The sequence below is a fragment of the Hesperophylax consimilis genome, chromosome 15 (assembly GCF_061612785.1).
Source record: "Hesperophylax consimilis isolate HC1 chromosome 15, BYU_Hcon_1.0, whole genome shotgun sequence".
Taxonomy (NCBI): domain Eukaryota; kingdom Metazoa; phylum Arthropoda; class Insecta; order Trichoptera; family Limnephilidae; genus Hesperophylax; species Hesperophylax consimilis.
In genome coordinates this window covers 21,068,874-21,188,473 of record NC_142850.1, presented here as the reverse complement: position 1 = coordinate 21,188,473, position 119,600 = coordinate 21,068,874, and the positions used below count along the sequence as shown (strand labels likewise).

Here is a 119,600-nt window from a genome sequence, read left to right as displayed (position 1 = left end):
TAACTTCCACAAATAGTTTAACTGCCGGCAATTAAATAAATTAATAAACATGTGTAATGATAATACAGCAATTTTGCATGTTATGATTTCATTAATAACTAGCTTTGCGCAGACCCATAAATAAACCACTCACAGACCCGTGCATGACCCGTGAAAAATCACAGGTGTTATAATTCCAATGGGGAAAAAGACCATTAAAATAAATTTCTGTTCATATTATACTATACGTAGGCACCTACTTTATTGCTTTTCTGAATTATTCTCCAACAACCTTGACAACCTTGAAATTCTCGCCAAAATAAAATTATATGTACCAAACACCCTAGAATATGAATAATACCATTTGATAATACCTCCAACTTATGACATTTCCCATACATTATGGTGGCAATGGATGGCAGCATGCTACACTAGCGCCTCCTAGTGGCGTGAGTTGTGCACCTTGGATTTCTTTAACGTATGAAGTAAATTATTTACTTTTTTTTTAATTATTTTTTTTTTTTTTTATATATACAATAATATTATTATTGGGTTTATAAAAACAGTTTATTTTTAAACAAGTTCTGCTGTGTAATTATTATTACGCGTGACAGCTGTTTCGCCCTCTGAAGGCATTATCAAACTGTCCGACAGTTTGATAATGCCTTCAGAGGGCGAAACAGCTGTCACGCGTAATAATAATTACACAGCAGAACTTGTTTAAAAATAAACTGTTTTTATAAACCCAATAATAATATTATTGTATATATAAAAAAATAAAATGGAGTTCTACAAATTAAACTTAATAACAATAAATAAATTATTTACTTTACGATAATAAATTACAGAAATCTTACAAAAATTAAACCAATATAATATGTTTGGTTTATTTATGCTTGAGAAAAAAAAATATTGAAGCGGCTTTAATTCTGTCTTTGATGGTTTAGAATTTTAGAAGGTAATAAAATACTCACATTTATAATTGTGAAAATTGTTATTATACAATATTTATATTTATTATACTTTATTTATTTATTACAAAATAGTACAATATTTAAAAATCATAACACTAAGCAAAAAAAAATTTTTCCTAACCATTGTACAACTCCGTAAGGTGTAAATAATGTTTAAAAGGTGATGTGTGAACAGTCTTCAAAGTCTTATTAAAAAACTACAAACATAATTCAACAAACAAATGAACATAATTCAATCTTTAAATTTGCTACAAACACAATTCAATATACACTCATAGAATTATTATTATAATAACCAAAGTTTTTTAAATGCTAATAGTATAGATTGTATGTGTATACTAGTATCATTGTCCAATTTCCGGGAGTTTATTTTCTTTTTGAATTGTTTATATTTAAATATTTCTGTTACCTCAATTTTGTTTTTGGACAATAATATATTGTACCATTTCACACCTAAATATAAATAGTGGTATTGAGCTGTGGTCGTTCTTAGTATATATCAATAATTCCAAACAAATTTTACAAAAATGCATTTTGAACAATAAACATTGCCGATGATTTATAACTTCAACATAAGTCCATGGAACTAACACAGCATTGCAGAATTAACTATAATTACTTTTTTTCGTGTTGTTTTCCACTTTTTACGCAATCGAAAACATTTTATTTGCCAGGATTTAAAGAACTAGTATTATATTTCACCAAATAACCTGTCAAGATTTTTTGACATCCTGAAAAACAAATTAGATTGTTTTTAATTATTGTAATTATGAACATCCGTAAACTGCTTACACATAACCTACTATTCACGGCATTTTTAATATATATTTTTTATCATTATTGATCAAAATAAAAATTAGAAAACGCAAAACACCGCCACCAAGTACAAAATAAATTAAATTTGTCACCATTGAAAGGAATCATAACGTTAATATGCTACATTAGCGCCTCTAGCGGTCAGCGTTGTTGATATTGCCAATATTTAAGTGGAGTTGTACGTAGTATTTGTATGTACCGACCTATAACGACCCAGAAATACAAGACAAAATGCTACCCTTTTCTGCGACAATCTAAAAACAAAACTATCAGGCTCACACACACCTATAAACGCATAATTTTGGTAATAGATTTGGTTTGTTTTGTTGTGAACATATATTATAGATTCCGTATTAGTGATGAAATGGATTCTTCATAAATATTTTACTGAAATGTAACGAGTTTCCCACTCCGTAATGAATGTAAACATTTTTTTATGTTTCTGTTATTTATTTTATACTGGTTGCGTGTTTAAATTAATTTTTAATTTTATTGTAAAGTAGTGTGTTTTCTACATAAATTTTGCAACTTTACTTATTATATAAAGCAATACCTTGTATTTGCTTTACCATTGTGGATTACATACAATAATTTCATGTAAAATCCCACTTGGGTGTAAATAAATAAATAAATTATCAAAGATATGACTTCTTCTTCTTCAATGGCGCTACAGCCCATTTCGAGCCTTGGCCTCCTTTAACATGAGCCTCCACCGCCCTCTGTCCTCGGCCGTCGTCTTCCAATCTGCAACATGGAGTAGTCCTCTGGCATCTTTTCTGACATCGTCCTCCCATCTCAGCCTAGGTCTGCCCGCCTTTCGTTTGCCTCCCGGGTGTCCTGTTAGAACCTTTTTTGGTACACGTGTGCTTGGCATTCGGTGCACATGTCCGGCCCATCTTAGTCTTAGTCTGGGAGCTTGGTAGATGTCATATAGCTCCTTATTGTGGCGGATTCTCCATGCCTCTCCCTCTCGCACCGCTCCTAAGATTCTTCCAAGTACCTTTCTTTCGAAGGTGTCCAGCCGTTCCGCAGACTTTGCTGTCAGTGTTCCCGCCTCACATCCATAGGCCAAGACCGTTCTAATAATTGTTTTATACAGGGTTATTTTGGTTTTCCTATGGACGTTTCGGGATTTGAACACTGGCAGCAACGCGAAGTAAGTGTTGTTAGCGGCTGTGATGCGCTTTCTTACTTCTACTGGGTCTTCGTTGTCCTGCGTTATGATGGAGCCCAGGTAGGCAAACTCTTCGACCACTTCAAAGTTATAGGAGTTTTTAAAATTCACTTTATCTTTTATTCTGCGGTGTGGGGTTCTGGTTTGCATCATGATTTTAGTTTTGTTCTCATTGATTTGCAAGCCCACCTCTCTTGCTGCAGTCTCCAAAGGGTCAAACACCTCTCTTACAGCCTGTAAGGATCTTCCGACAATATTAAGGTCGTCTGCATATCCAACTATTTGATTGCTTTTGTAGCAAATGTTTGAGTCGGTAGCAATCATTGTCTTCCTCACGACGTGCTCCAGAACAATATTGAAAAGAGTGGGAGCTAAGCCATCACCTTGTTTCAGCCCCTGGGAGACTTTAAAATCCTCCGTTGTTTCACCTCCTATCCTTACTCGACATCGTGAACCAACCATCGTTGCTTTTACAAGCTTGACTATTTTGGGCGGTATACCAAAATTTAGGAGTATTTCATATATTTTCTCCCTATCTATACTGTCATATGCCTGTTTGAAGTCAACAAATAGTTGATATATGTCTATATCGAATTCCCAGCATTTTGTCAGGATTTGTCGAGTAGTAAAGAGTTGATCAGTGGTGGATCTCCCCCTCCTAAAACCTGCCTGATACTCTCCCAGCAAGTTCTCTGAATGACGTTCTAGTCTTTCTTTCAAAATTGTTGTGAAGATTTTATACGCTGTACAAAGTAGCGATATTCCTCTGTGATTTTCACATTTCAATTTGTCTCCCTTTTTATGTATGGGGCATATTATACTAGTTTGCCACTCTTCTGGTACTCTTTCGGCGGTCCATATTTTTACAATAAGATTGTGTAGCAGGTTTTTCAGATGTTCGTTTCCATATTTATAGAGCTCTGCCGGGATATTGTCTCCTCCCAGTGTTTTATTGTTTTTCAATTTATTTAGGGCAGCCCTTACTTCTGCCACCGATGGCGCTCTAGTCGTTTCATCATTATTTAGCTCATCCGGAATGTGAGTTGGTTCGACTGTCAGGTTGTTATTGGGATTCAAGAGCTGTAGGAAGTATTCTTTCCACCTAGTGTTAATCTTTTCCTTATCTCCTATTATGTCTCCATTACTATCTCTGCTCAGGGATGTGTTGGGTTTGAAGCCCTTTTTAAATACATTGACGCCTTTATATGCCTCACGTGGATTGTTATTAACAAAATCATTTTCCATTTTCAACAATATGTTGTTAAAATATAGTCTCTTCTTTCTTTTAATCAAATGGTTAGCATCTCTTCGTGCTTGTTCGTAGGCTTGTCTTTTTGATCTTGTTCCTCTTTCTATACATAATTTTCTTAGCTCATTTTTCTTGCAGACGCTCTGTATGCACTCCTCATCGAACCAGGGATTTCTAACCTGCCTAGGTCTATTTCCAATGCCTGATTCTGCCGCTGTCAGCAGTGCATCTCTCAGACTGGTCCAATCCTCTTCTAAATCGTTTGAAGAGAGCTGATCACTCAGTTGGTTTGGTAGGTTTGTTGACAGTGAGTCGTGGTATCTATCCAATCCTTCTGGTGTTTTAAGAGCATCGATGTTTAGCTTTGGGATACTTGGCTGATTTCCTCTTCTATCTCTTGCTATTCTGCATCTATAGCTGGCTACTACCAAATAGTGATCCGAATCACAGTTAGCTCCTCTGTAACTTCTTACATTTGTGATACTGGTCGCCCCTATTCTTTCAATTAGGATATGGTCTATTTGATTATGGTATCTGCCGCCAGGTGATGTCCATGTCCATTTATGTATATTCTTCCTTGGGAACTGTGTTGAAGCTATTATCATGTTTCGTGATTCTGCAAAGTCAATCACCCTTGATCCATTGTTATTGCTTTCCATATGAAGACTGTTTTTTCCTGTAACCTGTTGGTATGCCGGATCCTGACCGATTTTAGCATTAAGGTCTCCAATAACCATTTTAATATCATTGGATGGTATGGTGTCATATGTCTGCTCCAGTTTGTTATAAAATGTATCCTTAGTTGCTTCATCTTTGTCTTCTGTCTCAGCGTGAACATTTATGATGGAAATATTAAAGAATTTGGTTTTTATGCGGAGTATGCATATTCTTTCGTTTACAACCTTAAAACCAATTACTTGATTCTTCAATCTTTGATTAACGATGAAGGCTACTCCGAACTCATGGTGTTTTTCATTGCCACTGTGCATTATTGTATGCGTTCTAGTATCAAATGTATCAGTGCCTATCCATCTAGTTTCCTGCACTGCTAGTATATCTATGTTGTACTTTTCCATTTCTCCAAGTACTTCTCCGAGGGCCCCACTTCTATACATCGTTCTTACATTCCATGTTGCCATTCTCAAGTCCATATTTCGATTGCCAAGTTGTCTGCCGGGTGTTTTCGCTGTTCGAGGCTTAGTTTCCGGTTTCGTAATAATGTTGTTTTTACAGGGAGTGGTTATTAGCCACTCGCCCAACCCCTTACTGGAGGCGAGGGTTTTTCTGTAGGGGTTTTCCTTCCCTTAGCTGGGATGTTCTGGTTTTATGGCGCCAGAGTTTCGCCATTCGCCCCCTCTCTGTCGGCTATGACCCCGATGGTGGGATGGTCGTCCCACACCGGTGATCACATTGCCCAGGGATCGCGGGGCCATGATGACCGCTCGTGGACGCCAGAGAGTTGGACTTGTTGGTAGTGCTGCTGATGCAGCTATGTCATTTGTAGCATTTCTTGAGGCGCGCATCATCCAGCTTGATGTGTCCCGCCACGACCTACCAACCCTTCGACCCCCAGATATGACTAACCAATTTCTTTTGTGTACTTGCAATGATGAATTTGTGGCATATAATAAAGAATAACACTAGGAGTGCCTTCCACACAAATTTTCCATTTAGCCCGATAGCCCAGTACTCCGTCTCACTTACATTCGCCTGACATTGTAGATCCCCATACCATTTGAATTTTGTCAGATATTTAAGCAATGATTAGGCAAATATTTGGATCACGAAACATGCCCACAAGGCACTTCTTGTGTTATTCTATGATGAGTAGTTACTGTCAAAAATTTATAATATTTTCAGATTGTTTTCATCGAACATGTTTGACTTGTTATTCAACTATGGAAAAGAAAACAATCCGATGAAAGAAAAAACTTTCAGTGTTTCAGTTTTTTCAAGCTAATGAAAAAAAAACACCGTAAAAACTTTTCCAAGGTTTTATACCTTGGGGGATAAATATTATTCCTCCAAGGTTTTTACCGTATAATATGCAATGCGGAAAGAAATAGGTAATGTGGGCATGTTTCGAAATCCAAAAGTCTTTACAATCGGGTCTTCAATTTCAAATACAGAACCGTGTTTTATCAGCCTAGTATTCACCATCATTATTATGAAATTCAAAATTTCCGTCCTCTGCTTACTTCTAAATATGCCAAAATTATTGAAATAACACTTTGTTTCAACTTTATTAGCACAAGAAACAACTACTTACATCGGGGGAGATTCAATTATAAAAAATTATTATACCATTGCATTTTTAGGTTGAAGCGGAGCCTTTTGGCAAACGTCACATAATACTAGCAAGATTCACACATTGAACATTGTGTCAAAACACAAGAAATTTTAAAATTTATAAAAAATGGAAGATTAATACTTTTAACATCTCCCTCGATGTAAATATTTGTTTCTTGTAGTAATTAAGTTGAAACCAAGTTTTGCCCACCTGCTGCGTGGCGGGTCGGATCGAGAGAGACTGGTTGAGGGAGACCTTTTGACCTCTCCAGCCGGACTCTCTCTCAACCCATCGCCTTGCACTGCAGTGGGAGGAATGGGTTCATACGTCCGTCACTCCTGGACACCCTCTGCAGAGCATCCCCAAAGATGACGAGTTAGAACCAAAAGGTTCGAAAGTCAGTGGCAACATTGGTTTCCATTCAAATATACATGGAAGCATTGGCGACACATCTAGAGGTATTATTAATTTATTTTTAAAATTCGTGCATATTCGTACGGGAATAGCGAGTTCCAGTGCCATCTAGCGTCCAAATGTGAAGCTACTGTATGTACCTGGCGTGGATCACATCAAGTTTTGTCCCCAAGCTATCTTCTTTCTTTCTCTTTGCTATACTGACAAAGGAGGTAAACACTATCGTATCTGACGTATGCTTAGTATCATACAAAATTTATTTTTAAGGGATTTTCGGACACGACCGCGGTGAGATAGTCGAACTACGACCTAAGATTATTAAGGTATTAGAGGGAGATGTGAAAAAATGTCAGTCGTAAGTTTTTTGTGTTATAAATGATAGCCATCTTGAACTCGAAATTATGTTTATCCATTGTTGACATAATTTGCATGGAATAATTTAAAATGTCAAATTCTGTGGATATCACACTAAATCGCAAATAATTCATTGAATCATGACAAACGTATTCAAATTCACGGCCAAAAGTATTTTTGTTATTTGTTTTTGGGGTGTTATGCCGTGTTGCGCTAACTCCTTCTTTAGCCAACGTTTCGGACAGCATTGCAGTGTCCATCATCAGGGCAGATGTGTTATTTTGATATAACACATCTGCCCTGAATAACACACCCAAAATAACACATAACACCCCAAAAACAAATAACAAAAATTAGTTTATGTTACAAGAGAGAAAAATAAACAGGTTAAAAACAAAGGTTATCGTTTATATCAGTGCATTTGCGGGTGCAATAAAATGAACGTATAGGTACTTTTGTTTTCATTGTTTACTTTTTAAGTCTACTGATAAACAATTGACTGAGTTTGGAGTAAATACAAATTAAAATTCAAACTTTTAATAGGAAAAGATCTTTAAAAGAAAAGAAAAATATTAATTAGTTGTGTAAATAAATAATCTTAAATTAAACAGTACTGTACTACCGGCTTCAGAATAGGTGGGTACTGGCAAATTAATTACATACATTGGCGTTTTTATAATATTCACTATGCATTTGAAATATATTTTAATATTTCATATTCATTTTTTTTCGATTGACCTTCCACTTCTGGACCCCTGGAGCCTCTGCATGGAAGGCATTCATTCAGGGGTTTCTATCAACTTTCCGAATAGGTATTCAAAATACAACCATCCTCTTTTCAATATCCTTGGTTATGCCACTTCTTACATCCTCACGACATTCCCCAAAACAGAAGTTGTCATAGTCCCACTGGTTCGGGGCATGTGGGACTTGTGTGCGGTATTCATAATGTTTTTTATAAATAATTACTAAAAGTTATGCATTCGGTGCGCAGGTAGAAACAAAAGCAGGGCGCCACTGCGCGTAAACACAATTTGCAGAAGTATAGGAGAATGATGTTGGCGAAACTTTTGTGCGTGTGGTTTGATGGCCCATCCCTTTGTTTCTATGGTCTGTTTATATGAATTTGCCGATCCTCAGCAGTTCTCATGAAAGCCGAAAGCCGGCTACATTCAGGAATCAACCTTAACCTGAATCTCAATGAACCATAATTTGTTCAGAGTTGCCATAGACATGAAAAAATTTAGTTCCACTTTATTTTCTTGAGCGATGGCTACCTAAATTTGAGTAGGCGATTTTCAGAGATGTGCTTTATTTCAAATAAATCCTTTTCAAATGGAAATGCAAAATGGGTATTTTCCATTTTGCATTTTAAATGCTTTTCTAAAAACCATTTTGCATTTTAAATGCTTTTCTCAATGCATTTTCCATTTAAATGATTTTTTGCAACATTCTTCCTACTATCTCCACTCATCTGTTTTTCATAAGCCCCAAATATCAGTCGGTCCTCAACCTCGCTATGAGAGATAATTTACATTTGTCAAGTTGCTCCCTGGTAGGAGCCCTGGCAATTGAGTGATACCATTATAAAAGATACTGATTCAAATACTGAACATGGGGCCATGACGCTGTAATATTAAATGTTAGATAGCAGTTTCTATGTTTTTACGTTGGCAACATTAGTCCAGCGCAAATTTTTTGTGGTTTCATGATCTGTAGTCGTGGTGTTTTTGGATTTACCATCACGTAATATGTTTGTTCTACATTGATGTCCATTAAATGACAAAATTGTTTAAAAATTCTATAATTATTCTAATTGTTTGACCTGAGAAACCATTTTGCATTTTCAATGCATTTTGAAAATAGGTATTTTGCATTTGAAATGCTTTTCTAAAAATCATTTTGCATTTTCAAATGGAAAAGTTTTGACCCATTTCCATTTTGCATTTCAAATGGTTTTGGGTACCCATTTTGCACATCTCTGGCGATTTTTATGAATCATGAATCTAACAATTTAATTTTTTTTTTAAAACTAAAAATATGATATAAATCTAGGCAGATTAGTTAGCTACCGCAGTAAGCGGTTCATATGTTTCTGCGTTAATATTTAAAGCAATGATATTGATTAATTCCAGAGATGTGCTTTATTTCAAATAAATCCATTTCAAATAGAAATGCAAAATGGGTATTTTCCATTTTGCATTTTAAATGCTTTTCTAAAAACAATTTTGCATTTTGAATGCTTTTCTCAATGCATTTTCCATTTTAAATGCTTTTTTGCAACATTCTTCCTACTATCTCCACTCATCTTTTTTCATAAGCCCCAAATATCAGTCGGTCCTCAACCTCGCTATGAGAGATAATTTCCATTTGTCGAGTTGCTCCCTGGTAGGAGCCCTGGCAATTGAGTGATACCATTACAAAAAATACTGAAAATGGGGCCATGACGCTGTAATATGAAATGTTAGATAGCAGTTTCTATGTTTTTACGTTGGCAACATTAGTCCCGCGCAAATTTTTTGTGGTTTCATAATCTGTAGTCGTGGTGTTTTTGGATTTACCATCATGTAATATGTTTGTTCTACATTGATGTCCATTATTAAATGGCAAAATTGTTTAAAAATTCTATAATTATTTTGATTGTTTGACCTGAGAAACCATTTTGCATTTTGCATTTTCAAATGGAAAAGTTTTGACCCATTTCCATTTTGCATTTCAAATGGTTTTGGGTACCCATTTTGCACATCTCTGATTAATTCAAATGGCCTATTCGAAGACCGAACACCAGGAAATCTCTTTTGAGTGGATATTAAATTTCTACATTTTATTGTCAAACTACCTAGATGGTGTCTGCCAAAGATATTAGAAGAACGAGATGTGCTATGCGCAGTTCGTACTGAGTGGAATTGTTTTGCCGAGTGTCGCCGGTTTTGTTCACCAATACTACTGCACACCTTCGCTTGCGCTAAGGTATCCGCACTAATACATAGAACAGATTTCTGTGCGTACACGTCCCGATACCGTTCAAAGTACCCTAATTAGGTAGTACTCCGGCTACGGTCCGGCGGCCAACATAGCATATCTCGTTCTTCTAATATCTTTGGTGTCTGCACACATCTACTAGAACTAGAGCCACCAATGTCGAAATAACATAATAAAAGATAAATAAAAACAAACATTATTATCAAACATTTATTTTCATCTTGGTATAAAATTGTGTGACAAAACCGTTTTGCGATTGTACAGAAAAATGTTAACTCGTCAACCTTACCACCCTACTAGGTAACTACTTATGGGGTTGGGAATTATGGATAGTGGTCTAGTACGGAGTTTTTGAAGGTGGAGGTGTGTTCAATACAGATTAAATACGATATTCAGTCAAATATTAATGATCTGCAGCTAAATATTAACATTTTTCTGCTTTAATCAGCAAAGTCGATAGGTAGCTTATCAATAAAAAACAAATACAATATAGTACTAGGTGAAGTGACATTAATTTAAAATCAACTTTCAACTTTGCTTTTATCTTCAAAAACTTAAAAACAAATATATTTTTTTACTATTGATTTACAAATTCAAGAAATCTTAGTAGATAACTCATACTAATCTGCTTTACCAAATCTGCTGCCAAACCTTATTTACAGATGTTAAAAATTATCTCTCCTAATGTATAAGTTTACAAATTTGTAACCCCCTTACTAGTAAACATGTTTTAAATTTTACAAAGCTGATGAAAAACTATTAACCCTACATTAATGATTTTTCAGTAGTGTAAAATTTAAAACGCACTTATTAGTAAGGCCCTAAGTGTTTTACACATCCCTAGCTGTTTGTTAGTCCCATTGCTGTCAGAGTTACCAAAACATTTTTAAAATTCAAAATTTCCAGAACGACAGATACTTTAGTAGCATAATCTTGAGTCTAAATGAAGAACTCCGGTCTCGAATTTTTAATTATTATTATTAATAATAATAATTATAAATTAAACCCAATTAATTCATCAAGCATCATTCGCAAAAAAATTAGGTTAACAGAAAAAATTTGGTTTTACAATGCCATTTATAAATCTATAACCAAAAATTTATTTTCATATCTTTAATGTTTGCAATAGAGGTTTTTATGTACAGTGTAATATCTCGAGAATTTTTGAAAATTTTATTTGATTTGAAACCCATTGTTATGGAAATTGGATGACACCACTGGTTAGTTCAAGTGTGCTAAATCAACCCCTTACAATAACAAGGTTCCATCTGTGACGGCAATGCTTTCAGATCATTAATAATAATTATCACTCTGTAGTAGCTTCCTCAGGAGTCCATTATCGTGTATGGGTTAAATGGAACCTTCTTACTTTGAAAGGTGGATAGTAAAAAGTTTAGTTTAGGCAAACAGGCCACAAATGCACAATACCCCAATGGCCCACATTACATAATATATTCAATACAGCTTTACAACCATAGAGTATAGAAACAAAGGGAGATATGGCATACAAAACTGCAGACTACGACCAAATTTTATGCGTTTGGTGTGATGGCAAAAGAAAAATAGGCATATTGGTTCACGGCCCATCTCCATTGTTTCCATTATCTATGTTTACAAATTATCTTTGCACACCACCGATTGACTGCAAAAGTTTGTCAAGCTGTACAAACCATCTCAAGTTACAGTTGCCGATCAGGAGAGTTCAGACCCAGGTCACAAAAGCTTTAATTTACTTAATACAAGAAAGTCAAATTCTTTCACACGCTCGCATACACACAAACACACATACATATTATATTATGTACACTAACCACATATCTTCACATTCCTCTTTCTAATTTATTGGCCGTTAATACAATTAATAAAAATTATGAACAAATTAACAAAAAATAAAAACAATACAATTTTAAAGAAACTAATAATAAATAGTGTGACACAAATAATATTTATGGAGCCAATTTGTTTACAGAAGAAAAATGTGGACATTTTGGTTCTGGACCAAAAGTGAATAATGATTATTACATCATAATATATCCTAAATTGAATGTTAATAAATAACAATTTATTTTAACATAATAATAAATATTTAAAGAATAATAACAAAATCAATAGAAGTGAGAAGATGGTAGAGGTCCTTATAGAAAAACACACATAATGAAAGGTAAACCACACATAATGTGCTTTTTCCAGTATCTACAAAAATCTTATTGCTGAGTTTTATCATTTTATTTTTGTACACTTTGGCAGAGGAAGAGAATTTGGAGAGAAATAGACAAATTTAGCAGGAAGGCCCGAGAGTGTTAAAAACATTAACTTATGCAATATGTACATATAGTTGGGGCAAGGAATAATAAGAAGAAAAAATATTGGTGGCTATATCGAAATTTTGCGAAATCTCAAATAATAGAAAAACGACAAAAGGCTTTAGGGGCTGTTTCTCTGAATCTCATTGGGGTTTCGGTTAGCAATTAATGTTCCGCTAGAAGGAAATCAATTCTATTAACATTACACTTCTAAGCCTCCCGTTAGTTGTCCACAACATAAAATACACATTACTAAAATATGCATTAACTAATTCATATTTAAAACAGTAATTATTTTCAAATTAGGGCATATTTGAAAGATGGTTTTTTTGTTGTTGAGATTTTTCACTTTTGAGAAAATATATACAAAGATTTTTTTTTTAAATGTAAAAAAGTCTATGTACCTCAGGCTATGATGACCTTCTGATTTTTGGAAAAAACTTTACCAAAAATTAATCCATTTGTTGCAAAAGTCAGGACTGTAGACAATCTGCGATTTATTAATCTTATTGAAGTTGTTTGACGGACCGTCGACATGTGACTTAGTCACAAATCTATCACCACCACCATTTTGAAATATTTGACATGTGAATTTCAATGACAATATAGAGACGTTTAGAGAATATGCTCCTGGGCTTAAAAATAATAATATATTGTCTCGTTAACCATTAATATAATTAATGACACATATATTACATCTAATTAAAAATGATGTGAGTCATATTTTGTCTGCAATCAGTCTAATTGCATGAACATACACACATTATTAACGACCATTGTAATCTTGCACTGATGGTAAGACCCAGAGATTCAATACAGTTAAAGGTTTGAGCAACACACAATGATCCTGTCACCACGCCGTGTGGTGACAGAATTATTTCTAGCAAACTCTTCACAAAAGGTATCCATCGTTTGCACAGACCTCAAATGTCCAAGTGGCTAGCTGAACTAAAATGTGGATAAATGACCAATGCTGAAGTTTTTCAAAACTCCAACAACTTCAAACACAATTTAACATTTCCCCCAATAAATAATATTAATTGAGGATAATAAATTGACTATAATTAAAGAATTTCATCGAAGCGTGTTAAATTGTGAAGGGAATGGAAAAATTTATAAAAGAAGTGTGTAATGTCATATATACAGTCGAATTAATAATAGTTTTCACTTTGGATCACACAATTACACCCGGCTCCAATCCATGGAAAAATAACATCCTGGTCCTCATAATATTATACAAAGCATCACCTTGGTGCTGGCACGGGAGCAGATGAAGGGAGAAAAGGTTGTTTAGCCAACACGCTCAAAATGAACTGTAAGTCTATACTTACTAGCTTCAAACAATTTTACATGTTGATGGCTCATTACCATGTTGACTATAAAAAGGTGACACACTTCAAGCTACAAATTTATTTTGTATAGAAGAATCAAGGAGTAAAGCTGCTGCCACACGCAAAGCTCACATCAACAGATAATATAAAGCACAATAGCGCTCGCCATACAATCCCATACAGACCCGACACACGTAAAAAGATAACGCGCTATAAGTGTGGTTCTGAACTTCGCTAACCGAATTTATTTTACGTAACCGCTCCCGACGCGATATTTGAAAAGTTATGCGTCCCCCTCTCCGCCGTAAAAAGGAGAGGGGGTCATTTTAATTGCGGAGCTACCGACTAAGTTCCGTGTTCCCTTTGACAGCCATGACATAAGCAGCCTAATAATGCATTTCTTATTTATTATGTTAGCTCATATCGTCATGTGTGCTAGTAAATTTAGAAACATAAAAAAAAACTTTATTTGGCAAACATACTTAACATATATTTAAAATATAAATATAATCAATATTAGAATTTGAAGTAAACAAATTTTCGCCCTTTCAAAATTAATCATATTTTTAACTCAGTATGTTTATATGGTAATATCATTCGGTTTTTTGATAAAGTTGGACGGCCTGATACCTACATAGAGAAGCTTCTAGTTTGTTCGTTTGTTGATTGTTTTCAATTGTTTTCCTGGGTAATCTGGTTTGCTCTCGTCAGCTCTCGTGCTCTCTTCTCGTTCCCTGCCCTGGTGTTGGTCCTTGCCGCCTTTGCCTTCGACATTTTTGGAAATCGACTTGAGCTTATTTTACAATAATTTATTATATGTCGCTTTCGTCGATCGGCGTGCGAACTGCGAATTTCCTGATTCGACGGAGAGGTTATGTCAGGTTATGTGAAAATGCGCTATTTACGCGCAGATTGTTTAAAATCTAAAAAGTTTATAAATAGCATTTATAATTATATAGTTGGCGGCATCATCATCTGAGGATGAGCTGTCCAACAGATCCAGCAATAGGCGACAAGTATCATCCATTTCGAAAACGTGCTCAAGCTGTCAGTAAGTAAAGTTGTCACTTTGACAGATGAAATTATGTTCCTCGGCCGCTCTCGAATTCAACTGACCCCCTCTCCTACCATAGGAAGAAATATTTGATAGCGTCGTGTGTCGGTAGAAAAGATGATGCGCTGTACATAAACTTTTGATGTGAGCTTTGCGTGTGGCAGCAGCATAAAGGTGAGACCATAGATAATAGAAACATAGGGAGATGACATGAAAGCAGGACGACTGTCACCAAGTTAACATCAAACTGCACAGACTATCAAAGCGGCGGAGCCAATGAAAGTCAAGTGTTTGATGTGTAGGAAGAAACAAAAGCGGAGCGCTGCCGTGCATAGACGCAATTTGGAGTAGTATGTGCGCCTGTTACATAATAATAATGATGGTTCGTGGCCCATCTCCCTTATTTCTATTATCTATGGGTGAGACACTTCAAGCCACAATTTTATTTCATATGGAAGAGTCTTCACCTTAGTTACATAATTTAAGTTGTTCAAGGCATTTTTCATTCTAAAAATTGCTTATTGTGGATCAATTTCCTTAGGTTTAGTGGAAAAGACAAGACTCTTAAGTATACATAGAATTGCATTGCTTTACGTTATTTCAGAAAACACGTAATATAATAAAAAGGTAGGCGCCAGTTGGAAGCCAGTAATCAAGAACCTAATCCAATTAGCCATTGTTTGTTACCCAAGTCTCCCTTGCAGCACCGTGGTGACACGGGGGTATACACCGCAGTGGGCAATCAGTCCAATAGCAGTCTCTAGCTCTAGGGGGGCCTAGATGTCTATGCGGGGCCGGTACTGCAGGCGCAGAGGGGGCTCTCGGAATCTCCACCTCGTCACGTACACAAACTTCAATGTGTGATCCTTCCCCAACAACTCATTATTGCATAGTATGTCGATCTGGAATCAAATACCCACATTAATAGTTCACTTCAAATTGATAACTTTCTCAAATGAGTATAACAAATAAATGCAGTTTCTCTCGCGTTGCAAAGAATCAGTAGAGCTTGGTGAACAAAAGTATGCGCTTGGCCCTTCAGGTATTGCGCACTTTTGTTCAAGTTATTTGGATTGTTTCGGAAATCCAAAATGATGATTTTTTTACGGTTGACTACACGTCGATCATCAATCGGATTCTATTGTTTGCCAGATTCTTCAATAAATAATATATTTGCACCTCGTTACAGAGTGGAAGATAATCTCAGAACCACCCTGGTGAGAGACCACCATTCAGAAACGAAATGTTTACTGAACATTAGCTATGTTTGGTGATAAGATCTGGATAACCACCCATACTTTTCAACCGTCCTATTCCTCATCTCCTTGTTTCAACCCCCATAACAATTCCAGACTCCAGACACTGTACTGTATCAAAATATAACTAGCCATTGGAAATAACAGCTGCCAGTGGCAAATAAAATATAGCTGTTGTCGTCATAAACAGTTGGAACTCCCTAATATTATTAGGATCTTTATTCATTATTTTTGTTTTTTATTTATTAAAATTTAAACCTGCTAAACTACTTATGTAGTTTGTCAGCAGGTACATAATGACAACATTTTTGCAATAACATGGTACAATGGTCAACAGTATGTAGGTATGTATAATGTTGATGATAAATTAACAATAAATTATAAGTTGGTTAAATTACAGAATTGTATAAATATAAATATGTAAGAAGCAGTATAAGCCTCATATAACAACACAAGCACAAATGAATTTAATTAGCTAATATTAGCATAGAGGATAGACCACCACACAACTCTGTTTGTGTCAACGTCAACGCTATTTCCAACGGTTATATTCTAACAGTTAACAATCATCAACTATAGCGGTTTTGGCATTTTATCTGCATAAGTGTTGTAAAAGCACCCAACACTTATTATTATAGAGCGGAGAACGGTTTACTTATAGTTCCCGTGAGCACTTAGACCTATTGTGCTATCTTCCATTTTACATTATTCCTTTATAAGTAACCAGGTCCCCCTTTGATAAAGTTATGTGGCTTAGTCTTCTGGTTCTACAATGTGTCTTCCCAGGTATCTGAGCCTCGGTCCCAACAGAGCGGGACATTGGCATCTTAGGTGAATTGGAGTCTCTTCATCCTCTTCACATTTCCTGCATCTATGTTTGGGGATTTCCACTCCCGAGATGGCAGTGTCCCATTAGTAGTTCTACCAGTTACCTTAGTGAGATTCTGTCTATATTGAATGGTTTCCTGGTTCGTCTAGGGCAGGGGTTCCCAACCTTTTTGTACTCTAGAGCACATTCTAAAATATCGGTAGGGTGGCGGGCACCACCTACTTTTAATCGACGAACTCGAAGCAGCAATCGCAATCAAAATGACAACAACGCGGTTCCAGGCGGGAAATGCTATTTTCACATCACTCCTTGTACACGCCGAAAACCCGAAGTGAGCCGATGATCGTCGAACCAATCTACCTGAATCTAACCAATCAACCAATAAACCTAGGCACTCAAAAAAATTAAAACTCTAACAAATAAATAAAAATAATTTACATTTTTAATTAATGTTTATGAAAAAATTATTTCACTGTCGAATAGTGGTGGGCACATACGAATTCACGGGCACGGGGTTGGGAACCCCTGGTCTAGGGTCTGGTCTATTTATGAGTGCTTTGGATTTTTTCATTCCGGGTGCCCTCTCCCATTCCTACGTGCTGGGATTTGACCTACTCTTCAATGTGTAGTTTGGGATGGCCAGAATAACAGAAGGGTGCGTTCCATCCTGCTAATCTGGCGTGCGGTGAGAGCTAGTTATAAAATGAAAAGGTACTGACATCTCTATACTTGTCCACCCCGTTGAGGACCTTCTTGGCGATGAACTTCTTGAGGTGGGAGATGGTGGCCTGCGCCGAGCAGCGGATGAACCTCCTCTTCAGGGTCTTCAGATTGGCAGACGTGCACTCCAGGCACACATTCACCTGCAACACAACCAGGACAAAATATAGTCTAACAGTCTCAATTATAACTTTAACTAGCTCAAGTCCCCGACACTGCCAGGGCTTTACACTGTTTTTCGAGATCAGATGTACAGTAATTTTCCTCTTATTTTGAATGTCTAATGTGCAAAATTTCATTAAAATCAAAATTAAGATTTAATAGGGTTAGAAAAGATTCCAGCAAAACATTTAACACCAAAAATTTCTAAAAAAATTAACCCGTAAAAAACAAAGTTTTTTTTTTTTTACTATAATACATCTATTTTTATTAGTAGACATATTTAAAAATAAATATATTCATATATTTATTTATTATTTACCTTTCTGAGGATTGAACCTTTGTCCCTAGGGATTGGCTCTTAACTGCTGTGAACTTTTAAAACAATTTTTTTTTTTAAATTGGTTTAACTGAGGATTTTACCTTCCTCCCCAGGGACTGGAGTCAAACGCGCTAACAACTGAGCCAAATCCCGATTGACTGATATTTATTTTGTATATTAACTGCTGAAATGTTCCATTTTCAGAGGAATGTATATATGTCCGCGTGTGTATGCATGATTGCCAATAAAAGTTGATGAAATGCATTGTCATCGACAACAAGTCTGTCTGCTAAGTTTCAGCTCGATCGGATGTCAGTCGGATCAAGTGGGTTAATTTTCACTTCCATTTGCATTTATTCATTCGCGAAAACAAAATCGAATTTCAAATACATGTAATTAAAAAAATCGAGGAATCGGCTATACGGCGGAATCGCAATCTCGGCTATGTGCATAAGTTTAAACATTATCGCACAGTTCTCATTCAAACGTTGTTAAAACTGAGAAGATTTTTGCTTTCCCTATGAAATTTGATAACATTCACATAGCTGGTCTTGCAAGTGCACCGACGATATATAAATTGATTAGACTTTTAAAGGTACGCTTATAAGTTATATAATTGTATAAGTTTTATATATATATATAAGTTTTAATCAGGTACAAAATTTGTTAATAAACTAAATTATAGTACGCAGAGAGAGGTTGTACTTACGTCATCGATGAAAAATCTTACTTCTCACACGTATGAAAACGAAAGATATAGGAAAGTAAAATGGCGATGTCATGTACAACCTCTCTCTGAGTCTACTGAAAACACTTTGGTTAACCCTTTCATACCGTAAGTATAGATATTTGAAAGTAAGTACATAGAAATTTTTTACTTCGTATTTAACAGGCGGCGCAAAAGTCATCACCTTTCGGAAGATGCTCTCATTTTTGCAAAAGGTCGATCAACTGTATTTGATTTTACTTTTGAAACCCTCTGACATGACATACGACGCCATTTGCCAAAATGAGAGCATCTTCTAATAGTGTGATGGCTTTTGCGCCAACTAGAATAAAAATTGGTGGTTTTCATTTTATTCGCTTTGCGTGCTATTTTTTTCATTGGATTTCAGCTAATTGTTCAGGCATTAGCCACATTTATATATTGAGTCTAATCTCGACTTCTGCACCCTTAAATTATAATTTTTTTTTATACATACAGGGTATATATTGTCATTTTAAGTGAAACACAACGTTTTTAAAATGAATGTAGAAATAACGTCAAAAGAATTGAAAAAACAAATCAAATTGTTTAAAATATTCAACAAGGTGTTATCAAAATGTTTAATAACTGCTAGTTATAATTCAGGTCTGAAAAGGTTAAATAGGTATTAGTCATTATGAAAACTAAATAGAGTTGAATTAGGAGTGTATTTAATTCCTAACGAGGTTGTCTCCTAATTTTTTATTTTGATGAAAATGTATAAGAGAATTAATAACGACAGTAAAATTAGTATTTCGATATTATCTCCAAAAATGACAAAGTTATGAGCTTTCAAAGTGAACGTAAAATGTACGCAATAGTGTCCCGTGAACATACAATTAATAATTCAAATAGCAGTGCTGCAGTATCGCCATGCCTGTCCAATGACATCACATGCTTTTAAGTCAGCCGCAAATATGAATGTTTTTAGAGCTTATATCTTCGGCACTATTCGGTATTTTCAAAAAATTTTGGAAAGTTCAACCTCAGCATTCTCTAATTAATATGATACATTAGTACAATTTGAGACAACATCGTTGGGTCATTTGCCTAAGTGAATTATGAGGTGATGAAAAAATGAATCAATATAAATATCTACAAATCGCCGGCTTAATGCCAGAAGTCATTAACTATCAAAATGTTAATTTTGAGATAATCGGTTTTATAGTTTCAGCTACCTTCAATCAGTTATATTCAGTGGCGGTTCGTGGGCTTTTTAACTGAGGGTTCAGAAAATCAAGAGAAGATATTGTATCAGACGTACCAGTCAATTGTATTTAAAAGAATTTAATTTAATAAATTTGAGTACCGTGTTAATCCACGGACGTGACATTAACACACTTCGGCCGGGAGAGGTAGTTCTACCCGTTCGGTCGATTGATGCTTATTGGCGGAAAGGGTAGTTCTACCTTTTGCGCTGGCCTCATTTCAATGGCAGAAAAGTAGGAATTTTTCAATGTTTTCATATTAATATTATATACGAATCTCTTTATAAAGGTCCCAACTATATGTACATAATTAACGAATCGTAATGCAAGTCTGTTTTTTAATATTTGTTTTCGTGCCTTTCGTTTACATATTTCAACAAAAGGATAGTATATTATTTTTAAATGAAATAATTCAATTCCTGGAATGAGGGTTTTTATGACCGCGAAACCCAATTCGAATCTCTTTCTCTGTTCCGCACCCACTCAACTCCTATGTGCAAGCGAGCGAGAGATGTAGGGCGTATTTAAAGAAAGCCGGTATGAGCAAATACCGATAGGCGAACCGTAATAAACATTTTACAAGGTTAATTGAGTTGCATTTCAAATAATATTCGATTTTCGTTTAGTACTTCTATAGCTTGGGTATGCTGAGCTACTACGTAGAAATTTTTAATAAAATATTTTAATTATTTTCGAAGACATAGCGATTTAAAACAAATTAATGAAATTCACGCAGGACCTTTATTTTCGCCCGGAGTCAGGGTAGCGCCAGTGCAAAAAATACCTGGCCGAAATGTGTTAATAAACTATTTGAGCTTGTCAACATTTTCTATGACTCTTTCTTGAAAACATTTTTGTAAATAATAACAATAAACAATAAATTATGGCCGGCAGGTGGTAGATACAAACAGGGCCAAGGCAAGTCCATACGTTACGACAGTAAGGGAGATTCGACCAATGAGAAGCCTAGAAACGGGCCGCCGAACCTTGGCGGGCTTTTTTTGTGTAGCGTAGTTGGGCCACGAGTTTAACAACACGGGGCACCTTTTCTTTTCAACTCTTTCTCCCACTGTATCTTTTGCGCCCCGGACCTGTCTGGACCCGTTGCCTGCCGCAGCCCCTTCCCGCTGAGTTCTGAGAATTTTATTGGCTACCTGACTCTGACTGACTGAACTGACTCGCGTGCGGGAATTACGAGGCTTGCAGTGGACCCTAACTAAAACATATTTAACCACCTCTTTAAAGGCGAGCCTTCATATTTTGCATTTACACAAAAGTCGTGTATGAAATTAGCCGTCCTTTTCTATGCCGTCCTTATTTTCTAATACTGGAGAAAGTTCAACACAATAATGCATAACTAGCGACTTGGCCAATATGGCATTTACTGAAACTAAGGAATATAGCGTCTGATATAGGTAAAGGATTGGATTTTACATACGAAAATGTAAGTGTATGTTGTTTTGATTTTTTGTATGAAGTATTTTGTGCTGACCCTTGCACTTCAAATTTTAATGACGCGCTGTTTATAATGTGCTGATATAATTATAATTCAAGTTTGTCTTAAATAAATAAATTTGCTCATCTTTTTAGTGGGAGCTTTCCGTGCAAACTTACTTTAGAGAAAACTGCCACTAGTTATATCCAAGATAAAATAATAACGATTTATGGCGCTTTATTCATTTATTGCAACTTGCTCGCTGTGTGGGAATTTAACATAAACTGGGAATAATAAAAACTGAACTTATATTTTTCGTCTAGCAAGAAGTAACCAAAATGTATTAAAATTTTTAGGCTATTTTATGTGCATCCACACACTATTCCACCTTCAAAAGTCATCAAAATATATTTGTGATTTTGTATGAACAATGTTATTGGTATTATGCGCACTTAGTTACTATTAGGGTGCTCAATAAGCTATAAACAAAATATATTTGTGATTTTGTATGAACAATGTTATTGGTATTATGCGCACTTAGTTACTATTAGGGTGCTCAATTAGCTATAAACAATGTGTTATTCGACATAATGACTTATGTATTTACTAATTTATTTGGATTAGTGTAAAAAACACAAAGAACGCTGGTTTCAGCTTTCAGATTATCGGTGCTCAGTGCCTGAGTACGTCGGCGGCAGTTGGCGCCGAGTTGTAACGTAGCACGCGGGCAAAATCTGCGCCGTCTGAGCAGTAACCTGACAGCAGCTGTCAGTTTTAACAATATTTCAAGCTCGTCAGACAAAGATATTTTTATTTTTGGAGAATACTTTCTTAAAATAAAACATGTGTAGAGTGTTTCATTTATCTCAGAGTGGCGATTTGTTGAAAACTGTGGTAATTAACAGGTCGCTTATTTTGACACTATCTTCCTAGCAGCGGCGAATTAAGAATTCATTCCAGTAAAGCTTATTGGCGCCGCTACGCGCGTACACAAATCTGAACCTGCCTTCATTATGTGTTGTCTCATATGTTTACATACAAATATTCTCGTCAGCGTGCCTGCGCCAGTCGGCCGCCTACACGCCGACTGATAAGAAAGCCGCATCCTTTGTGTTTGTACACTAAAGCATGACAAAATAGGTAGATTGAGACTTTGAACTCAGTTTTGAAAAAAATGGCAATCAATAACTTCTGGCAGTAAACTGAAATACATAATATGAAACATGTTAGAAACAAACTAGCCGGGAATAGGATGAGTAGGAATGGGATATGTAGTTCCAGGATAGCACTCACCATGGGGGGGAGCAGGCAGGTGCGGGTGGGGTGAGGGGTTAAAACCACGAGTAGTAGCACTTGCAATAGCAACGGCGCCGTTGCCTTTTGCTGCGTGTACTCTGCACAAATACACATTTCTCACTGTCACTGCCTACACTAGATTATTTACAAAGCCCAAAGGTGCCGCACTGCCAGTTTTTATCGCAATCGAGCAGGTACAGGACATAATAGTAATTAGAAAGATCATATCAAGAGAGCTGTAATGTTTTGAAATGACTGATATCTTTTATATATATCACGCCAACTGCTCAACTGAGTGCACATATTCACTCGGCTGCATCTGTGCTCTTAAGATTATAAAGAGTATTTCAAGTTTCGGTGTCAAACTTCAGAGACTCCAATTTAGTGGATCAGGTTCTATACCATTGTGTTCAATTACCCTAAGGAGACGTTTGTCAGAAGATTAATAATAACATGGCATTTATATAGCGCAGTTTAGTGTCATTTCACTTCAAGTGCGCTTAACTATAACAAACTTAAAAATGGTAATTCAGTATTAGTGGTTCTTAAAATTATTCCTAAGTGTGCCTTAACCAATACAGATTTAATATTATAGCACTAAATACACTGTTTATACAAAGTGATGACAAAACTTAGAACAAAAATAACAGCAGGACAGGACCAAACAAGAATATTAAAACTAAAACATAATATAAAACAGGAGGCAGTTTGTGCTCAGACATGAGAATTTTCTGAGCAGACATTTTAAAAAGGTACAACAAACAACCGAAACCAAACAATTATCGGAAGTTTTAGAATATGGCTTATTATTATATAATATTGAAAAGAAGTTAAGATTTATGGATGGTAATATTTTTTAAATAATTTTGTTTTTAAAGCCCGTTTAAATTCAGTCAAATTCTGGAGATTAGTAAGAGCTGAGGGAAGTCTATTCCAGATGAGCGGGCCTGTTACACTAAAAGAATGATCATAGTAAACGGCTCAATTTGACCTAGAAAGTTCGATTAGACGATTACTAACATCTAGATCTGCTGACCTTAGAGTAAGCTGTCTATTGCTTAAGTTTTGTCGGACACATACATAGTTCCGATATATAGGCTGGCGACATTAACCAGTGTAATGCCGATGGGTCTCTAGAGAACATGCGAGCATTCTAATATTTTTATTTTTAGAATAATTTGCGATGCGATTTTGACATTAATGCTTTGAAAAAAGTATGAAAAACAAGATCGTTATAGCTTGGACTAATAAAACATTAGATTCCACTATTGATTTTTATGAAGCCTCTCTGAAGGCTTAAAAAGTATTTTTGTTTATGCTCCGGCCTTCAACAGGTTAGTAGGTAAAATTAATAGGTTAGGAAATTTGCACAAATTTTTTAAATAACCCAAACTAAGAACCTAATATCCTATTTTGTGTGCGTTTTCCATCACCCGTGATGTAAATAGTTCTGTCTTGTACTAATTAAGTTGAAACGAAGCGTTATTTCAATAATTTAGGCGCATTTAGCAAACACAGTAAACAAAGTAAGGAAACTTTACCTATATTACAGATAAAATTCACAAATCATACTTCATAATTATACAAAATCTTAAATTATATGAATGCCTTACGTTCATCTTTCATATCGTAACACTCATTTTGTAGGAAGGCAATTCATGGCTATCTTTATGCCAAAAAACGGAATCTGATGTTAGGTACCTGCTCATCGCGACGGTGGTAGTCCGTGTTATCAGCTGCGCCGTCTTGCTCAGCCGAGGGATTGCGGGCTCCTTCGCCGCGGGTTGTGCCTTCCAGGAGCGCATCCTTGGGGCACGCCAGTCCCCGTACGCGGTAAAACTCGCGCTCCCGCTTCATCTCGTCTTGCTGTAGGTTAGGGACCAGCTTGTACACGATGTCCTGCATAGTCCGGTCGAAGCTGATGTATTGGAGCGGATGGGACTGGTGTATTACTATGGAACATGTCGGGCACGTATTGTTCTCCTCCAAATGTTTCACTAAGCAGCTCTTGCAAACTGAAAATAAACGAGACCATATATTTTATCGTTCTATTAATTTAAAGATAGCGGGTACAGTTTCGAACCCGAATGTCATTATTTACTCACACGTATGTAGACATTCTGTGACTGTGGTGGCGTCTATGAAGTAGCCCCGGCATATTGTGCAAGTTATGTGATTATTTAGGGTTTTTAATTTTATTCTTCTTTCCATAGTCATAGCGGAAACATAATATAATTAAGGAATTTACGAGAGAAAGCGCTACTTAGCGTCAAACAAAACTTGACAAACAAACGAAACAAACATGCCAGAAATTTAGACTTGGAAGACCATAGACAAAATATTTTTCTTCTATCACCAACTTACATAGACAAAAAGTAAACATACTAAAATACAGTTCCTATTTACTACTTCCTACCGCACTTTTCTGTGACCAACAATCTTGTCAGATTCTACTCAGTCCTGTATGTTCCGGTATATTATAGGCGCACTCAGGGTTGCTAGTTCGTGGGAATTACCCAAATGGCGGGGAATTTCTAAGATTTGGTAATTTGTGGGGAAAATGCGGGGATTCTGCAATGAGAACTGACGTAACTAATACCGACTAAAAGCGCGTTTATTAATTATCAACCTTATCGAAAAATATAATTTAAAATTCCATTTGCGAATGTCCCATAATATCGTTTTCTTTTAGAGGAATTTTTAAAACGATTTTCGATTTTTTAAGCCTGAATGAAAGAGAAAATCTGAATATTATGGATTGCCATCATTAAAGCACGGGCGTCAGGTAGGTATGCTGTCCTTGTTCTACCGGTATTATAAATTAAGATGCTCTGAGGAACCAGCATCATTGATTCTAGCAGAGATGTGCAAAATGGGTACCCAAAACCACGGACGTATATATAGCTTTGATAAGGGGGGGGTCCGCAAATTAAAAAAAAATATATAAGGTCATGTTTTCGTGAAAAAAATAGTCAGTCTTAATCAATCAGCCTTTATTTTTAAATATTATATATATAAATCATTCAGTCTCTGATATTTGAACTAAAAATAAACATAACATAATTATCGCTCCTTATTTAAATAAAATCGCTTCGTTTATAACATAAAAAAAGAAATAACATAAAATAAAAGGTGGAAAACAAAATAACTTTTTTTTATACCTAATTTGTTAAGGTACACTAAACAAAAATACTCTTTCATCTTAAGAACAAATAATTTGTTTTAAAATTGAAACACCTTTTATTTAATCACATAACCAAATAATTTATTCTAAACTTTGGTCATATTGTAAGGAACCATTTCTGCAAATCTTTCGACAGCCACGTGTTTCTCGGTCCATCGTGTCTCACAAAGAGAGATAAGCGTTGAATGAGATGAATTAATTTGATCCGCAATTTTCTTCAAAAGTCCGTCGCGAAGCGGTGATAGGCGAAAAAAGTTTATTACGCTCTTAATGGTTCCGATACAGTTACGTATTATTGGTATCTCACATGAATGCGCTAAAACTAAGTTGAGAACATGAGCAACACAGTGTACGAATTGCGCTCTCGGGTATTGCTCTGCGATTATTGTTCTTACGCCCCGTAACCGGCCGCTCATCACTGCAGCGCCATCATAGCCTTGACCAATCCATTTATCCATATCCAAATTATATGATAAGAGATGTGATATAATAGTCGTTGCCAAAGCTTGAGCTGAAACATCTTCTACGTGGATGAATTCTAAAAAATCTTCCCGTATAACCACAGACATAGGAATTAATAGACGAGAAGATAAGGGCGAGGGGTAAAATCAACTGTTGAAGAACGAAGGGGGTTAAGCTGACTGTGATTCGTCAATAAATCAATCTGACAGTAAATAGGCATCTCACATTATAATATCACCATTTAGTTCTTAAAAGTAAAATCTGCATTTAAATGAATAGACATTTTTACATGGGAGCGCAAATTACTCGCCACGTTATGAACTAATTTGCGAAGTCCAAATTCGTCAAAGTAAATTTCTTCTGTTTGCAGAGTCGTAGTTAGTTTCAGAGTATTTAGTTAAGACACTTTTATAAATGTTCATAATTTACTTCCCAGCAACCGACCAGCTTTGTGTTTCGCGTCCAGACGTTTCTCGATGTGATAGTAACAACTGATTCATATTATACGATGTGAATATGCTTAAAATAAAGTAAAATAATGCTTATATATGGAATGTAATACGACAATTGGGTTTATTCTCTTTTTCACATCTATTTTTACAAGTTTTCATAGTACAAGTCAACATTTTGACGTGTTATTTCGTAAAATGAACCGATGATGCCTCTACCATAGTTCGCACAAGAATGATGACGTCACGTTTTCAAATTTCATTTGAGGCCATACGCGAGCCCAGCCGGCTCAATGGAACCGGTATGGGGAGTGGGGATAATACGCTTTTAATCACTTAGGGCAGGTCTACTAATATTCATATGTCTATGCGTATAACCGATTTCCCAGATGAGCAGTGTACGTATCGAAAACATAACGCTAATTGTTCTCGCCGTTCTGCCCATTCCCCCGCTCCCCGCACTGTGGCGGACTTAAGAAACTATCGTATTCTACAATCGGCGCGGTGCAATGGGGGGGGTCCGGACCCCCAAGACCCCCCCCTTATATACGTCCGTGCCCAAAACCATTTGAAATGCAAAATGGAAATGGGTCAAAACTTTTCCATTTGAAAATGCAAAATGCAAAATGGTTTTTAGAAAAGCATTTCAAATGCAAAATGCAAAATACTTATTTTCAAAATGCATTGAAAATGCAAAATGGTTTCTCATGTCAAACAATTAAAGTTATTATAGAATTTTTAAACAATTTTGTCATTTAATAATGGACATCAATATAGAACAAACATATTACATGATGGTAAATCCAAAAACACCACGACTACAGACACACCACAAAATATTTGCGCGGGACTAATGTTGCCAACGTAAAAACATAGAAACTGCTATTTAACATTTAATATTACAGCGTTATGGCCCCATGTTCAGTATTTGAATCAGTATTTTTTGTAATGGTATCACTCAATTGCCAGGGCTCCTACCAGGGAGCAACTTGACAAATGTAAATTATCTCCCATAGCGAGGTTGAGGACCGACTGATATTTGGGGCTTATGAAAAAAAGATGAGTGGAGATAGTAGGAAGAATGTTGCCAAAAAGCATTTAAAATGCAAAATGGAAAATGCCCATTTTGCATTTTGCATTTCCATTTGAAATGGATTTATTTGAAATAAAGCACATCTCTGGATTCTAGACACCAGTGCAAAGTCGAGAAACACGCCAAACGCGCGCTCAATATATGTACACGGTTAACATTTGACACATTAAAACGTCTCGCTTCAACGACTCGTTCTTGAGTTCAACAGCTCAGCTGTGGAACGATTTGCTGGCCTCTGTGTTTCCTCCCTCCTACAACATGTGTTTATTCAAGACCAATGTTCACTCCTTCCTCTCCTCAAAAAGACCTTCCACACAGCATCTCCAATAATAATAATAAATGCTTATTTTGTTTCATTTTTGAGGTAGAATTATGAAGGAACTCGTGGGGAATTGTTATTTTGTTCTCCTTTAGTTGGGGATTTTGATCATCTATTGTGGGTATTTTAAAACATATACATTGGCAACCCTAGGTGCAACGCAATATGCAAACAAAAGCGCGAAAATCCTGCGCATGCGCAGTATAAAGACCGTTATTTAGATTGGAACATCTGTTTTTGAAGTTCGGATTCAGGTTTACTCGCTGTTGTCTGTTTACTTACATGCTATCGTTTATTGTTATTTTTACTGTATTTTCTCCAATTTTCATTTTTTCTTCAATATGGCTGATACGATGTTTAATATCTTCGGCGATCATTTATCTAACCCTGCGCACCGGCAGATATTGAGAATTACCAAGACCGACGAAAACAATGGTAAATGGCTACCTATTATTGTTGCAGAAACCGTACGATTGCATAACTGATTTTATTTGATGTTCCCTTTAAAGGTTCTGTGGGAAAGCCTGGGTTATCATCGGTCCTGACTCCGGCCAAGAAATCCATGAATTCGCTGACTCCGAGAGACTTCAAGAAGAAGTCGTTCCTCCAGAATATGGGCACTCCCATTCAGGGCCCTTCCAAGGGAGACTATCGCCGCGCGGCCCTGCAGTCCACACAGAAGACCTTTTTGCAGATCTATGAGGACACTCCGCTGCCTATCAAGCCCCACATTTCACCAGAGGATATGATTCAGATTGAATACACAAGACAAACGCATTTTGATGGTAAAACATAATATTATTGTTGCTTACGTATGAGGTATGCATGGTTTTCACTCGATTCTGTTAGCTTATTTAATGGCGATTTATAACGTTACTTACAAACACTTCAAAATTAACAGTTGGGATGGTATTTTACAAAAGTACCACAATATTTACATTGGGCTCTTTTGATTGGCTTCCTGCGTTTATCACTGAATCTTATAAAAGTAAACAACATTATAGATTTTCCAATGGAAAGAAAGCTGCCTGTTTGATAGTTTTTACAACATTTCACATTGTTTTGAAAGGCAAAAAATATCTTTACTGGATGACTTCAACACATTTATTGTTTTTTCTTCACATCAGAGCAAACCGTTTAAAGCAGTTGAAAATAATTGTTTTGTTTTTAGAATCTTGGTTCAGTATACATAATTTTTGCCTTTTTGAAAAAAAGTTACATAGGTACTTGAATACTGCATTCATTTTGGGTGAAATGCAGATCACGCCAAACTCTGGGAATTGAATAAAAATGCACTTTCTAGATGAGAAAAGTGTGTAGAAACTCATTAAAAAAAGAATTAAGGCGCGGAAGAATAAATTGAGGGAGATACAGCCGATCAAAGTTTAATAGAATTGCACTTCGCGATCTGAGGGTAAAATTCGGTTTATGGGAGTATAACCGAAATTGAACTTGATTTAGACTAATTTAGGGCTGGGGAATCCGAATCTGAAAGAATTAGGTGGGGGTCGGCACTATTAACTGAGTTATAGGGTTTTGAAACTTCGTACGCGATACATAGAAACCATGTTTTATTTATCAATTATGACTTAAGAAAATCAAATTAACAACTATTTACTTTTGAAATTTCAGTAGTGCCAACCAAAAAAAGAAAAGTGTTGCCATATAATAATAATATTTTTTTACAAAATAGGTTAGGTTTTTAGTTTGGGTTAGAGTAGGCAGAAGAACATGGGAAAAAGGTATTAGAATTAAATCACAAACCAGTCTATACAAACCTAGCGTAGCCCACAAACTACTTGAAAACTGGGATATAACTCTAAAGGGGACGCGAGCAGGCGTTATTAAAGGGGCAATTTTGTGTAACAGGAAATAACATGGAAAAAAGGTATTAGTATTAAATCACAAACCGTCTATACAAACCTAGCGTAGCCCACAAACTACTTGAAAACTGGGATAAAACTCTAAAGGGGACGCGAGTGGGCGTTATTAAAGGGTCATTTTTTTGTTATAGAAAATCACAGTTAGGTTAGGTTATATATATACATAAATTAAGTATTTACAAGATTTTAAATAATAAACTACCAATCTGGCAAATGATATTTAATTTTCAGAATTTTCCATGCATTGATATTATTATATGGCAACACTTTTTATTTTTTGGATGGCACTACTGAAATTTCAAAAGTATTAAAAGTTTTTAATTTGATTTTCGTGACAAAATATGGCGGCGGACTGTCCGAATATGGTGATAATATCAGATCGCGAAGTGCAATTTATTAAACTTTGATCGGCTGTATCTCCCTCAATTTATTCTTCCGCGCCTTAATTCTTTTTTTAATGAATTTCTACACACTTTTTTCATCTAGAAAGTGCATTTTTATTCAATTCCCAGAGTTTGGCGTGATCTGCATTCCTCCCTTCATTTTATTTATTTACTTACTCAGTTTCGCCGATCAGGCTTTCACCAAAAATTTATATAAATTAATTACATTAAATAGTGCTTTCAAATTAACATAACCGTAATAAAAGAAATAATAATATTTTGATACAACCTTTGTTTATTTATTTTTAGTAATGTTGTATGTCTTGATTAGGTTAAGTCTGTAGGTTGGTTTTGGTTGGATCTAATGTTTAAACTTGATATTTTTAGGGTCCCTAATATAGAATAATAATATTTGGATGATTTGCATAGCGCCGTTTTTGTGCAAAATCACCTCAAGGGCGCTGACATCAGTAGCTCCATCCTGACACTGCAAAGCATGCGACGCAAGGCCTAGACAAGTGCAAGCAAGTTTATCAAGAGATAGTTGAACATTAATGTAAAGGTCCGAAATATTATTTTAGCCACAATTGATTTCATTCAGTCAAAAGGGCAACTTTTGATTGCAAATTTTTTATTTTCATTGGTGGGAACTGCCTCGAACGCTAGCCGCATGGTGTGTGGACAGGGCTGCTGGTGTAGACCTCTGGGTCGTTTGCAGCTGTTGACCTTGCAATCCACGATTTATGACTTGCAGATGACGGAGACTTATCCGACAGTGACCTGGTGATGACCGATGAACACATTGACAAGCTTGTGATGAATCTACCGGGAGGAACTCCGCCACACCGAAAGCCAACAAAGAGTTTTGAGATGAATCCACCGATGATGCATTTGGATTTGGATGGTGAGAATTTTAGCATTTAAACTGATCAGAATAATCTCAATCAAAATAATAAAAACTGAGCTCTTGAATTCTGCCACTTTTGTAATGTTATACGGATGCAAATGGCATCTAGTTGCACAACGGCGGCGGTGTCCTGCATTAATTTCATTGGCTCCATGCCATATCTCCCATTGTTTCTATTATCTATTCTATTTCTATTAAAGTAATATAACATATCGTATAAAAATAGCACACATCTGCCCTGATGATGGACACTGTAATGCTTTCTAAAACCATATTATTTTCAGATTACACTCTCCAATGTCGTGTTTAATAATTCCTATCTATATCTGAATAAGACATTCCACACTCTATTGATTCCTAAGCAAAGGTTTGTTGAACCAAATTTCAAAGACATATTTAAATTCTGTGAACATCCTATTCAAGTTCTGTTACAATCCAAATAGTGTCAAACAACAAGCTCAAGATGAAATAAAAACTATTTGAATAGAGCTTTCACACAACTTGAATTATAACTTCGAAATTTGATAAATTGTTCAAATTTCCGTGTAACAACCCGTCCTAACAGTTCCCCGCTTTTAATTAATTGTAAAGATAAAGAAGATGTATTAAGCCACTCTGGCATCTACAAACTTAATTGCAACGATAGCCCGGCAATACATATTGGGAAAACTGCGCGTAACATAAATATTAGAAACAAATACTGGTTTTTCAGAATTTGCTGAACATTTAAATAATACTACCCATACTTTTGATAAAAATACAGGAGTCAAAATAATACATAAAAATAAAATAGGAATATGCCTTAATAATTTAGAAGCATTAGAATTAGTAAAATCAAATAAAAATAAAAGTAAATCCCCAATTTTAAATAAACAGTTAGAACTGACCACCAGTCCAATTTTAAAGTTGTTCCCTTTCTCCCTATCTAACCCCCACCCTTCCCTTAACCCTCTAACTACCTGTCTCTGACGCCCCCCCACCCCTTCTCTAAAATGCTTTCTCTTTTTTTTTTGTTTACCTCATAAGATTTCTCTGTACTATATTTAGTTTATATATTTATTGTCTTGAAGAAGGTTGGGAACAACCGAAACCGGTCGACATATAATATATAATAAAATAAATTGCTTTAAAACAAAAAAACTTTTTCATTTTGTATAATGTCAAGCCACAAAGTGTTTGCTTTCTTCGATAATTTTATACAAATACTTGCTGACGTGTGTCCGCTCAACTTTTCTCTACTTTCAATAATTATATTATCCATGTATTATATATACAGGGTGTCCGGAAACTCGTAGTACAAGCGGGAAACTGGTGAATCTACATCACATTTGGAGTCGATTTTGTAGTATATATTTTTTTTATTTGAGCTTTCGTTATCGAGTAAATCGAGTTTGAAGTTGATTTTTTTTTTTTTTCTTTTAAATCAAATTCTTATAAATTATTACTGAAGATCAAAGTACCCAACTAATTAAAACTATTTGAAAGTAAAACAAATGAAGAAACTCGGATTTGAAGCATTATTTTGACATCACCCTTCATTTAACCCGGTGTAATCATAAAATATTTCTGCTCTGCAGGGTTAAAACATCTGTTATTCAACCCTAAACACCAGAAAAAACTTTAACCCTAAAATAGCCGAAAAATATTTTTTTTTGGTTTTTTTTTTTTTTTGAAAATGCTCAAATCAAAAAACTTTATGTTTTTTTGTGTTCCCCATGTGGTGTAGATTCTCCAGTTTCCCGCTTGTACTACGAGTTTCCGGACACCGTGTATAAACCTTCCGGAAGAAATTCTCTAAATAGTGAAAACCCTATCAAACTCCGTTGCATAGTTTAGAACAGAGGTTCCCAAACTTTTTTGCCTCGTAGACCACTTGCCAAATTATTTTTTTCCGTAGACCTCCTGCCTGCCGAATATTGAATTTTCCTAAAATTATTAACGTCTCATGTGATAATCATTTCTCTTTTTAGTAAAAAGATTCCCTTCCCTTGCCTGTCCAACAACCGGGTGGCGGTATAGTTGCTCTGTCTTTACATTGTGCAGACAGGGGCACCCTTGTGAGGTATTATACCAAATGAAAATGAAACAGGATAAGCAACGGGAATTTCTTTCTGTAGCTAGCCCTACAGAACTGCCCCTTAAGTTCTTTGTCAGTGCTTATTCCGGTCATTTCTTCTTGTCACTTGTTTTCTGATTCTTCAACGCTCCATTTCTATAGTCAAAATGTCCTCAAACTTAGTTTTGAAGTCTGTGTAAAGTACATTTAAATGTTGAACGTCATTATTACCCTGGACGTTTTTCAAAAACAAGTTGGGGAACTACGAAAATTCGCGGCTTCCAATGTGCAACGTTTTGCTTGAATATATTAATTCTGACGAGAAAAGGAACGTAGACTCTATTTATATACCTCAACAACTTTACGAAATATAAAAATGCAAATATCAAATAAGTAATTTCGCAATCTATTATATTTGTGTTAGGTCTACTGTGTCATTTACGGAACTCCTAAATATTGAGTTGAGGTAAAAGGGGGTCCGCTCATATGTACCCCCATTTAAATCTCGTGGACCCCCAAATTTTTTTCTCGCTGACATAGACCCCCAGCAAGCCGATTTCGACCCCTGGGGGTCCATATAGACCACTTTGGGAACCTCTGGTTTAGAAGAACTCAGCGCACAAACAGACAGACTCGGATAGTGACTTTGTTTTATACTATTTAGAGATAATTGTTTTCAGATATTCTCTCCGATGACATGTTCAATAATTCCCAGGATGCCCTGAATATGAACAATATGGATATTCAACTCTCTTTTGATTCCTAATAAGCTGTTCCTCTTTTGTCTGAATAAATTTCCAAATATAATAATTGTTCCCTATTGACAAAGAGCACTCGCATCTCAATCTCCCACCTATCCCTACCTCTTCCACTGTAGCTCAGACCGTCTACTTACCGTGATATCAACACATGTTAATTTATATTTTAGATGTTTAGGTTTAGTATTATACTGTCCTGATGAAGCTACGGTTGTAGCGAAACCTGGTCGACATTAAATATTTACCTATAAGTGATGTTTACAAAGTTATTGTTTAATTTTAAATTATAATAATTGTTTTCAGATATTCTCTCCGATGACATGTTCAATAATTCCCAGGATGCCCTGAATATGAACAATATGGATATTCAACTCTCTTTTGATTCCTAATAAGCTGTTCCTCTTTTGTCTGAATAAATTTCCAAATATAATAATTGTTCCCTATTGACAAAGAGCACTCGCATCTCAATCTCCCACCTATCCCTACCTCTTCCACTGTAGCTCAGACCGTCTACTTACCGTGATATCAACACATGTTAATTTATATTTTAGATCTTTAGGTTTAGTATTATACTGTCCTGATGAAGCTACGGTTGTAGCGAAACCTGGTCGACATTAAATATTTACCTATAAGTGATGTTTACAAAGTTATTGTTTAATTTTAAATTATAATAATTGTTTTCAGATATTCTCTCCGATGACATGTTCAATAATTCCCAGGATGCCCTGAATATGAACAATATGGATATTCGACACTTTTTTGATTCCTAATAAGCTGTTCCTCTTTTGTCTGAATAAATTTACAAATATAATAATTGTTTTCAGATATTCTCTCCGATGACATGTTCAATAATTCCCAGGATGCCCTGAATATGAGCGACATGGATATTCCACTCCCTTTTGATTCCTAATTTCCAAATTAAAATGTTGACTGAAGTTTGAAGTTACTTTTATCTGTTGAAGTAAAAAATTCTACAATGTGATTCCTAGATTTAAGATACGGTATGGAAATTATTCCCTCTCACTCTAAAAATTCAATGATATAATAAAATATATGTGTGCAAATCGATACTTTTTATTATTTAACATCTAACATGCCGATATCGATACTTGCCTTAATTTTAGAAGTACCTACCAAAAATTTCTCTTTCCATATCATTATGTTCCTTAAAAAGCCATAATAGAGTAAGGCTTATTGTCCACACAGACGTCTTTTGTAGGATGTAACCTACAAATGAAGATAGGTGTATTTTGCATATTTGTTATGTCCACGCTGCTTCATGCAATAGTCAGTCACGTTACAAAACGTCTCAGTTTTCTTTCAACTAGCATTGAGAAAGCACGTCTTTTGTTGTGAAAATGTCAAGTGATGATGATGAAGTGATTATAGCATACAATTTTATTAGAAGACGACGAAACAGGCGAAGAAAGTACTGGATTCATTCATTCGTCGAAAGAAATATAAATTGTAGATTGTTTGTTGCTGCCAGAAAGTTATCAGAAGATAATTTATTATTATAATTTTTTTTTTTTTTTTCAGTTGGTTTTCCCAAATAAATAAAATGATTCTGTATTTCAATCATTTTACCGAATGACTAAACATACGTACCAAAATTTAGTCACTACTGTTGGACCACTGATACAAAGCAAGCGTCCGTCTGACGAGTCGGTCGAGTAGTGACATGTTGCCCTCGCGCACCGCATTACGAACGCATGGCGAGCGGCTGACGCGACGTTGCCGCTTCGTGGACACACATTTCATTGTTTCTACGCAAGATGCAAACATTCGTCTTGCAATGTCAATTGACGAAAGCGTGCGTATGACGTGCGGTTACGTGGACAATGGGCCTAACTCTTGGTGTGCCGTGGCACACCAAGAGTAACAGTATTTTAATGCTTTTTAATAGAGTAACTAAGTAAGTGCCACCGCAAAATTGTACTCTGTGTTTTTTTATATATATGTATCTAAAAATAGTATATAATCTACCACATATGTAGTTTCCCCAGATTAGCTCGTTACATTCAGAGAAATGATTTTTCAAATGTAAAAGAAAACAAAAACATAGTGGCCCTGCCTCATGTGCGCACAAACATTTGATTCAATGTTTGTGGTCGCTGGAGACCCGCCTGAATATAGACATTTAAAGAATATGTGTGTATGAATGAAATAAACGATAGGACTGGGCAATGTTTTCATATTGAAAAGTTATGTTGAAGACAATATTCTACATCATCAGATGATAATCAATAAGATGGGGAGGAGAGGTGATTGTTATGCAAAAAAATTTCACTTCAGAGGAACGGTTTTCGGAAAATACCCACGAGCACACTGAGTTTGGGGGCACACTTTGAAAATTATTGTATGAAAATATATTTTCTATTTGGAAAGGTCAAATAAAAATTAAGTCTGTTTTTATGTTTAGCGTATTTAAGTATTTTTAAAAATTACCTAGAGAGATATAAAAAAATACTCATTAAATTGTGAATACCGCACATTAGTCCCAGTTCCTCAATAATCTCAGCGGCTGTAGAATTATGACATTCCCAACCAGAGTAGGTAAATGACAAAAGCGAAAGGAAAGGAAAACGGAAAAGAGCCACGGGCGAAATTTTTTACGTAGTATCGCCTATTGAGGTACCGATGTGTTTTTGGAGAATGGAGTGGAACACGAAAGGAATATGAATAATTACATTCGCAAAGACACAGAAAAGTGCAGAAGACAAATTTTTGTTCTAGGTCGGAGGGCAAAAATAAATGCTTTTGATTTTTGTTTTTCTGAAAGTCAGTATCCCAAAAATGATTTTATGGAAATCTTTCAGTATTTTCTTAAATAGAAATCTTTTAGCATTGTTTAAATTAAACCATATCAGCTTAACCAGCTAGTAGCTGAGCGGAAAAATGCGTTGATTTCCACCCAGGCGTCGCGAGCTCAATCTAATGCCAGCTAAGTTAACCATCATTGCACAAGCAACATATTTCGCTAAAATAAAAATGTGAAATATTTTTTTACAAGTCTTGTATCCTCAATGTGTATCGTTTTGGAACCTATCCGGGGCTCCCTCCGTGTTTGGGGCCCTGTAGAAAATATGATACATTCACTACTGTGTCCTGAATGTGTTATGCTTTAAGGAACTTATTTCCAACCATCCCCCCCCGGCCTGAGGTTCGGGCCCTAGGCAGAGACGGTGCGTTACGTTTGTATCTAGCACTAAACTTGTCAAATTTATTTCATACATAAACTTTAAGTACAGTCATACGTAACAATAATATTATTGTGATGGCGTGTTATGTTTCAAATAACCTCTTAATTTATTGTAGGTATGTACCTTAATAATAATTTCATGATTTGTATAGTGCCGTTTTCTTGACAAAATCATACCAAAGGCGCTCTAAATATTAGGTAAGTACTGCGATTGCTCTGGTCTGATGATTAATTCCTCACTGAGTCCCCCTCTCGGCGGCCCTGTCTATAGGCATGGGTTCTGGGGCATCCTCAGGCCGGGGGCCCTGGGATTGTGTCCTGCGAGCCCATAGGGTAAAGATGCTTCTGCAAGTGGGGCCCAGCAAGGGGGGGTCACCATGGCCAAAGACATTTCAATTCTAAATGGTGGTCTTACATCAGGGCAATACTGACAGTGCCTTCTTCTTTCATCACATTTGGACCGGTACCTCCGAGCATAAAAAAACCTCTCACCCCCGAGACACTAGGATCTAGGAGGTAATGATGGCATTGTGTTTTTTCTTCCTATTGCTGATGGTGTTGCTATTTAAAGCATGATACTGACGTTGTGTAGTGTGTAGGTATAGCGGCTATATTTTTTTTAAAACAAATTTTTATTAAAGTGAACTTCAAAATGCCTAAATAACAAAAAATTTAAAAAGGGTTAGGTAATTTATGTTTTTTGACTAACAATATTTCTGACTTTCCTGTGTAGAACATGCATATTATTTGTATGGAGGTCAAAAAACATTTACAAGAAGAATTAAAATAATAAATTGAGTTCAAATAGCTCACAAAATAAACATTAAAAAGAAAAATATTTGTTACATAACATTTTTTCAAAGTGGTGGGAGTTATTGCCAAGTTATCAATAAGCGTATTTTTTAGAAATGCCCAAACATTCAGAACTTATTATTTTTGTCTTGTAGGTTTGTCCCAAGGTTCTTGGTTTGTCACAGGTCGAAATATTTCGTTTGTCCATCTCTAATCGACTAGAGAAATAACTTTTTGTTGTCAGTATTTCTATGGAAAAATTGGGTCAAATGTCAGTGAATTTTGAATGTTTTTCATCTGATAGCTGTTTTCAGTGAATGCATAATCCTGAATATTATGCACCAATAAATTGTATATGGTCATTAAAACGCTAAAATGTGTTTGTGTGCTTTTTAAGAGTTAATTACGACTTCCGAATGCTATAATTGTCCGGTAATTTGTGTCGTGTCAGTAGGTACTGTCTTGCTTGTCATCTGACATTTTCTGAAACCTTACATCGTACATTGAGGGGTCACAGTGAAAATATATTTATATATGTTTTAATCCCGGGGCTATTTCCACCATATAATCTGTTATTATCAGAGAAGACCAGTTGATCCTCGTCCGAAGAATGTTAAAATCTTGATTTTCTCACTTAACCAAAAATCATAAAATGCCGGAAACAAAACTGAAGGACCTTTACAAGGGAAAATGTATCGCCGACCTGGATCATAATGTTCCCAAATTCAAAGAAAAAAAAGCCATGATGTACGTATTTCTTTTACGTTTCTTGCTCTGCCATATATTATAAGCACTTAAGTTATTTAATGTTTGCACAGTCAAACAAAACACCAAGAACTACAACTTATTAACATATGATTAGTTTAGTACAATTGTATGATATCCATTGCACACAATATTATAGCCTTGGGTTCTTACGTCTACCCCTGAAAGTCCACAATTATTATATCAAATTAGAGAATCATTGTATTTATTTTCCTTGTAATTGTAATTTTTGAGTTGTGAATATATATATTATTTTGCTAGCTATTCTGTATGATAATAACAGGGAAAATTTAAAGCAGAACGAAAGAAATAGATAATCTCACAAGATAAAAAAATAAATGTCATATTTTTTCATTGTGTCATTCTTATCTATAAAATAGTCATAAATAAATTAAAAACTGTGGGTAAACCAAATGTTTAGTAACGATTTCTTTAACCACCGCACTTTTAGGTATAGCTTATGGAAATTACACTTTGTTTCAACAATTACTTAAAAAAACAACTATTTACATACACAAAATAGGTTATTAGGTTGGATTAATTAAGTCATTGATTCATATTTAGATTGAAACGAAACTTTGGCAAGTGTCATTCTGTATGAAAAAGTCAAAAATTGCGGCAAAGGGATGTATAAGGTGAATTTGATTGAATTATAATGGAATAATAATATTTTAACATCTATCCTGACGTAAATGGTTGTTTCTTTTTATTTTTCTCAACTACCATACTAGGCTCATACCCGTATTATGGTAGTCGTAAATGATCTTGTAGTAATTAAGTTGAAACGAAGCATAACTTCCATAATATGTGCTTAATAAAAGTGCGGCGGTTAGTGAAATATTTACCAAATGTTTTTTCTTGTTAACCCTCTCACTGCTGAATAATTTCCATTAAATATAAAATAATATTTTGAATATTATGCATTATGTTAATATTTGGTTGTTAATGACTTTAGAGAAGAAACAAAAACTGTTGTGTTCGTACAAACAGGTCTCCAACTCGTCTTGGAAGGAGTTTATAAATAATTGGTTCTTTTAGATTAATCAGGGATTTATTATTACTCCGCGTAATATAATGGTAACTCGATAGTCGACCTAACTAGTAGCTGGCTAATTGGAATCTGAAACAGTAAGTTTCTCTGAGAGCCTTACCACAGGCCCTGGCGACTACTGGCCACTGGCTCCATCTTGCGGACTTCCACACAAGCTCTATGCACTGCCATCTGTGCGTGCATCTATGAAGCTCTTACTTCCAACAATCCCCAATCAATTCCTTTATTCCTACCAATCCTAAATTCCAATATTGGCTTATTAGGTTGCATTGTATACCGGTCGACTCCAACCTCCTTCTGTCCTAATAAAATAGTGCCCCCTGCTATACCGGTCTCGCCGAGACAGGAGTGCTCCAGGCTAGGGTGGTACAATTGTATCGTATTTTATGTTCAGATTACTTTAAATTAGTACTGTATCAAAATACAACGTTAAAATTAACAGCTAGACACCATCAGCACCCAACACTATTGACGAACAGTCTTTGAGTATAAACTGGCATTGCGCTGTCTCTTTCTCGTAATATTGTGTAACTTTACACAATGCCTATATTGATAATGTGTCAAGAAAAAATTAACTTGCAGAACTCAACGCTCCTTTTTTATGTTCTCTTGTTCGACTATTTAATAAGTGTTTAAGGCCATTTTCGCTGAAGCTTTTATTTTATGATTTCCATTGCGTCACTTTTACCGTATTATTAGAAGTCAGGATTTTTTTTCACTTCAGAAATTCTGGGACTAACCACCATAATATGTACTTCTCATTTCCCAGAATACTAATGCACTGTTATAATGTGGATTCTTCAGTGAGCTTTTTCAATTTATCACTTAATAAATACAAAAGATTTTTGCTGGGGCAGTTCAGTTATGTACAAAAAATAGTAAAAAAAACTGTTCAATCTCTAAATAGTATAAAACAAAGTCGCTATCCGCGTCTGTCTGTTTGTGCGCTTAGTTCTTCTAAATGGAAGTTCTACGCAACGCATTTTGATACGGTTTTCACTATCATTTAGGGAATTTCTTCCGGAAGGTTTATATATATAATACGAGCATATGATATTTAAAAATAGTAGAGAAAAGTCGATGTTTTGTAAATCAAATTGATAACCCTTAGCAACGCCGGGTACATGTCAGCTAGTAGTAATATAATTGTTTATAATTTTATTAACTATTCCTATGTATAAACCCCTAAAAAGGGAGTTGAAAAAAAAAATATTTTTGGTCACGGAATGGAACTTATGCATTCTATACCAGAAATGTAAAATGTGATTTTTTTCAATATGATTTACGTAATTCTGCATATTTTCTAAAACTATATTATGTAAGCTAGTTATGAAAGCACTAAATTAATCTTACACACCTAAAATTAATTTCCTAATCAGACTTTGTTTCATTGAATATGGAATGGGACATGCTAAAACCACACTATCTTTTGATCTTAATAATTAATTAAAAATATATACGAGTTCAACAGTTGAATTCAACTAACTAAATAAAGTAAATTAATAAAGTTGACTGTTAAAAATATATAATTTTCCAATATTATATAATACGTAACTATGAAAAAGCTAATCAAAATGAGTGACATGATATAAACGCAATGTACAAACTTGATGAAAATGCCTTAAAACTCACCTTGTAATAATTCTAGCGTTATGTGAAAGTAATTAAATTGTCTCTCTCATCTTCATCCCCTCGTCCTATTTGGGTGGGGCCCACCGCCTCGACGCACCACCTCCGTGCCTCCCTGTCCTGCACTACTTCGATGGCCTCCGTCCATAGCATGCTCATCCTCTGGAGTTACTTCTCCCAACTTGTGGCGGCCCACTGTCTTCCCTCTGGATTCGCACTCAGTATTTTCAGTGGAATTCAGACTTCTGGCATTCTTAATATGTGACTGAGCCACCTTAATAAATCCATCTTGCAGGCTCTGCAGCAGTGCAATGAAACTGCAGGCCAAGGCCATGGACGAACTCCGCAATGGGGACCAGGAACTGGCCTACATCAGTCTGATGAAGTTTCTGGCCGTGGTGGAACAGCTGAAGCTGGCTCCGGACTATCAGCTCCAGAAGAAGAACATTGTGGCCAACGTGACCCGGGACATGGTGAACAGGGCGCTGGATTCGGCTGAGAATTTGAAGAAAAACTTAGTTGAACGGTTTGTTTTTTTTTTTAAAAGAGTATACGTCTCGTGTAACCACTGCTCGAGGCAATCTCTCTTTCTAATAGAATGTGTTTTCTATGGATTTTGTCAACCTCGCTTTCTAATATATTGTTTTCTATAGATTTTGTTAATCCCCTATTTTCTATGGATATTGTCAGCCTATAGTCTATGAGCTCTGTACCTGACTACTTTCTATTGTAAACCTCCTTTTTTAGGACAAATGTTAAGAGCCCTTGAGGTGATTCACCAATAAACGGCGCCATGTAAAGTTGAATACATGTTTATACAGAAATTCACATTATTATAGAAGATTTGCACATCATGCTATTTCTCCCTTTGTTTCTATCATGTATATTTTACCCCGTTTTAAGGTACAACATGGAAGCGCAAGCCGTGATGAGACAAAAAATAGATTCGGACCGACTAAGAGCGAAAGAATCTCAACAAATTTACATTCAGCCCGTCAGCGGCTTGCCACGTACGTTTTATTCATATTCTATCATCATCCTTGTTTAATATAACTTTATTACCTGTTAGCTATATCTACCATGTATCTAACTGTTACAAACTGATTCACTAGATGTGGACGATGTCAGTATTAAATGCACGCATTTATTTGAGATGCTGCGGGATGGCAGTATAAAGATATTGATGCTGGATGCCAGATCGCAGGCGGACTATAAGGAGTCACACATTAAGGATTCCAGGTGCATCAATATTCCCGAGGAGTGCATCAAGGCAGGGTTAGTGGAACAATTTACATAGATTAATTTAGCGCTGAATTGAAAGGAATTAAATAAATCATAAAACCTACAACAGAACATCCTTAAAATCCTCTCAAAATGTCCTAAGAGTGAAACTGCCAAAGTTACCTGTGGGTTTCTCTATCGCCCTGGTGAGAGAATCGAATCATTTCAGCAGGTATTTCCGAACCCTCCCCTTACGTTTAACATTTCCATTCCACTTCCTTCAGTCTCTTAGTTTTACCCAAATGGGGAATCTAAATAACTTAATAATTTGTATCCAATTTACATTTGGCTTTTCAATACAATGTTTTTTAATTAATATTCAGTGAAACTCACTTATTAAGAGGTTTTCGGTCCCTGGTAGACTGACATTGAAAATTGGCCTAATTTATTCCACATATAAGTTTTCCCATAAGTTTTTTTCTAATCCCTTGGAAAACCTTATAAGTGAGGTTCACTGTACATATGCGTGTATCAGGTTGTAATAATATTTTTAGCATAAAATATATTTAATAATTGTCTGCTTTAGCCACACTGCAAATAAATTAGAAAAGAACCTTCCCCTGGAGTCTATGCATCTTTGGGGAGAGAGAAAGTTCATGGACCTCATCGTGATCTTGGACTGGTCAAGTAAGGACTTTGTCCCCGGGAAAACTCTACACACGTTGAAGACCATCTTTATGAAGGTGCGTAATTATATGAATATGCAATTGAGCACTTATGCGGAAAAAAAAATGTGTTCTCAGATATTCCTATGTGAAAAAGTGTGTTATGAGATATTACAGTGTAATTTAAAATGGTTGATGGCAAAACAGATTAGGCAAATCATACGAGCCAAATACAATAATAAAATAAGTACATAAGCATACACTTCACCACAAGTTTGATTACACATCTGCCTTGATGATGGACACCATAATGATGTCCTAAACGTTGGCTAACGAAGGAGTTAGCACAACACTGCATAATACACGGCGGTGAAAATCTCAAATCATATCTATTTTATCTCAATTTCTATATTAGAAAGGTTTTCATATATACGGTCGTTTATCAATTGAATAAAATTTTCACCACGTTTATTAGTAAGGCTGTAAATATATAAATCGTTACTTGAAATGAATTTTTAATAAATATTTATTCGTAATTAGATTAAGAGCAGATGAGCTCACTCGTTTTAAACTTTGTTTATCAAAGAGTAGTTGATACTCTCAGTATCGCCATGGAGAAAACTACCAATCAGAATCGAAACATTGTTTGAAATGCCTTTAGCCGTCTTTGGTGATCAGATCTAAATTGCCGGGTACGGCTTGTAATCACTTATACTATTATGAAGCCCTTGTCTATACTCATAATTTTTTTTTATATATTTATCTTGAAATTGGTTCAACATTGGTAAAATATATTTGATTAGTTAGTAGATAAAGACAAATATAAACCCTCCATACCCGAGGTTCTTATAGACATGCTTAGACTCTACTTCCCAACCTTTCTCTTCCCATCTCCTTCTCTTTCCCATTCCCTTCAGCCTTGCAACATACCCCAATTGGGGATGCCATCGTCCCATTGGCTACAGATAGTTGATTGAATGATTATAATGAACCTATTTTGTAATTGCAGTGGGACCCGGAAGTGGTGTACAAGCAGGCGCCAATCTGCCTGGAGGGCGGTTACGAGGAGTGGCTGCTAACTTACCCCCACTGCTGTACAAATCCCCACGTCGCACCCCCTACCCACCATACACAGCTGGATGATCTCTTAAGTTTGTCACTGTGATATCTTTAGATAGTAGTTTGCTCTGTGAAACACAGAGGGCATTAGTAGCATTAGTTCAGTTTAACTTAACTTATCTCACGGAATCTGATGACTGTTCAATGTATGTCCGGAATTAAAAAAAACTATAGACATTACAAAAGAGTAGACATGTCCTAAAGTAAAATCTGGGTATCATTTCGAAGAGCTGGAGGCAAACCACATGACCATCTTTTTGGCACCAGGAGGGTTCAAGAATGTTTTGAAAAAACTTTGACTTCAGTCGTATGTTGACCGCCAAAGAGCGCACACTGACATAACTAGACCCTGTGCAGAAAGATAAAGTTCGCCAAAGTAAGGCAACTGTCTGCAGCGCAGTCCATTGTGGGACTTTTCTGCCCAGAGTTTGAATATTCGTTTTTAACCGGGCTGTCTACAAATAGGCGTTGCGTAGTAAATGAGTGAGGTGGTAAATTAGAACACATTTGTAAAAGTGACTAACTAAACAGTGTAACAAAATATTCGATTTTGGAAACAAGCCTGAACTTTTGTTTACCAATTTGGGATTTGCAGTTAAGGTTTTTACGTAGCCACCAATTTACACACCATTGTAAAAAAAACTACTCATTTTTTAGCAGATTTTATTTTCAAAGATTAGATACTGATAAGATTCTGCAAGTTGTCTGTATACTGTGAGATTCATTTATTGATGAATCACTTAAAGGGGAGACCTCCCTGTTCCATGCACTTAGTTTGTTCTCCTTTCCCTCATGGGCAAGTCTATTGTTTTGTAAACACTGTAGACTCTTTAAAACATAAATTATAATTATTGGAGCTAGTGGGTAGCCAGTTGGCCAATGTCCTTAGTAGAGGGCGATGTGAGTATTTCTGAGCTTTGACCTTGAATAGTGATATTATTTATCCTGATATTGTAGATTTCTACAATATCAATAATAGCTCCACAAATATGCTACTAATACCATCTTTGTTTCACAGAGTAAACTACTATAAAGGTATCACAGTCACCTTCTCTAATAATATGCTACTAATAACCTCTTTATTTCACAGAGTAAACTACTATCTAAAGATATCAGTCAACTTCTCTAATAATATGCTAATAATACCCTCTTTGTTTCACAGAGTTAACTACTATCTAAAGATATCACAGTCATTTTCTCTAATAATTGCAATCTGATAGAACAGGCCTGGGCAAACTGCGGCCAAGTTGTACGCTATAATCATATTTTACTTTTTCTATCATTCATTGCTATTTTTAATCCCATCAGAAAATTAACTTAATAATAATTGGATATTTTGCTGTTTTTGTGAAAAATCACCTCAAGGGAGCAGTACAATTCTCTTTCTTCAAACCATTCTTGTGTTCTGACTGCAACTATTCATTGCCATGAAAATCAGATTTAAAAACTCACTTTTGTATTTACAGCAGAGAAAAACCATTATCATGTTCTGACTGCATAAAAATGTAATATTTTATTTTCACTTGACAGATGAAATTAACTACCCAGTCCTAAATGACTCGATGTCCCCCGTTGAGAACAAGCAGATGTTTGACCGCAGTTTTAAGCCGGAGACAGGGGGGCCATATTTCCCCCCCGTGTCTGTTCTAAACAACCCCGGTGTAGACCGAAGCAGTAAGGTAGGCTTCCCGATTCCTTATTTAAGCCCAACATCCGTAATACAAAACTGTTGATGTTATTGTGCAGTGAAATTTGTTTAAAAATAGTTTTTCTGCAATTCTTTGATATTTTAACCACCATGAAACAGATTTAGTTATCAAATGGATCGAAAACCTTTTAATTTGAAAGCACTGTGTGCTTTAAAAGTCTGAAATAAGTAGCGCTCTATTTCTTCTCAATCCTGTAATGAGTAGCGTAGAATGCTTACCTGCTATTATTTTAAGATTTTTAACTTGTTCTATTTTGCATATTGATTCTTAGCACAACAGAATGTTTTCAAAACGGTGGATATCATCTTGGAGAAGTGGACTTCAAAAAGTAATTGTTTTAAAGTTATTCAATAATTAAATTAGTTTTTTTATCTTCTCCATCAACCAAACATCCATGTATTCATGTATTTCCATTCAGTGTATGTATGTTCCTTTACGATCTTGTCAGTTCATCTTACTGTTAATATAAATAAGGTAATCTTGTTCTGTTTATAGGCGGCCGCTTTGCAAACTTACGAAAAGAAATCTAAGGAAATGAAGGAAATATTGGAAAAGCAAGAGAAACTAGCTGTGGCGTCTCTTAGCATAGAGAAAGAGAGAATTATCGCAGAAGAGGTACTTATTAACTGCCATCTGACTCCCTTGTTATTGCGTAATAGACGTAGAAAAATGGTGAAATGATTAACTTTTGGATTAATTTGTTTAGAACTGGCAGGAGATCCGCACTGCAACGGAAGTGGAGCCTGAGGAAGGGAAGCACTCGGAACCTGAACTCAAGGAACAAGAAATCATTTCTAAACTGATGTTCCTCGAAAACAATCAGATAGATACGGTAATAATAATGTTTAGATCATTTGTATAGCCCCGTTTTCATCATAAAATCATCACAAGGACGCTTTATAACTTAATTTATACATTTAACCTATACCCTATCACTTAGACTTATGACTTATTACTAGTGGCTAATAACTAAGATTAATACATTACTTGTATCCATGCAGGTAGGGTTTGAATCACTCTCTGTTTAACTCTTTAGGCGCTGCATGCTGATATTTAGGCATGACACTGTGCCCCTTGAGTGCTTGCTCCTTGGCGTAGAAAACATTGTATTATCTACCGGTCTGAAACTTGGTCACTGCCATGTTACCTGCTCATTCCACATTGGAAATATTGACAGTTACTTTTTGATTTTGTCCAAACATAAAGGCAAACAGTGTCATAAAAATAATAAATATCACTACTTTATTTAATTATCTCTTGGGGTGCTGACGCCAACTGATTCTATTTTCGTAATAGCTCCTTTGTTTCTTGCAAAATTATGTTTTTGTAAATTGTACTGTCTTACCCATTGATGTATTATACTACATTAGCCCTGTCTAGTTAAATTCATTTTAAAAATAACGCCACGTAGCGTACGTCACAAATATGGAGATGAACTTAACAACCCAACTTTGTTTAAACTCCTTGTACAAGCGTTCAAACTCGTAAGCGAAACCACGGAGAATTTGTTGTCAGAGGTGTTGTAATATGAACATAATTCAAATTTAAATATTTGGAACACGGTTTTTTTTGTAATTGAAAAAATGAACTTGCCCAGCATAGCTGAAAAAGCAAAATAGACCAACAAAAGGTAAAACATAATGCGTGGGCCTTTTCATAAAAGTGCATGTGAACCAAACCAAAATTGTGTTGGGGTTATTTTTAAATGAATATGCCGTGTCTAGTCTAATTTAGTCTATGGTCTTACCAGATAACTGTGTTCATATGTTTCTTAATACATATAGAATATAATTTACCATAAGTATTTTCCCCGGAATATCTCAGAGAAATGATTTTTTCATTGATCCATATGGATACAGCGGCACTTAAGAAGTTTAGAGATATTTGTGAAAGCTAGACTTTTTCTCTTTTGCAACATATATAGCGCCACTCACCATCCCTTATGGCTCCCATGTTTCAAGGTACTGCAGCATTACAGAAAAATTCCCAGATTGTATTGAAGTGGTTTTGTGTTTTTGCAGACTTCGGAGATAACGCGATTGAAAGAAGTGTTGGAGAAGATGCGTAACGAATCGGACGTGAGCCACGCGAGCAACAGCTCCCTCAGTCCCGGCTCCCCTGGATACAGCCCTAATGCCAACTCCAGGCTGGAACTGTGTAAGTTGTGTTTGTTGCTACAATTAGTTATAATTAATATGGTTTTGGCCACTTCTTTCTAGCCTGCTATAGAATATTATAAATGCCTATTTTGATGTCCCACAAAATAATTTATCCCATCCTTATTCATAGTAGTCGTATTTGGTTGCTAGGAAAAAATGATCTCCTTTTGAATTTGGAGCTAAGATATACGTTCCGTCTTTCACATTGCAGATAAAATTTTTTAAATGAAGTAAGGAATAGGTCTAAATTGAATAGAAGTTAACTGCAAAATAATAAATGAAACCCAAGGTTCTGATCGCAAATTGAGAAAAATTTATGAAAATCGTAAATTTTTTATTCATTATTTTTGTATGAAATGACAATAATGTTTATAACACATTGGTCTGATATAAGAGTGTGTTTGTGTGTTTTTTTCTTTATCAGTAATTTTAGTTCAGCGTTTAGACGAAAAAACATAAGATGGGCCATTTTTAAAAGATTTAATTTTTTTAAAATTATATGTTTATTTCTACAAATAAAAATTGATTGCTTATTTCATCACCTTTCAAAAACATTTTTTAGTTTTCGGATACGTTCAGAAATATTCCCTTCATTTGAATTTTATTGCAATGCAGAAATACACACAAAATTTTGACACAATATGCCAGAAAGCATGAGGGGTTTGTATTCTGTCCGAATACAGTGGTGACATGTCCATGCACAACCTGCAGGCTTTTAGGGCCATAGGAATACAGGTGGCTTTATTGGAAATACGTAATTATACAAATTAGGCTTACATGACTCCATCTGATCTGCATACAAACCGTCACAAAAGGCGGCGTGTAACAGACCTTTAAGGTGAAAATTACAAATTATAACATACGCAAATATCCTTCATGGCAAGAAAGGCACCGGCACATCTTATAGTGGATTAAATTAACTGTTATCGTTTTTTTTTTTATTAACTATGAGAGCTGAATATGTTTTAATGTCACACTTTCCTCTTCCCAGCGGATGGTAGCTCCAATTACCCGAAGGAAGATAGTCTGGACCTGGAAGAGGAAGAGAGGGAGGAGCGGCAGAGGTTGGCCGAGGAGGCGGAGAGGAAGATAGAGGAGATAGAGCGCGAGAAGGAAGCTCTCAACAACCGGCGGAAGGCCATGGAAGAAGACCGGCTCAAAAGCCTGGCCGAAACCAGGAAGAAAAAACAATTACATTTTAAAGTAAGTCATGGTGTATTTAGTTATTATGCGCCTTGTATATTTTCTTAAACTGACTTAAACCTACGCGACAGTGGTGGACGGTGACTTTTCAGTGAGCTATGGTCGTAAGATTGAAAAATATGACATTAACCCCCAGCCGGTGGGAAGCATCTATCTCATTTCATCGCGCTTGCCTCTCACGCTGGTGCCAACTATAGGTTAGAGACCTCGCTGTATTGCGTACAAGCATGATATAGAACCGATATTCATTTGTAAAAATTCCTCATTTATATCTCTAGCGACATGTCTAGAAATATGTTCAATAAATTCATTTTTTTATCTTGGTAAGGATTTCAAGCGCCCGACACAGGTTTACCCCTTCAACTCGTTTCAAATTTGGCGCGTCTGTTTAAACGATCTTGCTCAGCGCGCATTGCACAATAGACGATTACTGCTATGTTAGTGGATAAATATTAAAAAAAATATGATTACTCTTTCATTATGAGAGAAAAAATTTCATCGTTTTTCTCGAAGTTCAAAAAGAAAAATGTTTGAAAGATTGCATATTGTGTAAATAAGTCAATAAACAAATCCTTATTTATTAAATCAAATAAAACACTTTGTTTATTAACCACGACTTTTTTATTATTACATCTACCGGTTTCGCTACGGTCGAGCTTCATCAGGATGTGAAATATAACTCTATATATATTTCACAAGTTTTTTCTAGTTATATTTCACATCCTGATGAAGCTCGACCGTAACGAAACCGGTAGATGTAATAATAAAAAAGTCGTGGTTAATAAACAAAGTGTTTTATTTGATTTAATATATAATGTCTAACCACAAAGTGATTGCTTCCTATGAAAAAAAAATCCTTATTTATTTAAAGTACTCGGCGCATACATCAAATAATGTGATATACAAATTCAAACGCTAACAGACGTAAGTACCGCCCGGTACAGCCCGGCCGGTGTTGATATTCAGTAATGTTTTATCTGCTCCGTAATATTTCGTTTTGTTGTCGCAGTTCAGGTTCCACTAAAATAAATATGTTGCGCCAAAGCGTGAATTTAGTAAAACAGAGACGGTTTACTAAGGAAGTAAATGGATAGTAGGTATGACAGTAGGTATATGATGGGAAAAATGGTAGATATTATCCAAAACTGTTTATCTGTAAATACTAAACAGTAGGTGAATCACTTTAGCATTGATGAGATGTAAGTCAGTGAATAATAAAGATGAATACTTTTAGCTTCAGCAGCAAGAGGAGGGTGACACCATCCCCCTCAAGGGAGACGGGAGCTCTTCACTCAACCGTTCCCACTCCACCCCCAACATCGCCCAGGTGAGCCCACCTGCTCATCCCCTCAAACCTTTCTTCTTTCACTTCATCAACATCAATTTACAGCTTTACTTTTTGGACGCGTTAAACAAACCAAATCGTTACTCCACTCCATAGGCCATAGAAACAAGGGAGATGGGCCATGAACCATTATTAGCATAAACCTGCAAGCACAAAAGTTCACCCATACTACTGCGATTCGCATTTACGCACAGCGGCACTCCACCTTTGTTTCTACCTTCACACCAAAAGTATCATTTTCATCTCCCTTTGTTTTATCTATGGTTGGTGACTTTGATCTGTTTACGCATTCAACGGTAATGCTTTTTTTATAATCTGCTGACTTTAGTTCATTTACACCAACGTCCAATGGGTTATATACAATGAAGAAAAAAATTACTTTAGCAAATATCTAAATTCTTTCTTGAACAAATAACCGTTTTTATTGGCCTGCCTGGAATTGGTATCAAGTGCAAGTAAAATCATAATATTAATATCCGTTGCCAAGTACGAGTTATAGTCAGTTTATTCCCATTTTGAATTCATATTTAGTTTGTTTTCAAGGTTCTTTATTGGTCAAATACCAGTTTTATTTGTTCAGTCAGCTTGAGAAATGAACTTGACAGTGATTGTAATGAATGAAGTTAATGAGGTGGATTGTGTGTGTAGCTGATGGATGAAGATGACCCCATGGCCCCCGTGAACACGCCGCAGTTTGACCGCTCCACCAAGCCCAGCCACCGACCCCTGGACCACAACCCGCCACGCCAGAGGGACTTTCAGGGAGTCTACGGCCGAGTGGTAAGCCTTTACCCCGATCTTAAAACACTTTACTCTTTTATATGTACAGAAGTCCATTTGACAGACTCCCGTATTTTAAACTGATCTACGTGGCTGTTGCATATATGATCCATCAATTTATATATTTTGTAAAAAACAAACATCTTTTATTTATAAGAATATAAAGATAGTTATACTGCGCGTGCGCACATATATGAGGGATTTTTCCAAGGTCATTTTACATCCGGGAAAAAATGGAAAAATCAGTTTGTCTTGTTAGGACGGGTTGTTTCGGAGAATTTGAACAATAGGGAATTCTTGTGCATTTTGTAAATAATTTATTTCAATAAAGATAATTATTTTATTATGTGCCACTTTTTTTTTTAAATGCATTTTCAATTTTTTGTAGTTGTTTTAAAAATTGCGTGCTATTTCGGCTCTGAAAACGGTCATGCGCCATTTTGACCGCTACGTCACAAGTGCTACGTCACACCTTTGCCGCCGCCGCCGCCATCGGTTTGCAGGATCTACTCAGGCCGGTCAACAGTGACGTCATCGTTCGCCCTTGAACGCTTGATCAATCACCGGGCGTTTTTAGCTGCATTGAAATATTTCGTTCGCGCCTGTTTTTAAAGTCATTATAACTTTAATAAATGATTTTGAAAATTATAAAAACTATGTATTCTTGTGTCTGAAGTGTTTCTACATGTGAATAATTAATAATAAGTGATTTTTTGGTGTGAAGAGAATTCCCTATTCATCAAATTTCAACATTCATTTTCAAGCTCTGTGAAAGATTTTTTCAAGTTCTGTTTTTATTTCAGTTTTGTCAAGCAACTAGCCTACAATGATATAGTAACAGAACTTGAATAGGACTTTCACAGAACCCGAAAATGAACGTTGAAATTTGATGAATTATTCAAATTCTCCGAAACAACCCGTCCTAAGTCTTGGTATGTAGATATGTAATCCATGAAGTATGGATGGATTGCTTAGAAACGGCCAGCTTTGTAAAAGTTAACACGATAGATTGTCCTTAGAATACAGGTTCTAGGTGGGAAAGCTCTGTACGTTATAAAGATCTGACCCCTTTGTCACCAGTGCACCTCTGGGAGACATGCCAAATCCGTGCTTGCGCTTTAGTGATTTATTTATTAGAATTTAGCAAGGCTGGCAAAGTAGGCGAAGTTCATGGTTATCCACACAGCGCCATTCATTCATGGTTATCCACCTTTGGATAGTTGATTTTGCTGGGTCATCTTGCCTCTTGAACCTTGTTTTTGTTAAATTGCTGGGTTAAAGTCAGAGAATTACCTGGCTACTCTAAAATATAAATGTTATGGTTATTGAGAAACTTTGTCAAAGCCTTGCATAAAATAATCACACTGATGAATGACCCAAAAATTAAACAAATGTTCTTCCAAAACATTAACATAATTGATTGCTTTGGCTACATTAATGTGAAGGAAGTAATAATAATAATAATAATTGGATAATTTGTAGAGCCCCGTTTTTGTGAAAAATCACGTCAAGGGCGCTACAAAAGTACAAACCTCCCTTGCCCTCGCTTCCACTGAATGCACCCCACTTCATCACACTGTCAGGGTGTCAATCGCTCAGGCCTCTGGCAAATTGATCATATATTTCTTAAAGATGCTGTCAGAAGGTCGGAAAATTTCTGTATAAATTCGCTTTGCAATAAAATCCCAATAAATGGAATATTAAAAGTCAAATTATGTCAAAATTAAAAATTCAAATAATTAATTAAAATTTTCAATTTCAGTGCTATCAATATTTTCTGGTGGCTAGCGAATTTCAGAAGGTTTGATTTCATTAGAAATTCTTTAGCAACTAGGGGACTATGAATATCAGTAGATTGTAGCTGATTTCGGCAGATTTTCAACGAATTTCTGTTGACTTTCAAAAAATTCTGGCAGATTTTCACAAATTTCCATAGATTTTATGTGAAATCGGTAGACTATCGAAATTTCGGAAGGAATGGCATCACTGGCCGCACGGAGTACATAAAGTATACAAAGAAATAGAGGGGGCGGCGATGGCGGCAGCCTACAGGTTACATTGCAATGGCCAATGGAGAGGAGAGTTGCCCAGAAACAGTCACACGGAGATAGGAATAAGACTGAGGGCAATTAGTCCGACGGCTGGGATGAAGCAGGACGGCAAACAAGCCGAATACTTCTTCGGACAGCTGTTTAAAGTGACGTACCCCACAAGGGAGGAATGGGACACGGTCCCAGGTCCAAACTCCAAACAGGAACTAATCTGGTTCACAGACGGGTCCAAGATGGAGGAAGGAACAGGGGCCGGGGTCTGTCTACAGGGATCTAAGAGGGAACTCAGTATACCTCTAGGAATGCACTGCACTGTGTTTCAAGCTGAGATGAAAGCCATCTTAGTCTGCGCACAGGAGAATATGAGTATCGGGTACAGAAATAAGAACATAAACATATGTTCTGATAGCCAGGCGGCCTTAATGGCACTGGAAAGTAACCGATGCGACTCCAGACTGGTGATGGAATGCAGGACTATCCTAATAGAACTGGCGACCATCAATAAAGTAACCCTGCTCTGGGTACCGGGACATAAAGGTATTGAGGGCAACGAGCGGGCTGACGAACTAGCAAGGAAAGGGGCGAAAGCACCACTTGTGGGATCTGAGCCGGCCGTAGGAGTAGCAGCTTGCCACACCAAACTACATATCAAGAGGTGGATCAAATCCCAACACTGGAAGGAATGGAAGAAGGCACCCGGAATGAGGCAATCTAAAGTACTCATAAACGGACCGGACCCTAACCGAACCAGGCAACTACTCGATATGGACAGAAACTCACTGAGGGAACTGGTAGGACTATTAACGGGACACTGCCATCTCAGGAGACACATGCAACTGTTGGGAGTGGAAAACACCAACATCTGTAGGAAATGTGAAGAGGAGGAAGAGACTCCAATTCACCTATGGTGCCAATGCCCCGCTCTGCTGGGAATAAGGCTCAGATACCTGGGAAGACACAGTGTGGAACCAGAAGACATCGCCACATATCCAATGACAGCCCTGGTGAACTTCATAAAAGGGACCGGGTTACTGGCAAGGGAATGAGGTAAAATGGGAGATAGTACAATGGGCCTATGGCCTAAGTGCTCGCGGGGAACGTAAGTAAACCGCCTCCGACTATAAAAAAAAAAAAAAAAAAAAAAATACAAAGTACACAAGTATACAAAGTACACAAAGTACACAAAGTATACAATGTACACAAAGTACACAAAGTATACAAAGTTCACAAAGTACACAAAGTATACAAAGTACACAAAGTATACAAAGTACACAAAGTATACAAAGTACACAAAATATACAAAGTATACAAAGTGGAAGATACTACCAGTATCGCCCTGGTGTAAGACCACCATTCAGAATTGAAACGTTGCTCCAAATGGCTTTAGCCATGTTTAGTGACTAGATCTGAATAGCCAGGTACTTCCCCACCTTCCTCTTTCCCTTCCCCACTTACCTTCAGCCTCACAACATCCCCCAATTGGGGATGCCATAGTCTCACTGGCTCCAGATGGGAGCAGTTGGGACTCTTGTGAGGTATTCACTATAAAAAAAATAAAAAAAAATAAAAGTACACAAAGTATACTAAAGTTACAATATACTAATTAGTACACTGTAACTTTGTCAGGCTACACAGTTGGAAGAGATTGACATCCAATGTAAAAATGGACCTATTAACGTGTTGATTTTGTCAGTTTTTTTGGCTAAAAAAGGAAAAATGAATATTTTTTAAATTTTGTATTGCGCGGAATAGTATTTCAAATGTATTGGTAGAAAAAAACAAAAATGCATTTTTGGTAGATGTCCGAGTTTACTTACGGACCGTCGATATGAGCTGTTCCCAAAAGTGAACAAATTGACTCTACAACTAACAAATTAGCCTGACAGGTCAACAGTCTTGTGTGGTTTTCTTTGCTGGCATTGTATACACTGTGTCAAGTCTAGGCACATCAGTACTTAATATTATGTATGTATGTGTATTGTTAATCTCTTAAGCTGGCCTGACGTGGGCTGCTCGCATGTTTCTGCACGCATGTGACCACTTTATTGAGCCTCTGCTGCTTTTCCAAATCTTTTTTTGTAATTACTATTGGATTAAGTTGTTTTTTTTTTTCATTATTTCTGGCTTTCACCCTTGATGACAGACAATTTTGAAACATGAAAAAGACACAACTATTATTGTCACACAATTATTACCTACTTTTAGGGTGTTCTTGACCATCATTTAAAATTATGGAGAAATGAAAGGTGAATTTAAATATTAATTTTATTTAAATAGGCAATTTTCAAAATTATAATGAAAATTGGAGTCGAGTTCCGACTTAGAAGAGATGAGATGTTGAATGGAGGGGAGGCAATTTTAGATATTTATTTATATTATTATCCATTAGCTAGAATCTAATGAAAAAAATAATGTGCAAAGACAATATTGCCAGCAAAACGAAAATCGATAACTTTTATTCACTCTAGACAAGGAGAAAAAATTCTCACCATCTATATATTTTCAAATATGTATGTGTAAGGGTTAACACTCAATACTCAAATTAATAAATTTATTACTGTAGGCCGCATACTATTTTAAACTTTACACAACTGATAAACAACCATTAATGTTGGATAAATGGTTGTTTATCGGTTGTGTAAAATTTAAATTTTTAATTTTTTACCTAAGTATAACAGGACTAATAAAATGTTTGTTATTATCTATCTTAATAGTGTTGAGTTAAATGGTTCCAGCTTGAAACATAGGATAGTTTTGAACCCGATAGGTGGCGCTGTTGTCGAATTTTGTTTTTGTTTTTCAGCTTTATCATCCAAAAATACATATATCCACACATTTTAATTTCTATACACCCCCCCTCCAGTGAATATTTTTTAATGCGATTTTATATATTAGCAAAAGACGCATTGACAAAAAAAGATTTTTCACCAAATCGCACTACATTAACCCATCGGCATACCTGCCTCCAAGATTGGGGGGCTGCACTTTTTTCGCATCGGCATATTTCCCACCCCATTGGGGCGACTAAAACTTTTCCCACATACTTAGATAGTTCACAATAAAATTATAATCTATATAAAAGCATAAAAAGTGTTTAATTTGGGGAAATTCGGGGTTCAATACTGCACAGTAATCCTTCTAAAGCAGGTTCTCAACCTTTTTGTACTCTAGAGCACATTCTAAAATAGCGGTAGGGTGGCGGGCACCACCTATTTTTAATCGACAAACTCGGAGCAGCAATCGCAATCAAAATGACAACAACGCGGTTCCAGGCGGGGAATGCTATTTGCACATCACTCCTTGTACACGCCGAAAACCCGATGTCACAAATAAAAATTAGTATGCCGATGGGTTAAATTAAAATTTATTACTATAATTTAAAACAACGATATCGTTTAGACTTAAGAATCAATCTTTATTTAGCACATTTATAATATTTAATTTTTATTTATTATCAATTAAGAATTTTAATTTATTTTATTACACTTAAATATGAGATGAATAAAAATTAAAAAAAAAAATGTATGTTGAAAGTGTTTTCTATGGATTGTATTCATACATTCAGATTTAGAACGGTACCGGTCGTATTTTTACTTATTTTCTACCCTACTGAACAATAATCACAATCTGCTGTAACGTCAAAACAATATCTACGATGGATGTGATTTGTCCATGTATTCTATATAAACTTTATATTGATAATAAAAAATAAAAATGAATGCATAAAATATCCGACAACAGATAAAAGGCGGTCTTCATAAAATGAGGTCTATACAAAATGCGGTCTGCATAGAAGACGACCTGTGCAGGACAACGTCTGCCCAGGCCCACTAGTCTATCTATCTATATAAACAAAAATGTTAAAGTTCATTTGTTCAAAATCTTAAATATCCGAAAGTTTTGAAATTTTGACACAATGTTGCATTGAAAAACGCTTGTGTTTTTATATACCTATATTATATAGGTATCACCCAAAGATATTAGAAGAACGAGATATGCTATGTTGGCCGCCGGACCGTAGGCGGAGTACTACCTAATTAGGGTACTTTGAATACTATCGGGACGTGTACGCACAGAAATCTGTTCTCTGTATTAGTGCGGATACCTTAGCGTAAGCGAAGGTGTGCAATAGTATTGGTGAACAAAACCGGCGACACTGGGCAAAACAATTCTACACAGTATGAACTGCTCACAGCACATCTCGTTCTTCTAATATCTTTGGTATCACCTGTGACAGGTTAAAACATGGAGAAAAAGCAACACGCGCTACTGTTCCTCTATCTGCACACACAGACTGAGCCACAGCAACACGTGGCGGGGTACAGCTAGTAATTTTATAATTTGCATGCAATTTGAGTTGAGTAGTTAGTTCCCTAAGCCGTAAGGGTTTAATGCAAATTAGACGTAATGTGATTGGATTTTTCCAGAAGGGTGAAGCCTTGTTAAGTCTTATGAATTCTCCGCATTCCAACGTCGATGAGTAAACCCTTTCGAGAGTATAGTATTTCTTAAGCATTTTCAATTATTCATGGAGATGGGCCAGTAGTGTGAGACCTGCATAGTATGCACAAAAGTGTCTAATACTAAATACTACTTCAAATCACATCTTCGCGCAACGTCGTCCTCCTTTTTTTTACCTACACCAAACGCACAGCTTTCATCGTCCATGCGATTTGGTCGTAGCTCGGCGAAAGCCGGCACGCTTGAATGCCATAATCTCTCTTTGTTTCTATTTTTCTACCTTTCATATACCCACAAGAACTAGTCGATCTAAAATTCTTTTTAATTGCAACAAAATTATCAGGACTGAGTCATTTAGATACTCGCTTGTACCTAGATTGCATGCAGTTGGCAATGTTTTCTCAGAAGTATTTTATGTGTTCAACTGCACGGAATGTAGTTACAAGAAGGCTATAATAACATACCTCATAAATAAATATTAATGTTAGCTTTTGTTATATTAGTGCTAAATTATTATAATTATATCACATGTTTGTAAAAGCCACTATGGGCGTGTGTAAAAGCCCAGTAGGGCGTTGATAAATAAATAATTAACTATGATTTTAAATTATTTCATTGTGAAGAGGGTTAACTGACCTTGAACAGGGATATTGGGTATCATTTTACAATGTAGCAAATGGTGCCTGTCGTTAATTAATATGTGGACGTACCTACATGTATAAATATAATGTATTATTTGAAGTCGATACGCCATCAAACAATGTAACATTTTTTATTACCAATAATTTCACCTTACTATGAATGTATATTAGTAACTACCCTTAGTGTTCCAAAACTATTTTTTTCATATCGAACAATTGCAAAATATGGAATAAACAAAACCGTCCTTGTTTGTCTTATTATTTGACAGTTAAATGAATATTTCAGAGCTTCATAGCGCACCACGGGAATGACGTTGTGAGCTGAAATTCCGAACAAAATAAGTTTTGCAAATTTCATTACGCCAGAACTCAATAGTTTTTTTACTGTTTCAGATATACCTAATACACAAAAAGATTTTCTGTTTTTAACCCTAGATAACTAAACTGTTTTCATTGTTTTATTATAACTACACTTTCGTCGAGTGGACTACGCAATAAAAAACTAGAAATAAATCAAAAATATTTAATTAAAATAGGAACTTGTTACATGGCACAAAAGTAAAGTTTATAATGAACAAATTAATATCAAAATATCAGTCTACACAGTGACCACACATGTCAACATTATGTGGACCACAAATAGCCTTTCTACATCTGGTGCAACGGTGCTGGTGTTTGGTCATCCTCCGGGCCTTGGATGGACACAGGTAGCTAATTTTAGGCACGTTTGACGTAGATGGAACCGGAGCTTCTATTGTAGAAGATTCGCCAACATCAACTATAAATATATGAATGTACGTTCCTTTAAACTTTCGTCCAGCGGACGACGAGATGGTCATAGGGCTCGTCCTAGTATGCGTGTGGCCGCAATCGCGTCACGTGCTGCACTGTTTACTCAAATTGGAAAGGAAATGAAAGAGTCAAGGTCGGGGAGCGGGGAGAAGTAGGTGATTTAGAATTTCGCCGAGTAGCGCGTCGTCGCCTCGACGAGCGATTAGTTATCTAGGGTTAAATACATCTATTTGAATTTCGATTTTGTTTTTATGAATGAATGAATGCAAATCTTGGAAATGACAATTAACCCACTTCCCAACATCCAATCAAGCTGAAACTCGGCAGATAGTCTCATTGTTGATGACAACGCATTCTGTCAACTTTTGATGGCAGTCACACAAACACACATGAACATGTATGCATTTCTCTGAAATTGGATTACGGCAGTTAATATACAAAATAAATGTTGGTCCTACCTAATGGAGATTTGGCGCAGATGTTAGCGCGGTGGACTCCAGTCCCTGGGGAGGAAGGTTCAATCCTCATTCAAACAAAAAATCTTTGAAATTAGCTACAAACCGGTCCAAGAGATGGCGAAACTAGGTCGAAAATTGAAAATAGATGTATCATAGTAAAAAACTGATTGTTTTATCCGTAGATTGTTTATGTCAATAATATTTTTTTAAATGTATTGTCAAACATGACAAATGTGTGGAAAATTTAAAGTTCGTTCGTATGATTCTAACCATCGCCCTAAAAATGTGTTACAATTAAAAAAAACACTATTTGAATATAAACACAGTATTTAAAAAACAGCAAAATCAATCAACATGTCACACTACTGCACCCTTTTCTACAGTGTAAAGACAGGGGAATTATATTGCCACCCTGTTGGGTAGCGTTGTAAGGCGCGTTAAAGTAGAGGCTGTAGGAAGTGATTTTTTTAATACCCACATACGAGTCGACTTACACAAAAACGAGTCGTAGAATCAACCCATTCTCTTGAAGCCAACATCAAGTTATTCACTTCTTCACACCTATAATATATATTTTTTTTTTTTTCGAAAAATAACATTTGTGGATTACGAATCTAATAATAATCTAAATACTTAAATCTCCTACTACCACCACAGCAAGCGGAAAATGTTGCTTGCGTTGTAATGGAGGAATTGAACTGACGACGCCTGGGTGGGAACCATTCAGATGACGCCATGTGATGCCAACTCATCCACTGACATACAGTGTTATATTATTATAGGGTATGTAATATAATATAATATTATAATATACCCCATTGAACAATATTTCAAGTAGGTATATGATTTATTAATTATATTTGTATAGTGCCCTTGAGGTGATTTTTCACGAAAACGGCGCTATATAAATTAGCCGAATATTATCATTAATATGTAATTGCCTACAAGTGTGTTCAGTGCGTTCTAGAACTATTTCTACCCTTAGCCTTAACATTCTGTTTGTTTTCACGACTGTTAATTGGCTTCCCACTAAAGAAGCCCCATTTGTATCACTGTACATGTACACATCTTGCTACAGGCTGTTTGTTTTCAGTCTCAAATTATTCAGTAAAAGTTAATACAAAGTTTTCACTTAGACAAAATTCCCGGGTTACGAATTTTATTTATTTATTACAAAATAATACATTACAAAATAATAAGTTATAATGTATTATTCCCAGTGAGTTTACAAAACTCATTTCGGGAAAGACAATATTAGATTAAAGACAAGACAACATAGATACATTGAAATAAATAAAGGCAGAAATTATTTTGGAGTTCCTAAGCAAGAATGTGTCAGTCATTAATAAAACTGCTGAGGAAATAGCTTTTAAGAGCTTTTGCCAATGTTTTTTTGTTAGTTGCCGGAAGTTTTAGATTACTAAGTAATGTGTTAATTCCAAATTTAGTCGTGTAAGTAGATGACGATAAGTGTATTTGATTTTGTGATCGTGTTTTGTGATGGTGTGTCGGGATTAAAGACTGGTTTAGTGTTGGTGTGTGAGGAGTGTTGAATTATTTGTAGAATGGCAGTTGTGATGTTATACTTTGGCAGAATCGTAAAAGGAAGTATTTGTGTCAGTGAGTATATATCTTTGACATGTGTATCCCATGGCAGATTTTATATATTCCGTACGACTCTATTTTGAATAACTTGTTTCGGAACTTTTTTTTTTGGTAATGGTGCCCCAGATACTAACTAGTTAACTCAAGTGGGAATGACCTGACAATATTTTCACCTAGAAAAAATTTCCGGGTTACGAATGACCTGACAACATTTTCACCTAAACAATATTCCCGGGTTACGAATGACCTGACAATATTTTCACCTAGACAAAATTCCCAGGTTACAAATGACCTGACGATATTTGAAAACTCTAACTACTAATTTTTGAAATGATGAAAAATATTTTTTGAAGATCTATAATAACTTACATAAAAACTAGAAACAAAAATATAGTATTTATCTGTGCATGTATCTGAATGTCCAGTTCCGAAAAGTATGCAGTACTGATGTAAGCACAATTCATGATGGTTTGGAAATGTAGAGTGGATGGATGGAGAAAGAAGTGTCGAAAATTATTATTAATAGTATTTAATGCGCAAGCATTCTACTGATGCGTTTATATCTAATTTCACAATAAGTTTAATTTCTCTCCAAATATGAATCCAATTGAGCTTTAAATTGGTTTATATTAGTAGCGTCGATGACATGTTGTGAAAGTTTGTTCCATGCGTCCACTATTCTATTTGCAAGGAAGTGTTTCTCAGGATTGGATGACTTATTGTGGAAGTTTATTCCATGCATCCACTACTCTATTTGCAAGGAAGTGTTTCCTAGGATTGGATGCTAAAAGTGTTTTGTTAAAAAAAAATTAGTGTCCATGGAGATTTATATTTTTGTTGGTGGTAAAGATTTCTTGGATGCCAGGGCAAAGATAATGTCCAGATGAAATTTCAATCAAGTCATTCCTTTCTCTTCTTTCTTTTAAACTATGGTAATCTTAGCTCCTTGAGTCTATCTCCATATTGCCGATCTTTAAAAGCTCTTGGTGTATTTGTAAATCGTCTCTATACTCTATCTATTAAATCTATATCCTTCGAGAAGTCGCACATAATATATGTTTTGCATATTTTTAGGGACGGATCTTCCCTTAGGTCAATTGGTGTTCGACCCCCCAAAATTATAAGACAATAATAAATTATGTATATCAAAACAACTGGTCTTATTCTTAATTTATTTGAAATGTACCGCGAAATAGCGGAGCTGCGAGTGGCGGCGGTGAGTGACGAGCAGTGACATATACATATTATCTCTAATAGAAGCTTTCATTCACCCACGTGATTCGCTGGGTCAATTTAAAGAATGCCCGAATTTGGCATCTTCCGCGCCATAGTTAAAAGAGATAGCACTATGTCTTTCGGATAAGTAAAAATTAGGTATCAAAGAAAGCTTAGGGACGCTTAGGTTATGTCGTGAGGGAGACAGCACAATGAATATTACATGTTTTAAAGAGATGATGACATAAACATATGTCGGTTTTTCATTTTACACGCTTGTCGTGTGTGGAACAATGGTTGTCTTTCAACTGCAGTTCGGGAAAGTTTGGAATTATTCTTAATGTTGTTATCGTTGTAAGATAAAGCTGAATTATGAAACAAAACAAAAAAACGTAATAGATCATTGTCACATAGAATCGCAAGTCTAAATTTCAATTGAATTGATAAACGTCACGTCATTTCGCACCACAGAACCACCATACTCTTAGCTTCGCACTCAGTATATTTGGATACTGCGGACGGGCGTTTCAAACTTTTATTTTATTTACTTTAATGTTGTGCACAACTATATTAAAACGTAATATCTTAAAAATAATTTGCCATAAGTACATGGATTGTGTAGTTCCAATTCACTATATTAACATAATATATATTTTGAGTTGCAGACTCATGATGTACCTACCTAAAAATTGATATAGATGGGCATTTTTCACAATTTCAAATAAAGATTAGTTATACACTTTTTATTCAAATGACCTACCACTCCTGGATCCCTAGACCCGCCGCAGTATATTTTTAACATCGAGTCATATGTTATTGAATTTGCTCTTTTGACAATACCAGCGATATGCAGTTCCTTTTCAAGTCTTGTGATATGGTAACTCCTAGGTCTTGTTGTAACATCACTGCTTTTAGAGGTGTTCCATTCAATTTTCATGGTTGATCAAAGCAAAACGAACTCTAAGCAGAATTCTCGCCTGAACAGACATGCAATAATTACAATAGCGTATTATCCAAGGTTGATATTTTCAGTTGCTAACATACCAAATACAAGAGGTCCATAAAAGAATATTTCTCTGATGGTTTGTGAATAATGTTTATGTCTCTATTGTTTATATCTCTATTATGATTAGATTTATATCTACAACCTCTCTCCATGGCTATAAATGAATTGTTTTGTAAATTGTTCATTTGAAATAATCTTTTATTTAGTATTCGTTTAAAATTTTTTAATTCATATTCCTTTCTCACAAATTTATTTACTTATTCCATATTATGCTGTCTCAGTTGAGGTAAAGTCACAAGGAGGAAATCCATAATTGGTTTTATTTTACATATAAAATACTTATGTACAAACTGATTAAATGTGAACTGTCGATTTCCCGAAAATTAATAAATAAATAAATTTGTATACAAACTTAGGGTTAGTTTTTCCAATATGAAGTACAGTGCATTTTTCAATATTGAGTTTTAGAAACCAATCCTTTGTCAATAATTTAAGTTATTTGTTCTGTTTTGTCGTATTTAGAACACCCTTAATATTCTGTCGTCACGGCCTACTAAATGGTGCATAACTTTTGGCATTAGGTCTAGTGTCTCCACCACGTGAACATTATTATTGTCGTCCTGTGCTTTACACTGCCAATCCTACCCACTCGTACCCAGCACGCACTCACACATAAAGCAGACTTTAACCGGTGCACATTGTTTCAAACCTTTCTTTCAAGTGACATCTGTGATAAACCTAATACATAATAAACTTATAAATATTCTAAATCAACTTTAAATGTTTCCAATAATATGTTATCAATATTTGTAATAACTTTATTTCTGCTCTTTGCTCTTGTGCTTTTCACAACTTTACTTTTTCCGCTATCCAAGTACACCTCTGTGCCGTTGGACCACTTTGAGTTTTGACTTGTTTTGACATAGTTTGGACATATTTGCAGTCATGTGTACTGTGGATAGCTGATAATGGTGCTACATGTCAAATTAAGGATAAAAATATCCCCTCAGCATATTGTGTTTTTGTTCAGGAGAGTGAGTACTAAAAAGATAAATAGATGATTCCCCTAACTAGGAGTTCCACTGCTACTTGTGGCCCATACCAAATACTGTACAATAGTTATAATGCCTCCAACCTCTGACATTTTCCATACATTCTGATGGCAGTTTGCTACACTAGCGCCTCCTTGCGGCACGAGTTGTGAGTCTTGGTATTCTTTCATACACTTGAATGGATTTTATGCCATGCTACACTACCGCCTCTAGCGGCCAGAGTTGCCAGCCAATACAAGTAAATACTTCCAATATTTTACTTGCATTGGACATATTAGTAATATTCTATGGTATTTGCTTATACAAAGCTGAAGAATCATTGTCAACGACAACGTTGGAGGGGACAAGTTATCCTCTGTTGAACTTTACTGCTGCGTATTATGGAAAATTCTTGAACTTCACCTCCTGCTTTCATCCTTCCTCTGCCAGTTCCATGTCTCACTGCCTTACATCAGTTTAACAAAATATGTAAAAGAACACTGTCTAATTGTGGTAATTTTTCAGGGTCGTGGACTGACCGGGCTAAAAAACTTGGGCAATACTTGCTACATGAACTCTATCATGCAGTGCCTCAGCAACACCTCTGTCCTGGCCACATACTTCTGTGAAGGCAATTACAAGTAAGTTTACATCAATTAGGTTTGGGTCTTTCACACAACATTTAAATATAACATTGCCATCAAATGACCAATCTTCGCCATTTTAATTTTTCAATGTTTGCAAAGTCGCCGTTAAATGCCATTTTTAATTCCGTTTCAGCTTTTGAACGAATTGTGATCAGGCATAACTGTCATGTTGTTATGCTTGTCAACTGTTTACAATTTGATAAAAAGCTGAAATTAACAAAATGGCGCTAGTTGACCACCCATTTGATGACAAAGTTACATTTGAATTTCTATGAAATACCTCATCCATAGAAATGAATCCCATGTTTGAACAACACGCCTGATTTTTTTTACTTAGGGCAGGTGTCAGAGATGCTTAAGTTCAACATGAAAATGGCCCTAGTGATGATTGATACGGTATTTGTTACAGGCAAGACGTGAGGGGTGCACAGATGTGCGTGGGGAGCGGCAAGACCAGCGCTGGCACGCGGGGGGCGGTGGCCGAGGAGGTGGCGGCCGTTGTGCGCCAGCTCTGGTCGGAGCAGTTCCGCTTCATCTCCGCCAAGGATCTCCGGGTAATTGTCCAATAGACTTGTTATAATAATGCATGGCGGCCAAACCTACTGTGACTAGGTATTCAGCTGACGAGTGGAGCTTGATAACCACGCTTCTCTGCGCCTTCAACTATTCTAACATTGTGTTGCTAGGCAAGGAAATGAGGGTGGCTTTATCACATATTATATCTGATATTGCTAAGATCTCTGATAAGCTTTCTGCTTGTTTGGAGGAAATTAAAATTGGTCAATTGTTAGTTTTTTTTTTTAAATTTCGATCTATGACTTGTATTTTTTTTAAGTATTCAGATAACTAATTAAATTGTCAATGATAAAAGTTTAAGGTAAGCCCTATCTAAAATATTTCTAACTGCATTCATTTTGTGATTGAAAAATTATCTAAATAAAAATCTAATTCTGTTGAAGGTGGATGCATATTTGTAAAAAAAAGGATAAAACTTTGTTAAAACAAAGAATGCTTCATGCAATCTTTTGACTGCGTTAAATGTCCTTTCTTTTTGATAATGTCATAATAATAATCATTGGTAAAGTGGCAACATTGGTGTCATTCTGGCAACATTGGTGTAATTCTGACAACATCGGGGTAATTTTTCTATTGGTACCCCGTGTCTAGATATATTTGGTGGATGTATCGACTGTAATAGTGATGGTATTATTTTACAGAATGTGGTGGGACGACACCAGGCCATGTTCCGAGGAATTGAGCAACAGGACTCCCACGAGTTCCTCACTATTCTTATGGACTGGCTTCACAATGACCTGCAGACTCCCACTAGGCAACACATTTCCATGGTAAATTATACCACTTCTCACTATTTGTTTTAGTACTGGGTGTTGAAAACAATTCGAGAAAACCCCTATTGGTTATGTATTATGTACCTTCCTACTATGTAGATGTCTTTATGAATTTTCCTATATAATGCCAAGCAATCCGATAGTGGTAAGTAAGTTAAGTAAAATGTGTATAGCTGTAGTTGTTATAGCAGTCCCAACATCCCAATCGTTGAAATTCCCTAATGTTGGGACTCCCTAATATTATTGGTAGACATCAAAAAGGCAAAATATGCACCATTGATATCAAAATATGCAATAGCAATGCCAGAATATGCACTATCAGTGCCTAAATTATGCGATAAAAACAGGAATATGTATCTGGAACCAGTTCTTTGGGAAATCTGTTCTTATGGAGAACAAAAGAACTGATTTCTGAAAAAAATATAGAATTCCTCTTTTCTTACAAAAAAGTGGGAGCATAATTTGTTTGTTTGATTGCAGGACACCCTGTCGCCGTCAGAGAAGGCCTGGCTGGAGTACACCAAGTCACGGGAGAGCCCCATCCTCCGCCTTTTCTACGGCCAGATGAAGTCCACCGTCAAGTGTCTGTCGTGCGGCAAGGAGAGCGTCACGCACGACTCCTTCTCCAACCTCTCCCTGGAGCTGCCCGCCCATGCCAACAAGTGTAATCTTAGTGTGAGTTACATCTTTATACTCTTCATCGGTCTAGATAGTCTATGCGTGTTGGTTCCATGACAACAAAACAAAACATTGAAGAAAAATGTAGAAAAATTAAGTTTAAAAAAAAGCCACCTAATCTAACCATAAGTTCGTCAACTATTATTTTAACGTGATCGAAAAAAGCATTTACTTAGTGGCTTGTCATAATAACAATATGTATTAACACATTAATTTATTTGAAACAACTTTGGGGATGTGGTAAGGAGACAAATGAAAGATGTTTGTGAATCTTTACAGCGATTTTATTGATGCAGACCAATTAGAATAGCCAGAGTAGTCACAGTTGTTGCTGACGATGAATGACAATGTCGTCATGGTTGATGATGTGCACCACTATGTGATGCATGTAGGTCACATCACGGTGGGATGTGAATCCGTGGTCCTTGATCACGGCAATGAAGTCGGTGTCTCGACACCGCGTCGATGGAGACCAGACTTGCAGGTAGCGTTCATCACTGGTGAAGACCATGGGTCTTCCTGGTACTCCAGTGTGAAGGAAGTCAAAGGTACGGTGGACCTGGTTTGCTGATGATGGGCTCAAACCGCACTAGCAACGCCTGGTACACGTAATAATACAGCAGCTTGATGCAGGAGCGGGAAAGCGGGGCGCGGGAACGGAATGGCCCCCTTATTAAAATAATGTATATCTGCTAGTATTTATTATTTTATATCAGTTTTAATATTCTCCTGTTGAACGAAGATACCTTCCGTAACCGGTAGAGCAATAATAATTATTGAAATAAAATGGTTTCAAACAAATTAATGGGTCAATATTGTATTACCTGGGGGCCTCAGCACGGGTAAATCACCCAGAGACCCACATTATCAAATAATGTTTTAAAATATGTAAAGTTATTGAATCAAAAAAAAAATTTGTGTTCCCGCCCTCCATTTTTTTCAATGGTTTCTTATCGTCTTTGTTCGAGCTGATCCTTTTTTTATATTTACAAAAAGACCCCTTTTATTGTCTAAATAGTATAAAATAATGTCGCTATCCGCGTCTGTCTGTTTGTGAGCTTAGTTCTTCTAAACAACGCAATTAATTTTGATAGGATTTTAACTATCATTTAGAGAATTTCTTCCGGAAGGTTTATATATATATAATACATGCATATTATATTTTTAGAAAGTAGAGAAAAGTCGATGTTTTGTAATCAAGTCGTAAACTAATTATTTTCGGGCTCTTATATTGCTAACGCTGGCTAAACCTTATGAGATACATCAAAATAATGTACTACGGAATTGTGTATCATAAAATGGCCTACAGAAAAGTTTGCTATGGTATATGTCTCTCTCCTAAGGATAACCCACACATACACATCAGCTACTTCTGAATATGTATTGTCTATGACTATAAATAATAAAATGGATAAATGTTTTCTAATTCCAGGACTGTTTAGAACTATACCTGAAAGACGAGAGAATACTGGGCTGGAACTGTCCGGCCTGCAAGCAGAAGAGAGAGGCCGTAAAGAAATTAGACATTTCCCGTCTCCCGCCCATCCTAGTAATACACTTCAAAAGGTTCTACGTCGATACAAAAGACTATGTCTCAAATACGTATAGAAAAAAATTGACCAATATTGATTTTCCGCTGCAGAATTTAGATATGGGTCAGTTTTCTCTGCAGTCATACAGAGAAAGGAAGAATACCATATATAATTTATACGGAGTTTCAAATCACTACGGCTCCATGGAGGGGGGACACTATACAGCTTATTGCAAAAGCAGCGTTTATTCCAAGTAAGTTTTCTAATGATTATCATACAAACTAAGCCAATTTTCTACTGAACTATTGAGGCTCTGGTAAACAAGCAAGTTTTTACGTCAATTTCTTGCCGTCAGGATTTCCATATTTATTTAATTTTTCATTTTTTGATTACATATGTTATCATTATTATGATTATAAGACAATAATAACTTCATGTCATGTACTTGAATTCTTTATAATTTTTTATATCTAAATTGCCAAATGATCAGTATCCACAGATCAAAAACCTACCTATTATTCGACTACTCAATTAATAATATCAGTCTATAAATTCAGTTACCTTGGTGTTATTTTTAATTCCAAATTACGCTTCTTGAATCATGTTACAACTATTACCAGCAAAGTATTACAAATGCTTTGATTTATTCTCAGAATTGCTAAAATTCAAAAAAGCGTAAAATTATTATGCGCATCTCCGTTTAGAAGTCAAGTGGAATATAATCCATGCATTTGGTCTCATCATTTTTACGCTTTATTAATTTCAAAAGTGGTATTCCTATAAATGAAATAAATTATGTAAATTTACGAATTTGTCTAAATTATCAGAAAGGAGAAAAATATTTGATCTTCTTTTATTGTATAAAATTATTAATTCAATGTTTGACTGCTCTGACGCTATAAGTTTGCTGTCACTGTTGAAATTTGGTTAATTTCAGTATAATTAAGTTGTATTATAATTATTATTTTTTTTTTAATTAAAAAAAAAATTTACAGTGCATACATTTTTTTTTCATTTCAGCCGCCATGCTAGGGATTATTATTCATTGTTGTATTCCATTTAGCTGTGATGAAAAGAGTTTAAGCTATTTTGGTATAAGGAGTGGAAGGAAATGGGGAAGAGGAAGGTGGGGAAGTACCTGGCAATTCACATATGGTCACCAAATACGGCTAAAGCCATTTCAAGCAAAGTTTCGATTCTGAATGGTGGTTTTTCATAACTTTCACCAAGGCGATGATGCTGAGAGTATCTACCACCATGTGCGAGTCTTTGTACAAATATAATTAACACTTTCCCTGTCATACCTCATCATGATAGTTTGCTAAATGAGACTTAATGTCTTCAAAGGCAATATGTAAAAGGCGCTAATAAATAATTTCGATTCTACATCATCGTTGCATAAGTACACCGTAAATATTCCTGGGAATTTCCTTTTTATTCTGAACATTAGTTTTAAGATAATAATTAGTATGATAAAGATACCAACCAATCATTGCAAATGCACTTTGAGTCGCTCTACGCCACTTGTATAGCAGTAAATCCAAATCTCCTAGTGAAAAATGGACTTCTAGCTACATTAGCCGACCTTGATAAGTACGTTTTCTACAAACCTTGCATCCAGGGCTTATAAGCTTTGTGGAAAATTATGTGTCTCCACTGCTGCATGGCAGCATTTTTAGTGGTTATTATTTGCTAGAAATGATGCGATATGAGGGAAAAAATAATAGGAATTTATTGTTCATAGTTGGTATTGTATTCAGGCACATAATTCTTTTTCCTTTTTGTAATTTCAGATGGTACAAATTTGATGACCACGTAGTAACAGAAATTTCCCCCAGTGATGTGAAATCAAGTGCCGCTTATATCCTGTTCTACACTTCTGTCTCAGAAGAAATGCACCACTAGGTTCACCCCATTTTACACTTTAACCTACACTACACTTTGTGCCAAGGAGTTCTTCAAAATTCACATTGATTTATTTGGTGCCGTAAAGTCAGGTTGTTCTTTCACAAAAATTTTAATGTATCATTGTCACCAAACGGCTAATAAGCGCCATTTTGTTTTGTTTTTTTTTACATTTGAAAGGTCCCCTTTAAATTCCGATTAATTCAAATTGTGATCAGCAGAAAAGCACATCTGTAATGTTGTTATGTTTGTCAGCTGATCAGAATTTGATGGAAAGCTAAAACAGTCCTAAAATCAATGTTTATCGGGGATGTCAAATTAATAAAATGGCGCTGATTGACCATTTGATGAAAAGTTACATTTGAATTTCTGTGAAACACACCTTTTCTGTAATTTTAACTACCGTCTTCTGAAACCAATTAATTTAGGATGGGTTGTTTCAAAGAATTTGAACAATTCATCAAATTTCAACATTCATTTTCGTGTTCTGTGATAGTCCTATTCAAGTTCTGTTATTATATCATTATAGGATAGTTGCTTGACAGAACTGAAGTAACAACAGAACTTAAAAAAATCTTTCACAGAACTTGAAAATCAACTTTGAAATTTGAAGAATTGTTTGAATTCTCTGAAACAACCCGCCGTTATTTTTTCTTTTATTCTTAGTTCTACTTTGAATAATGTTATTTTTTACAAAAATCTAGTCCAGAAAAGTGTTGGTGTGCAGAAATATTTTTTAAATAAAATTCATCATCACAAAACATAACGGCGTTCCACACTAGTAACCAAATTTTTATATAGAGTATTGAGAATTCTAATATTCAATCAAAGATCTAAGCAATTGCAAAAAAAATATCGGAAATTTAGCTCTGCTAATCTTATAATAGTAACATTAACCCTTTCAGACCTGAATTAAAACTGGCAGTTGTAGAACATATTATTTGAAGCTTAATTTATTTGAGTTATTACAAATTTATTTACACTTTTTTTTTAAATAAACTTTATTTCATCTGTTGGAAAGCAAAAAGCGCTATTGATACTCTATCTGCACAGACAGACTGACCCACGGCAACGCGCGGCGGGGTACAGCTATTATAGAATGAAAACTCTAGACAACTTTATTTTCAAATATACGGTACGAATGGGTTAACATCTTATACATAATGAACATTTTAACATTTCCCAACTACCTCAGAGAGCCAATTAAAGGTATTTAACAAAAATCTCTAAATAGTATAACATAAAGTCGCTTTTCGCATCTGTCTGTTCGTGCGCTTAGTTCATCTAATCTACCCACCGGATTCTGATAGGGTTTTTACTATCACTTAGAAAATTCTTCCGGAAGGTTTATTATCCGGATAGGTCTTTTTTTTATTTACAAAACAACCTCTTTTCTTGTCTAAATAGTATAAAATAATGTCGCTATCCGCTGTATGTCTGTTTGTGCGCTTAGTTCTTCTAAACAACGCCACTAATTTTGATAGGGTTTTCACTATCATTTAGAGAATTTCTTCTGGAAGGTTTATATATATAATACATGCATATTATATTTATAGAAAGTAGAGAAAAGTCGATGTTTTGTAAGCAAGTTGTAAAGAAAGTATTTTATGGCGCTTACATTGCTAACGCTGGCTAAACCTTATGAGATACATCAAAGTAATGTGATACGGAATTGTATATCTTAAAAAGGCCTACAGTAAAGTCCGTGATGGTATATACCTATCTCTTTAGGATAGCTCCCAACAATGCAGGGTACCCGTCAAATAGTTAGAAATAAATAAATGTAAGTCGAAACAGAAATATATTTCCACTAGGGTAGTACTGCTTTTTCGCTATTTAAAGCTTAGATCTTAGGTTGTATTTTGGAATTCATAACACTGCATACAATTCGCTTACAGTATGTTCATATTGTATTTTATTTTGGTATGCATATTGAAAGTGTGTGTGTATTGTAGTTTTATTTATTTCAAATTTGTTTAAGTTCGTTAAAATGTTTCCATTTGAAGAGATTTTATTATTGTTCAAAGTTAACACCCAAATCAAATGTATATTATAAATGTTATTTTAGACCTTCAGATAAATACTATAATACATTTTTAAAACTAAAGATTTTTTACTGAATGCAACATGCCAACTTCCGTATTTGCTATTTGTGTGGCAGAAGTTTTCTAGTTAACCCATGAGAATGTTTGTTACTAAACTTGCATAAAACAATGAAATCCTCTTATAAAGTCCCCACATAAGAAGTTTGTGGTTTCGGTCCCTCGGAGACTGAAATTTAAAAAATGGCCCAATTTACCCCACAAATAAGGTTTTCTTTATAAGATAGTTTCACTGTATTGCAATTGTGTTTTCATCTTACCGTAACCCCAGGGAGTGGACATTGAGAACACAATGCCACAAATGACTGGTGTAATTTCAAACGGAAATCATTATTTTTTACCAGAGATATCAATATTTCCAGTATATTTTTCTAATATGTACTAAAGCTGTTGTAATTTTGTTGTATAAACTATGTAAACATATTTCTATTATAAAACTAAATTCATTGACGAAGTTTCTTATTCCAAACATTCCAAATAACAAAATGCAAGATCATTTGCCTATTATACTAAATACTGTATGGACAAAAAGTGTGACAAAGATGTAAACATGTTCAGTGGTGTTTTCCGATGTTTGTAACAACAGGTTTCCAATACTTAACCGTTATAAAAATCTTTTTTCATTTGTGCATTTAATGATATATTATGCATCACAAACATACATGTAATATGGAGCCATGATCGCCGAAAGATTGTAACCGACAGGTTTGCTCAAATAGCGTTTTTTTAATCATAAACTTTCTAAATGGCTAAATGCACCACCTCAGTGTTTGGGAATACCAAAATATCATGCCCAAAATGGATTCTGTACCCTAACTAACCATCGTGGTGCTCGTGCAGAGAGGAGGGACCGCCAAACAACTCATTCACATTCATACTCTTCTGTTATTCCAACTCTTGACTTGGCCCGACTCAAGTATCTGGTTCACTTGATCGTGCCATGTCTTCCTCGGGCGTCTCCGACTTCTGATTCTGTACCCTTTATCGTATATTAGTGGTCTAAAATTTAGTTTAGGCAAAACATTATAAGCATCTATTACGGTAATTATCGTAAATTACACAGTAAAACAACTGTCTTGAATTTTTGACTCAGTTCTTCCATAGCGATATGCATTTTCTGTTTGATAATTTGCATTATCATACAGCGTTCTTTTAAAAATAATAACACTACGCAAAACAACATAAGTGACAAAGATTGAAAAATGTATCGCTAAATAGCCAGACAAAACAATGTAACTACCATTTATCTCCAAAGCAGCGAGATTTAACGATTTTCGTAATGTGAAGTGGATGCTATTCAATAAAATAAACATTCGCCATAAAGTTTATTAATCCATCCCTTAAATAAATTGTCTCATATAAAACTTCGTTTTTGTCAGTTACGATATATTGGCGATCATGGCTCAATATATTGGTGCAGGATAAAAGTTTTTTTTATGAAATGTTTAAAAACTGGTGTCTGGAAATTTCAAATTTTTGAACAAGTTGTTTCCGGAAACCCACTGGATGACAATACTGAGAAGATCTTTAATCCTTGTATCCAATCTACATGTTGTTTATTTGGTAATAATGCAAGCTTGGAAAAAATATTTTTCAATTCAAGTTTCTCTAAATATAAAAAGGATCCCATTAATTATATAATATGTATGAACTTACATAATGTATACGTTTGTGGAATTGTAATTATTTTTACATTCCGACTCTAAGGTCCAGTTGTTAAAACCCCCAACACATCAACGCCATTTTGAATTTTTTGATATTTGCCACTTCAAATTTTGTAACAAACCACTAAACAACAGTTCTTGATAAATGTTATGCTTGACAGCTAATAACAACCCAACATAAAATTAACAACCCAACATAAAATTTGACCAAACACTGACAGGGCGGGAATCGGGAGTTCCAACAACTTGGCCTAATAGTTCCCTTTGAATGGTATCTTGGGACACAACACCGATGCGCCTTGATTTGAATCGTAGATAATAGAATCACGGAGATATGGCATTGAAGCGGCAGAGCCAATGAAAGTTATGCATTTGGTGTGTAGGTAGAAAGAAAGATGGGACACAGTTGTGCATAAATGCGATTTATAGTAGCATGGGTGAACGAAGATAGCCACACTTTTTTGTGTGCGGTTTCGTACTAATAAAGGTTAATGGCCATCTCCTTGTTTTTATTACCTATGGTCTGAATCCATATTTCCAACTGTAATAACATGTATGTATTATACAAAGATATTATCAATTTTTGTCATTTATAAATTGAATTGTTTATTTTTAAAAGGGGACATATCACTCAGATCAAATTGTTGGGAAATAAATAAAAATCTTATAATTTATTTATATTGGTTTTGATATTTTACCACATAGTCCATTACCATGTTATTAGGTTAAATTATAAAAGGAACTTATTAAAAACAAATATATTAAAAATTATAAATTTTGTGGGAAAAGTCCCCTTTTAATAATAAACTAAATTAAAATGTCAAAATCCAGCTAATTAATCTGGTTTTTCGGCGTTTTCTGAGATAGAAATCATGGTGGTCTTAACTGCGAATATTATAATTTTATTTTTGATTTCCCTCCAGGAAATGCCTTATCAGTAGGAAAAGGTAAGCGGTTGACTGTGGACCTCTTCAAGATATTCCAAAATTGACTTTTTCAGTTTTTTAAAACACCTCTACCATGGAAAAGAATTTTCTTGAACCTCCCGGAACCTTATAAATTTTACCACCATACGGTTTCAATTTTCACCACCACTGACCACACCCGCTGGAAAATAGACGTAGTTCAGTAATAACAGAAATATTATCAATATATTTCTTCTAACACAGCAAACTTATTTTGTGGCACCATTTTAATTGAAATTAATAAAATACTTCGTTTTTACCACTTTTATTGTTTATTACCAACATGTTTCATGAGCAACGCTCACTTCTTCAGGGTTTTTTTTTTTTTTTGAAAAAAACTCTGAAGATGTGAGCGTTGCTCATGAAACATGTTGGTAATAAACAATAAAAGTGGTAAAAACGAAGTATTTTATTAATTTCAATCAATATATTTCTTTAGAAAATAACAAACTTCACTATATCCCTTTCTTCCCTGACCCCGGAGTAAGTGAAAAAATCACTCTTTCCAAATTTCAGACTATGGATGCCAAAGTAGTTGACCCAAAACTGCCTATAAAATATTGCTGTCAACTCGCGGTTTAGTTTTAAACCAAACATGTCGCCTTTTAAAACTAAAGCTAAATTTTTATCCGTCGTTGAGGTGGAAGAAATGTTCTGATTCTTTTTATGAAACAAATCTTAGTTCATTGAAACAGAGTTACATCAAAGACCCACAACAGAAATTACTATTTTTATGATACAACTTCCAAATTGACATAAATAAAAATCTGTTGTTTCCCTGATCGCCTTTGGAATTGTAAAAATGTTTATGTTTGGTGCCTTTTGCATGAATGTGGACAGTATTTACACAAATACTAAAACTACGTAGTTCGTAATGATAGAAGGAATGACTCTGGTCTCCCGTGCAGACTAAATTACTGAATATGGCCACCAGGTATAACATTATTTTTTGCCTCGGCTCTGGTTACTTGCCTGTGTAAAATTAACTAATTACTAAAATAAATAATATAATGATGAACCTAGTAAAATTATTTCTCTTTATTATAAAGTATGTAAATATGTAAAAATTAAGGTTAAACTAATTTTAAAATAAATATTTGGATATCTCAACACATCTTATTCTTCCTCACTCTCTTCCGATTCTTGATCCACGCAAAATTCTCCACTCAAAATATCTGCAAAAAACAAAAGATTACAGAAATTAAGAAAGTACATAATGCTAAAGACATTTCAAATGAGACTCCTCTCGTATAGAACCAAATCCAATCTTCATTCTCTTAGAAAGACATAATATGGTATTTAAGTTTTTTTTATAGAAAAATTAAGAAAAAAAATTTACGATAATGAAGGTATTTTTAGTTTACCACAATAATTCAGGACTGAATATTTCATTCAATTGCAATAATTTTAATCTCTCAAAAATATAATCAAAAATAATTATGAACATGATCACTTTTTATGCCTTATTCGAGTGCTGATAGCCTTCATTCAAATTTCTGGTAAAACCGTAACTCTGATTTGGATTGCAGATCTCTTGGCAAAGCAAGGAGCATCCAACTCTATTGTTACCCTCGTAAACCACATTCCCCTATCTAAAATTTTTTCCATCCTCAAAGATAGATACCGCAATGTTTGGTCAAAGTATTGGCACATTGCTAGTCAATCCAAGGGAGTCCAAAAGACTATCCCATTAAAACTGTGGTTTTAGCAATTCCCCCATTTCTCCAAAAAAAAGAAATTTCCTCACTTATTCGAACGAGGATTGGACATTGTTCTGTTCATTATCACCTTTATAAAATGCACGTGCTCTACTCCCCATATTGTACATTCTGTGGTCTAGAAGTGGGAACTTTAGATCACTTTTTTTTGTCCCTTTCTAAACAAATATCCTCTCTTCTATCAAGCTTGGTCTAAAATTTCCTCCCCTCCATTCAACATCTTATCTCTTCTAAGTCTGAATTCGACTCTAAACTTCCATATAATTTTATTGAATATGCCAAATTTAAGCAAAACTAATATATAAGTTCACTTCCCTCTCTCCATAATTTGAAATGATGGCCTAGAACACCATTAAGGATGAAAGCCAGTAACATTTGGAAGAAAAAAAATAGTAGTAAATTTTAATAGTGAATAAAATTTCTTTAACGTTTTAAAAAGTGCTAGTTTCGATTTGCCGCCAAAATAACATGTTCATTTTTATTCATGAATTTGGCGGCATTGACGTCAAGCCGGGCAACGTTGGTGAGACCTGTCTTACTAGACATTGGCGATTTCTATGTCATAATGGCATTGTAGACAGTTGGAACTGTTTTAGAATGTTTGATTTTAAAATCAATAATTAAAATTAGTAATATTAAAATAAACTTCACATGTGAAAATATCCCATTCCCGCATTTCCTAAGGCAGTAATTTTGTAAATAAAAAGAATTGGTTTGACACAATTACTCCTAGTTTTTGAGGAGTATAGCAATCCACGGTTTGTCAACGTATTTTCTGCTTCTGTTTACTCCACAAATGACAAAAAACGCCATTTGCAAAAAAGTACCTTCCGAAAGGGTGATGACTTTTGGGCCACCTTTTATTTAAAAATTCCTTCTACCATTATTATAAGAGGAAAATATTGCTTGAGCAAGAGACTTAGCTTACAGTAAAATTAACTCACAATGCCTGGGTGGGAACGTAACGCATTGTCCACTCAGCTACTAACCGATAAGACACTCATCACACCTACGGCTCAGAGTAATGCGACTTCATGAAAATCAGCTAAAGGGTTTTGGACATCTTTGAGTGAAAGAGACCAAGAAGTATCTTTGGAGCCATTCAAGAAAATGGTGTCTGGTGGATGAAGTACGACCATGAACTATAGTGATTGCAGAGCAACATTTGTGAAACAGGAACGGGTATGTTGAGCAGGACACGTAGCAAGAATAAACCTGCAGGACGAAGGATTGCTAAGAGGACTAGCAGGAGACCCAGAGAAGTTGAAGCGTTCCCTACAGGCAATACAACTCTCCAAGGATTTTAACATGATGTGTGTACAACACAACTTTATGTGGCCGGATGGGGTGGAGGCCCTAGGCATATTGATAAGTTGGTAAATCCTGGAGGAGAAAGTAACTCGAAACCCATGGATTTTTGCAATTATTGCAACCAATGCATTTCCTTGATGAAGCAGTACTTTTTTCAAGGCCAAATTGGCAAAATTAATTCAGTTTTCATACAAATCACAATTCAGCTTCCTAAGATGAATTTTGGGTAATTATTTCCCTAACTGCCGCACTTTTAGGCACATATTATGGGAATTACACATTGTTTAAACAATGTCTATAAGAACAAATATTTACATACACAAAATAGGTTCTGAGTTTGGGTTAATTGTAATTTATGCGTATTTAGATTGAAACTAAACTCTCGCAAATGTCATACCATACGAAATGAGTTCAAAATGGCGGCAAAGGGATCGTTTTATAAGGTAAATTTTTAGCATTGTTTGAATAAAAATGGAATTATAATGTATCTTTTACCATCATATCCTGACATAAATCACTGTTTCTTTTACTAATTAAGTTGAAATAAAGTGTAATTTCCATAATCTGAGCCTATTAAAAGTGCGGCAATTAGGGAAATATTTATAATTTTGTTTGAATACTGAGATACCAGTGAATAATATTATCAAATTTGATAAAAGCTAACAGTAACTTACTTGTCAGGTCATTACAAATACTTAAGTCTAATTTTTTGGTATTTTGTGAAGATTCCGCCTCATCTAACTGTTTTGCATTGGATACTTCTTCTAGCTTCATTGTTTTCTCACTGGAATGGTCTTCTAGAGGGGCTTTTCTCTCCGGCTTCATCAAACTGTTCAGTTGCATTTGTTCAACCTGAAATATTGAAAACAAAAACTTTGAACTAAAACAAGTATGCCAATGGAACATAACTTCGACCTTCAAAGCAAAATAAAGTAGAAACGTTTACCCAGTGTGGGTGCTAGGGGGATTATGCTTTGTGCATCATTAGTTAGGCATGTAATTAGTGTCTGTTGCTTGCTTATTGGGCAGTTGTTCAGATGGGAGGGCAACTATTCAGTATAAATTTAGCACAGATTATATACTAGCCCATGGCATCCCCATGTGGGTACAGTTAGTTCTAATTGTATATTGGTCTAACAGGTTGTGGACCTGCACTCATGAAAATATATCAATATTGGTGTTAATTATTAAAAATTACCGTACATGCAATGCTACTCTCGCTTGTTTAATCTTTTTTAGTGATTCCTTTATCCAATTTTCTTCTTTGTTCAGTTGTCTTTCACATATCAACAACCTTTGATAATCTCCGAGGCGCATTGGGCCCGGGTTCGGAAACAAATTAAGTTCTTCAGCCATACTTTTAAACTATTAAATTTGTTTGTCTTTAAAAACACGATAATGTATTAAATAAAAATTTGTCTAACGTCTAACGTTTAAATAAGTCTCTTTTCCCAATTTGATGTGATTTTCTCGCGAAAACGGCGCTATACAAATAATCCAATCATTATTATTAAATTTGACATTTCGAAACGACAACAAAAATGGTGCTGCCCACAGACATAGGAATTAATAGACGAGAAGATAATGGCGAGGGGTAAAATCATAAATATACCACTCTCTAGTTCGATATCTTCGGGCTTTTTGTATGTAACGGAATTATACAGTACTTAACCACAGATATACAAGCAGCATACAAGCAGTACCTACCGTGCGGAGCAGAGCAGTAGACAAGGTAGAGGAAACTCAAGGCCATTTAAAAAAAGATGCGACCATAGACAACATAATTGCTCTCAGCCTACTCTATTCATTCACTAGCCCAAAAAAACTATTATAAAAATAAAAATGTCCTTGAAGCAGAAAAATGTCGAAATGTTTTCCAAGGGCAAGGTTCAGGGGCGTATAACTCTCGCATAACCTTGTAACCCTGATGGGAGGAGTTATCCTCAACCCAAATTCTTATAGACAAAGCTGTTGTGGCTGAAAGCTCAGATCTCATTGGCTCAGAGCAAAAATTGTATCTTGATCTCTCGCTCTCTACCGTAGCGACTCGTGTAACAGAAAGAGAAGCTAAACATGTGTTATGCTCCGATAAAAAAATAACGGTAATTTCCAAGACGTCATTTCGCAGATTGAAGTCAGTTGAAGGTTTTAGCGTAAATATTTTGAATTTTCTTTCACCCATCTAAAAATAATGTTGCGTGCTAGAATTCTTCAAGGTGATAAATTAATGCCGTGTTGTGTTAAAGGTTGCTCAAATGGATTCGATAATCCAGTGCTAGGAAGAAGCAGCAAGAAATACGTTTGTTTGTGTGTGCCATTTCGCGATTGAAATCAAAAATCGGTACTTTTGGGATCAAAAAATAATGCGTTGCCAACGCTTAATCTTCCAATCATCATAAAATATCCGGTCTATCTCCACCAATTGAAAGAAGGACCCGATCACGTTGTTAAATACAGGTACTAACCTCTCGTTCTTTGATACAATGTTCATGATTCCTGAATGTACTTCATTGGCTAATAATTTGATTAATTTTCCTTTTCAAACCTATCCGTATTTCGACGCGATCTTATACCACGTATTAGGAGACTAAAATTGTTAAACAAAGCCACGATTACATCAAACAAGTTCATTTAAACCTCTCCAGAATTACATCATGTAAGTACCAGTATTTTCAATGATGTTTGCTGACGACAAAGCTGTGAAAATTATATGAAACCCTTGCAGGAGAACTTGAATAACTTCTAGTGCTATCTTGTGTATATATTCTTGTATTTTTGTGCAAGGTCAAATTAAATCCTATTAAGTTGTTGCAGTAAGACAGAAATCCTGGGTTCAATTCCTAGTTGAGACTGTTACTTTTTATTTTTTTGTGTCTTGTTCTGTTTCATGTTTTGTTTAGATATATTAGTATTATCTTCTACTTCAATGATAAATCAATGCTCAATACATCGGTTGTACTGACCCTGTTTTGTATTACTGTCCATTGTCTTTTTGAAAATAAAAAATATTTTGATGTGTGCATAGCTGTGGGTTTTTTTTATTTTCCTTTTCCTGCATTCCAGTATTTTTTATTATATATTTTTTTTGGGCTAGTGAATGAACGATGTTAGCTGGGTGCAGGTATATTGTCTATGTTTGCTCTTTTTTTAATGACCTTGAGATTTCTTTATGGTCCACCATATATTTACCTGTCTGGACCAAACGACCGTTTTATCTGTGGTCGTCTGTGGTTAAGGGGGTGACAAAATGGCGCCATACAAAAAGCCCGAAGATATCGATCTAGAGAGTGGTTTATTTATGGCAAGGTTCATCTGACTAAGAAAATAAACTTTTACAGTGCATTTCCTTAAGATGAAACTTGTTAATCTGAGAAGAAGAAACCCAAAATGACAAGAAATTTGCAAAAACACTGAAGAAAATTTCCAAAACATGATTGTCCGACAGTACGACAAAGAATTCCGACATTTTTCAGCCTCATGAACTCATGGTTACATATGTTTAAAAATCTTTAATTTCACCAAAACAATAAGATAATACAGGATAACACTAATCAATAACATGAATAAGTTTATCGATATAATAAATAACATTTATACGTTGTGGAGGAAGACATATGCCAAGTATGAAGCATTGTTCAAAAAACCGAACGAATAACCTAAAAACTGATTCACTTACGTAGGTAGGTTGAATATATGTTTGTAACTCGCTAACACTATACTGGCTTATATTGTATTTTTATCACGAACAACTTTAACATGCAATATTTTCGACGGAAATGATAGTATTTCGGCAGCAAATGACAACCCGCGTGTATAAATAAACCGCACTCATTTTTTTTGAATGATTTGAAACTGTCAAACGGCAAAATTCCGTCATCTCTTTCTGTTACACGAGTCATTATGGTAGAGAGCGAGAGATCAAACCAATCCTTCTTTTCTCACCAATGAGATCTGAGCTTTTAGCCATATTATTCGTTTTCTATAAGAATTTTGAGGTGGGCGTGGCGGTTTCAAATGAGTTTCAAGGCCAAAGCTTAGTTAAATGCCCCTGGGTAAAATCAACTGTTGAAGAACGAAGGGAGTGAAGCTGACTGTGATTCGTCAATAAATCAATCTGACAGTAAATAGGCATCTCGCATTATAATATCACCATTTACTTCTTAAAAGTAAAATCTGCTTTTGAATGAATAGACATTTTTACATGGGAGCGCAAATTACTCGCCACGTTATGAACAAATTTGCGAAGTCCAAATTCGGCAAAAAAATTCGGTTTTATTTTCAGAGTCGAATATTTCGTTTAAGTATTTAGTTAAGACACTTTTATAAATGTTCATAATTTACTACCCAGCAACCAACCAGCTTTGTGTTTCGCGTCCAGACGTTTCTCGATGTGATAGTAACAACTGATTCATATTATACGATGTGAATATGCTTAAAATAAAGTAAAATAATGCTTATATATTATGGAATGTAATACGACAATTGGGTTTATTCTCTTTTTCACATCTATTTTTACAAGTTTTCATAGTACAAGTCAACATTTTGCCGTGTTATTTCGTAAAATGAACCGATGATGCCTCGACCATAGTTCGCACAAGAATGATGACATCACGTTTTCAAATTTCACTTGAGGCCATACGCGAGCACAGCCGGCTCCAATGGAACCGGTATGGGGAGTGGGGATAATACGCTTTTAATCACTTAGGGCAGGTCTACTAATATTCATATGTCTATGGTGCTGCCTGATGCCATCCATAAATAAACGCCATCCATAATGCCATCAATATATTGACATCAGTGACAGTGTTGCCAACGGATCTTGGCCTAATGTCGCCGTTTTTCAAACATTTAGTAGCCTAATGTAGCCGAATTTCAGTTGCAGTAATTCTGCCCATATATTCCCCACAAATATTCTACGTGAGCTTGATTCCCCCTTTTATTATTCGAAATCCATGGGGGGGGGGGGGGGGGGTTGTTAGAGAATTTCTGTAAAAGATAATTCCCCACAAAAATGTTACAAAGTAAGTACTCCCCACAAAATATTTGAAATCCATGGGGGGGGGGGGGGTTGTTACAGAACTTCGCTGAAAAAAAAAATTCCGCACAGCCAAAAACATTATATGATTCCCCACAACAATTTTGAAATCCATGGGGGGGGGTATTTACGGAATTCCATTTCGAAAAATTCCTCACATTTTTTCAAAATTTGAGGTAGCCTAATCGGCGACCAAGATTTTTACGTCGCCGATTCTCGTTCTGAGTAGCCTAAATGGCGATAAATCGCCTTCGTTGGCAACACTGATCAGTGATGCAATACCGCGAAAATGAAAATCGGTAGATTTGAGGCAAAAATAGTTAGGTAGGTAAATCGGCAGGGGGAGGGTGTATGTTAATAATTCGCCACAATATTTTGAAATCCTTGGAGGAGGGTTGGTTAACGAATTTCTGACAAGAATAATTCCCCACGTGTTTTCAAATCCATTGGGAGGGGAGTGGTAGCTAGAGAATCTGGGAGAAAAATAATGCCCTACAATATTTTCAAATCCGTGGGGGGTTTTGGTTTTTTTTTTACAAAAGTCAGGGATGCAGGGAGTGGCATTGTGTGTTGTTTTGCATATACACTATGAAGAGGGCTTTTGCTAAAGTCGGGTACAGTGTAATGTACAGGTAACGAGAGGAGGAGTCACTGTTTCTACAGGAATTGAGACCTGAGAAGATTCTTTTTTCGGAAGGATTCTAACTTTTATTTTTTTGGAGTACAAGAATCTGTCATTATATCTACCTCGCTAGCAATATCGTTTTCAAAATGAATAGGGTGAGGGGGGACGGGATCTGGCGGCTTCTTTCCCACTGTAAAGTCCATTAGAGCAAAAAGGAAACGATATTAAGAAAAAATAATACTTACTGAACTTGGTCAGCAATAAAGGCACTCAAAGAGGACAAAAATTATTGTTTTAACCTATTGCTCCTAACCCCCTGCTCCAAACCATCTCCGAGCTAAAAAGTATGTAAAAAGTTGATTAAAAAGTCTGTCTACATATCTGCCGATATGCAGACAGATTTTAATTATGGCATAGCACAATAGACAAGTATAGAGGAAACTTTAAAAAAAGGTGCGACCATAGACGATATAATTTTACCTCTGAACCTACCCACATTCATCACCCCAAAATATTATTTAAAAAATAAAGGTGCTTGAAATGTAAAAATGTAGTTTTTATTTCAGACAACACAAAAATAAATTTAAAAATTTATACACAAAAAACTGAAATGCTGCTGGGTTCCAGACCAATAAATTTGTTAAATTCTTCTAGACTTCAGTTATTCGTTGGTTTCATTGGTGTACTCGATGACGTAAAATTTCCCAATTTTTATCCAACTTTAAATCAGACCTTATTTTTTTTCATCTACTAATCGACCCACATCGTAAGTAACTATACTTTATGACGTAAATTTACGAAAAAAATCATTAATATTTCCATGACTGCGCTGAACCCTCCAAGAGGCGCACCGGCAGACCGACTTTTTTAAGGCTTACTAAATGTCTATTCTCACAATAATTAGTTTCACCAGTGGTTTATTTAGGGTTTTACCTGTGTACTCGGTGACGTAGGGTTTGTTATATCGGGATCCTAGGCTACATGCGCTGTATATTTTGTGAACACTGCCCCGCGTAAACTATTGTAAAATTTCATACGATAGGGTACGCTTTAAAATAATATTAAATTGTTGGTTACTACAAAATATGTTGTCTAAAAACCAGTTTACATACTAGGTATATAAAAAAATTGTCAACTCCCTCTTAAAGTTTGTATTATATCCAAACTAAATACATGAAAAACTTAAAATGAGAATAAACTAATTTTGTGGGTTACGATAATATATTCACGTAGTAATATATACAAATTGGTATATATACCAATTATATCGACCAATATTTATGATAGACCTACTCACCCACTTCATGTAGTCTAAGGGCCCGTTCCCACTTCCGTTTTCAAATCGGGGGCGGGTCCCGTTTTAAAATCGGATGCCCTAGTGGCTGTAGTGGATGTATGGAGCTGTTCACACTTGTCCGACACGATTTGAAAACGGATCCGACATTTTTTGTCGGATGGCTCGCCTACGCAGCGCGTCCGTTTTCAAATCGTGTCGGCACACGCTCGCTCATAGTGTTGTATGGAGCTGTTCACACTTGTCGTCCAGTCGTTCCGGCAGAGTCCCCGCCAAACCCCGACCCCTCCCCGCCCGCTCCCTGTCGCAAGGAAGCAGGCACGCTGCGTGCTTGTATTTGGTTATTTTGTTAAGTAAATAAATCAAAACTACAATAATGGATAAGGAAATAAATCCCGAAAATTTAATACCACTGGTCGAAGAAAGAGTATGGTAATATTTTATCTTTAACTAAATAAAAACAAAACACTTGGTGTACACAACTTTTGTACATCAAAATTTTTATTTTATTTTATTTAAGTTTACTTTTTTTTAAATTTTAAAGCTTTAATGAGATGCACGGAAGAGCGTATTAGTTAAATAAACACATAATAAAAAATATTTGAGTGTTTATTGTTTTCTTACTTTAAAATATCGATAGCCTTTCTTCAGGACAAATGCACTTTCTCAATTTTGTATTTTGATATGTTAAGCTCTCTGAAACTCATTCCAGTAGATGGTTAAAGGAAGTGATAGACATTCTCTTAAGCCATTAAGCGCCCTTGAGGTGATTTTTCATGGTGAAAACGGCGCTATATAAATAATCCATTCATTATTATTCTAAAATAATTAAAGAACTTTAGTTCATCACTTCTTAACTCACCAATTAACACTTGGAAAATTCCTACAGAAAATCATTCGGCTATGATTGGGTGTACTCAAAATTTTCTTTTCACTTTTTTCCTTCTATTTAATAAGTACCACATGATAACAAGAGCTTCATCGTCGTCCATTGCGCACCATTACTGAATAATGAGCAAATAACATGTTTTTGTTGAATCGACAATTATTTTTTTTCGTAGAGTATGGTCCGTTTTTAAAACGGATCCGTTTTTAAAACGGTAGTGTGAACAGGGCCATTGGCCGTCCGTTTTTAAAACGGGACCCGCCTCCGATTTGAAAACGGAAGTGGGAACGGGCCCTAAATATGAACACATAAATATACCACCCTCTATGAACATAAATACATTTTTACATTTAATTTACACTTCTAAAACTTATTTGAAATACATTTTTAATTTCACTAGGAACTAAGCTATATATGTATATGGATTCCTTTATGCATTAAATATGTGTTTTTATTTAGTTGATTGTTTGAAATCGATGTTTTCTTTCTATCGTGTAATGGTGTGTATTTTTTTCAAATACGCATGTAACTAAATATTTTTCTTGTCAAATATCGCTACTTTTGACTTCTTTTTAAGTAAGATAGATTTTCACAAATGTATTGAGTTTTATTAATATTCTTCGAGTTAATTTTATAAAGTTAAATCACAAACAAAAATAGGTTTTCGTATTTTCAAAAAAAAATTTTTGTCAGAAGTGGGATTCGAACCCACGCCCACAGAAGTGGACTGCGACCTGAACGCAGCGCCTTAGACCGCTCGGCCATCCTGACGACGAGCAAGACTTGCAAAAATACTGTATTCAAAATAAGGACAGTATTTATTATCCCACTGGTTGGATTGAAAGAACTCTGTTTGAAAACACTCGCGTCCAAAAGAGTACAATATTTCTAATTTTATATAACAAATCAAAACCACGATTTCCTCTGAAATCTAAGAAGGTACTTATATAACTACCTATTTAATTTAAACAATTTTATGTACCGTTTACAAAAAATTAAATACGAAATTTTACGATTTGTCCAAAGAAACGTCACTACCTCATTGACAATCTTTTCTTCGGTGTTTGGTACCATAATCAGTGGCGGTTCTGTTTACATAATAAAAATTAATTAGTTTAATCTCCATTCACTTAATTATTTGAACAAATTTAAGAACACCGATAAAAACCTCAACAATGTTTTTTAATCAACAATAATAATGCAAATAAACGTATTATGCATCCAATAATAATTTCATAATTTTCATTTATTGTTATTAAGTTTAATTTGTAGAACTCCATTTTATTTTTTTATTTTTTTATATATACAATAATATTATTATTGGGTTTATAAAAACAGTTTATATTTAAACAAGTTCTGCTGTGTAATTATTATTACGCGTGACAGCTGTTTCGCCCTCTAAAGGCATTATCAAACTGTTTTCCATTAATTTTCCATTAATTATCTCGCTTTCATCCGAGGCGCACACAAATATGACATAATATTCGAAAGCGACATCTCTGGCGAAAATCGTTTTCTAAAATTGATTAAAGAAACAAAAAAAAAAACTTCCATTTGTAGGTGCCCAATAGATGGCGGTAATGTTATTGTGACTTTTCAGTTTTTCCTTGTTGCGCTTCCGTATTTTTCTTCTTCATTTGGACAGCATGTGAGTGGTTAATTTACGGATATCATTGCTGTGTCCATCATCAGGACAGATGTGTAATTATGTAAGTTTTTTTTATTAAATGGTATATTTGCTGTTTCGGTCACTCGGTTCCGTAGTGTAGCGGTTATCACGTCTGCTTTACACGCAGAAGGTCGCCGGTTCGATCCCGGCCGGAACCATTTTTTTAGCGGCGCTTTCATTTTTAAAACTTCGTCATGTAATTTTAATTTAAAAATTTGATAATACTTAATTTATTTCTTTCGAAAGTACCTACCTATGAAACTTTTCTGCGTCGGAAAACCTTCTGAAAAGTGTCGTAATATTTAATATTTTACAAGTATGAATAAATTAACAGTGTTTCTTTAAATGCAACTTGAGCGTTTTTCAAGAGATATTTGCTCTATTTCAAACGGGTCGTGTTTTATTAAATATTTTCGTTTTTTTAATATTAGCGCGCTCCCTCTAATATTCGTATTTACATATCTCTTTTTTAAACCATCTTTGAACGCTTACTACGGAGCCTTAATGAAGGGCTTTTATAATTCCTGCGGCCACGGCACGGCAACGGCATAAAAAAACATAAAATGTTCGTTATTACGATAATGTTGAAGCCTTTTGTTAAGCTATAAGTACACCTTGTACAAGGCGCAAAACGCCGCTTGCGTATGCTTAATTGTTACATCTTGCACTAAATAATAGTGCGTACGAAATAGCTGTTGAAAATGAATCTAACGAAGTACGCACGTCTCATGACGTGCCGTGCCGTCGCCTAGTTCCCTATAAAGCCGTGACGGCATTATTCATCACTGGATTCGTAACAGATTTAATGGATTGTTTCAACAGTGATTTCATCGCGTGCTTACTAGAAACACAACATCGCCAGTTTCATCAGTGATTATTACAAGTTTCATCGAATGTTTCATCACAGGTTTCATCGCTGAATTCATCACTGGATTAATAATGCTAATAATATTTATAAATGTGCTCAGAAATGCACAAAATAATTTGCAAGGCAGATAGAAACATTACACCTTTAAATTTATACGACGAGAATGCCAACATTTTAATAAATCCCAACCAGGAATTATTAGATTCCTGGTCAAATAAAATTTTACACGCAAAACACTTTTATCTCAACCAAACGTATGTTGACAAATTGTCGTCAAACAAATGGTTGAGTATTGGAGAGTTGAGCGCAGAAATAGAAGGATTTATGCTTGCCATTCAGGATATAGTCATTAATACTAAAAATTATAGGAAGCATATAATCAAAGATACAAATAAAAGTGATGATTTATGTTGAAAATGTTTAGCTTTTCCGGAAACTATAGAACATTGGATGACGAACCTCGTGTTGGCACTGTTGGTGGACTCTCTCGCTGCAGCAGCTGGTCCAGTTTCTTCACCACCAAGGATTCTTGCTGCAGAGTCTCCATCTTCTATCTTCATGTCACCTGTTCCTGTTCTTCATTTTACTTTACTCACTTTATTTTGGTAATATTTATATTTTTTGTAATACCTGTATCAACTGTAACGCTCCCCTGAGGTAATAACTCACAAAAGCGGCGCTATAAAAATTATAATTATTATATTATAACGGGATGTTCTATATTAGCACCGTCCGAGTATACATTTAGGCCATAAGGCACAATCAAGTTTTAAAAATAATTCACCAAAGTTTGGTAATTAAACATAATTTGATTGACTGCCGTAATATAATACCATATTATTAATACGAAAAAAATTCATTTTTAAAAAACGTTTTTATATAAAACATATAATGATAAAATTATGCTAACAGACCGAACGATTGGTCATAATATACCCGATATAGTAATACATGACAAAATTAAAAAAAATAACTTATATTATTGATGTCGCTATTCCAAATTCCTGTAATATTCAAAAATCTGGTAATGAAAAAATAAGAAAATACACAGATTTAGGAAATGCGACAAAAATAATTTGGCATTCTCAGACTATACAAATATTACCATTCGTTATTTCGACTACTGGCATTATACCTAGCTCTCTCAATAAAAATTTAGGCGTATTAGATCTATCAAAAAATTTGTTTATAAAAATGCAAAAATCAGTCATTTTAAATACATGTAGGATAACGAAAATTTTTTGAAATATTTATGTTGATGGATCAGTAGGATTTATTGGCCCTGTTAGGAGTTCTACAGAGCCGAACCCTCTGATATGAAAATATCTGGAGTGGGTGAATTATTTTCCCATTTGATCTCTGGTGAGTTGACGTATTGTTCTTGTATTGTTTTGTATTTATTTTACTTATATAATGCACTTGCATAATGTTGATTGACTAGATGATCATTTGTGGAAAAGTGTGTGGAAGGGTTTAGTTTTTCCTATGAGAAAGATTTAACCCGGACATAAAATCGGATGATAATTAAAAAAAATATATATTTATACATGTATATATATTTTTAATTTACAATATTTGATATTACGCACCAAACAACATAAATTAAGGTCATGATTAGTTTCTTAGAACAGGGAACTGCCTATTTAGAAACTAATGTTGACTGATTGGCAACGGGCCATAATAAGGGGTACGTAAATTTCGTTTTTACGAAAATAGATAAAAGCGAAATCTGCATTTTATTTGCAATAAAAGCGAAATTTGAAAATGAAATACTTTCAAACCTTTTTACGTTACGTGCTTTCAAATGTTGATCAGACGCGCTAACAATTATTACAACTCTGTTCAAAACAGACAGAGACGGCACAAGTTGTTGTGTAGATGAGGAGCGAGCGTATTGCAGAATCATGTTTTGTTAGGCGCGAGTCGATTTCGCCTTAAAATTCGAGTTCAGGTTTGCTGCTTAGCTTAGAAGTAGTGTATATTGCAGAATCATGTTTTGGTAGGCGCGAGCAATTGCGCCTTTAAATTCGAGTTCAGGTTTGCTGCTTAGCTAAGAAGTAGTGCGAGCAATTGCGCCTTAAAATTCGAGTTCAGGTTTGCTGCTTAGCTGAGAAGTAGTGCGAGCAATTGCGCCTTAAAATTCGAGTTCAGGTTTGCTGCTTAGCTAAGAAGTAGTGTATATTGCAGAATCGTGTTTTGGTAGGCGCGAGCAATAATTGCGCCTTTAAATTCGAGTTCAGGTTTGCTGCTTAGCTAAGAAGTAGTGCGAGCAATTGCGCCTTAAAATTCGAGTTCAGGTTTGCTGCTTAGCTAAGAAGTAGTGTATATTGCAGAATCGTGTTTTGGTAGGCGCGAGCAATAATTGCGCCTTTAAATTCGAGTTCAGGTTTGCTGCTTAGCTAAGAAGTAGTGCGAGCAATTGCGCCTTAAAATTCGAGTTCAGGTTTGCTGCTTAGCTTAGAAGTAGTGTATATTGCAGAATCGTGTTTTGGTAGGCGCGAGAAATAATTGCGCCTTAAAATTCGAGTTCAGGTTTGCTGCTTAGCTGAGAAGTAGTGTATATTGCAGAATCATGTTTTGGTAAGCGCGAGCAATTGCGCCTTTAAATTCGAGTTCAGGTTACCTGCTTAACTAAGAAGTAGTGTAGATTGCAGAGTCATGTTTTGGTAGGCGCGAGTCGATTTCGCCTTAAAATTCGAGTTCAGGTTTGCTGCTTAGCTTAGAAGTAGTGTAGAAGATTGCAGGATCGTGTTTTTGTAGGCGCGAACAATTGCGCCTTTAAATTCGAGTTCAGGTTTGCTGCTTAGCTAAGAAGTAGTGCGAGTAATTGCGCCTCAAAATTCGAGTTCAGGTTTGCTGCTTAGCCTAGAAGTAGTGTATATTGCAGAATCGTGTTTTGGTAGGCTGTTAAGTGGGTTTGACCCAGGGTACAAATAATAATAATTGTATCAACTTTGTTCGGTAGAACGCGCCAATCTAGGTTAGAATTAATCATCTAGAATGTTTATACTCAATAATCTCAGGTGTGAAAGTTCGCAACCAAGGTCGCGTGTCAGTATCATGATAGTTTCTTTTGTTTTTAGGATGGTATCTCAATGTACATAAATAAAAGGCGGTGTATGGATTGATATTACATGTATTGTAAACCTTTTGGACATTTTGCTGATGAGCCCTAGCTCAACAGATTAACAGAATTATATAATTTTGACTTACCCCAAAGACAGACCAGTTTTTAACTATCTGTATCTACACTACGGAAGCCGAACATCGCGTTTTCTAATGCCGAACACAGCTTTTCTTGATATGAGAAGCGACGGAACGTCCCGCACACCCATTCGGCGGCTGACGTAACTCCGTAGAAGTGTGTTCCGTCTTCTGGAAAGGTGGATATACTCCTCCTGGCCACATCCATAAACTCCAGCTATCTATAAGCGCGTAGCCGTTCCTGGGGATGCTGCAACCCATACATAGGGCTCTTTCTCGGCCCGTCGAACACGTGCGATGTCGGGATTCAAACTCCAGAAATCAAAAAGAACGAAGTTCCCGCTTGACAGCCATGCATGGCACAAAATATAAATCGCGTATGATCCAATACTACGCAGGATTGACCGTTACTTTACGGATTCCCGTTCAATCGTAACGGCGGTCGCGTGGTCCGTCCGAAACAACTTCCGTCCAGCGAAATCACTATTACCCACTTCGGGAATGGTTATTTTTTGGTCACAAAAACGTTTACCGCCGTGCCCGTAAGCAAAATCGCACTCATCGGCGACAAAAAGGGAATTACATTCCGTACAATTAATTATTCAAAAACGAAAAGCACTGCGACCATCGTCTGTACAGTCCACGAACCCACACTTTGACTGTCCAGCCAAGAAGTGATTTTTGTTTCCGTCCGGTTCAGATGTTAAATTTTAAATTATGATTCGAAATTTTACAAAAACCAATACCAGCGACGATCGCCCAGTTCCTAACTAGGTTAGAGAATCGGCGAGGATAAATGTGATGATGCAGAACAAATTAATGAATAAAATATTAAAACAAAAGGAGTCTAGCCCTGCATCATAACAAGGCGCGAGCAATAATTGCGCCTTAAAATTCGAGTTCAGGTTTGCTGCTTAGCTAAGAAGTAGTGCGAGCAATTGCGCCTTAAAATTCGAGTTCAGGTTTGCTGCTTAGCTGAGAAGTAGTGTATATTGCAGAATCATGTTTTGGTAAGCGCGAGCAATTGCGCCTTTAAATTCGAGTTCAGGTTACCTGCTTAACTAAGAAGTAGTGTAGATTGCAGAGTCATGTTTTGGTAGGCGCGAGTCGATTTCGCCTTAAAATTCGAGTTCAGGTTTGCTGCTTAGCTTAGAAGTAGTGTAGATTGCAGGATCGTGTTTTTGTAGGCGCGAGCAATTGCGCCTTTAAATTCGAGTTCAGGTTTGCTGCTTAGCTAAGAAGAAGTGCGAGCAATTGCTCCTTAATATTCGAATTCAGGTTTGCTGCTTAGCTGAGAAGTAGTGTATATTGCAGAATCGTGTTTAAGTAGGCGCGAGCAATAATTGCGCCTTAAAATTCGAGTTCAGGTTTGATGCTTAGCTGAGAAGTAGTGCAAGCAATTGCGCCTTAAAATTCGAGTTCAGGTTTGCTGCTTAGCTGAGAAGTAGTGTATATTGCAGATTCGTGTTTTGGTAGGCGCGAGCAATAATTGCGCCTTTAAATTCGAGTTCAGGTTTGCTGCTTAGCTAAGAAGTAGTGTATATTGCAGAATCGTGTTTTGGTAGGCGCGAGCAATAATTGCGCCTTAAAATTCGAGTTCAGGTTTGCTGCTTAGCTGAGAAGTAGTGCAAGCAATTGCGCCTTAAAATTCGAGTTCAGGTTTGCTGCTTAGCTAAGAAGTAGTGTATATTGCAGAATCGTGTTTAAGTAGGCGCGAGCAATAATTGCGCCTTAAAATTCGAGTTCAGGTTTGCTGCTTAGCTGAGAAGTAGTGTATATTGCAGAATCATGTTTTGGTAAGCGCGAGCAATTGCGCCTTTAAATTCGAGTTCAGGTTACCTGCTTAACTAAGAAGTAGTGTAGATTGCAGAGTCATGTTTTGGTAGGCGCGAGTCGATTTCGCCTTAAAATTCGAGTTCAGGTTTGCTGCTTAGCTTAGAAGTAGTGTAGATTGCAGGATCGTGTTTTTGTAGGCGCGAGCAATTGCGCCTTTAAATTCGAGTTCAGGTTTGCTGCTTAGCTAAGAAGAAGTGCGAGCAATTGCTCCTTAATATTCGAATTCAGGTTTGCTGCTTAGCTGAGAAGTAGTGTATATTGCAGAATCGTGTTTAAGTAGGCGCGAGCAATAATTGCGCCTTAAAATTCGAGTTCAGGTTTGATGCTTAGCTGAGAAGTAGTGCAAGCAATTGCGCCTTAAAATTCGAGTTCAGGTTTGCTGCTTAGCTGAGAAGTAGTGTATATTGCAGATTCGTGTTTTGGTAGGCGCGAGCAATAATTGCGCCTTTAAATTCGAGTTCAGGTTTGCTGCTTAGCTAAGAAGTAGTGTATATTGCAGAATCGTGTTTTGGTAGGCGCGAGCAATAATTGCGCCTTAAAATTCGAGTTCAGGTTTGCTGCTTAGCTGAGAAGTAGTGCAAGCAATTGCGCCTTAAAATTCGAGTTCAGGTTTGCTGCTTAGCTAAGAAGTAGTGTATATTGCAGAATCGTGTTTAAGTAGGCGCGAGCAATAATTGCGCCTTAAAATTCGAGTTCAGGTTTGCTGCTTAGCTGAGAAGTAGTGCGAGCAATTGCGCCTTAAAATTCGAGTTCAGGTTTGCTGCTTAGCTAAGAAGTAGTGTATATTGCAGAATCGTGTTTTGGTAGGCGCAATATACACTACTTAAGAAGTAGTGTATATTGCAGAATCGTATTTTGGTAGGCGCGAGCAATTGCGCCTTAAAATTCGAGTTCAGGTTTGCTGCTTAGCTAAGAAGTAGTGTATATTGCAGAATCGTGTTTAAGTAGGCGCGAGCAATAATTGCGCCTTAAAATTCGAGTTCAGGTTTGCTGCTTAGCTGAGAAGTAGTGCGAGCAATTGCGCCTTAAAATTCGAGTTCAGGTTTGCTGCTTAGCTAAGAAGTAGTGTATATTGCAGAATCGTGTTTAAGTAGGCGCGAGCAATAATTGCGCCTTAAAATTCGAGTTCAGGTTTGCTGCTTAGATGAGAAGTAGTGCGAGCAATTGCGCCTTAAAATTCGAGTTCAGGTTTGCTGCTTAGCTAAGAAGTAGTGTATATTGCAGAATCGTATTTTGGTAGGCGCGAGCAATTTCGCCTATAAATTCGAGTTCAGGTTTGTATTAAGAAGTAGTGTATCTCTTGTCTTTCAATCAGTCACTCGCTCATGCGCGTTTGGTATAGTTGTGTTACTAACTACAATATGGAAAGTACAATTATCTGAACGAGTAAAATAGTTCAAAGAGAATGGCTTGTATTTAAGCGATACTAACATCGTAACGTGCAAATACTGCAACGTGCGTTTGGAAGGAGAGAAATTAGATACTTTGAAGAAGCATATGACTTCTGTTACTCATTTAAGAAAGAAATCTTATCCTGATCCTCTGGAATTAAAAGGCAATCCACAATAGTTGGTGCTTTTGAAGTGCAAAAGCGTGCCAAAACGGAAAAAGAGGTATTTGTGCTTGGCACTGTAAAAATGTGTTTGAAAGCAAACATTCCGTTGAATAAACTAGATAATCTAGCTGTTCGCAGTTACATGGAAAAATGTGTGCATGGCTCGGGTAACCTGCCTTCTGGAGATAATTTGAGACGTAAGTACGTACCACAGTGCGGTGTTTCGGAGAAAGATGAAGTGAAACAAAAACTAAAGGATCAGCCTGTAGTTGTGGTGGCCGACGAAACTTCTGACAAACAAGGCAGATGTGTCTTTGCAGTTTTACTTAAAACTGTCTCTTCAGAACCACAGCAGTCTTGTTTCTTAGCAAGTGTTAATTTTTTAGACACTGTCAATGCTTCAATTTGTTCTCAAGCAATAATTGATACTTTGAAAGAATACGAAATTCAATAATCTCAAGTACATGGTTTAGTGTCTGACTCTGCAAGGTACATGTTTCAACTTGCTAAAAAATACTACTGGGTGACCATGCACTGCACTTTCAATGCTGGGCGCACAAAGTGAATATTTTGGGTGACATTTTTATAAAAGAATTTAAGGAACTGAACTCTATTGTGGCCAAGACAAAGTCAGCCTTTTTGCATTGTAGAAAAATGAAAAGTTCCTATTTAAACTTTCTACGACAGCATGCTCCACAATTAACTCCAAAACTACGCCTGTTGTAACCAGGTGGAATTCTTGGTTTAAATCTCTGATTTATTTGAATGAGTATATGCAGCAAATTATCGATTTTCTTAATGAATACGAAGACGACAATTCTAGCACTATTTACCTCAAAGAATGTTTTGAAAATGACATTCTAACCAGTAAAATTCAAGTTCAACTTACATTCGTATCAGAATTCTGTCCGAAAATTATGAAACTAATTGACAATTTAGAAGGTTATAACTATTCGTTTGCACACATTTTGTGGAGTAAATTAGAAGATTTGAAGTCCTCTCAATGTGAAGGCTCTTTTGGCGAAAAAACAATGAATATTTTATCAACCGAAAATTCTATCGATCACAGCATGATGTTGAAGACAGCAGCTCAAAAGAGAAATTTTTGTTACACATGGAACCGAATCCAACAAATGAGTGCTACAAGCACATTGGCAGATTATTATCGGAAGCAGCAAATGTGCCCTCTTCTTCTGTCTATTCAAATTCCATATTGGAAAGCTTCGCAAAAATTCCAAAGTGTACCACAAGAAGAACTAATTGACGCGTACTCTCATTTTCACAGACAATTACTTCGATTGGTCGGCCAAGAAGCTCCTGTGGATGTAATGCAAATTTTAGTTACATCAAAAACTCTATACCCTGGATTTGCAAAAGCAGCTATTCAATTGCCCTATCAAAAGTGTTGATGCCGAGAGGTACTTTAGTATCTACAACATTGTCGTAACTGATCGCAGGCAAACAATGAAATGTACAAATTACAACAATGCTAGCCTTTAATTGACTTTTAACACTGTATTTTTTTTTGCGAAATAAATGCGAAATTTTCTATTTTGAGTTTTTTTAAATGCGAAATCGCGATTTTTTACTTGCGAAATTTACGTACCCCTAGCCATAATGTATTCACGCCTGTATTGCAATCAATATTTTAATATTTATTTTTTTATATTTCACTTTTTTGGAATAACTATGGAAAAACTACTGTTATAACTATGGAAAAATCGATTTTATATTTTAATTTTTAATGTTTCTCTGTGTAACCAACTCCACTGTATTGTTTTAGAATTATATAACTTTACTATTGAAAAAGTCCTCCACAACACAGGTGAACTCCTAGCGTGGAGGACAATATACTATACCAAGGCTGCCCAACCTTTTTAACAGTTGGGCCAAATTGACGATTTTGAATCACTGGCGGGCCACTGAATACCTGACGGTTCCTATTTCCATGGGGGGGGGGGGGTTGAATTTCTATAAAACATAATTCCTCAGATTTTTCGAATTCCATGGGGGGGGGGGGGTGGCTACAAGATTCCATTTCGGACGCAAAAAATACTATATCAAAACCGGTGTATTTTTGTATAAAAAGTAAGTTCAACAGGTTAGATTTTTTCGTCGCTGATTCTCAGTCTGAGTAGCCCAAATAGCGATACTTTTTCAAATTGGCGGATTGGCGGGTTTTTTGAAAATGGTTCACGCGGGCCACTTATAATTCGTTCGCGGGCCACATTATGGCCCGCGGGCCTGGGGTTGGGCAGCCTTGTACTATACCATTGTATAACAAATATATTAAAGAATAAATAAAAAATAAATAAAAATATCATTGAACATATATATTATATCCAATATACATGAATATATTATATGGCCTAATATCTAATATGTACTTTGTAATTTTTCTACATCCAATGCACAGTAATAAATAAATAAATAAAAATGAATCACAGGTTTCCTAGGCGATTTCATCGAATGTTTCATCACTAGTTTCAACGCGTGTTTCATCTCTGTTTTCATCAAATTTTCATCACATATTTCATCACTGGATATTGTTCTCAACAATTACTGAAGCGACTCCAAGTAAAAGAAGTTCGTAATTATTGAAATGAAAATCGATTTAAGTATTTAAAATATCAGTGGTGTTAAACAATTTTTAAGAATTTATGAAAAATAGTAATTCTTTCTGCTATTGTAGATGTCAATTAAATACAAAAACTTTTACTGACAGATATCAGATTCAGATATCCATTTTTGGAGACCGGTAACAAAGTGAGTAATTTTGTTCTTGATATTTTGATTGCCGTTTGTAGTGCGTGGAATATTTTAGGTGCGATGTATGAGTATTTTCTGTGTTAAAACGTGGTTTTTGTTATGGGATTTATACTTTTCCGTGGGTTGAGTAGCGTGTATGTATATTTTACCTTAACAAACCATTTTTCCAGATATGGATTAGAATTATCTTAATTTAGCGAATGTCGAGGACTGCGAGTTTCTTGAAAAATAGCTCTGATAGTTGAGAGGAAGAACATTTGCAAACGAACCATTTGAACGGTTACTAGAGGGTACATAAACTCTTCTTATGCTGCGTATAAACTGACGAAATTTTCGCGAGCTGAACCGCGACTTATGGGAAAGGAATGAAGCAACGCAAATTTGGCTCGACTCGCGTATATTTTGTCTTGTTTTTACGCACCCTAAGAGTTTTATGTCAAGGATTGACCGAAGAGAATAGACAGTGTAGTATAAATTACGGAGTCTCTTTGTTGTGGAACTAATATGGGGCTCTCAGCGTTATTGGTTACCTATAACGACATTTTTTTATTCTTTCTCTCTTTAATTAGTTACTTTATTTCATTAGACCGTTATTGGGTTTATAAAAACAGTTTATTTTTAAACAAGTTCTGCTGTGTAATTATTATTACGCGTGACAGCTGTTTTGCCCTCTGAAGGCATTATCAAACTGATAATAATAATTACGCAGCAGAACTTGTTTAAAAATAAACTGTTTTTATAAACCCAATAACAATATTATTGAATATATAAAAAATAAAATGGAGTTCTACAAATTAAACTTATTAACAATAAATTCATTAGACCGTTTTAGAATTGGGCATGAACAACCGTTATTGAGAGATAGTGGAGATGTGTCTAGATTTTGTGAGCAAGTGTGTATGATTGGTTTTAGGAAGATTTTCTGGGAGTTTAAATTTACGGATTGAAAATGTATGTATTGTGTTTTGTGAACATTTAGGGTGAGGAGGTTAGAGTATAACCATTTATAATTTTATTCGGTCCACAATTATCCTTCTCCGTTGATGTTTTTCATGTTTTACTTGTAAATATGATAACCGTGTCGTCTGCGATGGATATTATATTACCGTTAATGTCCAAATTCAATAAGGAATGTATATATTTGGAAAACAATAAATTAAATAATTAATAGAAAAAACAATAAAACTCTAAGTAACTAACCATCACGCCGTTTCCCCACAGGGAAAGGCAGAGAGAACTGACCGCCAAACAACTCGGTCTTGGCACACACTTTTTGCCTCATTCACATTCATACATTGTCTAATAAATACTTTTCTATTATTCTGACTCTTATCATGGCTTGTGTCTTCCTCGGGCTTCTGCTACCATTCAAATTTGCGTTATATATACTCCTTACAATCCTTTCTTCGCGCATTCGCTCCACATGCCCAAACCATCTAAGCGTCCATTTCTTAATCTTACTCATTACGCGTACATCAGCCTTTCACTCTTTGCGGATCTCCACTTAAATAAAACTCTAATTAAACAAAAAAATTGACTGACGCCATAAGGGAACCGACAAGATGTGCTGATGCCTTTAATAAATACTTTGCTAATCAGGCAGCCCTGACGAAATATTAAATTATCGACCTATGTATATATCTCTTGTCCCAAACGTGAGTGGTTTATTTATATATGTATTTTATTGATTATAATAAAATAATCAGTCCTAGCCAATTTAGATTTAGAGAGAAACTAGGTACCCACTCATGATGTTATTACAGAACTAACTTCGTCTATAATACTCGTACCATGCGTTGGTATTTTCATCGATTTACGCAAGATGGTATCTCACGTACTGTTATATTTGCCTTACTTTGCAGATTTAAGTGTTGGGAACTCTTTGTTAAAAAGTAAAAGGTTCTACTTATAATTGTGTTTATTTATGTTACAAATAATAGGTCTGGATTTAGCTACACTGTTCACTACCCGAGGGTTGGTAATTCTCTGGTTCGAGAAGCTTGTTCCCTGTCAATATCATCTCACATATAATTGTTACACTCTGGCGATATCTGTCGGATTCTGGAGTAAGCTTTATGACTAGCGCCATCTATCGCTTAAATACTCAACTTTATTACCATACATCACACGTACAAAACTAATTAATAAATTAAATGAAATCGGAATTATTGGTAAGGTTAGGTATTGGCTACAAAGCTATCTAACTTAAAGAGGTCAAAAACTAAAATTAAATAACACACTAAGTGAAGATGAAATTTTGAATTTTGGAATGTGTTTCTCTATCTGCACAGACACACAGCAGCGCGTGGCGGGGTAAAGATAGTATATAAGACCCCCTAGACAAATTAGTGAGAAAAAAAAATTAAACGAAAAAAGACGTTTGTAATTGGAGCCAAACCACAAATCTCTTACTTTTAAATAGGTACATCTATTTTTGTTATTTGTTTTTGGGGTGTTATGCCGTGTTGCGCTAATTCCTTCTTTAGCCAACGTTTCGGACAGCATTGCAGTGTCCATCATCAGGGCAGATGTGTATGATGGACACTGCAATGCTGTCCGAAACGTTGGATAAAGAAGGAGTTAGCGCAACACGGCATAACACCCCAAAAACAAATAACAAAAATACTTTTGGCCGTGAAAATCTTAAATCATATATAGGTACATCTATTGTATTTGAATTTTATTTTGGTTTCTATTGATGTATGAAAGAAGTGGAATCTTAGAAGTGAACTAAGACACAATGCATTCTATCGAGTTTTGGTTGCGATCACGCACACACATGCAGACATAATATACGCTTTTTTCTGCAATTCGATGACTTTACACCAGATAATATGCGCAATAAATATCGGTCCTAACCAATCGGGATTCGGCTCAGTTGTTAGCGTGGTTGGCTCCAGTCCCTGGGTAGGAAGTATCAATCCTCAGCCTAATAAAAAAGTTAAAAAAACTTTTTTTATGGATTCATTTTTTATTAATAAATGTGACAAGTTTAGTGCCAGATACATAAAGAACACGTCGTCTCGGTCAGGGCCGGACTTTCCAGGTCTGAGTGGCGGCGGCCGATTGTTCTAGCCTTGGGGTGGGGGCTGTGCCAGATACATAAAGAACACGTCGTCTCGGTCAGGGCCGGACTTTCCAGGTCTGAGAGGCGGCGGCCGATTGTTCTAGCCTTGGGGTGGGGGCTGTGCCAGATACATAAAGAACACGTCGTCTCGGTCAGGGCCGGACTTTCCAGGTCTGAGAGGCGGCGGCCGAGGGTTCTAGCCTTGGGGTGGGGGCTGTGCCAGATACATAAAGAACACGTCGTCTCGGTCAGGGCCGGACTTTCCAGGTCTGAGTGGCGGCGGCCGATTGTTCTAGCCTTGGGGTGGGGGCTGTGCCAGATACATAAAGAACACGTCGTCTCGGTCAGGGCCGGACTTTCCAGGTCTGAGAGGCGGCGGCCGATTGTTCTAGCCTTGGGGTGGGGGCTGTGCCAGATACATAAAGAACACGTCGTCTCGGTCAGGGCCGGACTTTCCAGGTCTGAGAGGCGGCGGCCGATTGTTCTAGCCTTGGGGTGGGGGCTGTGCCAGATACATAAAGAACACGTCGTCTCGGTCAGGGCCGGACTTTCCAGGTCTGAGAGGCGGCGGCCGAGGGTTCTAGCCTTGGGGTGGGGGCTGTGCCAGATACATAAAGAACACGTCGTCTCGGTCAGGGCCGGACTTTCCAGGTCTGAGAGGCGGCGGCCGATTGTTCTAGCCTTGGGGTGGGGGCTGTGCCAGATACATAAAGAACACGTCGTCTCGGTCAGGGCCGGACTTTCCAGGTCTGAGAGGCGGCGGCCGAGGGTTCTAGCCTTGGGGTGGGGGCTGTGCCAGATACATAAAGAACACGTCGTCTCGGTCAGGGCCGGACTTTCCAGGTCTGAGTGGCGGCGGCCGATTGTTCTAGCCTTGGGGTGGGGGCTGTGCCAGATACATAAAGAACACGTCGTCTCGGTCAGGGCCGGACTTTCCAGGTCTGAGAGGCGGCGGCCGATTGTTCTAGCCTTGGGGTGGGGGCTGTGCCAGATACATAAAGAACACGTCGTCTCGGTCAGGGCCGGACTTTCCAGGTCTGAGAGGCGGCGGCCGATTGTTCTACCCTTGGGGTGGGGGCTGTGCCAGATACATAAAGAACACGTCGTCTCGGTCAGGGCCGGACTTTCCAGGTCTGAGAGGCGGCGGCCGATTGTTCTAGCCTTGGGGTGGGGGCTGTGCCAGATACATAAAGAACACGTCGTCTCGGTCAGGGCCGGACTTTCCAGGTCTGAGAGGCGGCGGCCGAGGGTTCTAGCCTTGGGGTGGGGGCTGTGCCAGATACATAAAGAACACGTCGTCTCGGTCAGGGCCGGACTTCCCAGGTCTGAGAGGCGGCGGCCGAGGGTTCTAGCCTTGGGGTGGGGGCTGTGCCAGATACATAAAGAACACGTCGTCTCGGTCAGGGCCGGACTTTCCAGGTCTGAGAGGCGGCGGCCGATTGTTCTAGCCTTGGGGTGGGGGCTGTGCCAGATACATAAAGAACACGTCGTCTCGGTCAGGGCCGGACTTTCCAGGTCTGAGAGGCGGCGGCCGAGGGTTCTAGCCTTGGGGTGGGGGCTGTGCCAGATACATAAAGAACACGTCGTCTCGGTCAGGGCCGGACTTTCCAGGTCTGAGAGGCGGCGGCCGAGGGTTCTAGCCTTGGGGTGGGGGCTGTGCCAGATACATAAAGAACACGTCGTCTCGGTCAGGGCCGGACTTTCCAGGTCTGAGAGGCGGCGGCCGAGGGTTCTAGCCTTGGGGTGGGGGCTGTGGCCAAGGACCGAGTCTTATTTTATTTTTTTAACAGTAACCTCCACACAGGCATGATATGTCATCTTTGAGGATGCTATAAAAATGGTACATATTGAGGACACAGGACAGAAAGTGAGTTGTAAATGCATCTGCAGCAATACGTTCTTTGCGAAAATCATACTGGTTATTTGAAAAGATTTTATTGTCCTCGAGGTACTTGAGAAGTCTTAGTTTTTCTACTTTTTCAATTATTTTTGGAGATTGTGCTCAATAAGGATATTGTCCTGTAACTGTTTAGGGAAGATCTGTCGCCTGATTGGAATATGGGAATGTTAGGGACATGTTTCAGAGAGTTTTTGAAATATGTTGCCAGATTAAAGGCTAGTTTATAGTTTACTGGAGAGGCTTTACCATATGAATTTTTAAGTGCTTAGTAAGTTTAGTAGAGATTTTGTCTATTCCTGTTGGGTGCCTACTTTTAAATGTTGAAATGATTTCTATAATTTCTATTTCTGCAGTAGGAGTAATAAATGTCCATAACTCAGTGGGCAGGGATATTTCGTTTGCAACATTATTTCTGGCCAAGATTTGATTGGAAAGGTTAGGACCGATTGCGGGGTAAAATTAATTGAAATGGTCAGTAATCGGCCTTCAATATTAATCTTATTGATGTGTATTGTCGTTGTTTTTTATAGTAATCTTATCTGGCTACTATATTTAATCCACCAACAAAGAAGTTAACTTATATGTCCCTAATAAGTTTAGAATGTTCGTGGATGATCCCATTCACTTTATACTCCGAAAGTGAGGACTTCTGCCTATCAGAACTCACAAATCAACAGAGCGAATCAACTCCTTAACGATTCTGCATTGACCATCGACAATTTCAACCTCACTTACAGACAGTTCAGCAAATATTTTTTGACATAAATCACAAAATAGTAAAACTTCCCCCATGATCTTTTATACTTTCATGTACCTCAAATTTGTGATCTTTTCCGTAATATATTGGTGCATAACCGTTTTATGGAGAACATGAGAATAAATAAATAATTAAGATAGGCATATTAAATGTTCCATAGTCAAAGTATCTATTATTACGTATGTCCGTATAATATCTTAGTTATTTCATCTGGGATGAAAATATTGTTGATGTCATGTTTATCCAGTTCTCCTCGGTTATATTTAAAAACAACCTGATTTTGTTTATCACATTCTATGGTTTCAGTGTATATTTGTTTATTGTAACTAGTGTCTTAAAAATGATAATTATTGGGGCTCCGTAGTTAGCGTTCAAAGATGGTTCGAAAGGGATATATGTAAATACAAATGTTAGAGGGAAAGATAATAATTATTAAGCGAATTATAATAATTAAACGAAAATTATGAAAATAAAAACACGATTCGTTTGAAATAGAGAAAAATCTCTCAACACATTCTTTAGTTGCATTTAAAGATACACTGTGAATTTTTTCATGACCATAACATTTAAATAACAAACAAAAGCTGTTTTAAATAATTTTCGGAGCTTACTTTGCGATTTTTTTCTGTCGAGGTAATTTCAAATAAGTTAAGGCATTATAAATGTATAGATATTATTTTCAAATTAACTTTTTTTTGGAACTTTTAAAACTTAAAAGAGTTAACGAGAAACTTGTTATAAATCGGTAGAAATTGGGTATGCGGGGGTTTAATGACGGTTATGAGTAGGTACCGCTAAAAGTCACCAAATCTCTCTAACTTGAGCTCTAAATGCAAGAAATCTACAACTTGCCACATTAGAATGAGTCGCATCTACGACTCGTTCTTGCACGAGTCTCTTCAAAACTCGCTCCTTCTATTCCTCAAAAAATCCAGCATACCCAAAGATTACATAGGACTTAACGCGAAAGTTTTTGTTAATTACCTATACATTTATTTTATATGAAAAATATCATTATAATTTTAAACAATGACCGTGAAAAATCACGGGATATTACAATTTTAGAGTTTATGAAGCTGAAAGTATTTATAAAATATTTGCCTCAGACCATTGACTTTCAAAATCAAAAATTATCTATTTTCTTTACAACATATTTATATTTTTTGTTGAGACATAAGAACTCGTTTAAACAGTATTTGTTTTGGTGGAGTCAGTACACTCTTCGCGCAATTATGACGAACTAACCGTTCAAAACAAATTGTCCTGACGTTGAAACATTTAAAATCATTCCTATAATATCTTGCTAGAATATTTTAAATTGATTATTATACATATATAATAGTGCATTCAGATAAAATTCAGCAACTTAAGCAAATTTCGGAAAGAAAATGCAGTGACGTTACATATATCTATCGTGCTAGGCATAAAGAGTATGTAAAAAAGATTAGAAAACTAAAATATATATTCTTAAGAATCAGAAATTTTTTGTCGATAAAAAGCCTATATTTAATATACTATGCTTTGGTTCAATCAACTTTACAATATGCCATCATTAGTTGGGGATCCGCATATAAAACTAACCTCCTTCCAATAGAAGTCGTGCAGAGAATAATTATTAAAATCATATTAAAAAAAACCTTCGGACTACCCAACAGACCGCTTATTCGGAGAATTTCAAGTACCTAATTTTAAAGATCTGTACTTACATTAAAAATTCACTAATTCAAATCATAAAAGAAAAAGAAAAGTACCAATTTCTAACTGAAAACCGCACTCGACTTAAATACATTTTTCAATGTCCAAAATGAAACACTTCCTTTGCACAAAATTACTATACATACCAAGGAAGAAACTTTTTCAATCAACTCCCTGAGGAAATCAGAATGATAAACGACAAAAGCCAAGCTCTGAGCATTTTGAAAAAAATATTTTACAGATAAATTATCAAAAAAATGAGTAGTAAATATTGTACTTGAGAAGTAACTTCTTCTCCAAATATAGTATACATATTAATAATAATAATTGTCTTTATCCCAGAAACTAATAACATCATGTTTTTATTTATATATTATAGCTACTAGTAGTACATTTTACTTACAATATTTTTTTTCTACTTCTCTTGATTCTATATGTATATCTACAATAACATAATGTACACTCCTATTCCAACCACAAGCGAATGCTTCTCTGGAAGAGTAGTATTAAATATTGTCATTGTAAATTGTAAACCATATTACTTACATGTACTTTTTCCTTTAATAAATAAATAAAAATATTGTCATGAGTAAAAAAATTAAATTTTAGATTTTCTTTGATCTATGGGACAATATTTTAAAGTGGTATCAAATTAAAAAAAATAAATCACAAAAATATATTTCATTTAAGAATAGGCATTTGTTACTCAATTACTCAATAGAAATACTATTTGAAATAGCTCTCCTATAAAGTGTTTTTTGACTTGTACTACTTAGCTTGATAAATATTATATTGTTCAGATTTTCCGGTTCAATCGAGCCGGTTCACTGAAGCGGATCTTTTAAGTGAACGGGACCTAGTGAACCGGCTCCCCCAACTGAGCCGCTTCGCCCATCTCTATAAAATTGTAGATAGTTACTACCGAAGACACCTTCTTTTTTCTTCTATGGTAAGTACAGACAGGGATGTAAAAAACACGCAGTATAATAAACTTTTAAAATGGGTAGGTACTACTGAAGTCACCTTTCTTCGATGATAGGTGCGGATAAGAATGTAAAAAATACAATTATTATAATAAATTTGTAAAATGGATAGGAATCTGTGGTGGGTGCAGATAGTGATGTGCAAAACACATGCACTTAAAATCATATTATCATTCAAAACCAATATCGTCCCCGCATTTCTCAAGCTCCTGCACGACGAAGTCCATGTGCTGTAGCGTGGCCGGCGGGTGGCAGGTCAGTACCAGGCGGAAGAAATTCTTCAAGCCCTTGTGCGCCAGGGGCGTGTACCCCACGAGAAGGATGCCGCCCAAGACCATACGCTCCTTCATGCGGGGGGCCACCTGCAAATCATTATTGGCAAGTATATTAATGGCCAACAGACATAAATAAATAATTAAATCAGTATGAAACTCTACGCACAAATGTGCGTAACATCGTTCACCCCCTTGCAAATGCAGTTGGTCGCATCAGAAACAGTGGTCACGCTTACATTTTATATCTCATGTTTAGTGTTGAAACAGTTTTGGGACTATTATTGGTTTCTATAGCTAAGCCCCTTACACAATAGTGCCACCTCCTTCCCTCCCACACTCCATTCCCTGATGGAGTCTATCCAAATCCAGTAAAAAGGAAGAAAACGTCTCCATGTTTCATCGTGTGGTCACATGGCAATTATTTAAAACTTCGTTGATTTTGCATCACGCTTGATAATATCGTGTTTACCCAAAAACTTGAAGGTCATTGATTTATTATATTTAGATGAGACATGAAGTGATAAAATAGGTTCCACTTTTTTACCTCCAATTAACCTCCAACGCTCCCCACTCTCTAACTAAAACTACCGCATCACGTTCGACGAGATATTAAGACATTAGTAAGTAATAGCGCCTCTAATTGTATACTTCTATCTTGAAAGTGAAAAAATGTTACTTACGGTGCCACTTTGACAGTCCATGCAGTTTGATTGTAGCTCGAGAACAATCGGGAGGCTTTCATGTAATATCTCCTTTTGTTTCAATTATGTATTTTTTTAAACAGTTCGTATTTACCGTATCCATTTTATTCCACCAGTCCTCATTCCTGTCGAGTTCTCGCATGGCGGGAGGGATGTACCAGAAACAGATGTTGGTGCACTGCGTGTCCTGCAGCACCAGTTCGAACCCTGGCCGTTCCCTGACCAGCTGTTTGAAGTACTCCGCCACGTCCATGGCGTTATCCACCAGCTGCTTCAGCCCACTTTCCCCACGGGCCTTCCACATCAGCCACAACTTAAAGGCATCAACCTGGAAAAAAATTTAAAACAGTGATTTTCAAATTGCACACGTATGCGATGCAGACCACCGAAGGTGTGGTCATTCCCGCCGGGATTGATGAGGTAGACAGGGTGTTTCCTGTGGCCCTAGACTGGCCCAGAGTCCTAGATATTCCCCTATGAAAGGGGGTTATTTGCCACTTTATTTCATGTTATTCGTAGAGAAATAGTCCAAATATGGCATCATTTAATTTATAGCTGCAAATAGCGCAGTGCAGGTACTCAATACGAGATTTTATTTGATAGGGGTGGCATTTTGTTTTGCACATTCGAGGCGCCCCTTTGTGTCTTATTTAGACTCATTCTGCATGAGGTTACCTTTGGTTTGTCTTACTTGCCAGCATCTTCAGCAGACGGCCGGCGTGGTCTAGTGGTATACGCTTTTGACTACAGATCCGAAGGTCGCGGGTTCGAACCCGGCGTGCGCAAATAAATTTTATTTGATTAATTTGTGTTATTTCACAATTAATTATTTAAAATAATATATAGTATATTTGCGGCACGTTCCAGAGTGGAAGATACTCTCAGTATCGCCCTGGTGTAAGACCACCATTCAGAATTGAAACGTTGCTTGAAATGGCTTTAGCCGTGTTTGGTGACCAGATCTGAATAGCCAGGTACTTCCCCACCTTCCTCTTCCCCATCTCCCTCCCCTCCCCAATACCCTCAGCCTCACAACATACCCCAATTGGGGATGCCATAGTCTCACTGGCTCCAGACGGGAGCAGTTGGGACTCTTGTGCGGTATTACTGTAAAAAAAAAAAAAAAATCTTGTCCGGGTTCCAGGCATGTAGCTGACTCTACCAATACCAGCACTGTATTACCTTCCTTCCGCACTGCAGGCTCATGTCCCCCGTGTCGTAGGACACATCGTAGAACTTGTCCTGTTGGAAGAGGTAGTTGGCAGCGGCAGAGTTGGAGGCGTGCAGCGCGCCCCGCCACCGCGTCAGGAACAGTGAGCACTGCAGAGGCGCGCCCAGCATCTTGTGCGGGTTCCAGGCATGTAGCTGACTCTACCAATACCAGCACTGTATTACCTTCCTTCCGCACTACAGGCTCATGTTCCCAGTATCGTAGGACACATCGTAGAACTTGTCCTGTTGGAAGAGGTAGTTGGCAGCGGCAGAGTTGGAGTAGTGCAGCGCGCCCCGCCCAGCATCTTGTGCGGGTTCCAGGCATGTAGCTGACTCTACCAATACCAGCACTGTATTACCTTCCTTCCGCACTACAGGCTCATGTTCCCAGTATCGTAGGACACATCGTAGAACTTGTCCTGTTGGAAGAGGTAGTTGGCAGCGGCAGAGTTGGAGGCGTGCAGCGCGCCCCGCCACCGCATCAGGAACAGTGAGCACTGCAGAGGCGCGCCCAGCATCTTGTGCGGGTTCCAGGCATGTAGCTGACTCTACCAATACCAGCACTGTATTACCTTCCTTCCGCACTGCAGGCTCATGTCCCCCGTGTCGTAGGACACATCGTAGAACTTGTCCTGTTGAAAGAGGTAGTTGGCAGCGGCAGAGTTGGAGGCGTGCAGCGCGCCCCGCCACCGCATCAGGAACAGTGAGCACTGCAGAGGCGCGCCCAGCATCTTGTGCGGGTTCCACGATATGGAGTCAGCTCTGAAAAGTTCTACTTATTACTTAAAGGTATGAAGAAAACAAACCATAAAATAATTAAGTACCTTCTATATTTTATTATGTAAAAGTATTTATTATTTTATTAAGCCAACTGTCACTATTTTCATTTAAACGAATACGCTAAGTATTTTGCATCCTCACCTTTCAGTTCCTTTTAATACTTTTCGATATTTCTCCGAAAATATGAGGCTTCCTCCCCAACAAGCCTGGAAATTATTTAAAAACCTTTAATACCTGCTCATTCAAATCATCAGAAAATTTTATCAGAAAATTTCAAAAATACTAATTACGTTTGTCTGTGCATGCGAGAAGTAACATGAAATATTCCTGCGAATTTGAATTTCTGCATGAATATACTCGCGTTCAATGAACTTTTAATTTTCAAAATTGGAACTGATTGTAATTCAGACAAGTAATAAAGTAGGCAACAAAAGTATTTTATTTTTAATTAATTAAATAATAATTCTGTGTCTGAAATACGTGTTTTTTTTGTTTAAAATTTGTACATTTGATTTTCAAGTTTACTAACGGTGTTTATTCGAAAGTAAAATTTCTGGCCTGTCTTTAATTTTTTATCAAGGACATTTCGTTATATGATCAAGAAAATGGACAATACCTGATTTTGAGAATAAAATATTATACCATACTTTCAGATACACAAATGATGCAATTATAATATCCCGTGATTTCTATCCATTTTTCTTATAAACGACGACAGATATGTAGCAACAACAGATCACATCCTCATTTCCATAATAATATAGGTAACTCACATCAATGTGCATCCAAATCCCAAACTCTTTACAGATGTTCGCTATCTCCTCGAAGGGGTCGAATGCCCCCAGGACGGTGGTCCCCGCGGTGGCGTTGACGATCAGGGGTACCAGCCCGCGCCCCTTCGCGGCGTGCACGGCGCGGCGGAGCTCCTCGGGCTCCATGCGGCCCCCTTTGTCCGTGCGCACCTTCACCAGGTTGTTGGTACCCATGCCCAGCCAGTGGACCGCTTTCTGAATGGAGTAGTGGCTCTGAAATATGTTCAAAATTGTCATTCAATTGTTCATCCATCCATCATTCAAATCACTACTATACTGTTAGAAGATCATAAATGTTCAAGAAAATTGATACGTTGATAGATCAAAAATAGATGCGTTGGACTGATCAAGTACCACAGAATTTGGAACGTCATGTCGGTGTTCTTGACTCTCCATGCAGCGCAGAACCGTGAGGAGTGTACGAGCCTTGTTCACCAGGCAATTGGAGTTGGGGTCACAATCCTCATAATGATGCAACGACTAACGGAGGATTTTAAGGTAAAGACACAATGGACCCCACGGCCCAAGTAGGTACTCAGGTCAACGTGCACACTTTTTGTCCTACGTCCTACGCACGCAACTCAAATTCGAATCGCAGTATCGCGATATTCACTGGATTTGAAGTTATATAAATCACTTCTTAAAATCTTATTAATTTACTAGTTGTTTATTTCCCATTTTAATGCCAAATTCCAAAAAAAACATGACATTAACCGGCAAATCAACTTGCTGGAAAGCCTTCCACCAACACCATCTTTCTTTCACCCGTCCCACGCTGATATCGGCGTTGAGTGAGGACGTGTGTTTCTGAAGCATCTATTTTCGTAGAAAATATATGGATTGTAAGTTGTCCAGAAATCTTAATGCGTTGTGTACATTGCGTACGTGGGCCCAGTCTGTCTTGCCCCTACCTTTAGACTTTTAGAGTATTACTGTAAACTTCACCATAGAGAAATATTTAATTAGATGGGACTCACATCCTCAGACGTGAAGACCACCAGTCCCGGCACGCTGGCGACGCCCTCTGCCTTGATGGCGGGAAAGGCCCGGTGCCTGGCGAGCACCACCCCGTACATATTGGCCAGACTGCCACCCGGGCAGAATAAGCCATCCCCGCCCTCGAAGCCGAACAGTTCTGCGGCCCGCGTCAGCACTGCCTGCTCGGCGAGAGTGAAAGCGGGGGCCACCTCGTAGGTATACCTGAAGATAACAAGTTTTAAATAGACTCAATGAATTCTCAAGGAATATCTAGATCACTCCGTGGATCTAATCAATTCCGCCAATTATATATGTTCCGTGGTCTGCACCTCACCGAATTCACAAATCGCCGAATGCAATTGGATCTACATACATTGAAGAGTTCTGTTTTCTTTTAGAAAATACGTCTACTCCCGTATGTCTCCTACTGTGTCTTTTTAACATTATAACTAGGAATGTAGGTACCTGCCCTGCTTTCTAAGATTCTTAAGGAAAAAATTTAACTTGACATGTTTGTATTCCCCTTATTGTCAGTTATTGTTCTTTAAATACCTTTACATGTTTTAATTCTACATGTGTGTTTGAGTGTATGTTTGTCGTATTTGTTACTTGATGTCTCCCAAAACTCCGCCCCTTCGGTGGGTGGTCGGTTCAGTTTTATGAATGTTTTGTCTCCAACTGTTGTACAGGTTGTGAATTTGTTTTATTCACCAGATACCATTTTCTTGTATATGACTAAAAAGACCCTTTCTCGGGAGTGGAAGGTCAACGATATTCAATATAACCTTTCGATATTCCTCGCTAGAGACCACATCCTACTAACTAGTCGGAAGCTGTTTATTATAGAGATTTTTTTTATTAGTCCTTCTTTTCAGGAGTCTTTGGAGACCGTAGCAGCATCTGTAGGATAACCTGTAAACGGAAGTGGTGCCCTCTGATTTTTTCAAACCGGGGCAGCGGGTTTAGAAATAACGGAACAAATAAGAAACGTTGCGGTAAGTAATTCTTAAGTTTATAACGAATTGGTGTACATTATGAATACCAAAAAATATGCTTTAGATAAATTGAAGGTTTTCATATAGTTTCGCTTGAGCAGAATACAAATAAAAAAAATAAGTGTAAACTACTAAAAAAAAATTTTTTTCGTTAGAAATGTATGAACGCGTAAAGGAAACAACTTAAAGGAAAAATAAAGTATAATACAGTATAATAGCTAAGGTTATCTGTGACAGTTTCACTTGATTAACTTTTTTGCTTTCTCATAAAATTATTTACAAATTAATAAAAAACAGTTTTGTGCTTGAAATCGAACGTTTCTAGACTCCGTTTGTCAAGCGATTTTAATGCCTATTACCTACGATATAAGGTACACCAAAAAAAAACACATTTTGGGCTTGTAGCTTCCTTTTAAGGCCACGTCTGAGCAAGGGCGGATCCAGCTTTGGCGCCAGGGGGGGGTCACGTAGTCGTGGTCAAGTTTTTTTTTTTTTTTTAAAGAAAGACAAACATTCCCGGGTTACGAATAACCCAACAATAACTCCTACCACCACCACAGAAAGCCGAAAATGCTTGCTTGTGTTGTGATGGAGGACTTAGGTCCGGTCAGTTACAGTTACAAGAAGTTATAATTTAATTTTGATAATAATATATACAAGTAAAAAGTAGGTATTGTTGGATATGGTAACACTAGGTATATCATTAAGATTGTCTTTTGCTCCGCAAGCCCGGGCGGCGTAGGCTCGTGTAATGTCAATTGTCAACCAATACAGTACAGATTACAATTATTAATCGTGTTCTTATTTCACCACAATATAACATGGTGTCAGGTGTGTCTTCAACATAGTATTGTGTGTAGGAATCTTGCAACTTTTTGAATTTCCTTTTCCTCGTTGTAGTTATTCGCCATCATATATAAAAGAAATGATTGCTTAAAACGTTTCCACTCGCCAACCATATCCGTAGCATTCTGCATTTGCAGAATTTGACTCGACATTATTATTGTAACACTTTGCTTGTCACGACAAAATAGACAAATAATAACAGCTTGTTGACCGTTATTTCTTTGCTTCCTGGTAAAGAATTTGAATCGTTCCACTGTAATATTCACTGTAGGTATGAAGTGTCTATCCAGTCTATCGAAGAGTAGAATAATGCCTTCCAGCGTGCTCTTCTCAATAGTGAGGCCGAATGAATTAAAAATTTGAACTCCTTTAGGACCAATCGTGTGCAGCAAATGTTATTAATAAATGTAAGTACTGTACTTCCATATTTAAGAGGAATATAAACGCTGGAAATATTTCGATTCTTGTGCTTTATAAATTTTAAAACCGAGCGCCTTGCACCGTCATATTTTGGCCTGATTTGCACGAGGCAAGTAATTTGAAATAAATATTGTTGCCATGACGCGGTGCTTGCAATACGTAAGAAGCGCCCAGCGAGATCTCCGTTCGCCGATGCTTCCATACGCTTGTTAATACCTTGTTACCTGGTGGATGAATACCGTCCATTCTATTTTGCCAGCAGCGGCCGAGCCGGCAGCGTAGTCAATATTATCGACAATCCTCAAACTATGGGGAACGCTAATAAAAGTAAATATTTATAAAATTTGAATTGATTTTATTTATTTACAATCCAAACAAAAATATTCTGAAAGTGAATTATTAATAGGTACATATAAATATTAATAAAAAGAAACTTGATTAAGTTAAATATAATATGTATATATATTAACAAAATGTAACTAATACGTTCTTTTACAAAACTGTACTTTTATCAAATTTACATACACTTTATCAAATTTCCACATCTAAAATTTTTGTAAAATTTATTTACAAATAAATTTTTTGGAAACAAATCAACAAACCAATCTCAATATTAGAAATGATGATGGAACAACTCACAGCTAGGTTTAAATATATTCTACAATAGATGCATCAATTTATGGATACATACACTTAAAAAAAGGTTAAAATAAATAACTTGCATCTAGCTATTCTGAATTTATCCTAAAAGAGCATAATTAAAACAAATACAATAGATATCGCGGGTTCGAACCCCGGCAAACAAATCTCAGTATTAGACATTTTCAAGGAACAGCTCACAGCTACATATATTTAAAAATTATTCTTATAAAATATTAACTCTGATCTACCAATACTGAATTTAAGCATTATATTCGTCAACATAAAATTTCTCAAATGAAAATATTCTACATTAGATACATCAATTTATGGATACATAGACTTAAAAAAAAACGGTGAAAATAAATAACTTGCATCTACCTATGCTGAATTTATTCCAAAAAGAGCATAATTAAAACGAATACAATATATGTATATTATTTTAAAACAAAAAGTAAAATTTCGACGGCCTCCATGGTAGAGGGGAAAGGCTGCCAGCTAGCGATCCGGAGATCGCGGGTTCAAACCCGGCAAACATATATCAGTATTAGACATTATCAAGGAACTGCTCCCAGCTACATATATTAATAAAAAGAAACTTGATTAAGTGAAATATAATATATATATATACATTTTGTTAATATATATATATATTAACAAAATGTAACTAATACATACTTTTAAAAAACTAGGTATATGTATTTTTATCAAATTTACATACACCATACTAAAGGTTCCCATAAGGACGTCAACAACAGACGGCAACCGGCTTCGTATTCAAAATTTCAAATACGTAAATGTTAAAAACAGAAACATTAGGATTAGAAAGGATTGGACCGATAATAGGCCACATGCATCACATTTAAAAAAAAATCCGGTTTAGGCAAATATTCTAAGACGTTCCGTATTTTTTTTAATCGTATTTTTGAAACCCTGGTGATTTTTTTAAAATTTCAACTCGAAAAATCAGACCATTTTTTATAAACCGGAAAGATGGGACATAATTTTATATGTGCAAAAAAACGGTAATTAACTAGCCGAAAGTCATTTAAAAAAGAACGTTTTCCACACGAATGTCACAAAAATGGCATGAAATTGTACGGAGTTCTGTTCATAACATCTGTCAAAACACCGCCATCTTTAGCAAAAAGCATAAATATACCAAACCACCTACTCATGCAAAAAGTCAAATCAAAGGTTAAGTGGTTAAGTTCGCAGAGAACAAATAATAAATCTAGTGAACGTTAAACGTCAAATTCAAAAATTCGCCGGATATCAAAGTGTTGCCGTATAAAAAAAATAATCAGTGTGGAATTTTACAAAATTAAGGGAACATAATCGGAGACGGAACATTTTCATGTAAATCATTCAAAATCCATCATTAAAAATAATACTATGCATTTCTAAAAAAAATTACTAACGTTTTCGTAATCTTAGTAAAAAAATCTATCCACACTTTTAGCCTTCATTTTAATTGATTCTGAAGAATTTGTTACAAATATTAAAAATGTGTCCACTTCCGAAGTTATTAATTCATCATCTAGAAAAATAAAATCTGGTACTTACCGCTAAGTCCGCTAACTTTATAGTTATACACGGGTTACAAAGTTTTAAAATCGTTGAACGTAAAATATATTAATTGTAAGGTATTGTTTTATTAATCTAAAATATAAATAACTTGCATCCCTCGTGCGGCATAATTTTATTTTTTTTAAATTCAATTATAATTTCGCCGAAATAAATTAAAATGTTAGCCTTGGGCAAAACCTCGATGAACGAGGTTGTGTCTCGCCTTAAGAATTGCTTTAGGAAGTATAGGAAGGCTGGTAATTCGCGCGGGCGCGTTAGACCTGTCCAGACCTGTCAAAAAACTTCCGAAAGAATAAGTTCTGTAACTTACTAAAATTACGTTAAGTGACTTTTGGTGTCGTCTACATTGGGAATTTGGCCAAACTCGCCTTCAAGAGCGCTTTACAGGAAAAAAACTTACGAGTCTAACCCCAGCCTTAGAACATTAACAAATAACATTTGAGTTTAAACACACATACACTGGCATAATGAAGAAACTGATTAGATTACTTACCATTTCTTGTAATGAATTGAATTTGCGGCAACAATTTTTAAGAACACTATTACTTATATTGGAACTTATTTTTTTTAACTTAGTAAACAAATAAAAGTAAACACTTTATTAATAAAGTTTAGTCGTTCCGATTGAGGTTAGGTTTTGCTAGACGCTAGACGTTGATCGAAACAAAGCGCGCGCAAGCGTCACACGTGGTTACACGAAATGTGTCATAATAATATGAAAGGTGGCGGCCGAAGCGCGCGCCGGTGGCGGTGCGCGGTGACGCGGTAACATTCGAATTTTCGATGCGTTCGTTCCCGAATAATGCGTTTGCCGTCAAACAAAGTATTATATTAAATTAATTAAATATTGAAAGTACTTAAATAAAATTTATATTGTGACAAAAAATATATAAAAACATTATGTTTAACAATTTTAATTAGTGGTCCACCTAGGTCCTGGATGGGCCCAGGACCTAGGTAGTCATGACCCCCCCTGGGCTGGGGCCCAGGGGGGGGGTCATGACCACCGTGACCCCCCCCCCTGGATCCGCCACTGCGTCTGAGGCTAAGGCTCCGTAGTAAGCGTTTAAAAAAGAAGAAGATTGTTTGAAAGGAAGATACATACAGGGTGCGGCAGAGAGGACGGACGTTTTTGAGATGGGTAGTACTCTCCCCCTCCGTCTACGAGAGAGGTGGGGGGGGGGGTGCCGCTTGACTCGTTAGTTCCTACCTAGCATTGTTTTACCAGTTGTCGTCATGAAGCCGTGGACGGTGGAGCACCGCGTTTTTGCTTATGATTGTTTCGTCCGAAATGATGAGGCAGTCACCGTCGTACAGCGTGAGTTTCGTCGCCACTTCAACATTCGTCGGAATAGAGCTGTTCCCTCTCGAAATACCACCCTTCGTTGCGTTGAATCACTTCGCAGGCGTAGTGAACTGATCAACAGAAGACCAAGAGGAGCTCCGCGAACAGTTCGAACTCCTGAAAATGGGGACACCTCAAGGCTATAGTATACGAGAACAAGCCCCGAACTCTGGACGAATTGAAGGACGCAATTCGCGTGGAAGTCACCCAAGTTGAGAGAGCGATGTTGGAGAGAGTCTACGCGAACTTCCAAGAACGCCTCTAGCACTGCATCAACGATTTCGGCCACCACATACCTGATGTGATTTTCCACACTTGACTGTCTCAAATGCTATTTTCTCGCGAACCTGATTCCATCAATAAATTTGTTTTTGAGTAAAAATTAACTATTTTATGATTTTTTTAAAACCGTCCGTCCTCTCTGCCGCACCCTGTATAAATACGAATGTTGGAGGGAATATAAAAAATAACGATTATAATATTAATAGGCGTAAGCGAAAATATTTACTATATCATGCTTATTTAAGAGCAAACATCTAAATAACCATTCATTGCATAATCAACACCTTTGCCATGGGCCACCCCAATTGGTTCGCTATGTTTGTTGGCTAGGTCATAGGTTTTCCGGGTTCATTGGGTGAGGTTTGTGGAAGAGAGATGGGTTCATACGTCTGTCACTGCTAGACACACCGACCCCAATATTCCTACCCACCCCTCATAACGTTTTCCATCCAAGAACTTCATCTCCTTTCTTTCCTTAAAAAGACCATTCACACAGCATCCCCAAAGATCCCCAAGGCCTCCTGTGTAGGGTTTAGTGTAAAAAAGGTAACTTTTAAAGAAACAGTGAATTTTTCACACATATAATGTCAAATAACAGAACCAGATGTGTGCTTAATAATTTTCCGAGCATACCGTTCGATTTTTTTTCTATCATAAATGTAATTCATTTAAGCTCATTTAAATTCATTTAAGCCATTTAAGCTCGGCCAAAGTTTAAGGATTATCTTAAAAAATATCATATAAATTTTTTAAAGCTTAAAACTTTAATATTTAAGGAATCAATCGGTAGAAATTCGGAATGGGGTTTATTTTGCCAGTTCCCAGTCAAAACTGATGTTAGCTAGTATACGTGAAAACATATTGCTGTAGGTAAGTCCCTACTTAAGAAAACCACTGCACTTAAACATAAACAGTGCAACCAGGGCTGGCTCTATGCAGGCGCAATTGGAGCAGTCCGCTCCGGGCGCTGAATTAAGTCGCCAAGTCGCTGATAATATCTTACACTTAACAATCCTAACCCACCGCCCTTGAGATAATATTACAAAAATACAATTCATCCAAATATTATTGATTACAGTGATAACCTACCTACGTGACTACTGGTTTTAAGGGCCCACTATTCGAATTTCATCCAATTTCCGAGATATTTTTCTTAAAAGTTTGAAGTTTTTAAGCTCTTAAAAAAATATATGTTATTCTTTAAGATAGTATCTATTTGTTCCAAAAGCCGAAACGGTAATTATTTGAAATTCCCTCGATAGAAATAAATCGCAAAGTATGCTCCGAAAAATATTATTAACACTTTTATTTCTGTTATTTTACAAGTTATATGTATGAAAAAAATCACAATGCTTCTTTTAATGCTACTCAATAGACCCCAAAAGTAATTTTTGCTATTTTTGAAATACGCCGTGATTTATTAAACA

At 36.3% G+C, this 119,600-nt stretch overlaps 4 protein-coding genes and 2 non-coding genes across 7 annotated transcripts; 3 read left to right on the top strand and 3 right to left on the bottom strand.

Moving 5' to 3' along the window:
- Positions 1-10,457: 10,457 nt before the first annotated feature.
- Positions 10,458-25,204, bottom strand: l(3)73Ah (polycomb group ring finger 3-like lethal (3) 73Ah). The gene is made up of 4 exons (XM_089640320.1): positions 24,996-25,204; positions 24,592-24,905; positions 17,725-17,868; positions 10,458-15,822 (listed from the first exon to the last, which is right to left on the bottom strand). Exons 1-4 carry the CDS (start codon positions 25,105-25,107, stop codon positions 15,697-15,699), a joined length of 696 nt encoding a protein of 231 aa, XP_089496446.1. The 5' UTR covers positions 25,108-25,204; the 3' UTR covers positions 10,458-15,696.
- A 3,410-nt stretch (positions 25,205-28,614) lies between these two features.
- LOC149417478 (uncharacterized) lies at positions 28,615-35,446 on the top strand. 2 transcript variants are annotated; one of them, XM_089640045.1, is made up of 4 exons: positions 28,615-28,832; positions 28,907-29,182; positions 31,418-31,567; positions 35,209-35,446. In XM_089640045.1, exons 1-4 carry the CDS (start codon positions 28,739-28,741, stop codon positions 35,292-35,294), a joined length of 606 nt encoding a protein of 201 aa, XP_089496171.1. In that variant the 5' UTR covers positions 28,615-28,738; the 3' UTR covers positions 35,295-35,446. The 2 variants fall into 2 exon arrangements, with proteins under 2 accessions (XP_089496171.1, XP_089496172.1); XM_089640046.1 differs by lacking the exon at positions 35,209-35,446 and adding an exon at positions 34,307-34,852.
- A 3,192-nt stretch (positions 35,447-38,638) lies between these two features.
- On the top strand, positions 38,639-71,422 carry Usp8 (Ubiquitin specific protease 8). Its single transcript, XM_089640318.1, has 19 exons — positions 38,639-39,125; positions 42,119-42,349; positions 42,727-42,833; positions 42,936-43,098; positions 43,631-43,787; positions 44,719-44,860; positions 46,359-46,507; positions 47,033-47,152; positions 47,244-47,369; positions 48,559-48,694; positions 49,688-49,899; positions 51,134-51,226; positions 51,893-52,024; positions 65,810-65,925; positions 66,341-66,485; positions 67,149-67,277; positions 67,761-67,955; positions 69,391-69,743; positions 71,284-71,422. Exons 1-19 carry the CDS (start codon positions 39,031-39,033, stop codon positions 71,393-71,395), a joined length of 2,913 nt encoding a protein of 970 aa, XP_089496444.1. The 5' UTR covers positions 38,639-39,030; the 3' UTR covers positions 71,396-71,422.
- A 5,740-nt stretch (positions 71,423-77,162) lies between these two features.
- On the bottom strand, positions 77,163-80,704 carry LOC149417476 (uncharacterized). Its single transcript, XM_089640319.1, has 3 exons — positions 80,359-80,704; positions 79,830-80,007; positions 77,163-77,301 (listed from the first exon to the last, which is right to left on the bottom strand). The coding sequence occupies exons 1-3, from the start codon at positions 80,509-80,511 to the stop codon at positions 77,243-77,245; spliced, it is 390 nt and encodes a 129-aa protein (XP_089496445.1). The 5' UTR covers positions 80,512-80,704; the 3' UTR covers positions 77,163-77,242.
- Positions 80,705-87,682: 6,978 nt separating this feature from the next.
- Positions 87,683-87,766, bottom strand: TRNAL-CAG (transfer RNA leucine (anticodon CAG)). Its single transcript has one exon. It is a non-coding gene; the product is annotated as a tRNA-Leu (tRNA).
- A 983-nt stretch (positions 87,767-88,749) lies between these two features.
- On the top strand, positions 88,750-88,822 carry TRNAV-UAC (transfer RNA valine (anticodon UAC)). The gene has a single exon. It is a non-coding gene; the product is annotated as a tRNA-Val (tRNA).
- Positions 88,823-119,600: the final 30,778 nt, after the last annotated feature.

Excerpts from the sequence above, each read along its gene's own strand:
- LOC149417478 (XM_089640045.1), top strand. The coding sequence starts at position 28,739 with ATGGCTGATACGATGTTTAATATCTTCGGCGATCATTTATCTAACCCT. Across the intron at positions 28,833-28,906 it reads CAAGACCGACGAAAACAATG|GTTCTGTGGGAAAGCCTGGG; the intron begins GTAAATGGCTAC and ends TTCCCTTTAAAG. Across the intron at positions 31,568-35,208 it reads GATGCATTTGGATTTGGATG|ATATTCTCTCCGATGACATG; the intron begins GTGAGAATTTTA and ends AATTGTTTTCAG.
- Usp8 (XM_089640318.1), top strand. The coding sequence starts at position 39,031 with ATGCCGGAAACAAAACTGAAGGACCTTTACAAGGGAAAATGTATCGCC. Across the intron at positions 51,227-51,892 it reads CCACCCCCAACATCGCCCAG|CTGATGGATGAAGATGACCC; the intron begins GTGAGCCCACCT and ends TTGTGTGTGTAG. Across the intron at positions 66,486-67,148 it reads TCTCCGCCAAGGATCTCCGG|AATGTGGTGGGACGACACCA; the intron begins GTAATTGTCCAA and ends ATTATTTTACAG.
- LOC149417476 (XM_089640319.1), bottom strand. The coding sequence starts at position 80,511 with ATGGCTGAAGAACTTAATTTGTTTCCGAACCCGGGCCCAATGCGCCTC. Across the intron at positions 80,008-80,358 it reads AAGCGAGAGTAGCATTGCAT|GTTGAACAAATGCAACTGAA; the intron begins GTACGGTAATTT and ends TCAATATTTCAG. Across the intron at positions 77,302-79,829 it reads TATTTGTAATGACCTGACAA|ATATTTTGAGTGGAGAATTT; the intron begins GTAAGTTACTGT and ends TGTTTTTTGCAG.